A 144179-nucleotide genomic window follows, 5' to 3' on the forward strand; every position below is an offset into this window, starting at 1 on the left:
CTGGACTTGCGTGTTTTGAACCGAGCTCTGCACAGACTCCCGTTCAAGATGCTAACGCCCAAGCGCATTTTCGAATGCATTCGTCCGATGGATTGGTTTGCAGCGATCGACCTGAAGGACGCGTACTTTCATGTCTCCATTCTTCCTCGACACAGACCCGTTTCTTCGGTTTGCTTTCGAGGGGCAGGCATATCAGTACAAGGTTCTCCCATTCGGGTTGGCCCTGTCTCCCCGCGTCTTTACGAAGGTCGCGGAGGGAGCCCTGGCTCCTCTCAGGGAACAAGGTGTCGGTATCCTCAACTACCTCGACGACTGGCTGATCCTAGCTCACTCTCGAGAACGGTTTGTGCGAGCACAGGGATCTGGTGCTCAGACACCTTGCCCGACTGGGTCTTCAGGTCAACTGGGAAAAGAGCAAGCTCTCCCCTGTGCAGAGGATCTCTTTTCTCGGTATGGAAATAGACTCGGTCGCCATGTTCGCGCAGCTTACAGACGAGCGCACGCAGTCACTGCTGAATTGCCTGAGACAATTCGAGGGCAAGAGAGCGGTTCCACTGAAACTGTTTCAGAGGCTCCTGGGGCATATGGCATCCGCGGCGGCAGTCATACCGCTCGGGTTACTCCATATGAGACCGCTTCAGCACTGGCTTCACGACCGAGTCCCGAGATGGGCATGGCAACGGGGCACGCTCCGAGTGACCATCACTCCGGCCTGCCGCCGAAACTTCACCCCGTGGTTGGACCTCTTGTTTCTACGGGCCGGCGTGCCCCTACAACCGGTGTCCAGACATGTTGTTGTGTCAACAGATGCCTCTGCCACGGGCTGGGGTGCCATGTGCAACGGGCATGCTGCATCGGGCTTCTGGACAGGACCCCGACTTCAGTGGCATGTCAATTGCCTCGAGTTGCTAGCAGTACGTCTTGCTCTGCACCGCTTCAGGGCCCTGCTGAAGGACAAGCACGTTCTGGTCCGTACGGACAACACTGCGACCATAGTGTACATCAACCGTCAGGGTGGTCTACACTCCCGCAGCATGTCGCAACTCGCTCGCCATCTCCTCTTGTGGAGTCACAAGCATCTGAGGTCGCTTCGTGCCATTCACATCCCGGGCGGGCTCAATCGTGCAGCCGACGAGCTCTCACGGCAGCAGTCTCGCCCCGGGGAATGGAGACTCCACCCCCAGTCGGTTCAGCTGATTTGGGAACACTTCGGAGACGCTCAGGTAGACCTGTTTGCCTCTCCAGAAAATTCCCACTGCCAGTTGTTTTTTACTCCCTGACCGAGGGTACCCTCGGCACGGACGCCCTGGCACACAGCTGGCCGCTGGGCCTGCGCAAGTATGCGTTTCCCCCAGTGAGCCTTCTTGCACAGACGTTGTGCAAGATCAGGGAGGACGAGGAGCAGGTCCTCATGGTTGCGCCCTTTTTGGCCCGGCCGGACCTGGTTCCCCGAACTTGTACTCCTCGCGACAGCTCCTCCCTGGCCAATTCCTCTGAGGAAGGACCTTCTTTCTCAGAGACGGGGCACCCTCTGGCACCCACGTCCCGATCTGTGGAACCTACATGTGTGGGTTCTGGACGGGTCACGGAAGGTTTAGGTACCTTGCCACCACAGGTGGTAGCTACCATCACTTCAGCTAGAGCCATGTCCACCAGACACGCCTATGCTTTGAAGTGGAACCTCTTCGTCACTTGGTGTTCTTCACGGCGTGAGGACCCCTGGAAATGTCCGATTGGGTCAGTGCTTTCCTTTCTTCAGGAGGGGTTGGAACGAAGGCTGTCTCCTTCCACCCTCAAAGTCTATGTGGCCGCCATTTCGGCTCACCATGACCCTGTTGAAGGGTAAGTCTCTTGGGAGGCACGATCTGATCATCAGGTTCCTGAGAGGAGCAAGGAGGCTTAACCCTCCTCGCCCTCAGCAAGTCCCCTCTTGGGACCTTCGCAGTGGTTCTATCAGCACTGCAGAGAGCTCCCTTCGAACCCTTGCTCTCAGTAGAGCTAAAGTTTTTATCTTTGAAAACTGTGCTCCTGACGGCTTTGGCTTCGGTGAAGGGGGTCTGGGACCTGCAGGCATTTTCAGTTGACGAAGCGTGCCTGGAATTCGGGCCGGCTAACTCTCACGTTATCCTGAGACCCCGGCCTGGGTACGTGCCCAAAGTTCCCACCACTCCTTTTAGGGATCAGGTGGTGAACTTGCAAGCGCTGCCCCTGGAGGAGGCAGACCCAGCCTTGGCACTGCTCTGTCCAGTACGTGCGCTTCGCACCTATGTGGACAGAACTCGGTGCCTTAGGACCTCAGACCAGCTCTTTGTCTGTTACGGAGGCCAGCAGAAGGGAAAGGCTGTCTCCAAGCAGAGGTTATCCCACTGGATAGTGGATGCCATTGTCCTGGCTTATCAGGCTCAAGACCTGCCATGCCCCCTAGGGGTGAGAGCTCACTCAACTAGGAGCGTAGCTTCCTCCTGGGCGCTGGCGCATGGCGCCTCGCTAGCAGACATCTGTAGAGCTGCGGGCTGGGCGACACCTAACACATTCGCGAGATTTTCCGTGTAGAGCCCGTGTCCTCCCGGGTACTCGCCCCTTTGGACCAGTAAGGACCTGCTCGGTGTCAATCCGCTTGCTGCGCCATTCCACTCCACGGACTGGATGCGTGCGCTATTCCCCTCAGGTGAGTTCCTCAGTCGGAACCCTGGGTTCCTCCAGCACTGTTGATGTCCAACACTTGCGTACATGCCCTTTGGTCAGCCCTGTGTGGGACTAGGTGCCTCCATGTGTTGTGATTCCCCTCTTCTGGGTAATCCCACGTGTGTATCTCCACAGTAAGTCTCTCTGCAGCATGTGTCTTTCTCTTGGCAAGCCCCTTGCCAGCTCTGTCGTTGAAACTTCCACCCTGCGGGCTGGGTACCTCAGAGTTCTTATGTATCACCGCCTTGGTAGATACCTGCCTTCGGTAAGTCCTCCCACGGGCAGGCGGCCTGCTAGCATACATCCAGCTGGAATATGCTAGCCAGTGTATTCTGTGTGAGCTATAGGTCCTCACTCATGCTGGCCTCACGACAGGGTGCTATCACTCACAAGGGTCGCTGGAAGACAGCCATGTGGCGTTTTGTAAGGGACCCCATTCGTAACGTCGAACGTGACCGACTGAAAGGGAACGTCTTGGTTACGTATGTAACCCTCGTTCCCTGAAGGAGGGAACGGAGACGTTACGTCCCCTTGCCACATCGCTGTTCCGCTGAATGGCCGGGTCACTGGCTCGGCTCCTCAGCGAAGACTTGAATGCGAGTTGCTCGCGTTGCTCCTTATATACCCGCTTTGAGGGGCGGAGCTCGCGATGCAAATCCCGCAGACCAAGGTACTTTGCGTACCATTGGCTCGTTTTGTACCACTCGAAGGTGATTGGGCTCTCGGGCGAGATCCCATTCGTAACGTCTCCGTTCCCTCCTTCAGGGAACGAGGGTTACATACGTAACCAAGACGTTTTTGATCTTAAAATGTATTAGTAATTGAAATTAACATTAACTACGATTAATAATTGTAGAAGTATTGTTAAGCTTAACTAATGTAGTTAACTAATGTTAACAAATGAAACCTTATTGTAGAGTTACTGAAATAATAATAAAAAAGTACTAATTAAAATTAGGTAAGTAGGACTAAAAATGAGAACGTAAACCTGCACAGACTGTATGCAGTAGAACTGAGACAGTGATTCAGCGAGTCATAGTTGTGAGATATGAAATGATAACTGTGACAAATTAACATGTGAGATTTAAAGTCACAGTTACAGGCCTCCTAAGCAAATTCATGCCTGATAAATCCATGAATCACTCATTCCTTCAGACAGCAACGACGGAATACAACTACTCATTTTAGCAGTTACATTTAGTTAGGGTAAAATAACAAGTGTGTGCACCCTCCGAAAATCCAAATAACCCCTCAAGTTACACATCCCGGTGCTTGTTACTGGAAAACCTGCTTCATTTTTAAAACAATTGAGATACTGTCACGCTACTGAAAAATGCAGCTTAGTCAGTGCCGTTGCTACTTTTAGTTTGCTACAGCTCTGACATGCAGCCTGACGAACTGATAACACTGATCCTGCACTTTCACTGCCCGGTAAAATGCGTACTGGCTACAACAGTGTGGATGCATTTTCTTTTTATTTCTCTATTACTCACAAACACACAGAGAGAGGCACATTTAACTCTTCATTATGTTAATTCATGGTTACCTTCCAGGCTCTCAGCTCATTAAAAATTGAAATACACACAACTTCTAAAAAAAAAAAAATAAAACACCCCTGCCTGAAAACTGAATTGGACACCTCCAGTCCTTTTAATACAAGCCCCATGAGTAACGACACAGAGGCGGTTAATTCAGCAGCTCAGCTAGATAGCCTTTTTTAAGGGCCTCAAAGAGAGCACTCTTTTGTGGGCGGGATGAAAAAAATCCAGAGTAAACATTTTTAACGGTACCCAAACGCGAGTGCCGCAGAACCACAGGATAGTTTTCCTTGCTTGAGTGAGAATGGAAAGTTTGTGATGAATATTACTATGCTAATGCACCTAATCTTTATGGACTTTTTATTAGGCTGTAACTCTTGGGCTTTGATTCATGTTTAATGCCCTCATATACAGATCACAAGAGACCTGCAGTTTACTCAGAAAAATGGCATGCTAATGAAGGATAGATTTGGAGTCCATTCCAGATACAGCTACTTTCAAAAGAAGCCTTTAAAATGTGTTTAGATGGATGCCTTCGGAGGGTCACAGCTCTCTCAGTTAGCATGCAGGAAAGGGAAATGCAGCCTTCAATTTTGCCATCGTCTGACCACTCCATGCTGCCAGGCACTTAGTATTTTTGAGGGGGCACCAGTGGGTGGGTGGTCATGTGATACACAGCAGTCAAGATAGCACTGTATAGCTGCCCTTTTTTATTATTAGAAATATTCACAAACTTGATAATTATATCATGAAATATCTTGATTCTCGAATATGTGTGTAAGTAAATGCATTTTGCACTTATAGATTATGTTATTTGATCCATAACAGGCGATGGGTGAAGTAGCCTAATGTTAGTTGAAGCTATTAGGCTAACTATGCATAAAACCGTCTTTTTCCTTCATTTATATGGGTGTCACGTCATAAAATATTTTTAATAAGACTGACTTTGTATTTAACATGGATTTAAGAAAGACATTGTAAATTTCTAATTATAACACTTTCATATACAGAAAGCGAGCCAAAGACCATAATCACTGACGTTTCTGATTGGCCATTGCATTCATAAACGCAACAGAATAGTGTGTGATTGGTCATAATTGCGCAGTGCTGTAAAAATGCGTAAAAAGAGATATGATGATTTTTGCTAGTAGCCTACTAAATGAATTTAACCCATTTAATCCCCAAAAAATCCCCAGACATGAAAATATCTTAATGATGTGTAATTAGTAACCCTTTGAAATTAATTATTATATTAATTATTAATAATCAAAAATTTTGTTTTATGGTCGGTCACACTTGTGAATGGTGGGATAGTGTGTATGCTGAATTAACATATTCCTGCAGTCATCAGATGTTTTAGACATCTCAGGCTAGCTATTTTAAACTTTGTTTCATCACATTCTAGGCTTACTATTATGCATAAAAACCCTTATACAACAATGATAGGAATACTGAGATTAAAAAAAAAATTTTTATATTAGTGCTACCAGTTTTGCAACATCAATATTGTAACTTATTTGTAACATTTGAACTTTTAATTTGGTCCAATATTCACTGTAACTTTGCCATTACAACATTTTAGTGCAACCTTCACTAACAACTGCATTTGGATGTGTACAGTAATCTAAATGCACTGTACGGAGAAGACTACAGTGTTAGTATTTTATATAATATTTTTTTAATGTGTTTTTTTGTGTTTTATCCCCTGGTTTGAAAGAAAATTGCTTTGGCTTATATTAAAGTATTTGAGTGACTTTGTTTTGTCTCAAGATGCACACCAGTAATGTTTTTTTTCTAAGCATGTTTATAAAAATTACTTAAATGTCTTAATTGAACTATGATCTAATCCTGGTTTAGTCTAAGCCCCGTCTGTGAAACCAGGCCTGTATTATCCCACTCGTCACTATTGCTGCCATCAACATGTTTATGACAACACTCAACAAAACTGAAAAATTGTGAATTCATATATTGATGCTAGACACCTTAAAGATAACATATACTAAAAATATTTGTCATATCTTTATGTTAACATACTTTACTAGCCTTTTGTTTTGGAGCTTTGATGCAGCCTTCTCGTGGTACAGACAGGAAGTAAACTGCTCTGGTCATGTGTCGATTTGCACTAATTATGTGACACTGCACATAGAAAACAAAAAGGTTCTATCTGCAAAGTTGAACTCTAACTTGGTTCAATCTGTGAATCAGTCAGCACTGCAAATGCACACAAGAGCACCAATCAGGATTCAACTTCTTTGTAATGCCACTGGACTGCTCCATGACAGCAGAAAAGATTAAATATGAAATATTTTAATTGTAAAATATATCTTTTAATTATATATAGTCAATGAAACCTTTTTCAATGTTTATTATCCCTTAATTGTCTTTAGTGGCCCAGGACGTCATTGACTACCCCCCCCCCCCCCATTCATTTCTTAAAGTCAGACACCAACCTTCTTAATATTCCTCAGTCTATTCATTCTAAACAAAATAACATCAAAAAATGATAAAATAACGTCTGTTGAGATCGTGAATGGGCCCGTACCTACAGGCCAGGGCAAAAGGTGCTCAGACAGCTCCTCTCCATCACTAGAAACCTCTCTACACACACACACAGACATACACATGCCCAGTGACACATGCTGTAATCTAAACCTCTGGCCACAAATCACATGAGTGCATTTGAAAATCATCACCGGCCTTTCCTATAAAGAACACCAATAAAAATAAACATTCCCTCAATGCAAACATTTCAAGCTCATATGTAAAGCGCTGGCAGGCGAGTACATTACGTGATTGTAGCGTATTTGCCATTGATGTTGCTGTGCATCTTAGATATTTTTAAAGCACCTAATTTTTTTTTCTTTTTTCGTACAAAATGATGTTGCAATGCCTGATCAAACAAAAATGTAAAGACTAATATGAATAAAATATAGACATATTAAACAGGCTAATTGGCTAGCAGCATGCTAAGCTAGCATTCTGAGTGGTTAGCTTGCAAAGTGCAAAACAAAAAGAAGAATGAGAAATGTTTCTTTTCCCAATGTACAAGTTTGGTTATATACTGTTATGTAATATATCATTTAAAATGCATTAATGGTCATAATAGCATAGTTCAGATGACATAGAATTGTTCTTCACACTGGGTTTCTAGGGTTACCACATTACGTTGTCATGACAACAAAAAAAGTTGCATATATATATATATAAATATATAAAGGCTATTATACAAAGTAGGCATCAGTAAGTTGTGGGGATTTTTTTTTTTTGTTACGAATCAAAGAATCCTGAAAATTTATTTATCAGTTATATTGAAGCATATAGAGCATATAGAATAATTTCTGAAGAATCATGTGACACTGAAGACTGGAGTAACGGCTGCTAAAAAATAAAAAAAGAACAAAAAAGGAATGATCTTGCTTCCATCCACTAAAACATGATCAAGTGATTAATAAATTCCACCAAAGAGCAAAAAACTAAATCCTTGAAATTTGTTTTCTGTGTATCCCAAAATAAATAAATAAATAAATACAAATCTAATTGATTTTAAAATGCACTGAGCACTTTTTTTGCACTTTGTAATAATAAAGAAGATTGCTAGTATTTAGGCATGTAATCTTTTTTTTTTTTTTTTTGGATACACTGCAAACAAGTTTCAAGGATTGAGTTTTTAGCTCTCTGGTGGAATTTAAAAAAAACAGCTTTGGGATCACCTTAAAAAAATCCATTTAAAAATATATTACAATAGCAAACAGTTATTTTAAATTGTAATATTTCACAGTATTACTGTTTGTGATTTTAATCAAATATATGAAGCCTTGTTGAGAGATGTCTTCCAAAAAAAAGGAAAAAAGAAAGAAAATGAAATCTTCAGACCCCAAACTTTTTAAGAGTATTGTACAGAGAAGTCTGTTGGAAATCATATTACATTAGTCTAATGTTAGCCTGTGAAATATTTAAGTCCTGTGGTAGGGCTGCACAATCAATCGAATTTCTAATCGCGATTACAATTATGGATGCCACAATTACGTAATCGTTCAAAGCGGCAATTAATCGTTCAAAGTCCACTTATGTTATTCTGCGTGCTTATGATGCATTTTTTTCTTTCTACATGTTATCTTAAGGGTTTTCCCCATTATTTTAATTTTAGTTTTAGTATAACATTATAATAACATTGATATATTTACTTTTTAATAATTTAATTTAACTATACATAATCCAATGTATAGTTGAGGCTTTATACTATAGAAAAGCACTTTAAAGTTTTTCAATTAGAGTTTTTTCAGCTTGTTTATTTTCATATAAAAATACGGCATGCAGTTGCATCATACAATGCTATATACATCATTCAATGTAAATTGTGATAATTGTAATTAATAATCGCAATTATAATTTCAAGGGAATAATCGACGATTATGATTTTTGTCATAATCGTGCAGCCCTATCCTGTGGCTGTATATAACTATACATAGTGTGCATTTCAGCATTTATTCCCTCTGCCCATTTATGACAATGATGAGTAATAGTAATAATCAGCATTATGTCACTGCAGTTAAGCTTGAACTAGATTTGGACCTGAAACATTGCTTTAAGTTAGTGGATCTCAACTGTTAGTTGAGAATGAATCTGCACGATGCAGGTTGGACTTAACCCACAGCCTTTGACATCCACAATAAAAAAAAGACATGGGTTCTCACTTTTAAAAGCCTATTTATTTTGCTCTGCAGGGTTATACGGATAGTTCATTTAATCATTACTTTTAACATTGTTTTGTCCCAATCATAACAGACCTGTGAAGCATTTTTGGGTCATGACCCACCGGTTGAGAACCACTGCATTCAATTCGAGCCCTGATTAAAAAACAGTGAGATTATTCAATGCTCCTCTCATGCTTCAGAGTGAACAGCAGGGTGTAATGATTTGCTCATATTTCAGCCTCTTGAAGGAATGCTAATAAACTTGAACGGTTTGAATCCTAATATTGCTCTGTATATATTAACACTAATATATTCGGAGAGTTAAGCAAGGAACATGAAAATCATGATATTTCCGGTCTTCGTGGGGAATGCGAGTTATCCAAGCATAAGGGTAAAATAATACATTTTACTTTGATTTTGTCTTTGCGTACAATTACAGTGAATCTACTTTTAATTTCTGTTCACAGACAGGCGACCAAAAGATCAATCATAAACACGTTGACTGTAGATCTCCCCTGATTCAATTCGGCTGGAAATTAAAGATGGGTGAGGAAGCAGGTCACATGGTCTTTACAGACAGCTAATACAGACAGACACATGCAGCGCACATTCCGTGAGTGGCACGTCCACAGAAACATTGTCTGGGTGAATGATCGAATTCTAAAGCCAGGAAAACATGGAGTAATTTAGCACTAGAAATGTGGGAAAGAAAGAATTCAAGGAAATGGATATAAGTTAGACCCGTCTCGGGTCTTTGGCCAGGAAATTCACTGGTAGCCATTAGTGTTAACCAGCGGTGTACCAGTGTCACAGGAGCATCACAGCACCAAAGCCTTAGATACTTGCTGTGGTACTGTACTACAGTAAATATCATTGATACATTTATACAAAGCTAACACAACACCACAGAGATGTAAATGAAAATACTTTTTAAAACCTTATATAAAAAGCAGCATGTATACAGTATATATGTATGTTTATATATATATATATATATATATATATATATATATATATATATATATATATATATATATATATATATATATAAAACATGGAAGTGAATAAATTCTAATCAAATACATTTAAGCAATATCACTGGACTGGAGCAAGAAAAAAAGCAAATTGGATTTGTGATGTGTAAAAAATATAATTAGAATTAATTATATTGTATAATAATTTAAACTTTTGAATGTCTTTACTGTTAATTTTAATAAATTTTTATGCATCCTTGTCAAACAAAATAACTTTTTTAAGGGGGAAAAAAACACATACCCAAATGTTTGCTTAATATTTTTGTGGAAGCCGTAATGTACTACCATTTAGAGAATCACCATTTAGCAGTACATTTTCTTTCAGACCACATCAACCACTTTCAAGAACTTAATTTAATGGAAAGCGATTAAAAGAAAACAGTGGGTGATCTAGATCTGTAAATATGATGGTGACTAATGCCTTGGGAAAAACATATATAAATTACACTTGAACCCATCTAGCTATGACAGCCATTTAAAAAGAGAGCAAGTAAACCTACAGTATGCGTGAGGTCATCTGACAGGCAGCATGATATATTTCACAACAGTGTGTGGAGCAGACGCACATGTTTATTTTCAGTCGTTCAAATGGCATTGGAGGTCTATATTCACCTTTAAGTGCACTTGAACAATGACAGAATGATAAAATATGCATACTGTGTGACTGGAATCAAGTGGACGTGAGGTGAAGAACTAAAGCATTTGTTCTGATGGCCCTATATATAGCTTATTAAACACGTCTTTTTTTTTTTTTTTTTTTTTTTTTTGCCACAATAATCACAAAGCATTGAATGAAGACACCAGCATGCCATGATAAAAAGCTTGATCACCACCAATCACTCCAGCAAAGCAATTAAAGAGTCAGCACAAAGCATTTTAACTGTAATTACATCACACAAATCGACTCGGACAAGAGAGCACATACAGGGCCACATGCGAAATCAAATGCATTGGCAGCAACTTTACAGTGACAGCTAGAGAGGCATCAGATCTCTGGCAAATAATAATAATAAATGTCTAAGCCTCACTCTTGATTCCATTATGATTTAGGCTTTTATGGGCTTTTTCCTCATAAGAGCTTAAAAACAAATGCATCCCTTTAGGCTTCAGCAACAATTCACCACCAATTCAATTTAGAATAATCTTAGCACGACCTTTGATGAGATTATTTCAGAGAAAATAAACAAAAAGTATATATCTTGTTCTGTGAGCTCACGTGTGTGATAAATAACTCTCAAAAACCTTGGGCCAGTGGGGGTTTTTAAAGTCAGTGTAAAGGCAATTCAGAGAATTGTTTCTCAACACATAAGTGTTAGAAATGTATTACCGAAAACACGTTAGTATGTGTGTGGACTATTTAGTGATTTGTTTATGAGCTTTTTAGTGTTTTTTGTGTTAGAATTTATAATTAATATTTTTTGATAAGTTATTTTATTTAATTGTCTTTTTTTATCATTCATATTTGGCTGGGTGGTTAATATTTTTTTTCTGTGGTGTGACAAACTCAAAAGACATTTAATATTGCATTACACAGGCTTTAAAAACATTTTTGTTAGGTAGTCAGGAAGTGTGTGCGTGTTAGAGAGACATTCACAAAACAAGCATGAATAATATTGCTCGCTGGAGAGTTAGAATGGCTTCACCATCCATAAAGATAGCAGATGGATGGATCCCCCTCCTGAGCTGATGTTCTGAATCAAGTGCGTTAAATAAGGAAGACATACAAAATATGCAGAGCAGTGGTACCCCAGGACTGAAACAGAAAACCACTGATCTAAACGAATTAAGTGATAAGCACTTATCCGGTGAAAACACATTATGGAATGAGTTAAAAGCATGTAGTTGGTGGCCTAAAGTAGTGGTCAACACTTTAACATGTTTAAGGGCACGCAAAATGAGATTAAATCTGCATTTCATCTTGTCCCAGCCCGGATTTTGAGACACAACCATAAACTGTATAAAAATATGGAAGTAGTGTCCATGACGTCACCCGTAGTTTTCTGAAAAGTGTTTTTGAAGCTCAAAGTGGGCGGAGTTTAATTCACTTCCTTGTTGGCTTCACTACAGAGAGTGGGGGGTTGCCGCTTGGACACAACACAATAATTTTTCGAACCAAAATGGCGGCCGCTTTTTCTGTTGTTAAAATCATGGCCTCCTACAATTAGCATGAAATCACTGGCCATCCAAAATACTGGACTCAATAGACAACACTGTTTTCACTGATGACAGTAAACATGCTATGCTCTGCAAATCTTATCAAGCACGGTAAACAACAGCTTATGAATGTTAAAGTAGGACTTACCAGCTTTTAAACATAGCTCCACTGAAGACTAACACCATGTCACTTCCTCCTGATCATGCCATTTAAAGTGACAGCTCGCTATTATTTTGAAGTGAATAAACCATAATATACTGTACACACACACACACATCATATATACATAATTTATAATACGTTTTCATCCATCTATATTGCAAATTACTATCAGTCTATATCTCTTCTATCTCTTTTTCTGTAAGTTCAAAATTTTTTATCTTTAACAACTCCATCAGTATTCTTTTGCTGCCTTGCACCATTTATATTTCCTTTAGAAAATACAAATCTGTTATACATATGCATAATAAATATTTTCTCAAAAGTGTCATTTCACTATTGATTTCAAAACCTCCCTTAATTCTAAATGACAAACACATTATAAAATCTAAGACAAAAGGAACAAATCTGTTAAAATTATGCTGATTGCCATGCCATTATAAACCTGACGTGGGAAGCACAATTTACAGTTACACAGGTAAATAACGACCCTTCTTCTCTTGAAGGGCTTCACATAAATGAACATGAACTCCCAAAGATGCAGGTCTTCCCTCCCACCTGCTAAAACATCAGCGAGCAGTCAGACAGTATAGAGATAAAACACCTCTCCATGCCCCCCATTACCCCACAGACTGAGACATTTAAATCACCTAGCATGTGGAAATTCGAACACAGCAAGCAGCAGATGTTTTTTTGTTTTGTTTTGTTCTAAAAACATACAGAAGGGATAAAATGTAATTGTGTAAGCAGTAAATTCATTTGTTTATTAGAATACTGTATCTCATCCATGTTGATAACAAAACAACAGTACAGAAAACAAACAGTACAGTATATACTGTATAAACAGTCAACACATTAGCATGGTTGTATTGAAAAACAAGACTGAGAATATACTTTTTTTTTTTGGTTTCTGTTCGGTGCCTCTTTGAACTCTGTTCTGTTCTAGGATGTTGTCTTCGTCTTGTGAATTAATCTGCACGGTGTATTTCCACACAAGATTGCTCACAGCTTCCGTTCCATACTGAAAATCAATGGACATGCAGATGGACTCCAGTTGAAACGCTGCCCATTCCTGTAACACTGATTGAAGAAATCTCGAACACATTTTTTTGAGTCTGACTTCTGCCTGGAATATTTTTTGGTCTGTGCGGCTGAAAGGGTTGAGACATTAGATTGCAGCACAGGTTCTCTGATGGAAATGTGAGTGGTGCAGTGATGCTAAGGTGTTCTGGGTGGTTGCCATGGCATTGCTATGTGGTTGCTAAGGTTTTCAGAATGGCTTCTTGCTGGTCCAAATCTAAAAACCTGCCCCTAAATATATAATATTCTGGTCTCTTGACAAGACTCTTTAAATTTAAGTTTAAGAGATTTCATTTCTCTTTGTCTAAGAACTCATTTTATCGTCCTCCATGTGAAAATCATAAGTCTGATTTGACATTTCTCATCTGTCGCTCTAGCAGGAAAGAGCTAGGCTGTTAGTTTAAGGTACATCTGATACAGTATAGATTACATAGTGTTTTTCAGCAAAATCAATATCAGGGACGGAGATTGGGTATAAAAACCAGCACAAACACAAGCTCAGCTTGCTTAGACACGGCAAAATGTTTGTATTTCCCTGAAGTATATCAGTAAGAACATTTTGATTGCTAATGCTATGGATGCTGACTCCCTTAATTTAATGCCACACTGCTCCCAGCGTTCGTATTACAGGAATATGAGCACGAACAGGAAGATCTTCACAAAAAATGTGTTGATGTTTAAGTAAATGGGTCTTGCTCAGCACAACTTTTGGCAGAACACCAGTTAAACCTCACGTTTCAGAAACTGGATTTTACAAGTCATTTGATTTGGAAGTTAAATTACACAGAAATGAAAATTCTGTCATTACCCTGTTGAAAAAAAAAAACAGCATATGCTGGTAAGGTATGTTTTGAAGCTGTGATGCTGGTTTGAGCTGGTCCTTTGCTGGTCCTAAACTGGTCCGACCAGCTTAAGACCAGCTCAGGACCAGCTCAAACCAGCATCACAGCTTCAAAACATACCTAACCAGCATATGCTGTTTTTTTCAACAGGGTATGTACCACTGATCTATATTATAGATCAGTGGTATGTACTCATATGTCATTTCAAATCTGTACAACTTTATTTTTGCAGAACAAAAGTGTGAATTTTAATGTATATTCTGGTCACTACTTTCAGTGTAATGAAAGTGGATGAGGATCTGTGTTCTACGTTCTGCAATCCAAATACATACTAAAGCTCAGGACCAATCACTATTTTAAATGATTGGTCACTGAAAATCTTGAAAACCCAAGTTCATGTGACAAGTGACAACATCTTATTTGAGAACAAATCATCATTTGCATCTGAACTTTTTAATGAATCGTGTGATTCAGTTCACAAAACTGATTTTAGTGATCAATTCATGAATTGGTCTCCATTTCTAATTTAACTCCGAGTCAGTCATTCAGTCACCGTGGTTAACAATTCTCAAGTCCCACAGTTCTTCACACAAAGTAATCCTTTGACTTGAGAAATGCATAAGTGGAATGGACCACTTGTATGGTGCTTTTGAAACTTGAAAGTCCATTGTAATTGCATTAAAAGGAATGTTTCTCTTTTGTGCTCTTGGGCTACATGGTGCCAATAAAAGTCACCTTACCCTCTTAGCAGTGTCTAATGTTCAAGAGTGGAGCCTTTCCGTGCAGTGTTTACATGCTTGTGTGAAAGACAGTATTGTTGTTTAAGAGAAAGATGTTACCAAGTACACTAACGAAACCTCTCAGCCGTCCATTTAAGTTAATGTAATGCCTGGAGATTCAGGTGTGAGCGACTGCTTTTAAATTTGCTGCCTGTCTTCTCACGGCCAGCTGAAGGGTAATACCTCTAAGACATTTCTTTCCATACGCGTCATGCTTCAGAATCATTTGTTGTTGCATAACAGGAAGCCATGAGAATACTTTCACAATTGATTGAACTGTCAAAAAAAAAAAGTAGTTTGTTTGATTGATTTTATTTCAATCATTTATTTCGTGTTTATTTTGGGATCGGGGTGGCTGACGGATCCTGGGAGAGAAAACACAAGAATTCAGTGTGAGGTGATACTGTTTGCCATTTACCATTGTCTGGTGGAGAAAGGTAGTACAAAGAGAGTTAAAAATAAGCTCTCATGCCAAAAAAACCTCACCTGTCAAAAAATCCTTCAACCGCCCAGCAGCAGGTAAAGTTGACCTTAGCTAGATTTCCAAATGATGCACTCATGTTAAAACTGGAGAGGTTTTCAGCATCAAACAGCATGCATGAAACACCCAGGTGACCTTCCAACAAAAGGAGGAGACATTTGATTGTTTGAAGGACTGGAGGGAAATCAGGAGGTCAGGTCAAACGCACTGCACATCCTTGACGGATGCAGCAATAATAATGAATCTCGAATCAAATATTCCAAATAAATGCTGACAGCTGAAGCCTGACAGAATGTGAGCATGTGGGCTGCTAAAATGTGGAGAGAAGAGGAAGGTGTTAAGAACCCGTGAGAAAACTGAACAATGGAACATCGGATATCAGCTTCCTTAAGTTTATTTTGTGCTCATCAAGCAATTAGCAGATACATCTTGCAACAAATGATTAATTATACAATCCTACTTTTTATTAATTCACGAAGTTGTGCTTCCCCTAATAGACGTCTTCAACACAAGGTATCATGCTCTGCTTTAGCAGCGAGACCCTGTGTAAATGCACTTGGTGTCTCAGTGGTGAACTCGTACAGAGCTTGTCCACTCCGCCTCCCTCACTGTAGTACATTTTCTGTTTGGAGAACTAATGTCTGGAGGGAAAGGTCAACCACAGACAGTATGAGTAATGTGAGAGAGAAACGGGGGGCGAGAGGACATCACTCCGTATCTGAAAATCTCTGTTGAGGAAAAGGTGCATTAGGTGGCTGAGAAGAGCTTTGACACTGAATACTTTTCCTCTCTAGAATGAAATATCAGAAATGTGGATTTGTTGGCTAAATGTGGCATGACAGAAGATATTCCATGTAAAATATGGTGCAATGATTGATGGGGTTTGATTTGAATAACCCCTTTTTTTTTCACTTGCGGGTCTCAGAGTCATGTCAGTTATGATGAAATATTCTTCAGACGTTAATTCGGGAAGTGTTTGATAACCTGCGACTAGCTGGATGGCTGACAGCATACTTTAAACAATGGCAAGAGAATGCAAATGGGCGTACTTAAAGCCATGGGGGCTTTTGATATAGACCACCTTCAGGTGTGATAACAGATGTCATTAATCAAAGATTTAACATACTGTAAAAGCGTATGCTCCAGTTATATTAGAAATATGAAGCTGTTTCACCACATTAGAGAAGCAAGCTCATTTGGGCATTTCGCAGAGGGGAATCAGTTTGCCTAAAGACACATACACACAAGATCTATGCAATGTCAGAATGCTGCAAATCCACCGATGGTGTCATTTATATTTATAGTTTTAATAAATATACTTATCTAAACATTTATATTTGGAATCGATTGATTTAACTTGCAAATCATTTCAAAGCAGCTTTATAGAAAGTGTACCAGCAACACTTTATAATAAGGTTAAATTCATCACATTAATGAACGCATTAGGTATCACTAACAATACACAAGATTTTTTCAGCATTAATCTAGGTTTAAAAAAAAATATATATATATATATATATATAAACTCTATTGCTTACCATTAATTCACATTCCATGTGTAAACATTTAATTAAATTGTACATTACAGTATATTAGCCTAGATTAATAAATGCTGCAAATATTGTTTTTGTTAGTTCATGATTCCTTATGCATTTAACAACTTGAACCTTGCTGTAAAAATGTAACTGTTAACCCTATAAAGTCTGCATCATATTTGATGGTGTACTTTCTAAGGCCTCTAATGTATCAACATAAAAACTACATGCTTTTCTTTCATCTGATTGATGTTTTTTACCTTTTCAGTCAGCAAAAGACCCTTTCTTGTAATTTGAAAAATGTCCATTCATTTTGTTTCGTTAGTAAAGTTTCTAGATATACACTTACTGAAACTGCACTAGATTACATATTTTTGCTCAGTTTTGGGCCTATTTTCCCTAGGAGTATGAGCCCCATATTCTCCTTATATCACACTACATGAGTCATAAAGCATGATACTCAACTAAAAAACACAAGCGGTTTAATAAACGGTTTCATAAATTAAATTTCTCTGAATATTTCATGACAGGCTTTTAAGCTCTTAAAACATGGTCTGTTCTGTTGCAAAGGAAATTAGTTGCTTGTAACCAAAAGTTGTATATTTTTGTGTGTGCCATCATGCATTTTGAGAATCACGTGTTGACCAAATGTGACTTTCAGTGAGGAGGGTGCCTTTTGCTTCTGGAAATCCAATTTCCCTCTTGATGTCAAACTGACCCCTTATTTTCTCACACCTCTACAACTAATTCCTATTCGGTTACAAATGGCAATGCGTGTAGGCTTTTCATTTAATTATTAATTTTTTCTTTTATTTTAACCAAGAATGCAAATGTATAAAACAACAATTAGCAGTGAATTCCCAAAGCATTATATATCCAAAAATAAAATAATAATAAAAAAAAAACTCCTGTAGAACTACTGTTCACTACAGTCATTTCCAGAAATGAAAGAGAAAAGAAAAATTAAAACCAATCCCAAACAAGTACTAAATCCACAGGAACCTCTGACATGCAATTAAGTTGCAATAAACAAATCAAATCAAAAATATCTCTTAAGCCATCTGTCACGTAACACACCGTTGTTTATAAATGCGCTTCCGCCAGGATCAGGCTGGAAGTGCTGTACGACTACTTCAAAGAAGTCAACACACATGCATGCATAATAGAAATGTGTAAGCATGGCTAGAACGCGGCTGAAGAAGCAACACTTTACCACCCACTGCTCTGACTAATGTGCAAAGCTTTTTCCCGTTGACCAGTCAAATCTTTCAGCAACTCCATTTGAGGTCATACGCTTCCTGCAATGAATCAAGCATTGCAAGAGAACCTAATTACCATGAATGCAGCAGCACTGAGAGATGTTTTCCTACCCAAAGATTTATTCAACAGATGAGCCGATAATGATGAACTCGTTAACTAATGCAGCCTTATGAGGAATATCGATCGCTGTGATTTGGAAGCTCCTTCGGGACGTTTGGGGTGCTTGATCCCATTTATCGTTGCTTGTGCTCAGTGGCTCACATACTTCTGGCCCAGTCCATCCACACCCATTTAGCCCAAGAGTTCTCTTCACTTTTTAGCAAGCACTCCTCTGAATAAGAGGTGTGTTGATTTATTTAATCAGCGTCTGAGTCACGGAGGGGTGGGAGGATGGGAAGGAGGAAGAGGAGAAGAGAGGCCTAAGGCCAGTTTTCTTAATTTAAATACAGGGCTGAAGATTAAACTAGCTCGCTCTCACCCTCTCATTCGCATTTATCTTTGCCCTGCTGCTTGAGATTACTGAGGGCATTATTGAGATTGTTCTCTCTTTAGGCAACTCTAGTGACTGCGACAAGCAACTAGAAAAAACAACAACTTTGTTTCTCGAGTTTCACATCAATTCACTATTTTCCATTTAAGATTATTTCTTTTAAAGATATAAAGCATTAATATACACCAAGCTTAGTCTATTTTTCAGTTAATCAAAGGATAAAACAAAAGAGTTATCAAAAAGTTTATTAGGCACAGCAAAATACAATGACTTTGGTCTTGAGACTGACACTAAATCAAAGCCTATTTTTCTTTTATAGTTTCATACCAAAACAAGTATTGCAAGTGTTACAGTGAGTTTGCATAGGCATGAAGAATGGAAGGAAAAACAAAAATCAGATGGTAATGGCCAATATCAAAGCCCTTAGTGTGAAATATATAAAAGTCTTCTTGTAAAATACACTTAAATGTTTTAAAAAATATACAATAGTCATCTAGAAAAGGGGGAAAACATACATATAAACTGTGAGGGAATGCCGAAGTTTACTGTATGCCCCTACCTGTCCTCAGGAAGAAATCTTGTGTAAAGATTGAGCAGATTAATGCATTCATGTGTAAAAAATATAATATTTGCTATATAGACCTCAGTGCACTCAGCATAGCCACTGCTTACGGAAAAAAAAGAAAAAGGCAGATTGTGGACTAGGGTACAGGATTGCGTTTAAATGTGTACTCACTAAATCTGACTGCTTTCAAGGCTCAATCTACTTCTGAAGCATAATCTACTGAAATGCGGTAAAGGCCGCTTAAATACTATCCATTGCTTTGAACTCGCTCAGGGCCTGCACTGGGTTGACGTGCTTCTTTTGAGAGGACCGCTTCACTTTGTTGGTCTGACCGTCATCCTGCTTCTCACGTTTGACCAACGGCTTTTTCTCTGGAGCTTTCATCTTCCAGGAGATGGCGGGCATGTTGAGGTTCTGCATTCCTTGAGACTTCTGGTACTTGGTGGAGGCCACATAAGAGGCCTTCACAGTGGACACCACAGAATTCATCAGATTCTTGGCTGCCTGGATCAGAGACATAGCGCTGTCCACCTGCAAATGGAGAGGAAATTGAAACAACAAAGCAATTTAGGACAACACATTAAAATTAGACAAATAGCAAGTTTAAAAAGAGTTTAAAATAAGGGCTGTAAAAGGCAAACTGAAAATACTATTGAGCTGTAAAAAAAAAAAAAACAGGAAAATAGATTAGCTAATATAAATAGTTTTAACTATTTATTTTATTTATTTTTGTCTGTCTTTCTGTCCTTTTCTCCCTCTCAGTAAATGAGGACTTACCCCAGACACCACAAGCTCTCCACCCAGATTCTGCACCTCTGCTTTGACTTTACTGCAGATATTGAGCTGGTGACAGTACAGGGCGATACGCTGCAGATAGGCCAACAGATCCTGCTTGCACGCTGAATCTGGACACTACAGGGAGACAGAGAAACAGCAGTTACTTTCTGTAAAACACAATTTTTCCACATTGATTATGGACAAAAAATCGGAGTAACATTTAAATGTTAAAATGTGTTAAATGGAGCTGAGAGTGCTACTATAAGAGATATTGGTAGTTGAAAACAAAATTAGCCAGAATATTTAAAAAACAGACGTGCGAGGGGCAGGGACATGTAGAGGCGTGTGAAAGATGGGCGTTTAGATTTATTTACTGTGGAAATTTGTGGCGCTTTGAGGCGTAGACTCTGTGTGGGCCTAATGATACAGATGCACCATTTAATAAACCTGACATGAAAACACGGCGAGACGGATGGTGAGTCAGACAAGCATCTGTACAGAAACACTTCGACTGATATCTAAAGTGAAAAGTATGTTCAACACACTGGTTGTTTTGAGGATCTTTGACTTTTGCCTGCAGATACCCTAACGCTCCAGTGTCACCTGTCCAGCTGCATGTGCTAGTCAAATTCACTTGATTCCCCATCGTGGCAGGTTATCAGGCCCACCGAGGGCTCACAGCCAAACTGTCCTTTTCATTTTACTATAAAGAAACAAAATCCTTGTGCATCCATCAGAAGAAAACCGTCCTATATGTGCTTGCTCTTAAGGAATATTTTTAAGGCATAAACCCAACCACAGTTCAAGAGTCACAATTTGCTAATTTCTCTCCCAGCAGCTCATCTTGCATTAACAGCTAGCTTATTACTAATTTTCAACTGCAACGTTTACTGATTTTGGTATTTATGCAGATATGTATCAGGGTGGTAAAGAGCCTGAACATCAAAAGAAAGCGTTGTTAAGGGCACCCTATATAATTAAGGGGCCAAAAGAGATGGTAATGCAACTCTGTGGTTCAAAGATAATAAAGTACGCATACGTACATAAACCATTATTTAATAACACTCACACATTCTAATAAGTAAACGGTTTAAAACTTTTTTTAAAATCACAAAAACTAGCAATTTTCTTGAAATTTAGTCATGTGACTTGTTACTAAAGTGCTCATTTGATGGACGCAGTCGCAGTGGGTAAATCTAAAGACGACTTCTTAGGTTTTAGCATGTTGACAGTTACCACAAAACTTAAGCATGCAAAAGCACACAGCACACTGTCAGCATGGTAAAGATGTTGAATTTGCATCTTTCATTCCCTTTAAAGCACCTCGGCTCCAACACTGAATAAAAAAAAATTAATTAGTCATGCTCACTAATCAATTAGTTGGCTAGTCAACGGTCCTGCTCATTCCTATGTGAGTAAAATAAAAAGCCTGCACTGCAGTGCTGCCAACCGTCTGAATACATCACTAGCTCCATTTACTAGTTGGTGCAGTAAAAAGCACAGTTCTTATTTTTCTCAGTAGTTTGGTCATCCATTATCAATACCTCACAATGTTTCACCAGTTTCCAAGGTAACAATAGTTTATTCACAGTGATAATGTTCAAAGAGTCTGGCCCCAAATCTCTGCATTGAAATGCTCTAAAAAAGCAGGACTTGAGTGTCCCTGCAAACAATTACTATACACCAAGCCAGCTTCCCAACAGTACCATTCGTAACTGCAAAGGGTCTACTTTTATGTGTGTGCACTCACAATATCAACAAAACATTGCGCTTTCATTATAATCATAATTCGTAAAGATGCACTTCTCTCTAATGCTCATCTAATAAAATAGCGAGTCAGGATCAGCAACTTCATCCTTGCGACACAGACTCAGAAAACACTAGTTTATTAGTAAATAATTCAAATATCTCCTTACTATTTCCCCCTGTCACATTTATGGTAATTACTTTTGCCGGTGCTTTGCGGCAAGCTTAAGCCTATTGCGTGTATTTGAACGCAGAACTTTTCAGCTGCGCTGACAGCACGCACCATACCATTGCTGCGGGACACTTAACACCGTCCAGTCGCTCTTGACAGTTGCGGAAGCACGGTCTCGTGTTGTTTCCACCAGCGCGGCAAACAGGCCGGATGCCGGCCCACGTCAGAACTATGACGTGAAAACTGGCTCGAAGCCTGGCTCAAGGGGTGTAAAAAAGTCGGGGTCCGTCGGGCTCAGGCTGAAATACAAAGCTCTAGTGTCTGTTGTTGAACTACAGGGAGACTTTCAGAGGCGCGGAGACTTTTTTCCCCCCTCAAACGGCTGGTCGCACCACTTCGACCTCTGATTTTTTTTTAGTCGCACCATTGAGAAATTAGGTCGCACTCTAGAGCCCTGTCTATGTTGGACAGCTGTGAACAACTTGACCCCGCCCACAAACGTCATTCTACTGATGACTACTTCTCTAATCTCGGGGAGTTCAATGCGGGATTCACAAAACGCTTGCTGTTGAAAGGATCAGTATCCTGTTTATTTAGACCAGCTGCTCCACTGAAATCACAACCTGTAAGTTTGATAAATAAAAGATGTTTATATTTTCTATAGAGCATTCAAAATACAGAACTATTGAAATTGGCATATCGTTTCTGACACGCACTGTACGCCGTAGACCAATCACAGCAGACTATGCCATCTGACCAATCAAAGCAGAGCAGGCTCATGGAAAGGAGGGGTTTAGAGAGACTGAATCTTTGAACTGCTTTTAACGAATCGTTTGAGAATCGATGGAAAATGAGGTGATATTAATCACAAAATGATGCCTGTAGGAAATACAAATTAAATCAACATGGTCATTTAATGAGTCTTCAGATTACAATACCTAACAAACTCTCCAAAATACCTCAATTAAAATAACTGAGGAAGATTAAACTAGCGACTGCTGATTTACTGATTGATGAACAGGCAGCTATATTCAAGCTTTACATTCAAGCAATATTAACCCTAAGCATTCTAACCCTAACCTATAATTCAAAAAGCTCTGAGAGCATTTTGCTAAATGAGCTCTCGGTATCCATCCATTTCAATGTTTGAGGCCAGTAACTCAAAATACAAGAGTGGAATATAAAGCCAAACTTGCAGAGATGTCCTTGTGTGAGTTTCAAATGGAGATACAGCAGAACACAGAGTCTGAGTCAGGCCTTCTTCACCATACTTTAATAATCATCAGTCTGTCTATACACCCCACTGAGAGAGAAGAGCAGATAGACAGGCACAGACTGTTAGAAACAAGACAGAGCGACAGGGAGACAAAAGGAGATGGGAGACAAGTGGGCGAAAAGAGAGTGGGATACCAAGAAAAAACTGGTGAGAAACAGGAAGAGTGTCATGGAGTGATGAAGAGGCCAACAGGCTGCTCATCTTTCAAGACAGCGTGAGAATTAGCTGCCATTTGATCAGAACATTTCCCTGAAGTTTAGCTTGTTAAAGGTAAAGTGAGATTTACGTGCTACTACAGGCACAACATGGAATGTAACAATAATTGTTTCCCACTTGTGTGTATAAGCATGTATATAAATAAATATACATTGATAAGAAAAGAAAAAAAAAAACATTTAAATACACTAACAATTAAAAAAAAGAAGAAAAAGAAATAGTAAATGACAGGAATTGAAATTTTTAGCTGGATGATTCCTGCTATAATATGCTATAAAAAGGCACTTTCTTGGCCAAGAGGAAAGGGCTGCATCTACTTCCCCTACAGCATTACAGTATTTGCTGACACTATGACTGCAGGATACTGTAAAAGCATTTGTGCCAAGGGTTGAAGGAGAGGATTACATTCACAGCATTGCAAAGCAAGAATTTTCTTGCCTTTAAGGGCTTCTCACCCCTACATCTGGCATGTTGATCCAGCAACAAGTCTGGCCATGATTTGAGCCCCAGCAGCGCTGCTAGAATATTCAGCCGTGTAGCTCTGACTGCTTTGGCGTTCGCAGTTTCCACTCCAGCTGGCTCAAAGCATTCTGGGATTTGTAGTAAAGATTATCCAGCTGGGCACATCATCACTCCCCGGTGGGAAGTCAGGATGTCTGGGCAGAACTATTCCCTCTCTTTCTCTAGCTCATCATAAAGAGCCAGCAGGGGCACAGGAAGCCAGAGTGCCCGCCTCTCGTCTACTTTACTATTCCACCCATTATTCCAGCAGTCATTAATAAAGCACCAAATTTTTATCAATCACAGAGCTGCTTTTCTTCCCTAGAGCTAGAGAGCTTACTGCAGAGGAAGTCAGACAAACAGCAGAATGAGGCAGAGAAAGGGAGAGGGTGAGGAAGAGAGAGAGGACAGCGGTGGTGAATCAGAACAGAGCCCTGCTAAAATGAAACCTGCTAAGCATACCAATTAGAGGCTCGACTCCTGTTTGAGACAGCTCGAATTGGCCCTTTGAAAGCATCACTTGTGCATGCTCAGCTGCTGAATTCATCGAAGTTGAACAGGAAATGCAGCCTGCCTTGACCTAGACGCATGTGAATACATGATGCATGTCAAATAAAAGTCCTCCCTGCCTTCTTTAAACATTTTCTTCCTCCACCTGCAAGGGATGCATGAGGATCACATGCAGTTCTGCCGATGTGGTTGATTTGGGGGGCCTTTTTTTTTTTTTTTTTTTTTTTTTTGAGAAGTGCAGTGTCCAGTAAGTCCCTTATCAGGCAGGACCTAGATCTTATTTTGCATTCACCCATCACTCCATTTAAAATAAGCAACTTCTGAGAAGAGTGTTCTCCTTAGGATACTCATACAACCATAGAGTACATAGCGTAACCTTAAGTTCAACTTCCACCCCACTTCCACCTTTTAAGTACAGGTATGTACACGCATGCACTTAAAGGATATTACCTTGCCTGGTCGTGGACTTTAGATTCTTTTCAGCAGGCGTTTCTTGGCAATTATATAATAATAATAATAATAATAATAATAAAAATAAATAAATAAATGAAAAACAAACTTACTTTACAGAGACCGAAGAACAATTAAAATGCATTAAGAAATACATGTTTTACAAGTTCTTAGAGGAATTTTGGTTACAGGAATCTTTTGCTCGTATATGCCGGCTAATAATGCACATGGCGTTCAAAAGTAATGGGCTGGCCTTAAAGTGCACTGCTTTTCTAGGATGACAACGAGTCTTTAAGTGTTAAAAAGTAGCACTTTTAGCACCTCAGTTACACAAGGTGATAGAAAAGGTGTCACCATTATGTTTCTATCGCATGCATCATGAAAAGAGGTGAACTAAAGCTAATTAACTGTCCTAGATACAGTCAAAAGCATGCTACTGAATTTAAGAAGCAATACAAAAAAAAAGATGAGTATGAGTAAATTATGGTTTTAATGTTTGGGTAAACTATGCCTTAAAGTACAATCTGTACTGCCATAGTGAGCAAACTCTACTCTGCATATTCATGAAAATTGCAATGCTGAAAAAAATACAGAAAATACTGATTCATCTCTCTCTCTGCAAATGTGACCTGTGCTGGCAAATTGAGTCACAATGAGAAATTTTTCAAAAATGATTTATTTTTATTTTCACATTTTCCTGTAAATGGCCTTCAGAATGATGTATGATTTGTTGAAATCGGATGAAAAATGACTGAGCTACACCCGTTTCTCACAATATATCATAATATATGAGAAAATTGTTCAAAAGAATGAAAACAAGGAAGCAGCCACTATCTGAACTGATGAGCGGATGAGAATGCAGGTTTTGGAAAATATAACGGGTTTCACACCTCAACATTAAAAATATCCTGCTATAAAAGTGAGTAAGAAGGTCAGGCCACATCACAGAAAATGTCATCCGGCCTGCTGAATTCCATTCTAAACGTCCAGTGGTAGTAGAACAGCTCAAGCAGGGTTCTGAACTTTCACAACACAACAGAGAAGAGAGATGCAATTTTCCTGTATTCACTGACATAGCACCATTTTAATATAGATCAGCCCTGATTACAAATGGAGCTTCTTGGGTGATGCATTCTTTCGTGGGTTATGCACACTAAAGCCAGAGGAGATATTGATATGCTGCTCGCTGCACTCCTCTCAAGAGGGGATGGAATGAGGTGTGTGTTTTCTCTCTACTAAACAGAGCAGATGAAATATGGAGGTGATTAGAGCAGTGATGAAATCGTTCTGCCCACCTATAGGTCTTCTACAAGAGAATTTCCATAGATATGATTACCTGGTGTTTATATGTGGTGTCCCAAACCACAGAAAGAGTTACTGATTGTTTTGCGTACTGACAGACATTAAGCCAAAGTCTGAAATTTAAAGATCAACTACTTAACTCTTAGCGAGGAGAGAGGAACACATCAATCACACTTAACACAAACACTCCTAAATGGCTTATTATGAACTTTCAAAATCGACACCTACCATAAAAATAAGTCATCAGATTGAAGACCAATACCTTGTCTGTAAACTAAACCTTTAAAAAAAAAAAAATCAAATAGGAAAAGAATGGGGAAGAATGGGGAAAAGAAAAAAAAAACTGCAAAAATAGAATAAAAATGGAAGTAAATCTCCAGAAGCGTAAAAACAGGCACAGAAAAACACATCTGCCACAAAACTGCTTTAGTCCATCTGAAGGAAGACCTGAATCTTCATAAAAAAAGAAAACTGTCTGCAGTAAGCAAACTTCATCTTCCATAAACTTCTGCTAGAGACAGCGCAAGTAGAGATTTGACGTACTGACTGTGACCCTTCGAAGAAAAGTTTCTGGACCGCAAACTTGATCTCCCAGCATCTCTCAGGTGTGAACTCATTCTAGATTGTTTTTACTAGCTGTGAAAGCTCCATGCTGAAATACAGATCTGGGGGAAGTGGTGGACGCAACAGCAATAAAATTGATATCCTGCACAGATTCAAATACAAACATTTACGCAAATCATCTTTCTACAGAGGTGAAAGCAGAAGGCCAGGGAATTCAGCCCACTCAGTCATCAGTATTCAGCATACAAAATGGAAACGGCAAAGCACCCAAAGCAATCGAAGGTTCATTTTAAAAGCACCTGTTAATATCAAAGTCATTTTTTACCAAGATAAAAGATTAATCTGTAGTTTCTTTAATAGAGAGAACGCTAATGCACTTGGAGAGAAGAACATCCCTTCATGTGGCTAATGTGTTTTATATTGCGTTTAAATGGTCTGGCGGTGCACTTGTTTTTTAAACGGCTAAATATAAAGCCATCATGGACCATGATAATCAATCAAGTGGCATTTGAAACAGAGTGATGATCTTGCTCCTATCCAACCAATTACCCCCCCAAAAAAAAGAGACTAATATTTGCAAGTGCCAATTCTATCTCAGTCTAATAAAGTCTAATAAAGAGTTATAAGCTCAATCATGATGACAGAGGACAAAAACATTCTTAGATCGACAACTCAAATTCAAGTTTTCTGATAAAATATCATGTGCCTTATATGTCTCCACACAAACTATTGGATATAGCGCACATTTATCTGGGTCTAACCTTCAAACATTGTTATATGCTTGAACTGTTTTGATGCTAGAGAGAGTGTGGCCAGCTGGTTTAGCCAAGGCCAAAGATCAAGAAGGCCAAACTACGTGAGTTGGCCATCCGAGGGGCATGTGACTGCAATGGAGGATAGTCCATAAGACATTGAGCAATGAGATGTTCGGTTTGTAGCCCTTAAAACACTTAATTTAGATTTTCGTTTTATTTCATTTATCTCGAGATGTTTTAAGTTTAAATTCAGCTCAGTGAAGCACTTTAAGCACCAACAGTTTTTCAGTAAGTTACCTTTCTTGTAGATTTGTGCTTCAAATAAAGAACTTTATGTTGACCAGAATGTACGTGTATATATATATATATATATGCCCTGATGTGCATCACTGAGGCAACTGAATAGCCACAGCATGACACAGCAAAAGCCACCAAAATGCCGCCAAATAAAGGCAACCACTTCCTTAACAGTTACTGATAGGACTGCCTGCTCCAAAGCATATTTACAAGCACCTATTTCACACAGTTTATACTGAGACCATTAAACGGTTTTCTAATTTCACCGAATTACAAATGCTTCACTGAAATTTAGCGCTGTGATATTTTTACTGAATTTCATTTGACTAAATGTAACATTATGGATGAATTCAGGTTGAAAAAAGGATTCAGACCTGACAGACAGATCAGATTCAGGTTGTTCAGGTAAACTGGATTACGCCTACACACTACAATTGTTAAATGGTGCCATGGAACTGGACTGAGATCAAAACAATATCCAAGGCACTGCAAGGCTTTTTGTTCTTGAGCCATGCAACTATTTATTTGGCCTTTTTGGTCACTGTCCTGCTTAAAAGATAAACTTTCTTCCAAGTCTTTTACAGGAGACTGAAAGAGTTTTTGTTTTCACATCAGAGCTGATGGACTTTTTCTAGTCCTTTTTCTATGTCTGGCTGGTTTGATGTTGCATCAACTTTCACACAACTGAACCAACAGTGCACACTGGGATCCTCGAATAGAGTTTTGAACTGAGAAGTTTTGATTTGTTTCTCTCTCTTACACTACCTTTAGTTTTTTCACAGCAATCCTTGATATTCACAGGATTCTCCATGACCTCTGAGATCACAGAATAAGGATTTTTTTTTAAAGATTTCCGATTCAGACCAATTTGCTAAAGAATCACAAACTGATTTGTGAACCATTCTAACTAATTCACTAAAGATAAATGACAGCAATTTATTCACAAACCAAACATTATGACTTACCTTATGGCTTTTCCAACTGTGCAAATTTAGAGCTGCTACAACATAGGAAATGAATACTTAAAAATAGCACATTTTAGGAACATTTCCTAAAAAAATTAAATACATAACACTGAGAAAAACATTTGTAATTGAGTAAAATGAGAAAACTGGCTAAAGGTCTTAATACCTCTGAACGAATAATTCTGCAAGGCAATTCATACTTCATGTCTAAAATATGATTTAATAACCCAGTTCAAACAAACATTGCAAACACTTCTAATAGTCCACCGTTATGCCACAAAACCAGGAGTCTCGACCAGGCTAGTGGGCATCATGTAAGGTACCAACCCTTGAAGTGAATTTGTTGGAACGCGTCTTGATTTTTTTTTTGCTCTTCTACTGTACAGAAGGAAATTTACAGGCCTGTCACCATTAAGCAGCCAGAGGCCAGACCTGGGATTAATCCAACCTGTGGTGGTGCCTATGGATCACCATAAATCTTCCCTGATTGAATGTAAATTGGAAAACTATGTATGTCGGTATACATCACTGGCATAAAGCATGTGCTGCCGCCCGCAGGTCTGCCTCGCTAAAATATGCAAACCTAGTGTTGTGCAATCGTGTCCATGTGTGCCTGTTCCATGCCTTAATGTGCATGCATGTAGGGCACAATATTTATTGACAGTGTGGTGGCTTACACATTTGCATCATAAATCTCAATTACACTGCATTATTTGCTCAGCACAGTGCTCAGATGAAATCGTCAGAAGTTGCCCCTGCAGAATCTGCTCGTAAATTCTTAATAAACTGCAGTGCAGACCTTTGTGTGGCAATGACCTAAATCCTGCATTCTCCTCATCTATGCACTACACTCATTTCTTTAAAACTTAATCAAGCTCTGTTACAGCCAATTAACTGATTAATAAACCTGTCCAAACATTTCAGCCAGCACTCTACAACAATCCAAAAACATCTTCATACAACAGCTAGATGTTATGCGATGGATTCAGAAGGCCTGATTCTCAGACAAGACGCACCATGCACTGATTTTTAAAAGGCCTCTCTGTACTCATCAACGATCACCCACGCCATCCGCTTGGGTACAGCTGTCTTGTTTGCATCCTTGGTAGGCCTCCACATGCAGAGGAGTATGCTTTGTCATATCCTCATTTTGATTAGTTAGGTTTAAGTAGTCAAGCTGGCTGCTTAGATGCATTTCTGCCGGCTGAAAGAGTTATGCAATACAAAGCATGCTTTGATCGTGTTTTTTTTTTTTTTTTCTTTCCAAACCTTATTTCCCCCACACTGCATCATCTTATCTGTACCAGGTTTCTAAAGAATGCTTTTTTTGGCATATTCAACTTTCACTGATATTTTTGGCCTATCAACACATGGCGGCTCTGTTGTGATGTCTGTTGGCAATCTCAGATGTAACAAAAGTACATGACATGACAAACTAGATGAGCAGTCAGGAGTGATGCTATAGCCCACTGCTGTGTATTCTGTGGCAGGGCTTTGATATGACAAAGAGAGCAAGGAGGACAGGGAGTAGGGGGAGGAGTGCCATTATTATTTGCTTTCCATCCCTCCGCAGGCTCCTCTGAATCTGATGATTCATCCTTCTGTATAAGGAACTGCTTCCCTTTGTTCATTTTTCGGCAGTTAGCCTCTGGCAGCCTCATCTACACCAAGAAGGTATGAGGAGTAGTCTAAATATAGTTTGGCATATATATATATATATATATATACACCAAGAAGGTATATATATATATATATATATATTATATGCATATATATATATATATATATATATATAGAAAAATAAAGCTGCCACCTGGTAATTACACTGCTAATTAAAGACGAATCACACTTAATGGATTTAGGTCTCACTTGGGGCTTTCCATCCCTCATTTCTTTCACTTTTTCTTTACCTACTGCCCTCAATTCCTCTATTTGTAGGGAGGACAAGAGAAGGGGGAACATTCAGGACTGAGCTGAACTGGGCTAGGCTGAATGTCTGGAGTTGCTCACACCTGTTTAAAAGCAGAGGTCGCACTCTGACAGATGCATTTCTTCCCACAACCAATGCACTTGTTAATAATGCACACAGCAATCCCTACTTACACTCACACAGCATACAAAATTAATTTAGCCAAGCGCTGTCTGTTTTTGAGAGAGCTTATTTCACAAATATGTTATAAAAAGCTAAATTGAGAATTAATAATTGTAATAGTTTAATCACTATTGTTAAATTATATATTCAAATATTAAAATACCACATTATATAATAAAAACTGTTAAAAACTATGTATTAGTAGTGGCAGCAGCAGCAGTAATAATTTTTTTTTTCTAATTACAATATTAAATTAAATGATTTAATTGATTTAAATTAACTTTCAAAAAAAAAAAAAAAAAAATCAACAACACACAAAACAATAAGAAAATACAAAAAAAAAAAAAAGTAAATTATGACCAGCGAGTTCTCATCACACCTGACATTGGCACATGTGGCAAAGGTAATTTTAAATGCGTGCAAACCAATACCATTTCTCTACAAATTGGTAGGTTCAGTAAAATGGACACCGTTTACAAAACAATGCATTTTCATTTGTGTGTCAGTGTGAGCAGATAAGCAAACATCCACAGACACACGCACAAGCACCTGCACAGTACCCATCTGTTTTCTGCAGGGGATGTCATTGTATTCACGGCACTGAATAAGCAACATCAAAGACATGGCAGGACGTGGCTGTCTATGAAAGCTCTCACAGTCTCTGAACTGGACATTTAGTATTCCTCTCCAATTGGGTCAGTGCAGGCAGGATTACTACAGACTTGAAAATAGGGATGGGCGATATGGGCTTAAAAATGTATCACGATAATTTCTGATATTTACTGCGATAACGATATCAATGACGATAATTTAGGGAATCCTGTTTTTTTTTAGAGAAAAGTATTATCTTTCCTAGTTTTTACCCAAAATAGGGTGTTGTGAGCAGTACACACACGACTATTTATTTCATACTGGAAGCCGGAGGGCGCCCTTGCGAAGAAACTCCACATATGCACAGTAGAAGTAATGCTCCAGGAAATCACTGATATGGACAGAGGTATCCAGTGATCGCTGTAGCTGAATAAAACACAGATAGAGAAATATTGACTGAGGAAACGCCTCCGGTTACTATCGTAACCTCGGTTCCCTGAGAGGCGGGAACGAGACATTACGTCAGCTAAGACGTATATGGGAACTCCTCCCTTCTCCACTTTCGCTGAAATCTTATGGGCTAACGCCAGCTGGGGACAGCTGGCCAATTGACGCGAAGCATGCAAATACTGACACGTCACCGGCAGTATAAAATGCATGGGCGCGAAAATTACGTCAGAATCACGACTGAACGCTAGCACAGCTGATCAAACAGCAACCACGGCGGCTAACGTAATGTCTCGTTCCCGCCTCTCAGGGAACCGAGGTTACGATAGTAACCGGAGGCGTTCCCTATCAAGGCGGTAACTCAACATTACGTCAGCTAAGACGTATATGGGAACCGTATTAAATCCCGCCGTGAGAGCAGTGAAGATAAGCCCTGAACGGGGTCAATCACACCCACACATAAGCGAGACAGTTCCAGCCAATAGCCGCGTCGCTAAGAGTACTCGCATCTGATAGGCGGAACTAGACCAATGAAACATCTGCTCCGACCCTAACAAAATTTGCATATCTTCATGCAATGACCATGAAGGCTGCACTGACTAGGGCAGACACAACACAATGAGCACTCAAGCATGAGAGTTAAACACAGAGTCGACAGCGTTTGCGGTGACAACTGCATAATCTTATAAACCATAACACAGAGTTAGCAGCTGTGGTAACTACAGTATAGCTGGTTATGACAGTTCACAACATATGAATGAAACTTAACTCACCGAAAGTACATGTGACGCTACAGAGGGTACATCCAGCTTGTAAAACCTGGCGAATGTGTTCTGGGAAGACCAGCCAGCAGCAAGACATAAATCCTGGATAGACATACCTCTAGCCCAGGCCCATGAGGAAGCAATTGCCCTCACGGAATGAGCTTTGATGTTGAGGGGACAATCTTTCCCCTGGCATTCGTAAGCCAACGTAATAGTGTCCACAATCCAGTGAGAAAGTCTCTGTTTTGAAACAGCACGTCCCTTATTACATCCACCAAAGCACACGAACAGCTGGTCCGACTGACGAAAGGCGGCCGAGCGATCCACATATGTCCGCAAAGCCCTAACAGGGCAGACAGTGCTCTGAGCATCAGCGTCACGCGAGGCTGGCGGCTCAGCAGATAAGGCGGGCAGGGAAACAACCTGTGCTCTGAACGGTGTATTGAGTGACTTCGGCACGTAACCTGGTCTCGGCCGGAGAGTGACATTACAGTCGCCAGGTCCGAAACATATGCAATCGTCGTTCACCGAAAACGCGTGTAGGTCTCCAATGCGCTTCGCCGAGGCGAGAGCAAGAAGCAAGGCCGTCTTCAGGGAAAGCTCTTTAACCGCAATCGAAGCTAAGGGCTCGAACGGTGGTAGAGATAGAGCCCTCAAAACTAGAGCTAGGTCCCCACGGCGGTACGGAGGGCGGCCGTGAAGGACACAATCTCCTCGCTCCCCTGAGAAAACTGATAACTAGAGCGTGCTTACCGATTGATTGCCCGTCAACCGTGGAACGAAAAGCAGCAATAGCGGCCACATACACCTTCAGCGTGGATGGCAAACTTCCGCAATCCAATCTGTGCTGTAGAAAGCGCAAAACATCCGACACGGAACAGGTCCCCTGGTCAATACCAATGTCCTGACACCATTTTGTGAAAACTCCCCATTTCAGAGCGTACAGGCGCCTGGTAGACGGCGCGCGCGCCTCCGTAAGTGTGCTCAGCACTCGTGAATGCAGAGCGTCCCGCTCATTTAGGGTCCCCGCAGCGGCCACATATGAAGGTTCCACAGCCCGGGGCTGGGGTGCCATATCGTGCCGTTCGCCTGAGACAGCAGGTCCTTTCTGAGGGGAATTTGCCATGGGGGAGCCACCACTAACTCTCTCAGGTCCGCTAACCAGGGCTGATTTGGCCAGTTCGGGGCCACGAGTATAACTGACGCTCTCTCCTTCCTGATTTTGCACAACACCATAGGCAGAATCTTCACCGGAGGGAACGCGTAAAGTCTGGCTTCCGGCCAACGCGATGTCAGAGCATCTCCCGGCAGCGGGGAGTGAGATAGCGAGAAGAACGCCTGACAGTGCGTGTTCTCGCTTGTGGCAAACAGATCCACTTCCGCCCTCCCGAATCGATCCCAAATCATTTGAACTGATCCTGGGTGAAGCCTCCACTCTCCTTGAGGAATCCCGTTCCTCGAAAGCATGTCTGCTCCACGGTTCAGGATACGGGGGATGTGCGCCGCATTTAAGGAGAGAAAGTGTCGGTCCGCCCACAACAGGAGACTCGCTGCCTGTTTGAAAAGAGCTCTGGAACGCACGCCGCCCTGGCGATTTATGTACGAGACCACAGACGTGTTGTCGGTTCGAATCAGTACATGTTGCCGCTCCAATTTCGACCGAAAGGCTTGTAGGGCTAAGGACACCCGCTTCCAATTCCAAACGGTTTATGTGCCACCTTCTCTGTGACTCCGACCACAGGCCTGAGGCAGGAAAGCCCAGGCATACTGCTCCCCAGCCTGCTGTCGACGCGTCCGTCGAGACCACGGTGCGCTGCGTCACTATACCAAAAGTAACTCCTGGGCTGAACATATCCGGGGTGCTCCACGGTCTCAGAGTGCTGACACAACTGTGAGTGACCGTAATGCGCTTGTGGCCCGAATACTACGCCCTCGGCGGAACTCGGGTCTTCAGCCAAAACTGTAGCGGCCGCATATGCAGCAGACCCAGATGGCACACTGAAGAAGCCGCCGCCATCAGTCCCAAAAGCCTCTGAAATTCCCTCAGTGAAACCGACCTGCCCGGTCTGAAACGACGCAGAGTCGATGAAATTGCCTCTATTCGCTCTTGAGAGAGATGAGCTCGCATCGCCATCGAGTCCAAACATACTCCCAGATATGTAATAGTCCGGCTCGGTAAAAAACACGCTCTTCTGCATATTCACACGCAGTCCCAGCGTATCCAAATGGCGAAGCAGTGTTTCCACGTGACTGATTAGCACATCCCTTGAGTGGGCTAAAATCAGCCAATCGTCCAGATAATTCAAGATGCGCATTCCGCTCGATCTGAGGGGAGAAAGCGCTGCGTCCACACACTTCGAAAATGTGCGGGGGGCGAGGGCGAGGCCGAATGGGAGCGCTGAATACTGATAAGCCGTGCCTTCTAAAGCAAACCTCAGGAAGCGCCTGTGGCGCGTCGCTATTTGAATATGGAAGTATGCGTCTTTTAGATCCACTGAGGCGAACCAGTCCCCGGGCCGTATCTGTGCCAAGATCTGTTTCAGCGTTGTCATTCTGAACGCGTGCTTGTGAAGTGCTCGGTTGATGGGTCTCAGGTCCAGAATCGGACGGAGTCCACCATCTTTCTTTGGCACCACAAAGTAGCGGCTGTAGAAGCCGCTTTCCTGCTCGTTCGGAGGGATGCGCTCTATCGCTCCTTTCTCGAGCAGACTGAGAACTTCCTGTCTCAGAACGGGAAGGTTTTTGGGCATAGTCAGTGACGGGACCACGCCATTGAAGCGGGGAGGTCTGCGTTTGAACTGAAGAGAATATCCGTGCTGAATAATTCCCAGTACCCACGGTGAAACGCCCGGGATAGCTCTCCACGCGTCCAGGAAGTGACACAGCGGACGCGTTAGCTCTACGGCCACCGGAACCACTGATGGTGTGTTTTGACCGGCGCCCCGTCCCTGCGAGGCTAGAACCACTGGCGGGAGGGGGGCTCGCGGTGGGCATTGTGTGGTGTTGGCACTCTCGCGCCCTCGAGAGGCCATTATAATCATGGGTTGTGGCTCTGCGCTGCTCTGAAACAGGGCGAGTGACACAGTGTTGGGTGCAAGAGGAAGAAAAAGCTCTTTTTGTGGACGGATACATGTTTTTATTGTGTAATTCACACAAACAGCATTTAAACCCACATAGCAATCGTCGCCCGTAGGAACATGGGGGACATGATGCTTTTGAACATGGCGCTTGGGGGCGGGGCCTCCAGCGCGCTCTCTCTTCCTCTTTAACGGCCCCGTCAGGAAGATGGCTTGGTAGCCGGGGAATGGCGCGCTGGCTCTCGCGCGGCGCGGGCTCCTCCTCTGACCCTGACGTTTCCTTCCAGGCCCTGACCACTGCTTGCTTCGGCCGAAACGAGCGTCCGGTTCGGGGCGGGGCGCCCACGGCGGGCTGTCTAGCCGGTCCCTGCGCCTGGCGAGGCGCAGAAGAAGAGCGGGACCTCGCAGATGGTGACTGGAGTGAGCGACGGGGCATCACGTGGCTCATCGCCTTGGCGCGCTTCTGCGTCTCGGAGAAACGCTCCGTGACCGACTCCACGGCGTCACCAAAGAGGCCGGAGGGAGTGACTGGAGCGTTTAACAGCGTCTTGCGGTCTGCATCCTTCAGGTCAGCTAGGGTAAGCCACAGGTGCCTGTTAAGGACGACCATGAACCCCATGGAACGGCCGATGGCTTGAGCAGAGCGCTTAGTAGCCATCAGCGCGAGATCAGTTGCCGCGCGCAGATCCCTGATGACGTCAGCGCCGACTGTGCCGCCGTCGAGGGATTGAAGCAGTTTCGCCTGGAACACCTGCAGTATAGCCATAGCGTGAAGAGCAGAAACTGCCTCCCCTGCAGCAGCATAGGCTTTGTCCGTCTGGTGGGCCGTGAATCTGCACGGCTTGGAAGGCAGGCTGCGGTCCAAAACCCAACGCAGAGGAAGACGGGCACAGGTGCGCGGCAACAGTCTCCTCGACGGGGGGCATGCGCACATACCCGTGGGCTTCCGCCCCGTCCACGTGTGCAAACATAGCCTGCGTGGCAGAGTGGGTGCGCGCCGATTGGGGTGCAGCCCACGACTTCACCACGTGCTCGTGCACGTCTGGGAAGAACGGGGTTCTTCTCCTCGGTGCGGCCTGGCGGCGGCTCGACTGGAGGAACCACGAGTCCAGCTTACTTTTCACAGGCTCGTCAGGTGCGTTCCAAGCGAGGTCCAGCTCCGTGACGGCCTTGCTGAGGACCCTGACGAGCTCCTCCTGGAGGTCTGCAGGGCCCTCTTGGTCGGGGGCGGTCCGACTGAGACCCCCAATCCTTTTCCGACGCCGAGAGCGACATGGAGTCGTCTTCCTCGCCAGCTTCTTCGAAGGCGACGAAGTTCGCGACGGCGTTGGGGGGGCGGAAGCTAACTTCCGCGAAGTTGACGTCGTCGAACTCGACCTCGGGCGGGGGAGGGCCCACCCGCAGGCTCGCTGGCGGTAGTGGACCTCATCCCTGCTGTTGCCCGAGCCACTTCTCTCCTGGCTCTGAGGGCGCGCACTGGCAGCTCGGCGCAGTGGGCGCACGTGTCGTCCGTGAGTGCCGCCTCCGCGTGGGCGAGGCCTAGGCAGGTGACACAGAACTGGTGAAGGTCGGGCGGGTCAATGGGACCCGTGCAAATCTGGCATGTAGCAGCCATCGGATGCGGAGAGGAAAAAAACGGGTGAGTAGTCCTCTAATGCAACTTCTACGATGACTTAGAAAAGACTTCTAGCGTGAAGAAAGAGATTCTGACGTAATTTTCGCGCCCATGCATTTTATACTGCCGGTGACGTGTCAGTATTTGCATGCTTCGCGTCAATTGGCCAGCTGTCCCCAGCTGGCGTTAGCCCATAAGATTTCAGCGAAAGTGGAGAAGGGAGGAGTTCCCATATACGTCTTAGCTGACGTAATGTTGAGTTACCGCCTTGATAGGGAACCTGAAGACAATAAACACGCGATTGCACAAAATACATGGTCTGTGTTCTTCAAGCAATCTTGGGTATTTTCATAAGAATAAAGTATATTTATAATGCAATGGTAATCGACATAGCCTTTATAACTGTATATAATGCTATAAAATAGTATGATTTCTGCCTTATTCTGTGATACGAAACCACATCTGATCTCAAAAATAAGTTATTTTGAAACCTGTTATGAAGTTAATATGGAGAAAAAGCACGTCAATAAATAATATCTTTGTTGGACAACAGGTTTGTAAACGACTAATACACATGTAAAACTGTATTGCACACGTGCTACTGTAGTACATTTACTCAAGGCTCAGACCGATTTTTGTCGCACTGTACAGTGTTATCCAAACCTGTTCCAGATTGTAGGAGGAGCTGCTCAATTTCACGTCCGCATTCCTTCACATCACTCCACACAGCCGCACACAGAAATGTGTCATCAACTAGACTTTATCGTTATTATCGTGGGAAGACTAATTTTTATCGTGGGGAGAATTTTTACCGGTATATCGCAAACGATAAGATATCGCCCATCCCTACTTGAAAAATGGAGCTGCTTCACATCGGATCAAAGTGCAATCTAAATAAAATATCAAAAAGTGCAAAGCTTCGGTTTGCATGAAGGCTGATTATTATTATAAGTTTATGTTAAAGGAATCTTTTTGAAAGTATACTGCAGATGTTCACAGGCATGGCTAATTAACAGCCATAACCATGCAGCAAATAGGATAGGCACGGCTATCTTTACATTCCCTCCCTGGGTGCTGCACTGTGCTGCATGTGCAAAACGTGCTTGCAAATGCATGAACTTAAGAAATTAACATCTAGCATGACCCCGAGCTTCACAAGTTCTTGCTGCTAACCCTTTAGCTTAATGTAGTTCAAAGTGGAAAGTAGTTCTCGTAGTTCTTAAACACACACTACGAGTGCTACTGACACATCAAACTGGTAGTCTGCATGCTGCATGGTGATATTAGCACAGCGTGACACACTCTTTTAATTAAATGACAAACTGAGAGGAGAGGCCTTCATGGAGGGATGAGTGATGGGTGATGATTCTTCCATGCAAAACCCCCTTCTGGAGCTCACAATATCTCATTCAACAGCGCTATTGAGAAGACAAGAAAAATCTGAAAGAACCCTTGCAGCACATACACTGGTTTGATGTTTACTGGGAATGTTCCATATTATTTTCACGAAGCCTGTGAACCTGTCATTGTCACTCAGCTTCAAGAATAAGAGCAGCTTTCCAGGAAAATAAGTGTCAGACTATGGGGATTGGATTTACGGACCCATAGTGCTGTCTTTTGCATCAGGGTCTCTGTCGCAATTTTCATAAGGTGCTGGGAAAAAGGCAGGGATAGGAGTTGGCTGAGAGATAAATCATGCACCCTTGCGTTTCACTGGAGTGCTTCATAAGGATTAAGATCTTTAAATGAAACACAAGTGCATGGATGACGTTTTTTTTCCTCTAAAACAGACTTTTGAGTTCAACTTACTTGATCCGCAATAGCACGGCCCAGCTTGTCCATTCTTGATCCGGCTTCGGCAATCTTCTTTGCAGCACTAATCACATCAGAGGTGTTTTTGAGTGGTCCTTTCCCCCTGGGGGAGAAAAACATAGCAGTTTCATTCACAGTTACGGTTCTGTGTGCAGTCTCATGTGACTTGCTATTGGATATGTGTGAGCATGGATGATACATGTCAAGATGTCAACACATTCAACAGATAAGAATGGCTGGTCACACTGACAAGGCTGATGAAAAAACAGACTCTTGTTTTACAGCCTCACACTCACAGGAACACAGCGCAGTGTGAACAGGGCTTTTTGGGCAAGACGAGATAAATTTGCTTCCAATTGATTAATCTCATTAAGGAGGAACATCCCTCTACAACACGCTTCCATTCACTAGTAGCTTGAAGACTTTACGGGGGGTACGGATGAATGAGATACGCATAGACAGACAGATGGCATGAGCTAGCAGCAGCTCCCACCCACTTCTGTGATATGTGGTCAGCTTCCTGGGGTCACTGCCACTTCAGTTCATTTAATAGTTCTTGCCTCATCCATCCCAGCTTCCCATCTCAGCCCACCCCCCGCAGCTCCCCGGTTACGATCCAGCCAGTCATTTGCCAGTTCTGTGTGCCCACAAGGGACTGCGGGGCACAGTTGGCAAGTGGCACAACCTGGATTCAAAGCTGCTCTCTTCAGGCTAAACTGAACAATCCAACCCACAACAGATGGAATTTTGTGTTTTTTTGCTCTTCCTCTACTCTCACCCCTCCCTATTACTCTCTGTCTTTCTGTACCGTTCAGACAGGGTCCTCCTGGCAGCACTGCATCCATCAAAACAGTCGCAGGAATTCACTAGAGGCACTGTCTCAAAAAGAAAATGCACCCCACAAAGAGCAACCAACACTTCTATCATTCTGAAACACAAAGGACGGGTTATTTTGATGTCACTTTGGTGGTGGGCCACACGTAACCTGCCCTAGGTGAGAGTGTGGCCACTACAAGGTGACTGTCATGTGTGTGTATGCCCATAAATTAGCCACTGATATTGGTTCTAGATGGGGGTAGTGCAATTTTGTGTGTGTCAATATAACTGCTCAAGCACTGGACCACAGCATGCACAGACAGGTGGCTCCAAAATATGTGACACGAATCCCGGCGACGCATGCTTTATTCATGAGCAGAAAGGCACATGAGCAAAATCAGTGGGAAGCCGCTTCTCTGCAGATATTGAGGCCGGATAAAGTCTCCAGAAATCAATTCCTACTTTACAGTATTAACCTTCATGGGACTGTGTACCCATTCAAGGTCGAGGGGCAATCATTTTGGGCGTGGACTGTATTAACTTGCCGAGACCTTCACTCAGCACAAATCTGCAGGTGACACATCAGCACCAATTGCCATTTTTCATGCAAATCCACCAAATCTGTGCAAACACACTGACAGATGTACTGCAGTCCTGTTGCTTTTACTTTTTACAATGACAGATTTCTGGGGGCCTTCAACAAGAGGTATGAGTGTCACCTTCAACAGAAATAATATCTTTTTCAAGCCTATAACACAAAACAGCCAACAGACATCATGTTTAGGGCACAAAATAAAACAGTTGGTGAACATTTTAAATATATGATTTTAATGAATTATAACACTTGATTAGTTAAGCCTGTGTGTTGTGGCACAGGAAACCTTTGTGAACTAAAATATAAACACCTGTTCATTTAGCTCCATTCCGTTTTGTTCCAATATGTGTGTGGGGTCTTGTTTCTGGTGGGGACTTAAACCTGAATGCACACAGACTCATGGGAACTTGTGTCACCGTGGGGACCTAAGACAAGTCAAGTCGCCTTTATTTGTATAGCGCTTTATACAATACAGATTGAGACAAAGCAGCTTTACAGTGTTAACCAGGAAAAACATGCTGATAATGCAAGAGCACAATAGAAAACAGTCAGTTTATCAGTTAAATTGAGGTCGCCATGGGGAAACAAGCTTATAAATCAGAATAATTCGTTTTTTTTTTTAAAATGTAAAAACACAGAACGTTTTCTGTGAGGGGTAGGTTTAGGGGTAGGGTTAGGGTATGGGGATAGAAAACACTGTTTAGACGGTATAAAAACCATTACGCCTATGGAGAGTCCCCACAAGGATAGCAAAACCAGACGTGTGTGTGTTTTCCCCATGTATATATATTTTTTTATATATATTAATAGTAATACAAGTGTTATGCAGGTTTAAATATATATAGCAATGTAAGTGTACACATAAGTGTTTTTTTTTTTTTTTTTTTTTTTTTTTTTTTTTTTTAAGAAATCTCAATTTTGGTGGACAAATATTTGACAAATCAGTATTCAAGTGTTCACTGCACTGGGGAGGAATGGAGACTTGTTCCTGAACAGGAGGAAGCAGCAAACAAAGCTTTTTTTCCCCTATTCTTGAGATAGGGCTGAGTGACAGCCATCCTACAGTCATTACTATGTGTGCAATATTGGCAAACGGTGTCCTCAGCATGATCCACTTTAAAAAGGGGTCCTGGTTAGCATAAGCAGGGAGAAGCAATAGACCAAGACATTTTCTATCTCTGTCTCTCTCTCTCTCTCACACACACACACACACACACACACACACACACACACAGAGTGTCCTCTGGGAGAGCAGATGGCAGTCACTCTCAGGTGAGCGGCCTATGAATGTTTTGTCACACCTAAAACGGCCCTTTCCTTGATTCTGTCAGCATACAGGGGAGGAATTCAGGTGACCTTTTCTTGTAATAGCAGCTCCTGCCCTTTGTTGTTTTTAAATTAAATCAAGAGGTTAAAAGATTTATTTCCCTTTCAAACCCTTTCTTTTGGGATCACGCATGATGGAATGACAATGAAGCAGGCAAATGAGGCAAGTAAAAAGCCCACCAAAAAATAAATAAATCCACAGCTCATTTGCTTCCACTGAGAAGGGAAAAAGGTTCCACGTGATAGAACCGAGTGCTTGTATCAGTTAATATTTGACCATACTAATTGATGGCCGATTTATGTTAAAAAATTCACCAGTCTCTCTTTCAATATTGGAAAAGATTTCCCTCTAAAAAGGCTTGTGCACATTTCATTGCCAATGCAAACTGCCATACAAACCAATCTAAAGCTGGAGCACTGAGCCGGGACGCAGTGAAATCGGAGCAGTAGTGCATGGCCAAAGAGGTCTATTGAGTTGAGTCTAAAAGAGATGTGTGTGTTTGTGTGGTCTTTGACAGGCATTTGAGCAGGGAAGAGAGTGATTTACACTCACCTGGTGAAGTCTGTCATCTCCATCATAATCATGCACATTTGCTTGGCCAAAACGATGATGTCATTTCCGCTGTCATCCCACTTGGATACCTCGGCGTCCAGCTTGCTCTTCTCCTCCTGGAAAACTTTTGACCTGCTCGGCAATCTTCGCCTTCTGCTCCTGGGGTAGCTGAGCCATGATGGCCTGCCAATTCCAGAGAGAAGCTCATATATAACAAACCGTACATAAATCTGCTCACGATATGCTAATCTATGACTGTTAATGAGGAAAAGAGACGACAGGATTTGCAATTGAAAAAGAAAATTGAAGTTCTATCCCTTTTCCCGCTTCTTTCTTTGCTTCTCTCTTGCACCTTCCTTTGTCCTTCTCTCAGTCTCTTTCTCTCTCTCATTTCTTGCATGACCAGTCCGGGCCGGGCGAGCAGGAGAGATTTTACAGCTTTGGCTGGTGGCGTATGGGCTATGAAACATTCCTCTAATTCTGTAAAAGGTTCACAACCTTTCAGAACTTTGCTGAGCAATGCTTTCTGCAGCCTCAATAGCCCTACACAACTCAAATGAGGAGGCCAGTGGAATATGTGAAACTGCAGTCAGCACATCAAAGATCAACAGAAAAAGATTTATTTTCTCTCTCTCTGTTCAAATGTTTTGGGGCAGCACAACTTTAATACGAATAATAAGAATTTCAACATTAAAAAGAACCATTCTTGAGCACCAAATCAGAATATTACAATCATTTCTGAATGACTGGAGTAATTGCTTCTGAATATTCAGCTTTGGCATCATAGGAATAAAATTACATTTTAAAAAAATATAAAAATAGAAATGCTGTTTTTTTATTATGTAATAATATTTTACAATTTTTCTGTCACACCTGGTTAGGACATGCTCAAAGTCTGAAAAAAAAAAAAAAAAAAAAAAAAAAAAAAAAAAAAAAACAAAAAAAAAGAAAGAAAAAAAAAAAAAACAAACTAATTGAGATAAACCTTTCTTGCAATTTCTCACCAAGAATGAAATTTTTTGGCCTCATAAACTGAATTTTCTATTTGAAGTTGGAGCACCGGCACACATTAGTGCATTAGCTGAGTGACTGGGATACCCACTGGAGCTGGGAACTAAATCAAAAGCCTCTGGGGGGGGGGGGGGGGGGGGGGGGGGGGGGGGGGTGGGACAGGAGGCTGGACAGTGATAACAGACTTATATAATCACATTCTAACTCAAGCAAAACCTCCACTGCCCCGTTTTCTACAGCTCTCTAACAAAAATACTACTCGCTTCCCCATCAACAAGTTTCAATGGAAAACGTAAGTCTTCTGCAGTGCTTTTATCTTTAACAAGAGCTTTCTGTTCAAGTCTTGAGCTCTTAAGGTCTCATGCCATCCCCTAGATGATTACAGATATTATTTTTTATTCGTACGAAATATTTTTTTCGTAATGTTTTTAGTTTTCATCAACATGCCCACATTACCATGAAAAAGGAGGGTGAGAGATCTGTAATTATATTCGTGCGAGCATGGGCAACAAAGAATATGCGATGGGCACAACGGATGTAAATATGAATAGATGACAGCCTTACACGACCAGGAACAATTCTTACTGACAAAAAAAGAAAATGCTAATTTTTAAAATGCATTCATAAAAAAAAAATCATAATAATTTGGGCCACATACTGCTTTCCATTAGTGCTGTCACACAAATTATCAGGAACTCAGAAGCAGTGCTCACAGAAAAAGCCAGCACTCTTACTAACAAGATCCCCAAACAGAACTTGGTTCCCTTTACCTCACTCACAACACTGATTTTAAAAAGGAAAACAGGATGCCAATCATCTGCAGTGTCTGCCTTCACCACAGCTGTAGCATAGAGAATATGTTCAAAGTAATAAAATAATTTAATATATATAGCTACATATATACACACACATATAATATATAATATATAATATATATATATATATATATATATATATATATATATATATATATATATATATATATATATATATATATATATTTATATTTATTTATTCACTGTTCCTTCCAGCTATGTAGGGATGAATTTTCATAAGCATTACCAAGGCAACAGAGGAGGATGTGAAGGGAGGGGGTGGGAGAGAGAGAGGAGGAATGGAGGTAGAGAGGGAGCGAGGTTTGATGTCTGTTTCGCTGGTGGCTACATCAGGAGTGCGACTGACATGAAATCAGTACAGAATCTTAAAAACACTGATTCAGAGTTCCTGTGCTATTGGAGCTAAACAGTGAAGCAAAGGTGGATTTGGCCGTGATGCTGCAATTCTGATCTGTGAATAGAGCGTTTAGCATTTCCCAGCACTGTCTTCAACTCTTTAAATAGACTGCGCTAAAGTTTTATTATAGAAACACTGAATAAGATGGAAATTACTATGTCCCTGGACAGATTCCATATAAGCATCTACAAAGGAATCTAATTCTCTTGTAATTTTAGGATTGATTTTGACACCTTTCAACATTCCCTAATTGGCTCCATAAACTGGTAAGCCATGAAACCAAAGCTCTGATGTGAACTACAAAAGCCCCAACTCTCACCCGAGCGCTCTGTCCGGCGATGAGCTGATCATCTTCCGTCTGCACACTGGTCCTGCTACGATTATCAAAGTCTTCTGTCTCAAAGTCCGAGTCGTCCAGTTCCTCTGGGGTCTGTGGGGGAGAAGAAAAGCGTAGGGGTGGGGATAGATACAGAAAAGCATTAGCAAGCTCTTTCAACAACTCAAGTAACTTATGAACAGCAAAAGCTTCAGGCCCCAATATATATATAGTTCTATTTCATTGAGTTAAAAGGAGTACGAAATACCTTTGCAGTGGTAAACTCTTAACCAAAATCCTGATGCCATTCACACTACTGGAAGGCCATTTAGTAAGTAAATATGTGCTGCGCACTTTGCTATTCTTCTAGTCCATCGCTTAGGTAAGCAGTTTCAAACTACCAGAATGAACTCCACTCCTCTGAATTTGTTTTGGCCTGATTTTGTTTGAAATGACATCACACCACTTCATTCTATATTAAAGTATATTGGGGCCTTTATCAACAGTAGTTTTCCATGGGAAAGTAGAAATTTTAAATGCATATGTAAAATTAAGAAATGCTGCCCATTATGGTCTACTGGGTAATGCATGTGCTCTGATATATTTAGCCATGGTGCTCCACATTATTTCTCTAATACCTCGTTTTTTTTTTGGTAAATAAAATGGTAAAATACACAAAAATAAACTAAATGTTACATTTTCTAAATAATAGCGGTGATGCTACTCAATACTAGCAAGTTGTGGATGATTGCTTAAGTGAGGTTGCGTAAGTGATCCAAGCATATGTTGCTATGCTGTTGCTAGGTCCTTGTCTAATAATATTTCACTCCCTGGATAGGTCTGGGTACATCCTTCTATGCAACAAAAAGTGATGGAGATGATGCTTATCACTTGGACTTAAGTAACCCCAAAGTATGAGCATCGGTAAGAGTGACACTTTCTTTAGAAAGCACTCTATGCAAAACGCATACACACATACATACATACACACACACACACACCTATTCATTTTTAGAGTGAAAATGTAATGGTGGAAGGTTAAACAGTAAAACATCTTTACTTGCCTGCTGTAAAGAGAGACAGAATGATCTGGCACACCAGTGCAGTGGGTACATCACGTTTTCCCTGTACTGAACTAAACTAACTCTCTTGCTCTAATCCCTGCACTGAATGCCAAACATGCCTCTTATAACTATGCTGCTCTATTAGCATGCACTTGCGAGCAGAGGGACCTGTTTGCAGAGGGAAATGGTGGAGAATGGGGAGGGGTGAGGGGGGAAGAACCCTCACTGACAAGAAAATGCATTTCAGCTTGATAGGAGAAAGGACGAGATGTGAGAAGATACGGATGTATTATTTCACCACTGCTGCAAGCCGTGCTTATCTGACTGTCTGTACAATCCATTTATGAGGAGATTCTGACTGGTTCAAGATGCAGCTGCTCCAATAATAGACCCCTCAAGAATTCCAAAACTCTACCTGCCAGGGTTTGAAAACAAAAACAAAAAAAATCTAATCGGTTCACTCAGAGCAGAATCGATTTTAACGTTTCTGTTCCTGCGTTCCTTTGTATTATTATTGTTCCGAAACCGGTTTGCCTAGAAAAAATACTGGTTAATAACGTTATTTTTTAACTTTTTCTTTGCCTATAATAATAATAGTAGTAATAATAACAACAACAACAACAACAGCAGCCTAATAATAATAATAATAATAATAATAAAAGTACAGCATTTTCTACTAAAAAAAAACGAAAAAAAAAAAAAAAAAAAAAAAAAAAAACAGAAGAGATCTGGTATCTTAACATACTGTGCTTAGTCACAGCCAAAACAGCATCATCTTTTCTAGATTTTGGCCAAATTATGGGCTACTAAACAAGAAAAAAATCTGTTAATGCTTTAAAGACATTAAATAATTTTTTAAGATATTTACAAATGTTTGCTGCATTGTTAAAAAAAAAAAAGCTACTCAAATAAAATTGCTTTTGAGAGGAAAAAAAAAAAGTCGCATAGGTTCACGACGCATTTTTTTTATTATTAGGCTACAGATGCAACAGATTGTACAATGGAGCAGTGCAACTTTTTATGTTTCTTTAACTATTTTGAAAGGCTACAATGTTGCAAAATATGTTGTGTGCGCGTGAGGCGTCGGCACGATATCATAATGCTTAATTGGTTATACAGATAGAAGCAAAACAACATTCTAAACTCTCAAGATTTGCAAAATAAAACTGTAAAATAAAATAAAAAAAAACTGTAAAGCTTTCGCAAAATAAAGAAAACTATTTTCTGCTGTCCCGTTTTCTTTTCCGTGAACTTTGGATCGCATCACAATAAACCGAAACTCAGCACGTTTTTTCTTTCGTTTTGTAAATGTCAATGATTTAAGTGAAATACATTTTGTGTAGGCCAATATACAGTATGCTATTCCTTTTTATGTAAGCCTATAGTTTATTCTGTTTTCTTTCTCCGTTCACAAGTGCTGCAGGTGTGCGTGATCGATCGAATCCATCTTACACTATCCTTGGATAAGCTCTAATTTCAAATATTAAATCGAAAGATAAAACAATGTTAGTAACTGGTTGATGGCTATTTCAAATTTTTGATTCCCTTTGAAACTATAAAATTTGATTTAGTTTTGGTTTCTGTTTCCTGTCAAAATTTCATTTGTTTCCGGTTCAGAGCCAAACCAAACAAATTCAGTCAAAGTGTAGACGACGGTTAAGAAGTGCCCAGGCTCATTCCATAAACACGTTTTGCTGTAAATAGAGAATCAAACTGGAGAATAAAATGAATTTTAAGGTAACAGTGCTAAAATTTAAAATGACTACTCGTTACTAACAGGGTTGTGAAAATGCCTTCTAAATTCTTATTCCTGAATTAAAATCCAGAGAAGTAAAATAAAAACCAATTCAAATTCATTCACTGTAAGACTTTAGGACGGTGAATGACAGATGGACAAGAGAAGGACAGACAAACAGACACACTATCATTTAAAAGTTTGATGTCAATACTTATTTTTTAGTAAGAATTAAAACATTTCTATTTCCAATAAATCTAGTAATACTCTAGTGTAGATCTACCTTGTGATAGGAACTGCAGACAGCTCAAAAATATCTACCTAGCCATTCAAGAGAATGCATCACATCTATAAACTAGGGCAGTAGTGAGCAGGCATTTGAATAAACAGCCTGAGATGCCTGAAGCAGTGTAGGTAAGGTGAGGTACTTTTGCAAGCTACAGTAACCACTCAGCAGCTATGAGGATCTGTGCTACGGAAGGGCCATTAGTACCAGTAACATCCCCTCAACAGAGGAGTCGAGGGCTGCCTGCCTGTCAAATATTAGGTGACGGCCGGCCGGCGAGGACTACGAGTGCAGTACTTACCGAGGTTAAAGACTCTGTCCATCTTAAGTAGCGTAAGTCGCACACTTGTCTCTTCCGATCGAGGATTTCCTGTGTGGTGGAGAGGTTTGATGCCCACCGGGGCACAAGTGGTGGCTGATTGGCTAGCGCTCAAGCTCTGTCTAAAAGTATGAGTTTGACATGTCGTGCGTGTTGTGGGAATCAACTTGAAAGTTAAACATTAATGTATGAATTTTTCTTTCTTGCTATCTCAATGTCTGCAGGGTGTATTAAAAACTGTGCTCTCTAACAAACCCCTGCGATCACCAGACCTTTGGGGTGGCTTTCTTATCGGTTTTGGATGAGTCGTCTCAGAACAAGGGCCCTGAAGCGTTAAAAAATACTATACAGTTAGAAAGGAACAAAACAAGATAAAGATCACACCTCTCCTTTTTGACTCAAACGCATGAAGCAGTTCAACTTTGGGGACATGTTCGACACTAATGTTAAACCAACAAACAAACAAGTAAATCCTGCCTGCCAGAGGGCCTTTTGTTTTATACATTGAATCAATCTGGATAACTAGAGAAGGATGTCTGAAGTGGAAAATGAACGAGGCACTACAGTTCTCCTAGGATTTGGAAATAAAGGGGAAAATGCTAATTAAATTCCCTTTTCTAAAAAAAATCAATTACGTATTATAATGCAAATACAGTGTAATGGACCCCCCCCCCCATCTAATTTTGTGTTCATTCCAATTTAAAACCCTCTGTTATTAATGAACATTTCAGTACAAGTCAGAAAGTTTCATCTGCATCAAACAAGTCCATGTGAATCGTCTCGTTACTTGACGCTTGAAAAGAGAGGGTTGGTGGATGTATTCAAACAATGTATGCATGTACAAAGGCAGTCAAAAAAAAATATGATGCAATCCCAATTATCAATAGCAAATAATACTAACACGTGTATGTTGCCACACAATTTCCGGAGGCCTTTTAATTGAATGCTATTCCGGCTTCATTATCCGGGTCGTGTGACCGCACTCTTTGCTTTAACCAAAGGCGCTAATACATTCCAACACACTTCCTCATGAGCCAATTATTCAAATTCAGTGTACATTATCTTCGCAATTAATTGAAAACTCGTTAGTCTGGAACTACGAAAGATGATATTTGCCTCAATTAATGCCTTTAACCTAGTTGTTCCAGCGAAGTGGTGTTGAGGGTTTATACGTTTCCCCACACGGCAGGAGTGGACTGTTGTCTGCTCATTGTCAGACTGTTAGCTAACGCTTCACTGCAAGCTAGCAACCATCTGTCCAATGTTACAGTTCAGCTCAGGGAAAGACCATTAACCCTGAGACTACAGCTCCAGTAATAGTGCACATGGAGAGGGAAATCTGTTCAATTAGGTTATCACTTGCCCAAAACAAATTACTATTACTATTACCTTTCTAATAAGGCAGCACATATATGCACACCTGGCTTTTCAGGTTTTTTTTTTTTTTCCATCATATACACACATCAGTCTTAAGTGCTGTATTATTCTGAATTATATATAAATCCTCAGAGCAAACCACTAATTAAACCCTGCCCTCTTCTTTCTTCCCTCTAATTCCGAACAAGTTTTGATGTGCCTAATTGGAGTTCACCTCAATATTACAAGCTCTTATGAGGGGAAAAAATAGTGCACATGGAAGGTCATAAAATTCAGAGTGCGCTGGAAACCTGTGTGGGTGGCATAGTGAAAGTAATAAAAAACCCTTTAACTGCTATTTAAAAAAAAGATGAAATAAAATCAAAAAACAGGAATTTACTCACAATCATATCATTTCAAAATTTAACTCATTCTTCTGTGAAATACAAGAGAAGCTGACCTTTTCCAAACAATAATTCAGTCATAATATTTTGTTGTGCTTTTTTTTTTTTTGTAATAGTAATTAGCCCCCTTCTGTGGCATGGAAAACAACAGCTTACATGGTTTTTTGCATACTATCTAACTAGTGTTTCATGTGAGAAAGAAAATATTACAGTTCACCTGAGGATCAGAATTTTTTTAAGTAAATCTTTTAATATTTGAAAGATTTTTTGTTTTTATAGGCTTCTGCTCACCCTGATCATAAGCACTGCCTTCCTGATGTCCCTCACGCCATCATATACCAGACGCGAGGCATCAATGAACTCGTTCTCGTCCACTGGCTGGCTTGGGTTGGCGCTGAGAGCCTCCACGGCTGCCTCTATCTGCTCAGTGAAACGTGGCATCACTGTAAACACACACAAACACAGAAAGGACAAACAGCAAGGTCAGAAACACTTAGCAGCAAACTAAAAGGAAAAAAAAAACATTCATTTTGCTGCAAACAATTCCGTTTTAACTCAGCAAAAATGAGTGAGCTGAAGTGCAATTCAATCAAGACATTGTGCCTGTAGAAATATATAATTCAAATTAGATTTGAATTGAATGGACACTTTCCCCCCACATAACTTGGAACGCCTGAAACAGAGCTGAGTAAACGGAGAAATTTGTGGTGGATGTATTGCTGGATTTTAATGATCGCTCAAGGCAGCTTTTAATCAGGCTTTACTTGACTACGAGAATGGCAGATGAGTACACTTAATCCAGAGGCACCCTTAAACGAATCAATCACAAGACAGGTGGCAGCAAGACATCAAAGCCACACAAACTCTCTCTGCATTCAAAGGCTTTGGGAACCGGAGATCTTTTGAGGGTTTTCTTCCTATGTGTTTTTGTGGAAGCCATTTACCAATTTTTTTCTCAGAGGATATTTTAATGACATTGAGTATGTGCAAACACATATATATAAACCACCATCCAGCCTGGAGACCACAGTTAGAGTGTTTGTGCTGAAAAGAACCAAATTAAAAGTTTTTTTTTTTTTTTTTTTTTTTTTTTTTTTTTTTAGAAGTAAACCAAACAGACTGGCTAGTGATTGCAAGCTTTCATGGCTAGAATATGGTTCCTGCCCCTAGCTTATCTCTGCTGCATTTCATGCTAAATTTTGGGCTGAACAAGCACTAAGGATATGTATTCAGACTGGACCATCTGAGACCAAACCTTCATGAAATTTGGTTGACTAATTCACCTTATTCAGCATGATCTATAGCAGTTTGCCCAAAACACTTCTTGAAGCCAGCCCACCAAGCTATGCACCACCTCCCAGCCATAAAATTATAGTCCCTCCCAATAGGCACTGAACACATCTACATTAATACTCATTCTCATTCACAATTTAGTACTGCACTGGGGAGTACAGTAGCAGGAAGTGATTGAATAGAAAGATGTTCACTGGAAATAAAGTGAACACTTGGAATTTGCATTAACAAAAGGTTTTCGGTGAGCCTTGAGGCTTATGGGGCATGAGTTTTAACAGTAATTAAAGCAATCATTAGTGTCATAACATTCTTTTCTTTGCCAGTATGGCCCAGCTATTTGATTTAGCGCAAAGCTGAACAGAGTACACTAAATATGACAGCATTTCCCAAGAGAAAAGTCCACAAATAAACAGGAAAATCTTATGCTGTGTCCTAGAGAAATTAACCATCTCTGTGATTTTAGTCTTAAAAAGGTTTCTGAAGGCATCCGAAGGCTATTATGTAGCCACACATGAAAGTAATGTTATGTTTTATCTACCAAAAAAATAAATAAATAAATAATATATAGTAATATTATGTTTTATCTTCCTAATAAAGCTAGAGTGCAGAAACTGGTCACGGGCAGCTTCTCAAATCTTAGTAAGCTGCCTATCTAGACAGCATTTTTGGCCATCAAAGGCATGGCTATGCTTTGCAACCTTGTGAGGAAGTAGACAAAGTTACTTTTATTTTAAAGTCAGCACTCTTGTACCAACACCCTTCAAACCCACTCACGGAAATTCTGGCCCAGATGGCAGCAGTGCTATTTTTGGATGCCTGTGCAGCATTTTCAGATATTAAACAAGAACAATGGATTTTAAATAGAAATTAATCACACATACACAAGTGCCATCACAAAAATAATCTAAATGGACAGTTCTGACTAGTTAAGATTGGATAACGCATGTTTAGATAAGCAGCTGTTAGACAAGGTTAAATGAACATTATATTATTGCAGCCAAATAACACATCAAATCATAACACAATTACAGTTTCTTATTATTAAATGTATACGTGTTATATGTATAATGTCTTACATGTATGTTAATATGTTACACATTGTAAAAACACTAATGCCTAAACTAAAACCGATATTACAAAAACACAGATTTTGGCTTATTTTACTTAAATACAAAAATTGGCTGTAGCCTACAGACTTTTATGGCAAAACATAAATAAATGCAGGTCTATAGTGTTCTGGTTTATACCTGTATTAGTGAGAAGCTTAGTGGCTTCCAGAACCTTCTCTGTGGTAGACCCCAGGTAGTTGTCCATCTCAGATGTGACCACATGGACCCACACGGGCAGCTCTACCTCGAATGGCTCCATCGGTGCGATCCAGGCCATCGACATCCTTCTCTTGCAGGGCGATGACACACTTGTTTAACATCCTCCAATGTGATTTTCTAAAGCAAAAAGAAAGAAAAATGCACAAGAGAAGACGATATTTAAAACAACTAAAGAAAACAACACTGGAGAATGTACAGAGCTTCTAACCACAATGCAAAGCATGAAGACAGGAAATCCTCATCCTTCATGCTGTATTTACACTGTCCCTGACTCCCTGACCCACAAGGTGGATGAAAAAAAAAGAAAGAAAAAAAAATGATTAATACACTAAGACAGTTTAGCAATGGGTGTCCTGGAAAATGTAAAATCAAAACATGGTAAACTGTAATCTGTCCTTGAGAGAAAGTGAAGACATTCAAGTCAGTCCTGCAGCTTACTTTTTGTACACACGAAAAACAAAAAATAACTTTCTTTAACAATTCCTCCATCTGCGTACTAGTCAGATTTGTCAAAAAAAAAAAAAACAAATTGGCGCTATGCTGAATTTTTGGAGAGACAGAGGAGAATAATTGTTGATAAAGTCCGTTATTTTGTTTTCTTAGTGTACTGGTTTACGCCTGTATTAGTAGAAGCTTACGGTGCTTAGTTGGCCCTTCCAGAACCTTCTCTGTGTAGACCCCCAGGCCTCATAGTTGTCCATCTCAGTGTTGACCACATGGACCACACGGGCAGCTCTACCTCGAATGGGCTCCAGCGTTGCGATCCAGGCCCCATCGACGAATCCTTCTCTTGCAGGGCGTGACACACTGTTAACATCCTCCAGGATGTGATTTTCTAAAGCAAAAAGAAAGAAAAATGCACAAGAGAAGACGATATTTAAAACAACTAAAGAAACAACACTGGAGAATGTACAGAGCTCTAACCACAATGCAAAGCATGAAGACAGGAAATCCTCATCCTTCATGCTGTATTTACACTGTCCCTGACTCCCTGAACCACAAGGGTGGATGAAAAAAAAAAGAAAGAAAAAAAAAAAAATGATTAAATACACTAATACTAAGTAAAGTTTAGCAATGGGTGTCTGGAAAATGTAAATCAACATGGTAAACTGTAATCTGTCCTTGAGAGAAAGTGAAGACAGTCAGTCAGCCTGCAGCTTACTTTTTTGTACACGAAAGAAAACCAAAAATAAACTTTCTTTAACAATTCCTCCATCTGCGTACTAGTCAGATTTGTCAAAATGGCGCTATGCTGATTTGGAGAGACAAAGAGGAGAGGAATTGTTGAATAAAGTCGTTATTTTTTGTTTTTCTTAGTGTACAAAAAGTATTCTCGCGCGCTTCATAACGTTATGGTTGAATCACTGATGGCAGACGGACTATTCTGATGATGCTTTTCAAACTTTACTGAACCTTGACACTGTTATTTACTTGGCAGTTTTATGGGACAGTCTCAAGCCTCCTGGGTTAACATCCAAAAAAATCTTAAATTGTGTTCCGAAGATGATCAAAGCTTTTATGGGTTTGGGATGACACGAACTGCCGTGAGACTGGGTCAAAATTTTCATTTTGGGATGGAGTATCCCTTTAAAGGCCATGTCTGACATGAGGATGGTAAGTCTTTTAAAACACTCGTGACAGAATGTCAGTTCCACAGGTGAGAATGTTTTTTGTCTCCTCCTGAGAAGCTAATGAACTTCTTTAAACGCGACCAATAAACGGCCTATGATCGGAAGTGACCCGTGTCATCAGTTTGCTGATAGAGGTGTAGGTGTAAAGGTTTTTCACCTCTTCTACATTAAGCTATTATGGGTCCGTTACAAACAGACAGGAGCCAAGCAGCCTATAATTAGATTGATATCATACTTCACTATTTAAAAAGCTTGTTCTTTATGACATCTGGTGAGACTGTGCTATTACTGAAGAATACTTTGTCAGAAGGGTTTAAAACACTTACAAATGAAATGTATGAAACAGACAATATGGTTCAGATACTTAAAGCAACTGTGTACCAAGATTTTTTTTAAAGAAATTAATACTCCTAATTAATAGATCAAAAGTGACAGTAAAAGAGATGTATAATGTAACAAAAAGATCTCTAATGCAAATAAATGCTGTTCTTTTGAACTTTCCATTCATTAAAAAAATTGTGGAAAAATACATTGTTTCCACAAAATTAAGCATGCACAGCTGTTTTTAACACTGATAACAAAAACAAAATGTTTCTTGAGGACCAAATCGGCATAAATTATTTCTGAAAGATTGTGACACTGAAGACTGAAGTAAAGGCTGCTAAAAACTCAACTTCGCCATCACAGCGGCAAATTACAATTTAAAATATATTAAAATACACAACAGTTAAATTATTTCACTATTTTACTGTTTTCGGTCAAATAAACACAGCCTTTGTGAACAAAACAGACTTTTTGACCACAAACTTTTGAACCATGGTGTATGTGAAAGGGCTACAGAGATATGAGAACTACCAGATAAAAAGATTTCAGTGAATAATTTAAATTTTGCTTCGTATTTTCCCCCTCACATTTTATGGTACTTGTTGGTAAAAGAGCAGCATGAAAAAAAGCACCAACAAAAAAAGAAAAAAAGAAAGACTGAAAGAATGAAAGTCAGTCAGTCAGTCACAGGGTAGAGTAAATAAGCAAGGTTTTCATTTGCAGGTGAAATATCTCATTAACACTATTTCAAAGCCAAGATCCAGCTCTACACTTTGTAACGTGGGCTTACCAGACACGCTGAGGAAGTCATCAATGGAAGTGATGTCATCCACTGCGTCAGTAAGCACTCGCACCTGTTTCTCCCACTGGTCCTTAAACAAATCCATGTTATCCTGGGCCACTTTGCTGTTAGGCTTAGCAGCCAGGGCCAAGGCTGCATTAATCACCTGCAATTACCACAAACAACCCATTAATCCGCTTTTAAGATGTACAGGAACTAAAAATCACTTCTACACATATGTGGATTGATTATCTGAGCCCATTTCCTCCCCGCAACAACACTCACCAAAACACATTTACAATTGTTTCAGATTATGTCTGAGATTAAACCATGTTTATTCAGATGGAAAGACACAAGTTTAAAGCCCCAGGATGAAGGAATAGTCATTGGAGCTCAGATTAAAATGCAGTCAAAGCCACAGTGGAGTGAGGGTGGAGTGGACATACAGTACTGCAGGGGCATCTGTGAAATGCTGCGTACCTGAGGGCAAAGTGTTTCCAGTTGGGAAGCGGCCATCCGTACCAACTTTACTCCCTCCTCATTGTTTGAGATGGAGCATGCAAGGTTAGCTACCTACAACAGAAAATAATTCAGCTTTTTATCATATGAAAAATTAACAGTTTTCCATCCCTCAAACAAACAGTTTTAATTTAACACACACCTGCTGACAGCTGTTGATCTGATTATTTGATAAAATGGTAAAATAATATGGCAGGAAAAAAGCGCCCCAGAGGATTAAGTCAAAACAAAAGCCTGAAATTGAGGTCTGGTCGTCTCCCCACATAGGGAATATATTTCATATAATTCACAGGATGATGGCTGACAGCATCAGGGAGTGGTTCCTAGAGATGATTAAATCACCGTTCTGCCAGGCGGCTGTTACCTCGGGAAAGTGAGAGGCGCAAATATTCCTGACACTTTCAGAAACTCCACAAGCTGCTGAAATCCAGAGTGCTGAGGCAAGCAAACTCGCTGCCTGTTGCTGCTGTTTATAATGTTATAGAGTAAATTGTCATTTTGACCCACAAATCTCCCTCCTTACTCACGATTGGCCAAACATTCTCTGCAAAACAGACGTTATTTGCATCTATTTGCTGTGGCCAGTTTTTTGAGGCAACTAATTCGATTTTAGGGTTCCGCTGCCTCACTTTGGCTGCGCATGCACCTCCATACAGTGAAGTAGGCACGGCACGTTGCTGAGAAGCTTCATTATTTAAGGTTGAGAGTCATTTTAATTAAATGTTACCAAGGAGTTTCACTCATATTTGTTTAGTGGGACTGTTTGGAGTTACTCTACTTTATCGTAATGTGCGAGAATTGGCTGTGCCAGGAATGGGAAATCCAGAACACAAGTGGAGTGTTAATGTGAACAGAGCTCAGCGCAGTCACAGAAAACGCCCCACTGACTACAGGGAGTACCACAGCCAACGCTCTTCCGCTCACTCTCTTTCCTTAAGCACCATACTGGGAATCTCTTGAGCAGCAGGGTGCCATTAGCAAACACACTAGTCAAGCATTGAAAACACATATAAATGCCAACAGTTTGAACAAGGAGCACTTCAGTATGTGCAATAGTGTTTAGCGGCTAAAATGCATCCAATTAGATTCCACAGTACGTTGTCTCCAATGGTCAGGGGAGAATCTGAAGCCCACCTTTGTTAATATAGACACTATGATGCACAAGCAATCTACTGGCCACTCTGGAAGATTGCAACCGGAAGGCTGCCGATTCTGTCCCTGCGGGTAGAGATCCTTGACCATTACCAGGAAGCCCAAGAGCAAAGCAGTTAACAGCAGACTTGTATAAGCTCATGATGGCATTCTATGCTAAGTTTTTGGCTAATTACTGCTGGAATATCTTAATAAATAAACAAAAGTGAATAAATAATTACATTAAAGAACTGTTTTCCAAAAATTATTTAATTATCCATTACTATAATCACAATTTTTTTATGTACTTTCTGTCCAATGCATTTCCTATAGTAAATAGACCAGTTTTAAATTTTTGTGCCACAAGCTAATAAGAGTGTTACAACAAAGGCATTTTAATAGCATCACTGATTTAAGGAAGTCTAACACTAACTAGTTTGACCTGCAACAATCAAAATGTCAATCAATAGCTTGGAGCTCTGCAAAATTTCATTCATTTCAAGTACCCATCCTCTTCCTGATGCTGTTCTTTCTTGCAGTAACATCCCATCAGTGCAGCTGGTATTTCACCCCTCTGTGGCACTGCTGGGTCAAACAAGGGCTGAGTTTGTTCTTATACAAGGTGCCTAGCACATACAGTACGCAGCAGAATGGATGCACTCTCTGCTGCTAAAGCTAAAAATGAGGAACTGACAAAACAACTTCGTTAACGACTTCTGCAGGGCTCATTTGCAGCTAAAATGTCAAGCAGATTCAGGATGAGGAACAAACGTTCATTGTGAGTTGACTCTCATTTCCTGTTCAGGTAGATTATGATTTTTATCACACATATGGATCTTCACATGTGGATGTGTGCTAGATTCGGGGGGGGTGGGGGGGGGGGGGTAATTTTTCACAGTCTTTATATATAGATTATATATAGCTCTGTTTGCATGACTCCCGTAACGAGTTCAGTGCTTCAATACATTACTTGACATCACATGGAACAGGCCTATTTTTTCTTCTTAATTTTACGGTATGCCTTCAAAGTTGTGTCAAAGTTGTGTGACTCAATGCATCTATCATATTAACATGATCCATTTCTCTTCCATCTTGCTTTGGTTTTTGAGGTCATGTAATGTTCAAATAGTGCGGTAATCACTTCAAAAGATTGGAGGCAGATGGAGTCAATGTTGAAATGGTATGAACAGTATTGAGTTAAAGAAAGTTTTTAAAAGGTGTTTTGTTCAATTTCATTGTACTCTGTCTAGCTTCCTAAATGCAAAAACTAATTTGGTACAAACTGCCCCTTACACAGCTCAATATTGCATTAATTTTGCATTTAGAACAAATTACAAGATAAGCATGTAAAATGAAAACAAACAAACTACTATTTTGGTGTAAATTAAAGGGTTATTCCACATCAAAATTAAAATTTTGTCAATCAATCACATACCCCCACATCGTTCTAAACCCGTAAAAGCTTTGTTCGTCTTCGGAACACAATTTAAGATATTTTGGAAGACAACCAGGAGGCTTGACTGTCCCATAGACTGCCAAGTAAATAACAGTGTCAAGGTCCAGAAAAGTATGAAAGACATTGTCAGAATAGCCCATCTGCCATCAGTGGTTCAACTGTAATGTTGTGAAGCGATGAGAATACTTTTCTACATCTCCTCTGTGTCTCTCTGCATCAATGTAGTGCGTAATTTTGGAGAATATCCGCTGAAAATTGAATTAAATTAAATTGTGTTCCGAAGACGAACAAAGCTTATACGGGTTTGGAACGACATGGGGGTAAGTGATTAATGACAAAATTTTCATTTTGGGGTTGAGTATCCATTTAAGAAAATCTATGACATTTATTAAACAGGAACACTCATTTTGGTCTACTCTCTCTCCTTTTGTGCTTCCTGTCTCTCTCACATTTTCTGTCGTACAGTAGTTTAGTCCCTGCACAATCTCAGTGTTCCTTGAGCAGCCAGGAACCTTTGAGAAAAAGGCCTTGAGGCAATAAAACTAAGCTTGTTCTATTTTTATCCCGCTTCAGGAATTATGCATTTCATGTTATATAAAGCGAACCGCCACTGTGTTTCTGCGATCAAGAACTGACACTCAGAGCCAATCCTGCTGCTCTTCCTGCAAGCTCGGAAGTTCAAAGTCAATATAAGTGGCTTTCAAAATGGGGAAAAAGGAAAATTAACAAATAGTGTGAGAATATGTGAGAACACTATTGAGAAAAAGAGTGAGAGAGAGAGAGTGAGAGTGAGAGAGAGATATGAGACGACACATAGTTGGCACTTTTTCCAGCCCTTAAAGAGTGTCAACTTCATGCCTTCTGCAGGAGTAAAAAGACAGTGAGGGGAGGGAAGAGTTGGCAGCAATTCCATCCCTGTCGTAGCCATTGATGCTTCACTGTACTGCAAATTAAATGGCCTCCCTAAAGCAATAACTACATCCATATTTAAACTAAACAGAGGAAGAAAAAAAACCTTCATCAGACTATAAATCTCACTTATGGCACGTGGGCCACATTTGTAAAAGCAGGTTTTCATTTAAAAAATCTTATAACAAATACAAACACACACATATACACTAGGGTTGTGCCGATAGATGATAGTATGTGTATCGACGATAGTCAAATACATGTACATGTGATGAGAGTATAGGAGATTTCTTCAACATACAGTGGGGACAGCTTCACTGACTATAACGGGAGTGGTTTTTTTTAGAAATGCATAAACTCGTACTAGTCAGTGATGATGTTCTTTGATCATGTAAATGTTCTTTATTCATTTTTTGTAGCTGCTGCTTGAATAACTGAGAAAATGTAAGCATTATTAATTAGTAACTTACAATGTTTCTATTAAATTATGTTAAATACAAAATTCAGTCATATTAAAAATATTTTATACATTTAGTTAATAGATTACACTAACATTAGGCTGCTTTTAGCCGTACCCTGGAGTTGGTTCACTCTCCGGCTAAAAAACTAAGTAATAATGATAATAATTAATAATTCATTACATTTATATAACGCTTTTCTGCTTCTTTTTATCTATGCACTCAAAGCGCTCCTACATTGTGAGGGGGTATCTCCTCATCCACCACCAGTGTGCAGCATTCACCTGGATGATGCGACGTCAGGCATAGTGCATCAAAAAGCAGTGTGCAGCATTCAAAAATCAAATTCCATACTTTTCCAAACTGCCCAACAAGTCTCAGTATTTTTAAGGCAGCAAAATCATTAAAAAGACAATGTTCAATAAGTTACTATTATTATAATTTTTATTAATGTTGTTATTAAAAAAAAAAAATGTTCGTCGAGTTATATAACTCAGTCTAATTCTAAGCTGTTTACAGTTTCAATAAAAGTTCCTACCAGTGCAGATAAAGATGTGCGATTACACTTTCACACATCATCAACAATTTAAAAAAATATAAATATGCAGCAGCTTGCATTTAACATATTCAAGGACAAACACAGACCTTGCCTTGGCACAAGTGAGGGAAGAACACAAACCACAATCATTTGTAAATACCCCTCAAATGCAGTTATAAAAATGATCCCATGCTTTGTTCATGTAATCCATGTTTGGATTAAGTTTGAAAAACCCATATGGTGCGACCACTGGCTGGTGTCAAATCAAGGCAAAGAAAAACGTGTGGGAGAGGAGAAAGGGAGGAAGGAGGCAGAGAGGGAGACGGATGTGACTTTTTGGAGACGTGTTGTGCTTTGACTATCTTTAGCCCCCCGTGAGACTGAGGCTTTTACCCCTCCTTTTCCCTTCACTTTGATTTCCTTCACCAGTCTTCCCCTGTACGCAGCGTGTCACACGAGGGCCGGGTCTGCCCCCTGTGGGGAGAGGTCAGTCTGAAATGTCGGTGGACGATGTGTTACCACAGGGACTAAGATGAACAGATTTGAAAAACTAATGAGGATAGCTAACATTTCTGTCAGCTTGTCACTGGCCCTGCCAATGCGAGCACGAGATATAAAACCCCCAGTGATTCGTCATAAAAACCATCTATCTGGAAAATAAAACCCCACAAGGGACACGGCCTATTTATCGGTCATGAATACGGTCGCCGCAAACAGACATGACAATGCAGATTTCTTGTGAAGTCCATCAATAAGACACTGGAAAACCAGCTGTTTCGCATTTTCCCACCGAGGCAACACTTAACCTTGGGCTCAGAGGAGTTTCAATCTTTGGCTGAGCTTAAAATGTGATTCACAGTTGTGACTGCCCATACAAATGCAGTGATTCCCTGGCTGGAGCCTTACTGCATTTGTACCGCACTATAAAGTATAACTTCGACTCCTGTCTGACACTTCACAAAAAAAATATGAAGCATAAAAGATAAAAGGGCTGGGACATGCTCGCTTGGATCAAGCAGTCATGACAGAGAGACATAAATTCCCACATAAATAGTGATGGCGCCGACTATCGATTAAATTTATTCCGTTTTTTTACATAAGCTTGAATGTTGGAATCAGAATGGAAAGTTTCTACCCTCCAAGTGTGTACTAACTACTTGCGGAAGTAACAGCTTCTATTTTTTTTCTGTTTTGTGGATGGCATAAGGCACTTTTAAATTATTGATTTGTAAATCTATATATTATTCTCATGTAGTATCTAGTATAATCAGGATGTTGCAGGCTCATGTTGAAGGGCGTAGCTCATCAATAGGGCAACTGACAGACATCCTACAAATATCTAACGACCTAACAAATAAGGAAAAATATTTAAAAACTTCTATTGCACAGAACTATCATAGTTCTCACAATATATACAATTATGCATAACAATGGGAACATTGCTCACAGCTATGAATTTGAAGTATGACAGCAATTGTCTTGAAATCTGTTGAAGGCAGAGAAATTGTTACAAAAGCGATGCTTTGATGGGGATTGAATTTAGAGATGCAACTTCTCTGCAGCACGTTCAAGCATGCTGTCAACATACCAAAACCCTCTCGGAGAAGAAGAGACTCTTAAACCATCCCCTTTCGAGCACAGCATCCTTAAATATGAACATTTTTTTTTTTAAAAATTAGATGCACTCAGTGGTCCACCACCATAGTCAGTTAGGCTGTCTATCCTGACTCATCTCTTCATTTAATTTAGTATGGCAAAACAAATCAAATTTATTCTCATGTTAGTCACAAATACTATAAAAGCAATTAGATACAGTGCACAAAATCAATTTTTGGATCAGGACTGGTCTGTGCATTTCAACAGACTTCTACAACAAAACCCCTAAAGGGCTTATATGAATTTATAAAAACAGAAAACTATGAAACATGTCAACAAATGTCTTAAAAGACAACAATCCTGCAATCACCAGTTAGCTTCAAGTCACGTGTGCTCTATTCGAGATGCCATGTTAAACAAAAGAATAGCTAGTCTGGAGGACAACAAATAATGTTCCATCATTTGTTTTGAAACAATTCCAGAAGTTAAAATCTGCAACAGACGAGGGACAGTAATTGGCACTTTATGGAGCAGAAAACAGGTGCCTACCTCAATCAGTTTGTTGGCGTGCTCACGGAAAACTTGGGCATATTCCTTCACCTCCTTTTCATTACCATTCTTGGCAGCCTCGATCAATACCAGCAGTGGAACATTGGTCTCCAGAAAAGAGTCTGACACATGGTCCATCACAGCCTTCCGCAGCTGAAATTATGAATACGCAAACAAACAAATCCTTAGCTAGTGTATGATCACTCAAAGCACCTGGGTTTGGTGTATTCATTTTTAATACGCAACGTAAACATAACATACATCTAAAGAGGGACACTCATGATTTATTAAGGAGAATGACGTAAAGTACTCTTGTTGACACCTATAATCAAAATAAATGTGATTCTGTGCAGTGCTTCAAAGTGAACAGACCTGTCTGCGCAGGTCACGGGTCTTCTTAGTCATCCTGTCGATAGCCGTGTTCAGGGCATCGCTCTTCTCTTTATGTCCAGCCTGCGATAAAAACAAACAGGGGAAAATATACTTAGGCTCATTTAAACTTGTTATAGTCAGGCTCCCTGGGAAAAAGAAAAACGACAGGTGGGAGTTAAAGCTGAGGAGTGAAAGGACAAGACAAACTTATAAGAGATGATGGATCAGATGTATTTTCTACACAGAAAGAAAAAAAAAGTTAAACCGCATGAGTCACTTAGATGGTTACAACCCCCTGTGGCAAACATTTCAATTCATTCCTGAAAACTTTGAAGGGGTTTTAGGTTCTTTTTACCCCCCTTTGGCGATTATTGTTTTGTATGACTAATGTGACTTGTGGTACTGTTAGGAGGCACCCGCCCACATTCTTTCACAAATACATTTTTCAGCTCAAAAATCCAGAGTTTTTTGTCTGTCACATTCTTGAGCTGGGCTTAAGCAGTCCATGAAATAATTCATGGCACAAATAGCTCTCCTGCAGTGCAAGTACAAAAAAACAAAACACAAAAAAAGGATGTAGGGCAAAGGCATACTTAAAGATTAGTTAAAAAGCGACAAATTCTTTTGAACTGGTGTCTGATTCTTCCATCCCCAACCTTCAAGGATTAAAATGTAAGTAAGGCACTTACATCTTCAAACAAAACCCATTATGTGATGGGTCAGACAGCTTTTAACAATACACAAAGTTCAGAGGAAGGTAGGCAGGAGGAGTTAAGCCTGGTCAAGCAGAGTTCACATGTTGGCCAACAGAATGATTGCAATTGATGTCGGAGATAAATCTGAGCAATTTCCACACTTTACAAGGCGATCACTTCTCCAGCGCTTCAAGCCAGGTTGGCTAGTTTTGGGAGAGTGGATCTCACTCACACATGCCCCAGACAAAATTGCTCATGTGCAGTGGGTAGGTTAATCTCTAGCACAGGAAAAAAAGCCTGGGGGAAGGCCGTCACAGGGGCACAAGTAGCAAAAGCGTGACAGTCAATGAAATATGGCAGTGGCACTGGCAGTTCAGCCCCCCTACATCCTCACCCCATTGGGTGGTACATGGCAGGAGGCAAGTGAATGCCATCGGCTTTAATACCCTACTGATTTTGTGCCAGTTAGATAAAAGCACTTCAGAGCAATATAGACTCTACAGCGTAATGGTGAGGGACTGTCAATTCTAAATCACTAGCCTTGAGATCAGTTGCTCATTGAGTTGAACAAAAATGACCTAGATTAGCGCCAATGGTACATTCATCCACAGCCCAACTAAGAAAACTCGACGATATTACCTATATGATCGCATGTTCCCCCGGAGGACGAAATGACTTGGATCCCTCAATACTGATTTTGCTTCGAGCAGCTCTACTTAGTTGGCCAGTCATTTGACTCCTCACACTAGTTTACGTGGCGTTTTCACACATATAATTAATAATGGTCAAGTTGAGCTGTGCTTTCAGCATAAACAAATCTCCTCATGGATTGGTGGAAAAAATAAAAAGATTTTAAAATAGTCCTCCTCAGCAGAGACATCCCCTGAGAGCAGATTACACACCAGTGAAAAAAGTATCCGTAAAGAAAGTAATATGACCTATGGAGAAAAAAAGACAAACATAAATCATACGCACACAAAACAGCCCAGGTCATTTTAGAAAGTGACCACCACAAAAAAAAAAAAGAAAAAAAGAAAAACAGATGTTCAAATTAAGCACAGTGGGTACAATGGCACGAAAGCAATTTTAGCACAACCCACAGTCACCGTGTGCACAGCAGAAACCACAAAAATAAAAAATATAAATAGGGATGTGCCAAACTATACACTTAACTAGACTGTGGCTTATCTGAATAAAAGAAAGATTTGTATTAATGGGCTGGTTAGGAGTCACGTTTACATTTAGATACCTATCGTTGTATTCAAAACCAGAAGACTGAAATATGACAAATTGTTAAAAAAAGTTTAACTTTTTAACGTGACAGGAGGTCCTAAATACAACTCATTCCATGAGATTCTGGAGGGAAAAAAAAGTCACAAAGCAAAGAGTCCAACTTCAACAGACCAACAATTACACATAACAGGAATGATTTTTCACAGCAGGCGATTTGACATGTAGCAATAAATGTCTTGAAATTTACTGAAAGCAGAGAATGTGTTACAAAAGCAGCACATTGATGGCAGTAGCAGCATTGTTTTAAAGGGGCATTCAGAAAATGCCTTTGCAGTTTTAAGTCTGTGAGCAAACAAAAAAGTTGACTAAATAATGAAACCTGTTTATTATAAATAAGTAATATGAAATATATAAAAACGTATACAAATGCATACTATTAAAATATTAAATACAAACTAATAAAATATTAAATAAAATGACAAAGTTTCTGATCGACTTATACATTTCATTTCTCAACCATTTTTAGCCAGTAAGCATGATAGGCTGTCATCCAACACGTCAGGCTTGATTTCATTAAAAAAGCAACGGTTTCATTTCCATTACATTAAGCAAACCCACACATAGAAAAATTATCCAAAAGACAGAGGAGCTGAGAAAAATGCAGACAACAGCTATGTTGTGCACGTCTTATGTTTAGTGAAATCTCCTGTGGGGCTATGCAGTGTAAATGCTCTATTAAGTCCAGCATTCAGACTCTGTCCCCACCACCGCAGATCGACAGGAGTATAAAAGGTCTCTGTGACGTCGGTTTGCTTCTGACGCGTTTCGTGTTGAAAACCTGAATGAGTGAAAGGGAGAGGGAGCGAAAGGAACAATCTGATTGCAAGTCATCGTATATCAAATGAAGTATCAGCTTCCTGTGCCAACTAAATTAGATTGTAAATTCATTCATCAACATTTAATTGAAGTAGACGCCCTAAAACACAAACAAAATTTGAAATCATCTAATATGTATTTTAATGTACTACTAAGAAGCAAATTACCCATATCCTTCACAAACACACACACATATACACACACAAATAAAATATAGAACCTGACCAGACCGGAAGCACAAGAAGAGATTTAATGTAACTGTTAATTTCTGCTGTGAACTGCCGCAACACGTTGCAGTTATCAATATTATGACTGTGACGAACCAGAGGGAAAAAAAAGTAAGGGAGGGGGAGGGTGCGTTGAATCAAGCGCCAAAGCACTGTGCAAGTGTGCAAGGCGGAAAGTGAGCGAGCCAGGGAGCGAACCAAAAACGCGCATGAGAGAGAGAGAGAGAGAAACTGCACTGATGATCGACGCCAGCCTGCCACCACTCTGTAGCAGTGAGTGGCTGCAACAAAAGCACAGAATAACATCTCAGCTCCTCTCCTCTGCTTTTCCCCTCACTGCATCTCCTCTTCCTCGGTGCAGAGAACTCCACACAACACAGCAGAGCCACACGGAACTGGCGTCGCAAGTGCAGCCTCTGCCTGCCATCAACAAGTTAGGGATGAAGGACCTCGAGCAATGAGAGAGGAAAGCGAGATCTTCAATTAACCAACTGAGCTGACATCATTGCGGTGGAAAACGAAAGAGGCAGCTAAGGGACGGTGGGATCTGCTCAGCGGTGCTGCTTTGGATACAAATCATCAACTTCAAATTTAAGGATTCTTGGAAAGCAAATAATGTTTGTCTTTTCTTAATCTGGGGATTGAATAGGAGGACTGAAGAAAGGACAGACCGGAAAAGAGAAAAAAACAGCATCCCAGGACATGGAATTCCTGAATTTGGTTCAGCTGGGGGGGCACCGCACTTCTTTATTTCTGAAGAGCTTGATTCCTTTTGTATTTCCCCAAAAGGTTTTTTTCCCTGTGGATTTCTCTTCCATCTGGATGCTCCAAAAGTCTGCGGAAAAAGACAGTTGAATGCAGCCACCGATGTACACAAAAGAATGGGTAAGTTAGCCCTTTTATTCACAGAGTCTGGACCTGAATAGGCAATGTAGTGAATAGGAGGGGGGACAGTGACTGGCAGGGTCTCTAGAAACATCTATATATTTAAAAAGCTGCTTTCCTTTTTTTTTTTACTTAGTAGACTTGTAATATTTAACAAGCAGTAATTTGCAGCAGGAAAAGGGAGAAAAAATATGACTGACAAGCCACTTAAAATTAAAAAAAAATAATAATAATTACGGCAAACTGGGATGAAAAAAAAAAAAAAAGAAGATAAATGATAAACTACATCCTAGGAAAAAAAATAAATTAAACGGTGAATAAAAAGCTAATACTTCAGTTCAAACATATGGATGGCTAATTTATGCATTAAAATTACTTAAGTAAACATAACCAGCAGTGCAAGTCATTGAACATTCCCCTTCAACATTCTTAAAATTCTTGGATCAACCAGATTGCATTGACTGTTGAAAAAAAAAAAAACGTTTGTGTACACTGTAGATTAGATTTCCCTCCCCCCAGTTTATTTTCTTATATTTAAACCCACCCAGGTTTCCATTCAAGGTGGCCATTGGTGGGACAAGCACCAGCGGCACTTTGTGTGATCAGCATGCTACTGTGCCTCCCTCCTGTGTCATGCACAACCTGCCCCCAGAAATGCCGATGTGAAGACCTGCAGTTTTACTGCGACACGCAGGGGCTCCTGGCGCCCCCAAATGGTGTGGATAAGGATAGTAAAGGGGCCCTTGGACTTTCGCTCAGACACAACAGTATCAGCGAGCTCAGCTCAGACCAGTTCTTTGGCTTCACCCAGCTCACTTGGCTTCACCTGGACCATAACCAAATAACCATCGTGCATGAGGATGCCTTCCAGGGGCTGTACAAGCTCAAGGACCTTAACCTGAGCTCAAACCGCATCACCAAGCTGCCAAACACAACCTTCATCCACCTCATCAACCTTCAGATCTTGGATCTCTCCTTCAACCAGATGACAGCTCTGGAGCCTGAGCTCTTTCACGGGCTACGGAAACTCCAGATCCTACACCTGCGATCAAACTCACTGCGCACAACGCCTGTGCGAGCCTTCTGGGACTGCCGAAGCCTGGAATACCTTGGCCTGAGCAACAACCGGCTCCGTAGCCTGGCCCGGAACGGCTTTGCTGGGTTAATTAAGCTGCGGGAGCTCCATTTGGAACACAATCACTTGACCAAGATTAACTTGGCGCACTTCCCTCGTCTGGTCACCCTCCAGTTCCTTTATCTTCAGTGGAACAAGATCAACAATTTAACATGCACCATGGAATGGAAATGGACAACTCTGGAGAAACTGGATCTCACTGGGAACGAGATACGTATACTCACCCCCGAAGTGTTTGATACTTTGCCCAACCTCAAGATCCTGCTGCTGGATAACAACAAACTGACCAGCCTCGATACCCAAACCATGGATATGTGGAAGTCCCTTAATGTGATTGGGCTTTCGAGCAACCTTTGGGAATGTACCAAACGGATCTGCAATTTGGCCACTTGGCTGAGCACCTTTAAGGGTCGATGGGAGCATTCTATCCTCTGCCACAGTCCTGAGTACGCACAGGGCGAGGAAATACTGGATGCCGTTTACGGATTTCAACTTTGCCAAAATTTCTCTGCCCCAGTCGTACTGACCAGTACCAGCACAGAGGCTATGCTCCCTGAGATCACAAGCTCCCTGTTCGGAAATATGCAGACCCCTACGCAAGACTTCTATGCAGAGGATTTTGGGAGCTTTACGATTGTCACTACTACTACCACCACCACACAACCCCCACGCACTGCCCTCGCTACTACCATGACAGTGGAGGGGGCAGACATTACAGAGGACTACTCCGCAATGGACAACACAGTGCTGACCCAGAGGGTCATCATTGGCACCATGGCTCTGTTGTTTTCATTCTTTCTCATCATTTTTGTAGTGTACATATCACGGAAATGCTGCCCTCCCACTCTGAGGCGGATCCGCCATTGCTCGGCCATTCAGAATCGGCGTCAGATGAGGACCCAGCAGAGACAGCCAATGGCCGACCTAGCCACACAGGTGCCCTATAACGAGTACGAGCCCAGTCACGAAGAGGGTGCACTTGTGATCATCAATGGCTATGGGCAGTGCAAATGTCAGCAACTGCCTTATAAAGAGTGTGAAGTATAAACTATTTATTCCTGCAGTTTCTGGGTTTAACCATTTGTCCATTTCAAAAGAAACAGGGTTTGCTTTTGGACCTTTTTCCCCCTTTTCAGTTTGTATGAAGAATATTTCTTTGAAATTGTTAGCTTTGGAAATCTATGAAAGCTTGAGATGACTGGGATGAATCGAAAAGAGGAAATAGAGAAATCAACAAGTTTATTTTTGTAATACAAATGCAAAGGTTCATATCTAGTTGGGGCAATCAATCTCAGCAGAGGAAGGTTGGATGCATCACAGCATCACCAGTTTGTGTACTGTGTGTTCTGCAGCACAGAGGAAATGAGAAATCTATAGCCAAACCGCCTGGAACCCTGTGCTCCAGAAAACAGTTTATAAAATAACATATCTTCTGATAAATGGTGAAATTTTATTCCATGGGAAAATAGTGTTACATATGCTGAGCAGTGCAAATTTAAAAGTATTTTTAAAAAAAAATAAAAAATAAAAAAGACTTTTGATGCACGTTAGCAACACTATAGATCTCACTCACAGTTCACTTTTGGGGAGAGAAAAAAAAAAAAAAAAAAAAAAAACAGATGGGCAAAAAGCATATTTTTTAAAATCACATTTTCTAAATTGAAAACAAATACTGATAAAAATTGAGCCACATAATGAAATTTGAACAGGGAATTCAACCCACTCAAATTATTTGGCTTCCTTATGTGCCAGAAATGATCATTTCACTTTGATCAAGTCTTAAATTTAAACTAATGAGAACACTTAACTGCCTTCCCGTTTCTGCATTTGGTAAATTCAATAAACTCTGTCTGCTTCCTTGAAATCTTAAAGCCTAGCACTTTGTGTGAAAAGGTTAATGTCCAATATCGCTCTGCACTGGTTCTAACAAAATGTCCGAACAAGCTCCCTCTTTTATGACTTCAGCAGGAATTTACTAAATGTTAAACAGAGGCAATCCCTCAATTATCATTGTGCATATATTCTTACAAAAGATGGCTTCAAACACTGACATCCTCACTGTGATAGAACAATGCTGCTTAGATCACTGCATCATTAATTAATGGTAGAGACCATCAAAGAATGCTAGACGATGAAGCAAACACCAGCGAGAACACCTTTCTAGGGAGATGGGAAGAGTTAGAAAAAGAAGGCATGCAGAGGACACTGAGAATTGCCTCCTAAAAATACAGGCGTGCGTTTGCCGCACTGTTCGAATGCAGCAAAGAGCATAACCATACCTGACAGCTGCAACATTGAGTCAATTAAGCTCAGGGAAAATGAATCTAATATTCTATCACCCAAAACCTCTGCCCTGCAAGTTTCAGCCTTCAGCCAGTAAAAAAAGCAGTATTTAAAAGGAAAAAAGACAAGAGTTATTACTTCATAGCCTTGCTCCTTTTAACCCATAAAGACAAAAAAGGCCTTTTTTCGCCTGTGCAAGAAATATACAGAGGTTCATACCAAGGACACTAAAGAGAAACAGAAACAGAGAAAAAAGCTGAAGTAAAGTGTAGCGCTGCTCTCAGGAGAGCATGCAGAAGACGGCGAGAGGCTGGGTCAGGAGACATTTGTATGCAGCACTGAGAGGACAGACATTAGCATCAAACTAAAGAAGCTGCTGCTGCAGAAGCTCTTTGTGTTGCAATCAGGAGTTGGGGGTAGGGATGCACAAGGGGGTACAGGGAACACAAAACACACTGGTTAGCATCTAATTGAAGTCAATGAGCATCTGAGGAGCCACCGGCTGAGGCTAAATCAGGGTACAGAAACCATTAGAGGAAAAAAAAGAACTGCATGACAAAACGGTGACTGACAACATCCTGGGCAATAGATGGAAAGCTCTGAACGCCACCCTAGTTGCGCTGCAATAAGGCTTATTGCCTCATTGCTGAATAAAGAAATTAGTCATCAAGCTATATAGCTTAAGAAAAAAATGTCTAAAAATAAAGAAATGTAGTCATATCCAGGCAGAGGTTTTTGGTGTTAAACACAAAAATTGCCACCTTCCTAATTACAGTCAAAAAAACTTAATACCGAAATTAAGCATGCCTTAAGAGACTGATTAAAGTTGTCCTCTAGAGGGTGCTGTAAAATACCATGAGTGAGGAACAGCTGCTCAAATTCTTTTACTAACTCCAACCCTGCAAAACATTTATATGTTGGTAAAGACAAATAAAAAAGGGAATGTAGGTCCACGTAGCTGAGAAATAACATTCCAAAATGCATTTTTCGATGCTGTTGGACTGAACGAGGAAAACTACAGCTAAAATTTACTGAGCCAAGAACCACCACCAATGGTGTTGCTTTGTTTTAGATTTAGTGAAGCTGACCTTTGCTTTCTGCATTCCTCAAAAACACATTGCATGTTTAAAGATAACGTGAACACATCAGCACCCCCCCCCCCCCCCCCCCAAAAAAAAAAAAAAAAAAAAAAAAAAAAAAACAGATGAGCCTCACATCCTGATCTGATATATACGCTGGGGAAAAAAGACTTCCTAATGAAATACTGATGAACACTGTAATCTGTTTAAACTATCAGCTAATAACCAATCACCAAAAAAAAAAAAGACCTGAACATGAATTAATTTGCACTCTTGTTTTTTTGGTGGTGGGGGGGGGGGTACTTTGCCATACGCTGAAGTCCTGCTGCTCACTCTGGCCAACCCAAAAACTTCTTTGTGCAAAAATGAATGCTTCTCACCCTCCTCTCCCCAAAGCCCAGCGTTTTCCTTTTTGTATTGTAATATGTACTATTTCATATCTGTATAGTGGGTAAAGATGTGGCCAACTGAAAAGATCTTTTTTTTTCCTTAAGACGTATATTTTTAAATAAAAATGTTACAATTTATAAACGTTTTGGTCTAATATGCTCTTTAGGTACCCAAGGTCTTACTTGCCTTCCTTTTAACTATCTTCTACAAAAAGGATTGTAGAAAGTCTATCATGTATCAAACGTGCTGAATACAGAGATGGCTGAAAGGCTTTTAAGGATGCTGCACTCAGGGTATTTGGTCTGGCTTCAGACAAGGTGCCCTTCTGAAGTAAATGGCTTCTGATATCATTAACATTATCATAACCCGGTACTCATCTGCCCTTCTAAAGCGAGATAACAACCTGCCTGAACGACTGGCATCAAACGCAACAGCATGACCAAGATTCCACTCTAGCCCACAGCAGAATAGTTCTCAAATCTGCTTAAAAATGCTATTATAAACACACAATGATTGACATTGGTTGAAAATGATCATCTAGCCCACTGATTCTTGATTTAAATACGATCTAAATAGTGGTAGGTTGGTGAAGTGCAGCATACTGTATATACATACATCCTCTGAGCTTTTTTGGTGAGCAGAGAATGTAAACTGTATTATTGCTGAGAAAATAATTCTGTAAAATCTGAGCTTTGGCCAGGAAGAGGAAGAATCATGCCCATACAGTAACTGCAAAAAAAAAAAAAAAAAAAAAAAAATTACCTTAATAAATAAACAATATATAAAATAATAATAAATAAAATAATAAAAAGAAATATATATATATATATATATATATATATATATATATATATATATATATATATATATATATATATATATATATATATATATATAATTTGACATTTATATTTTAGATGTTTTATATATCCAGTGATTTACTCAATAACACTGCAGCTGCAGCCTCTATGGAGGTTTCAAAAGTGTGAGGGTGGCAGCAAGCATATGCCACAACAGCTACCCGCCTGTGTTATATACTGTGCACTGTACAAGTACTGCAGGGCAAGCTGGAAGAAAACCAATTTCCAGTGCAGAATGAAGGGGACCAAAAACATAAATAATATCCTGACTGTTACTGTACGCCTAACCTTGGGAGTCCAATACATCAGGCACAGTGGACATCAGCTTGGATGTAGCCATATTTTTTATGCTTTTTCTATAAATAATACATTCATCTATCCAGACACTTGACCAACAATGATATTGCGCATGTCATCTGTGATTGCTGCCTCACAGTTTCAAGATTTTATATCTTTTGTAAATCTCAAGGTCTTGTAACCCAGACGATAGAATTGATTTTAATGATTTTACTGCAGGCGCTAGCTAAAAGAGAAGCGCCCGGGTAGACTCCCTCCGGGCAGCTGTTGACCACTGGTCCACCTATGCTGTGCCTACAGGCATTTTCTATGGAGAAAAAGGAAAGACGTTTTTGGGAGTCGGGGATGGGGTGGAGTTAGGATGGCTGAAGCTGAGCATGATTTATAGAGGACAGACATTTCTTGGCCAGACAAGAGTGTGTAAGAGAAAAGGCTTTGTGACTACAGAGGCTTCAGATGCAGCGGCTTTCTAAGGCTTTTCATTCACTGGGAAAGGAAGCTATTAACTTCCAAAGGTCACTTTTAATTTGGTTGCAGCCCTACGTGGCAGTGGTCTGTCCCTGTCTAAAGAAATGGTAATGATAATAAATGATAAAAAACTCCAGATTTAAGTACACCAAGTTGAACATAGGAAAGTGAGAGGATATTGTGCACCTCAACTTTGCGCTTGAACTGTACGCCATGTTCCCAATTACTAAGGCTCATTTAAACCCTGCAGGAAGTCACAGAACACCACACAAAAAAAGGCAACTCAGAGACCAGATGAAAACGGGCTAATACTTTTAGAGGATTTCTTATTGTACAACAGCAGTTGTTCCAAACGTTAATTTGCTCCCCGTTTTTAAAAGTCTACAAAAAAGCGTCTTCTTTTTCTCTATGCATCATTTCCTTAGCGCTCAGGGCTCTCAGGGACCCCAGAGGATGAATGGACACCGCTCTTCAAAACAAGTCTCTTAAAATGAACTATATTAAAGCAAAGGGCCGAAGCTCCATTAGCCACCAAGGGTAGTCATCCCTCATCCACTCCCTGATCAAAGAGGTCAACAAAAAAGAAATGATAGCAAGAGAAGCAATGCAGCTCAATGAACCAGCTACCGAAAAATAAAAGCATTTTTTCGTTAGATTCAGCTGAAGTGCTTCTGCCCTTGGATGTTAAGATGATACCAAATGTTGTAGTGCTAATTACTAGCTGCGTATGTCAAGCACACAACCTCTATGCTGCAAAGGCACAAAGATAAATACGGATAGTCACATGAATAGTTTTTTTTTTTTTTTTTTTGATCATGCTGTGATGGTTACATTAGCTGATTTATTGGCTTAAAAAAAAAAAAACTAAAGGATAACTAAAAGATCTAGGAATGTGTGTGTATTAGTAATGAATGACTTTTAAATGTTAATTTTAGAGCTGTAGTTTATAATAATGCAATGATGAAATGCATGTCAACAGATCCAGAAAAGATAATGAAGCTTGAGTTTAAAGAGCATTTAAACATACATAAAAGCACCAGGAAAAAAAAAAAAGCAGCCATCACATTTGATTTCTACATTGTTAATGATGATGACTGTCACTAGATGTGGACACACAGGATTTAAATGACAAAATGCTCTATTTATCTCTCACATGGTTGCCAAGGAAACAGTGTTCAGTCAAACCGAATTCGTGTTTATTACCATCTAGAGTGTGACGAACAAAGACATTCATTTTATCCTTGTTCTTCTGACTAGAAGTAACTTTATGCAGCCCTATTCATGAGAATGTCTGACACATCTAAGCATCGGAGGGAAGTAATACCAGATATCAAGGTGCACACAGAGCTAATGCAATGAGTCAGAGCTAATCCACAGCAGCAGGTTAAGAAAAGCACCCTAATAACACTGACATACCTGTTCTTTGACTTGTCAATAGAGGTGACCTTCATCCTACAAGGCCTGATAACAAAAACAGTTACACAATCGAATAGAGAAGCATTTTCTAGCCTACAATACCATGCCATCAGAAACAGTCAAGCTGAAAACAGCACACTGATGCGGCACAGGGAAGGGCTCCCACCATCACCCACAAGATCTTCATAATCAAATATGATGCAAGCGTGCTAATAATTACTCCTATCTGGATTCCATCACAGTTGCCCATTATTTCCCAGTGCCACAGGTGAAACATCTGCATCGCACTCATCACTGACTCACTGAATACAGTCCAGAGACCATGTGCACAATTTAAGGAAATCCAATTATTGCCTCAAACCTCTTGAAGAGGTGCTCTTGAAATGCAATCAGATATATCGAAAGGCAAATTACACTAAGATCTTAGAGTTAAGACCAGCCAGACGCTACGACTATAGCCCATTTCTCTCAGTACATTTCCATTGATGTTACATTGATGATTAAAGGATGTGTTAAAAAAGTAGTCACCAAAGCAACGATTTGCAGGCACGACGAGAAAAATGCTACTGGGAAACTCAACAACCTACAGGCTTCAAGGACTCAAGAGCTGCATATGCTTGAAACATTTATTATGAGCTTCCTATTAATCTTGAAACCGCTTACCAGGGAGGATGCATCGATCTGGACTCTCGTCAGCAAATACCTCTGTAACATTTACTGCTTTCCACATTTTAAAGTTGCATCTCCCTGGAGATATACAAGCGGAGGGAACTGCCAAAACACTGTCTCGAGTCCAGCCAAACTAGTTTCTTATTCAGTCGTCATATATAGTTTACAGTTTAAGACTGTGAGAAGCAATTCTAAGTGAACAAAACTACATCAATATCTTTAAATGAAAAAAAAAAACTGCATAAAAAGGTAAATTAGCACATCTAATTAGTATCTATTTTGTTGACAAAAAATACAAGACACATTTGTTAATTTGTTTTTTGGCCATCAACTTTAACGAAGACGTGAAAAACTAGCAAACAGGTTTAATTAAACTATTAAAATGAGGAAATAGCACAAAATATAAACTATGCCAATAATGGTTTTAAAGTAAACAGAGATGAGTATTATTGATTCAAATAATCAAATCATAATAAATGGCAAGTTTAAGTTAATATAAAATGCTTTAATATATTAATGAAGTTTTTAATTTTGACTAAATGTAAATATTTTTAAAATGTAGTTGTCCACTAAAATGACATGCCATTTTAGAGTAAAAGTTATTTTAGGAAAATAAAAAAAATTTAAAGGATTTTTATCAAAAGACAAAACAAAAGTTTTTTTTTTTTTTTAAATTAACATTAATACCAGCTAACATTAAAAAAGCCCTGTTAATTTCCCTTTTCAAATTCAGTTGAATACATTTACAGCACTGGAGTTTATTTAGAAACATGACTTTTCCAACAGTGACATTTCACTAGAAACGGCTAAATATATTATGTATCCAGAAGGGGTACATGATAGCTATACCTGGCTTTCTCTGCAAAAACTGGACAACATGTAGTTACTAAGCCTCGGCTCGGGACTGAGGGGCAGTGAATAGGGCATGTCAAGCTTTGCAGCATTCATCTGTCTTCAGAGCAATGAGTTGTGGCATCCAGTCGCTGTTGGCAAATCATACAGAGCGGTTAATAAACATGGCATGCTATCTGTCTTCATACTGTCAACTTTAGGCTGAAGTCTGCCATGAGGCCAATTCCAAGGTGGGTTATTGAACCTCGAGGGTTTGAATACCAATGCTCTTGTTCATGGTGGGGATCTTTCCTCGTCCTTTCCACTGTCTGCTCTGATGATCTATAAAAATGAAAAAGCGGTGTCACCAGCAAAAGGTGACAAGATCTTTTGATTTATTAAGAATGTTCAACACAAATTTATGCAACCGCTCATGCGCCCTAATTATCTGGGGAATGATCCTTGGCCACTTTGAATACAAGCCCATGTGTCAAACTACCAGAGCATATCTTTGACACGGTGGAAACTTTGCAAGAGTTTTCAGTATATCCCAGAAGATGATGAGAGAAGACATGAGCATGACTTAATGCTTCAATCATTATTAAATCTTACAGAGAGAAAGTTCTGCTGTGCAAGGTGAAATCTAATTTATTAAAATGTTCACCTCCTGCCCTTTCAATTTTTAATTCATTAATATTCATGCTAAGACTGCTCCTTGGAGCCCTTTCTGGCCAAAAGATAAAACGACACTACATACCGAAAGCCTAACATCTCTCCATAGATTAAAAGAACTATCAAAGGAGCAGTATCTCAAGCAAATCACCAATAATGCAAGAATCTATTTTCGGTGATCATTTTAAACAACAAAAGAAAACGCTAATTTAGCATGCACTAAGCATACAACAATAGCTAGCGCTGTGTTAATTTCCAAGCTCATTTCAGGAAGACCAATTCAAAGATACTGTAAAACTCCATTAATAACCCAGACCTTGTGCTGAACCCAGTATAAAATGGTCACCCTTGAAAATGAGCAACACATCACACAATACGTTTGCGATGTATTGAAGACACACAAGGACCAGCACAGGCTATTAACTTTTAATATGCCATTTGCAAAACAATCCTACAAAGTCAATGGCTTTAAATGTCTCATAAAACAAGCAGCTTACAAGATTTCTTTATCTGAATGCTGAGAACAACAAGAACTTAAGCATCTGTCTATATAACACATGAGCTAAACGGACGTGGCGGCACTCTGAGAAACAATGCAATCTTGAGGAAGACTGCAAAAGAGCCAGTGTGACAGGAATCAAACCAGTGGCACCATTAAATAACAATTTCTCTTCAGATCTTGACAATATATCAAGAGAAAATGTGTTTTTCTATATTACCTATGAGGCCAATGATGCCCTTGACAATCACAACAGCAAAATCTTAAGCCTCTTCTGAGGGCAACTCAATTTAGAGTCAGAAATGCTACATCACCAAAGTGAATGTGGGCAAATGCCATTATCCATGACCGCAATATTTAATAGCCACTAGTCTGAATCATTCTGTCCTTGGAAAAATATGAAATATTTCCATTCTATGGTAGATTTGAAAGGAAAAGAGCCGAGACACTTCCCTAACATTGTTTTCTAGCAAAAAAAGACAGTTATCTAGTTCTAACAAATGTGCACTAGATCAAAACTAAACCGAAAGAGCCACGCTAGCTTTTGAAGTAAGCCATTGATTTCTGTTTTTGAACCATTCAAAGGGGCTTGCTGTCTGCGTGCATTTCATAAAACAGCTTTGTCTTACACTGGAAATATGGTAAAATGAACAGCAGAAAAAACAAACAAGCAGAGTTGCTTCAAACACAAACAAAAAACATCAATTATGATGATTAAAAAAAAAAAAAAGGAAACATAAGATATTAGGTGAAAAAGTACTTACAAAGAGGTCATTAAAAATTAGTGCAATATAAAGCCAAGCATTTAAACTAAAAAGATAAATCACCCTGGTTCATGGGGCTTGGTGGTTTTTGAAAGCATGCAGCACTATTCGTGTTTGGGTCAAACTAGTTTGTTTAATAGTTGTTTTGGGGGGCTCAGAGGCAATTAATCTTGGCCTTACCATATTTATTGAAATAGTTGTTTTGGGTTTAATAAATGCAATTACAAGACATTTCAGGAAGTTTGTAATGCAAATTCCCAGGATCACCTCTCTGAGATTAAAAGTCTAAATGTAGCTTTAAACAGTGAACCGCAACGGTTTCAAATATTTCTAAAGCCACTACACTGTGTTTGAGGAGCACTCAATGATTCATCCTGTTTCTCCAGAAAGAGACAATGCAATAAACACACTAGCTTGCATTTAAAGTAACTCTTTCACTCTCTTTTCCTTAAGCATTGCTGGGCTAGAATACATAATTTGGATTTTTACAGTAATTTAAATGTACAAATCACCGTGCATTTGAAGGACTAAAAGAAAACGTGTGAATTATTATTCTTTCTTTTTTTTCAATCTGCAGAGAAAATAAGCAGCTCAAGGTCACAGTTATGTTAACACGCAATCACCCTTAAGCAGGAGACAGTCATTTAATCTTCATTTGGAAAGGACAAAGGGAACATCCTTTATGAATTTAAATATCTTCGTTCCTTCAGCCCACTGTTTGAATTACACTGTCTACACCCTGGAAGTGGCCAATCTCATGACAGCTTGAGAGTCCACACTGGACGCTGCACATCACCATAGAATGCTTACTAATATAAAGTTAATTTAGTCAGTTTACATTTTTGCATTTTTATTTTTAACAAATCTAGTTCTATTTAACTGAGTTCTATAAAAGTAAAATAACTTCCCTCTTCTTCGAGTGTAATAATGTCTTGGTCAGAATCAAGGTCAGAATCATGGACATGTTTCAGCGCTGAGCCAGGTGGAGATGTGGCCCTGTTCCCAATGATGGCTCAAATACATTCAGTGCATACCAATTAGGACAGGCCGATAAAACAACAACCATAATTATCGGGGTATACTTTTCATTGATAAAACGATAACAAGTGTGTTCGATAAATGTTCAATATAATGTTTATGTGCCAAAAGCGGCACAGCACCACACGGGACCATTTATTCACTAACTGCACCATAGTATTGTGGCAGAAATGTGGGATATTAATGTAGACATAAATGCACTAAAGGAGTAGTGGAACAATTACAGAATTTTTGTGATTAAGCAATATCGTTTTTGCATTTATACTAAATGGGTTTAGACTACTGTTTTTCATTCAGATATCTAGAAACCATATAGTTAATTTTTACCATCGTATTGTGGTGCTATATGTGTGGATTTAACTAGGGATTCACCGAAATGAAAATCCTTGGCAGCAGCAGAACAGAATGAAAAATTGGGAACTGGGCTGAAGGCCGAATACCGAACACGGTTTTTCGCATTTTTTCCTCCATTTTGCCATTTTCTTTACCATTGCATAAATTAAATAGACAAAAATGTGCTTTAACAATATTTACTTAATGAACATGTTTTTTTTTTTTTTTTTTTTACATTCTAGCAGACATTATACTAATAAAGCACAATTAAACTTAAAATTAAGTTAGTAAAATAATATTTTTTGGCAATTTATGAGACCCCCTTCTTTAATCAGGCATGCATGTTTTACTGTACAAATAAACAGCCTTGCAGAGCAGAAAAGACTTCTTTTAAAACATTAGAAAATATACAGATCCCAGTCGGAACACTGTGAATGCTATAATAAATGTATTAATAGAGCTGTTGTAATTATTATTATCCTTAGTGTCTTTTTTATTTTCTTTTACAGAACAACAGTAAAATTACAAGAATAACATTTATTAATGTTGATGGAGTTCTTGCTTTTTTTTCAGCTATTATATTAGCAGAAACCCGCAAGAAGACCTCAGGCTCAGTGCTTCTTTTTACTGACAACAGTAAATTTATAAAGAATTTCCATTACGAATTTGGGGAAGTGTTTGTTGCACATATTGCATTGTCACGTGCTTTGTAAAAATTCATAAAAATGTTACTAAGCAACTGATGAATAACACTATTTCAGTGTAGACTTTGAACCCTGGCGCTGTTTGTCATGCAGCGCTGTTTGAACATGTCATTTGTTCATGTATTAGAAAACACAATGTTCTGCAGTTTATTTAATTGTTTAAGGACATTTTCGCGATTTCAGTCATCATACAGTAACCTGCAACAACCAACCCTTCCACTTCTCATCAAAGACATGCGATGCAGTACTAAACAATCTCTCATTGTCGGTGCTTGTAATGATTTTTGCATCTTTTTCGGACACATTTAAATGCTTCCACACTGCCGACATATTTATGGCATTAGTGCGCGCCTCTATTTGATCAAGTCACGTCATTGTTCAGTACAATTTATTCAGTCTTTTTGCTTATTTGGCTATTTTCGGCCGAATAATTTCAGTTGCCGAACATTCGGTGCATCCCTAGATTTAACAGTGATTATCATGATCTAAATGTATGAAAGTTAATTTGGTTAATTTTCATAAAATTCAAACAAAAATTAGGTTGCTACAATTTTCAATTTGTTACTGTTACATGTTACATATTTACATCTGCATTCTAACTCAAGCTACTACTACTGCTACTACAAACTGTGCTGAAGAGACACGTCATGTCAGGCTACACAAACCTGTTTCATGATTTGAAACAATATCACTCATTAGAACATGCAGAAACTAATAAATTAATTTTTCTATTAAGATATTTATTTTGATAAGGAAAAATGACTGGAAGAATGTAAAGAATAATTTATAAAGTGTGTGTCATGTTCTGGCCATAAAGAGTCATTTAAAACCAAAATTAACAGTCTGGTTTTTACAACTTTCACTTATAAGCAAAAATCTGTCTTTAAACTTTGAAATTTGTGATAATTATCGATATCGCCTTTTTTTTTTTTTTTTTTTTTTGTGATAATATTTTTGGCCAAATCGCCCAGCCATGATACCAATTCACTGAACACATTCACCTTGCAGACTAGGTGGCATGTCTTCCCCTCAACCAGGGGTAAATAAGAGTGATTTGCTCCTTTCAAATAAGGCCTATGAAGTGTCTGTAAAAGTACATCTGACAAGAAAGGCAACTGCGACAGTGACATGCACTTACTGAGCAAAAGGCAAATTATGACCAGCGTGTATGTACAACAAAATTTGCCAGATGCAAAATCAGTTTATATATTCGAGAGGAAAACAGGGTTAAAAACATTTTGGAGGACAAAGTGAGATATTAGGATGACACTGATTACCAAAAAACACTGCATATACAGACACCCACTATTAGTTTGATGGGCCACAAGTAGTGGTCACCCAATATTGTTTTTTTTAACAGCCGATGCCGATATCTTGTAAAGCAGGTTGGCTGATGGCCGATAGCCGATATAATTTTATTTAATGTCACTGAAAAAAATTATTCTACATTTTTTAAAGGTAAGTGGTTGCAAACAATTTATTTTAGCTACATTTAATAATAAATAAAAAATGTTGTAAGTTAGTCAACTAAATTTGTTTATTTAAATGTAGCTAAAATAAATAAATTGCAACCACTTACCTTAAAAAAAAATTGTAAATTAAATTAATAATTTTTATTCATAGTATTTAAGAAATTTGAAATCATTTGAAAAGGGGAAAAAAAATTAATGTGTAAAATAATCATGCTTATACTTTAAGTGACAAAGTATTTTTCACAAACAAATATTTAATAAAAATATATAAAAAGGAAGTAACACTAACCAACAGGGCACTCAGTATTCTGGGAAGTTTGTGTGCATTGGGAATCACATTTTTTTCCAAATAAAGCCAAGGTAACACTCATTTTACATACAGCACACAGTAAAAATGACATGAACATGACAGTGGGCAAAAAGCATGAAGCACAGCATAATTTGAAATCAAAGTTTTAAGTTTGTCGATCGCGCATGTCAGTGAAGCTGAACTCTCCTCCTGTCAGCATTCAGTTCACACGGACCGACCGTCACACAGAGAACACGTGATCCTGCAGGACACGCATCCACACTTCATAAGATCTCACAGCTGGGTTCGACTAAGTTTGCAAGGTTTTTGAAATTAGATGTTCATTAGTCATTCAAAGATTTGTTTTAAATGATATAAATGCATATTTGCTGTATGCTGACGGCAAATGAGAAAGTATTATAATGTTTGCCTTTCTATTATTAACAATATAAAAGCAATCGTTATAATACATTTTTTTATACATTTTAATTCCTTTGTTTAACCATTCTATCTGATTATTAGACAGACGTCTATCAGTATTATGACATCGAACAAAAGGGAGAATGTGAGCACTGCGTGTTCAGGTGCTGCGTTCTCAGTGCCGTCAAAATAAAGGTCTGTCGGGGCCGTCAAAATAAAAGTCCCGCCACAAACGCATTGGCCAAACAGAAAAAAACTTATCGGCCGATGCAAATATTCGAAAAAAATGCCAAATATCGGCAGATATATCGGCCTTGGCTATATATCGGTCGACCATTAGCCACATGAGAACCTGTGTTTAGTTATGTGGCTTCAAATTGCCAAATTCACCAACACGCATAACAAAATAGCACCTCTACTTCATAAAGCACTGATGCATTATTTGTCAAACTGATCATGCAATCAAACAGGACTTAAACCGAAAACTGTAACAGAGTTGGAATACACTTTAAATTAATATAAAGTTACTTTCAACCTCCCTGATCAAAGAATACTAAATGGTCATCACTCTTTGTATAATTTGTGTCAAACAGGACCTCATTTCACCATTGAAGAACAAAAATGAACAAATCACTATTCTATACAGAGAATATATACTGTTAAGGGTTTAAGGGATTATGTGAAGCAATGCCTGGATGCTTTTGAAAACAAATCTTAACATCCCAATATACTAGCTAATTAAATAGTGTGTTCTGCTTAATAGCCCTGACCATATGTGTTTTTCAGGACGACTGGAATGTTTTATTGATCAATTAGCACCTAAGACAGGAACTATTTACTCTACAATTCACTGCACAAAGCCACTGCTGATTTGCATGCTTGTGCCAGGTATGGGCCTGGATTCCCCACTGTAGTACAGTATTCCACAACTAAAGGATGTATCCCTTCAATTACACAGAATTTGAAGTAAATTAGGGGGCACCGTGATACTGAGTGAGCATAATCAAGTATTGTGTACATGAACAGGATGGCAACATTTTTCCAATCACTGATGGCTGCTGAAAATAGCCATCATTCCAAGCTATCACTCCAAGCTCCAGAAGTCTATAGAGCACACTCAAGTGTTCTCTGTGCCACGATGAAATAAAATTACACAGAGAAAGAGGATAGAGAGTAAAGCACCACTTTATTGTATGTTATGATACCAGCTCTGCCAGGCTCTACGACTTTGGAGTTGGAACAAAATGTCAGTGGACATTTCATTATGAGAAGGGGAAAAATAAAAAGAGGCTGTCAAGAGCTCAGTGTAGACTGCAGCTCATCAAAACTGCATTAGAAAAGACAGAAAGAAAAAAAAAACAGAGCAGAAAACATCTGAGCACTAATTCAGCACAATTTATTGCTATTTGCCATTATTAAAGGGGTCATATGATGCAATTTCAAGTTTTCCTTTCTCTTTGGAGTGTTACAAGCTCTTGGTCCATAAAGATGATCTGTAAAGTTGCAAAGACTAAAGTGTCAAACCCAAAGAGATATTCTTTATAAAAGTTAAGAGTCAACCAAACCCCTCTAAAACGGCTCATTCTAACATGCCCCTACGTCTACTTCACATTGTGGGAAGATTTGCATAACACCGCCCAAATGTTCACGCAAAGAAAAAAGGCGTAACTTTGATTCTAGCTGTTGCCACCAGCGCCATGTCGTGGAGACACCATTTCGTTGTGAAAGTAAAAATACTTTGTTTGGCTTTCCAAAAGAGGACACAACTAGAAATCAGTGGTTAAGTTGTATTTACAAAAACTGTTCCAGAAACAGTTCAACCCAAATATTTGAGTTTGTGCAGCACATTTTATGGAGGACTGTTTCCTGATCCTGGGAGAGAAGTCTAAAATGCCAGCTGTTCTGACTCACAGTCTGTAAGTACGTTTACGTATGTAAAGGATTTGCCACATGATTCAAACGCGAGTTTTGAGCAGTGGTTCTCAATTCCAGTCCTCGCGCCCCCCGCTCTACACATTTTCAATGTTTCTCTTATCACTTCAGACGTTTGTTCTATTCGAACGTAAGTGCACTGCGAAGTGGACATCACAGGATATTCCGCCACGATTCCAGTTCAAAGCGAACGTATATGTTCCATTCAAAGTGCATTGTATTTATTTACAGAGGTATATGATGTCACACTTGTCCATGTGTGAAGACGTTGTGCAGCGCAAATCCATGAATGAACGTTCCGAAGTGAGGTAAACATCAACATATTTCCTCTGCTCAGGGAATAGGGAGCAATGAACTCTGTGTAGAGACAATGTCAATGGGAACACAGTTCATGCACGGAGCTCACTTCTAACGAGCTGATTATCTGAATCAGGTGTGTTAAAGAGAGACATGCGAAATATGCAGAGCTGGGGGGCGCTGCACATTCTTCACTGTGTGAATTAAATATATATTTTTCAATAAAGTTACAAAAGTGATATAGTCAATAGCAGTGAGAAATTTTTCTTTTGTTGTTTGATTAACATGAATGACAGAAAGCCAGGAACATTAGACTGCTGTCACTTTAAGAGCTGCCCAGATCCAATATACTGTTACACATTTTTCTCAGCTGTTTGCTTTCACTTAAAACCTAAATAACGGTTTTTGAGGATACTTGCAAAGACAGGCATTTTGAAACATACTAGTGTGTGTTAGGTAATTGTGTCAGTTAAACCTTAATTAAATGTTAAATTATGGGTTGTGTACACCAAAGACATTAACAACGTTTTTCACTGTAAATTATACAATGACTTGTTCTTTTTCACTTCCAAAAAATGTAATTAACAATATTTTATTGTAAATTTAAATGAAATGTAATCACAGTTATTCAGAGTTTATAGTACAGAAACTTAAGTGTTAACCAATTAACAGCTTTTACTGTAGCATTTTTACAGTCTTTTCCTGTTAAAAATCACAACCATTTTTTTAAAGTGTTGGTGTGGACAAGTTTATTTTATAGTTGCCTTTATAGTTATTAAGACTGTTTAACGTTTGTGCTGTGGCTATCTTTTTGAACAGAAAAAGAATGTTACTTTCTAACACATGACAAAGCAAAGCTGTTAAATACATATGCAACAAGGACAAATGACAAGGCACAGCAGAGGTCACTTAGCATCCTAAAAGGGATGAAATGGCACTACAATAACCTTCAACACAGATCTGAGCTGTCGTTTAAATGCTCTACAACACATCTAAGACTTCAACGGGCCTTAATAGAAACTGTCAGTCATGGAGTGATGCCACAGGTCTGCAGCAGCTGACAGCAATGGTCTAAGACCCACGAGGATACGAGCGATGAATGAAAATAATGGAATCATCAGTGGTTTGCACTCTATCTCTCTCTCACACACACACACATCTCCCAACATGAAATAGGCAAGGAGACAGACTGCAAAGAGTGTGGCATAAATTCTCCAAGTGCCACGCCTCCTTCCCTCAAACACACATTTTATCTGCTCGTATTTAAATTTTATAAGAGAGGTCAGGTCAGCTCCAGGCCTGCCCAGGTGCTAAATCGCACACAGCGACATGAATTACTGTAAGTGGTAAATGCTTTTGAGGAAAAAAACCACACACACACAAATTAATGATTTACCAGTTGTCTTTTTTTTTTTACCTTTTATGGTAAAGCAAAAGTAAAATGCCATTTGCGTGTCGTAAGGCTTGGTATTTGGATGGGATATAACATGGGCAAAGGTACTGTTTAAAGTCTTTGGCTAAAGTGATTAATTCAGAAAAGATTATTAACATTTACAGCCAAACACCCTGACCACAAAAAAAAAAAAAAAGCCACTAAAAGCCACTTGACTATAAAGGAGTACTGCATAACTGGATAATCACTGTTTAAAACCAATGCCCATATGAAAGGGTTTTTTACCAAAACAATAACAGAGTATTATGGTATTATGATCATTAATCATAGCACAAAAATATTCCAGTAGATTAAATTGAGTTTCATTGTATGAAAAAAAAAAAGTTTTTTTTTTCTAAATCTCAGGTTTCACAAAAGTCAGTCAGTCATTTAGGTTTGGAACAACATGAAGGTGAGTAAATGACTGGATTTTCCTTAGTGTGAACTGTCCCTTTAAGCAAATTGTGTGCAGCAAGCTTTCTCTGAAATGGACAAACTGTTTCAATCTTTATGCAATTAAAATTGCTTCAGCAAAAAAGTACCTCATCCATCTCTTTGAAAAGCCAGGGATGTGATTTTAACAGCTAAATGATTAAGGACCAGGTATAGGGGAAACCATCTGACAGCCCATGTGTGACAGATTTTGCGTTTTTATGGAGAGCTGTAAATTTAGCAAAAGCCTCAGGGACGGCAAAGTGCTCCCCTGATGCACTGCATGCGGTGTGATTTGCTTTAATTACGCATTCAAATGAGGATACAATGGAACAGACAAAGTCAGTTTCACGTTTTTGCAACCTGAAGTAAATGAGAAAATATGCATTAAAAGTGTCCTGGCTTTTCAAATGTTTTTTAAAGGAGCTACAGGAACTCTCGACTCAAACTTAATTAACATTAGTAAATATTTGGGGAAACCAGAAGCCAACAGGTTAGCATGGACTCATTAAGGCTCGGCTTTAACAAGCAGGTGTCCCTACACTGACTTTCCTGAAGAAGAAAATTGCTGCAGAAAAGGTCAAATGGTAATGATCTGCTCTTACTGTTCAAATGTTATCGCTATTTATGAAAAATTATTCTGGGGTGTTGGGTGGTAAGTAATTTATAATTTCAAACGGTTAGGTGAAAGAACCAGAAGAAGAACAATAGAAACAGGGCTCAGTTTGAGTTAAGAGACTAAAAAAAAAAAACAGAAGGGAGTTCAGAATGGAAAAAGAGGAACAGACAGACTGTTCCATCTCCGCTCTGTAAGGCCTTGAAGAGTCTGCATTTGTCTTTTTCAGAGATTCTTCAGATGTTTGCCTTCAAGTTTAAGAATTTAAATGTCAAAAAGCTTAACATGTAAAACCTTCTTACTGAAAGCTCGCCTTGTGTACAATCACCTCTTCAACAAGAGTCTGGGGGGGGGGGGTGTGTCTTAAATGTATTATTGATAAAATGCAGCGGAAAAGTTCAGAACAGACACATCATGTGAAGTAGTCACGATAGGGTGGAAATAATTAAATACGTGCTTGAACCGCAGCACTCAAAACCATGAGCTTGTGCACGGTAAAGTGAAGAGGCTTGTTTGTTTAGCAGTACTCTGCATTGTTAATTCATCTGGCTAATCAGTCTGGGCTGGCCTGGACTTTTAAGTCGAAACCAGATTTGACTGCCTGAGTTTGGGGTTTTTTACAGCACAAACTGGGACACACGTTTTAAGGTCCTGAGTAACAATTACACATCTTTTCCAGGCTAAACAAGGCGTGATCAATCTCTGTGCTAATCGGCAATTAATTACCATCTATTTTTGAAACAGCCTGAAAACCTGACCAAAAAAAAAAAAAAAAAAAAAAAACGGATGCAGCAGTCCATTATAATTCAGTCCATGGCTTTGGTTTTTTCTGCCTACATGCACCATTTCTGCTCAAAGATAATGAAACCTGTAAAATTCAGGTCGCATAACAGTGATTAAAACGTTAGCATTCATCATAAGATTACATCAATTATTAATAGAGGTTTGATTATTTTAAGGTGCTGCTCCAAAAAAGTTATTTAAATATGTGAATGAGGCAAGAATCAAAGCAAGGATATTAAACAAACATGAGATGACAGAAAACAAAAAAAAAACAATTTATGGCAATTTGAGCTACTCTTCAATTCAAAGGCTATAAAGTCAGAAACCTTAATGCGTTAAGCACCAAGCTTGGTCAACATAATGCCCAGTAACTGAGCTACATTATACCATTTTATTAAATTTCATAAAAATTCATAACCAGAGTCACTGCCAGAAACTCTAACTACAGAACTTGGGCTTCACATTAACCTCTCGAGACCTCATTTAATTTATAGAATATTAAAGTCTGGTGTTACACAGCTGATTTGTGGGAGGCAGTCGAAATACCCATGCAATCAGCCCTCTCATCTGAAGAAAGAAATTTGTAGAAATTTGAGTAGAATGAATAGTGATTACTGCCTTAAGCAGGGAAAAAAACTGATGACACTGTTGTATCAATGGGCGATTATGGCTGCTACATCATTTTGCTTCAATAAATTATAAGCACAAAATTCCAGCTGGGAGTTTCATTTTGTGGTTTATAAAAAAATGTAAAAGGGAGAGAAAAGGATCCACTGCTATGCTAGCTAGCTAAAGAGAGAGAGAGGTTGAAAGAGCAAAACTCCTCCAATAGCAGTCTCAGCTGTGAATGAGAGACCATATGCTGTCTGGGCAATATGTCCTTTTCCTCAAACAAAGACACTTCAACAAGGCAGTTCAATTATTCCCCCCAGTCGCACCCAGGAGAAATCATATGGCTAAAAATTGAATTGAATTGAATTTGGGACACCAATTTAATCTCTGTATTATTGCGCGGCCTCAGAGTTCATTTAACAACACAGTCAGAGCATGAATTGGATGTGAGACTACTTATTCTTTCTAACAGAGGGAGGAGAGCTCTGCCACCTGTCTAACTCATAAAAAATAAATTCCAGCCTATTGCACCAAATACATTCCTCCATCTCACAGAGGATAAAGAGAATAAAAGATTGAGGGAGAGATAGGGGTCTTAACTACTCTGTAAGGAAATCCTGACTATAACAAAAAGATTAGTGGGTTGAGCCGATTATACGCCAAGGCCGATATATCGGGTCAATATTTTGGCAAGTTTTTTCAAATATCGGCATCGGCATATGGCACACACTGCTCACAATCTCTCTTGCTTCCTGTCGTTGTTAACAGTTATGTCCACGGACAGAAGTCTGTCTAATAATCAGATAGAACTGCTAAATAAAAGGAATTAATGTATACAAAAAAGTATTATAACGTCATTTGCTGCAGCATTCAGCAAATACGCATTTATATAATTAAACAAAATCTTTATATGACTAATGAACATTTCATTTCAGAAACCTTGCAAACTTAGTCAAAATCCAGCTCTGAGATCTGGTGAAGTGTGCATTTGTATCCTGCACGATCGCCTATGTTCTGCGTGACGGTCAGTCCATGCGAATGACAATCGGAACAGGAAGAGAGTTCAGCTACATTGAGACACGCGATCGACAAACTTTAAACTCGTGATTTTCAAAATTAGTCGCTGTGCTTCAGGTGCTTTTGCCCATTTTTCATATTTCATGGTCATTTCCACTGTGTGCTATATGTAAAATGAGCGTTACCTTTGGCTTTATTTTGAAAAAATGTGATTCCCAATGCACACATAGCCTTCCCATAATACTGATTGCCCTGTTTGTTACAGGTGGTGTTTACTTCCTTGTTTATATATTTTTATTAAATATTGTGTTGTGAAAAATACTTTGTCACTTAAAGTATAAGCATGTTTTATATTACACATTTATTTTATCCATTTACAAATGATTTCAAATTTCTTAAATTTTAAATAAAATAAAATAAAATTAATATCAGCTTTATATTGGCCACCCTGCTTTCCAAAATATCGGCAGTCAAAAAAAAAAAAAAAAAATATCGGTCAACCACTAAAAAATAGATGTAAAGACGTTTCCCGCACGCTTAGGATTTGAAAGATTAAATGTAAGATTTTAACCCATCAACAAACAAAGGGTTATATCACCTTTTCTCTCAGAAACAAAAAGAGAAAAAAGCTGGCTGTCTATACAACATAACTCTAAAGTTGAGAAAGGATTGCAATGTAATATATACTTTTTTGAATAAAATTAACTGCTTTTATTCAGGCAAGAATCAGAATTTGAAGGTTGAGAATTTGAGTTTTCTATGTAACAAAGAATCTTCATGGTTTCAAAAAAAAAAAAAAAATTCAACACAATAAGCCAGCACAGCTGTTTTCAACATTGATATAGAAACTGTTTCTTGCATATTAGCATATAAGAATGATTTCACTAAAGAGTGGAGTATGGGCTGCTGAAAATTCTAGCTTTTACCATCACAGGAATAGATTCCAATAGGATAATATTATAATCAATAAATTTCACAATATTACAGTTTTACTGTATTTTTTTGTTTGTTTGTTTTTTTCAAATAAATGTAGCCTTGGTCAGCAAGAGACTTCTTTAAACAACGTTTTTCAAAATCTTACCACCCCCAAACTTTTTTTTAAACAGAAGGTTTATTTAGCTAGGCATGCACTGCAGGCACAGTCCACATTTTGCATTTAGTATCTGTGTGGTAAACCTTTTGAGTCATCTGCTGCCTATGTAAGCAATAGCTCACTTAGTTTTGCAAAAGCGCTTGTAAAGGTTAATGCCAGTAGAAGTGCCGGCCAAGCATCCAGAGACTCCAGGAGGCTTGATCGTTCGATGGTAGTGAAGAAAGAGGTGCGAACCGATTACCATCGCTCCTCTCATCTGTATTCTCTCTGGTCTGAATCTGAGTGAGCAGGCCAAAGCATTGTCATGTAAGCTGTGCTTCAGGGCTGAGGAGCAGTGTATTTGTGTGTTGGGGCAGACACGCTGCAAAGGCTGAGTCAAGTAGAAACCTGTTTTGAAATGACCCTGACACTGCTTGGATGAAATCTGTGGCTAAAATAACAACTGGCAGCACCAAGGATAACAGCAAAAGAGCGATCACAGAAACGTACATCTTCATGGATGGCACTCATCTGTATTCAAACGATGACTCTCATTTATCTGTGTCGGGACATATGGGACTGCTCTGTGTCATTTATCTCTGTGCAGGGGACATAAGGTATGGTCTACACAGGAACGACCTCTCTGTGGTTTTCTATAAAAGGTCCCTGTCCAATGTTATTAGCATTTCTCATGCAGTCATGGATTAGCACGGCTAATTTTGGATGACATGGCAAGCTTATTACACAGATAGCTGCATATTAGTGATTACTATCACTGCTGGTAGAATCAATCTGGTATGATGATTTTTCCATTCCAGGCATGAGCACTCTTCACAAGGATCATTTGAAATGGCACTGGAAATCGAATGTGTAATTTGACTTATCCATGCCAACCCCCTTGCTAGATGTTATCAGACAGACATTTTCAGGCTCTCACACCGCAGTGTTAAAAATGGATGGTAATGACAGAGGGGATTGCTCACGATCCTGGTCTGGAGTCACACAGAACCAGCAATGAGCCATCTGGAGCGCATCAGCTCAGGTTGCCGAGAAACATTGCTGTGTTTCCAACAGAGCTGAGGGACCCTGCTTCCTGACGTTCTGTAAGCAGGCACATAATAGCCACTGACACTAAAGACTTCTCCCGTTCCCCCGAACATCATCTTGCAGCTTATTGGGTTGCACACCACCATTTTGGCTGCTGTCACACAGGACTATTAACTTGTACAATTATAAATTGTGTTGTACTTGCTGTGCTAGGGGCGTAGAACTTACTTTGAACTTTTGAGTTAGAGCCTTAATCGACGACAAAACTTCATGCCGATTTATGAAGGGGTAATAGCTAGGCTGGGTGGATTTGGAAGAAAAAATTGCAATTTATTTGCAAATTGTTATTTATTTATTTTTTTGCTTATTTGTAGGCCTATACGCTGGCCAAAATTGTGGTGTGTGTATATATATATATATATATATATATATATATATATATATATATATATATATATATATCTATGAGTATATTATTATATGTGGTATATTACATATATATATATATATTATATATATATTATATATATGATATATTATGTGAGAGTATATATATATATATATATATATTATATGTGTGTCATTTTCATTTAATCTTTCCTATAATGCCTGATAAAGTAGCACTATGAGCACAGTGCAGCTTTTTTAAGCGTTAGGGGGAACCCCGTAATTTCCCCCCAGAACCCCCTCCCGCTTGGATAGAAGAATTTGCACTTTCAAAGCATCTCCCATTTTTTTTTTACATTATATATATATATATTTTCCCCCCGGGGGAAGTGCCACAACACCAGTTAAGCGGGGAAAAACACTGTTACTTTATTTTTATATTATTTTAATTTTTATATAAAAAAATTTAAAAAAAAAAATACCAAGCCTTTTTTGGGGAAAACATTGAAATCAGGGGCATAGATTTTATACATAAAACAAACCCATGCTTAAATTTGAAAAGGGGCCAATTTTTTAGTTCACTTTATTTAAATTAATCAGAGCTTTGGAAAACCCCCTCATTAACATCTAGAAAGCAATAGATTTGCATTTTTTCCAAAAAACAATGGAATGCAGTACCTGGAGCCAAAAACAAAAAAATTTTTGCTGCTTGGAAACAGAAAACTACTTCATTTGGAAAGGTTTGAAGGGGGAAAAGGGTGGTTAAAAAAAAGACTCCATGTAGAGAAAGAAAAGGGGGGAAAAGGGGATATTCCAACATTTTTGGAAATAAAGGGAAAAAATCACCTCAAGGTAGGGTTTTAAGTGGGGCGGGGGATTAAATTGACACGAATCGAAACGCGTTTGAGACGTTTTTTTTTGAATCAAAAAACCCCTGCGAGTCGACGCGAAATTCTTTCCAGACATATGCTGCTGCCACCCCTTAAAAACCCCAATAGAGTGGCGCCCCCCCATTTCCCCAATCAGCACTGCTTACCCAAAACTACATAAACCCCCACCATTTAAAAAAAATGTAAAAAAAGGGGGGGGGTGTGTATTTTGGGGCTAAGGGTCAGATAAAATTAAATTTTAAAGAAAACGTGGGGCCCAAATAGGGAAATTTTTTCCCGGCTTTGAAATGACAAAAAAAAAAAAAGGGTTTTTTTAAAAAACCAACACATATCAAGAGCTCCCTTATCGGTTTTTTTCAGTACTGGGGAATAAAAGTACATTCTTAGATGTTTTTATTAGTACGAATGTTACTTGCACATTTTTTCTCCCCAAAGATTTGAAAGAAGTTTACAATGCAATTGCTATTCCAGATTCAGCAGACCGCACACACACCCTGTGTCTCTGAATGCTTCTATACTCGCTCCTCGCCCCGCCTCCACGAAGGAGCCGTTACATTTCCCCCCCACACATGCAGCCTGTCTCGTGATGCTCGGTTATATTCACTCGGGCTCCACATCACAAGTCCCCAGACGCATATAGCAATTGGATAGGCTTGACGCACGCGTACAACCTGTTCCAACTCGCACCTGGCTCCGCGTTTAAAATATAAATTAGTAATATAGTTCTTTATTTACACAAAAAAAACTAAGCTTTCCTGTGAAATTCAGTAATTAAGCAAAATTCTGTAAAAGTAGTAATACCTTTTATAATATTCCCGCTGAAAAAATAATAGAACCCCCCCCAAAAACACAAGAGAAAATGTAATGGATTTAAGGGGTTATAAAGGGAATAATATTGGCTTTAATAAACTATAAGGTGTCTACTGGTATTTGATGGATTCTATTGGTGGGATGTAATCAGACAGATGGGAAAACAATAGAACACCAGTAATTTCCTAATGGAATAATGCCCAAATACACTACAAAAAGGAATTTTTTTTTAATGGAAACTATAAGAATTTCTGTGATGGTTTCTTTTGTTTTTTTCAGCAGGGTAACGATAACCATACTGTGCTGAAACCTATTGCCCAATATTAAGCGAAGCTTGACTTTCAAATCAAATCGCAATATCTGCCAAAAAAAAAAATTGCAATAAATTTTTTCCCCAAATCACACAGCCCCTATTATAACTGATGATTGCATTTGTTTACCCAATTCTATCATTTCCACACCAGCTTAGGGCTGGGTGATATATAAAAAAAGAAAATTATCTCTCGATATGTCAAATTTTTATGATATTCGATATATATCCCCGATATGTTTGCATTAATTAAAAAAAAAAAAAGATTTTCTTTGCCCCATTAAAAAAAAATAATTAAGCGGTTAAAAAAATCTAGACCAAGTGACCATTCTGCTTTTTATTAAATGAACACATGTAGGCCTATATGTAACCCGGAAGTATTGCAAAACAAGTACAGAAAGTGCTTTCGGGCCCAACTTTTTTAGTGAAATGCAATTCAAAATTTAAAAACTATGCAACGGGGGAAATTTTTTAAATTTGGGAAAAGTCCTTTTTTTTTTTTTTTAACAAGTCTATCAACTGTCTGCTGAAAAAGAAAACCCTTTTGGGGCTTTGAAACTATGCCCCACGGTACTAAAAACCCTTTTAGATAAAAGACTATTTCCCTAAAAGCACAAAACTTTTTCCTATATTAAATAAAAAAGACTTTTGTTTATTATGAAAATGGTAAATAAAACGGGGTAAAAATTCCCTAATGGGAATTTCCAAATGGCCATACCCCTATTTTTCTTATCAAACACAGGTCGAGAAGTAATTTATTCACAATCGCAAAAAAGAAATCAATTCAGACAAACACTGCCCGGCTAAAACGAGGCTTTCTTTTAATCCAAAACCCAGCTTGTTGGGTTTTTTCGGGAAATTTTCCCGCATTTAAACACTTGTTATCGGGCAACCCCACTCTCTTTAGTAAGGCGTTTGAGCCCCCGGCAGTACATTTTTTTCCAAAATTTTACTTTTTACCCGTCATCAAAATTATTCGGGCTAATATCAAAATTTTGGGAGGGCCCCAAGACTAACATTTGAGAGCGCCATTTAAGTTCTACAGTGGATTTGGCTACTAGGAGTAGATGTGACATATACGATCTAGCGCCTGGGGGCATGGTTTTGTGTCCGTGGAGGCGACTATTCAAAAATAAAGATAATTAATAAATTCTTGTGTGATTTTTCTTTTGTGTTATTGTTCATTACAGATTTAGACAGTAAAGCACTAAGCTTTTTTAAATCAACTTCTGGCTACCAAGTAAAGCTGTTCTGAGACTCAGACAAGTGTGTTTGTGCCGCCCAAAGAGTCCTAGCTGATAAAAACGCCGACTCCGTGCCTGCGCAGCTGAAACTGTAAGCCTGTTTAGTTTCGCAAGTTTCCCCCAAAAAAAAAATAGTGCTCGTAAATTGAAAATATAAAAACTAGTTTTGCAATACAGTCTGGAGCCCTGTCTTAAGCCCCACGCCCTAAACCAGTTTGAGTCCATGGAAACGTGGACAATTTTCTCCGGTTTGATAGGACAAATACAGCATATGTGTCAGAAAAAAAAAACGTTAAAGTTCTTCATTATACCCACCGTGACCACACGCATAATCATATCACCCACCGCCGATGCGTTGCCGATCAGGGGTGTGTAAAACAGCTGCCTTTCAACCAATATTTCTTGTACACTACTCAAAACTTTCTTTAAAAGGTAAAAATACATTAATCTGTGACATGCAAGATAATAATGGCAGAAGCCAAGCAAAAGTAAAACCATCGAAATTAAAAAACAAAATAACAAATAAACCAATACCTTGTGAGCAAAACAAAGGGAAATATTTAACAGTCATGTCAAAAAATTCAATGCACAGAATGCAGTATCACAGGAGTGAGATTGTGTGCACTGAACGCCTCTCATCAAAAGCCAGTGGGCAGCACCTGGACAAATTTTATTGTGATGAGACTGAAGAGGTTTGTTATACACACACACCCATTGAGCGAAGCGAACGTGATATAGTGACACTGTACCACTAGAAATAAAACTCCCTCTCTCCTCCCATGCGGCGTCAGCATCTGTCTCAGGTAGCAGGTTGGATCAATTGTCATAGTCATTCAGAGAGTATGTGAAAGAATGTGGATAGGGGAAAAAGAAAAAATTCCCCGTAAACGAGAAGGCGAAAAAAACAGCTATACTGACATCGCAACCTACATTGCACCCATGGACTCTGCCGAGATGAAAGATCTTGCAGCCCGCCTGTCGACAACAGCGTATGCATTTCAGCCACGATGAAGCTCACACGCCAGGTCATAACGCGAGAATTGCAGGAGAATCGGCCCTGGGGCATGCGCCACTCTTATGAATGCTCTCTCAAGACGGCTCCTCGAGATGAGAAGCGGTCTTTTTTTTCTTTTTTTTTTTTTTTTTTGACCTCTCCTCGCTAAAACTCAGCGGGGTCTACGTATGACATCTGCCTTCCTGAAGGCCCGTGAGGAAAAAGACGAGAGAAATAAAGACCCATTGATGAGATTAAAAGTTTAGCACAGGAGCCCCAAACAGGAATATAAGGGCCGGGGTGAGGAGATGAGATTTATTGATTTTGCAATACACCAAATGTCAAACTTCACAAGAGCTTTGAAGTGTTTAATACGGCCAGTCATTATTGGCTGTGCACAGTGCATGAACAGGATTTAGGAATCTATAATCCTCGGAGAGGATGAGATGGCACACGCTCTTTCTATTCATTAACTGGACGAATCAAGAACTTCACAAGATCCTGATGTTGATGGTCTGGGGCTCCATGGGGGTCTGATGCAAGTTCCAGACCAATGGGTTTTGCTCAAACTCAGAGGCTGCATTAGACTGCCTGTCGCTCACTTGTCTGCCTTGTAAATCAACTACTATGTAACAGATGGAATCTTACAAAGCCATTTGTACCCAGTCTTTGGGCGATAACTTGAATTATGAACAGGAAAAAAAAATAAAAACCAAAGTGGAGACAATAACTCAGCCTTAAACAGCCAACTATTATGAAAGGATTCAAAGACTCGCTGCACATGTATAGGGACCTGTTTTCAGCAGTGAGAGACGAGGAGACTGCAGTTGGTAAACACTTGAAGTTCGTTATGATGTGCATCTTTAAGGGGTCTAACCTAATACAGGCCAGGGCCAGATCCAGAGCCAGTCGGATTTTAGGCTAGATGGCCCCAACAAAAGGCCGTTGCTCATATAAAAACATTGCTATTTTTCCTCCTTTAGCCTAGGAGGATGAACCTTTTAGATCTCCCTACCATGATCCTTTAGCTTGGCCCGTACATATCACTTTGGGTGTACACATACACTCCCCATCTCTCACAAGAATATAAAATTGTCAACATCTGGTGCATTATTATTTGTAAAAGCAAATGAGAAGATATCACACAAACGTTCCAAATAGACTGAAGTAGCATGCTCCTAGAAAAAAATGGAAATGAACAATAGACCGAACTTAGTGGCTACGGCCGAATCTATCTTGAAACACAATGGTACAAAGCCCCTCCATTCTAGGATCGTCATTGCAATGCTACATGATCAAAATATTCAAACAATTCATCGCTAGTTGTTATAGAGAAACCTGAGATTGTAATCAGCCTCATCTACATACAGACCTCCTTTACACTTGCCAGTTTTTTATGTCACAGGTAATGGTGGCCATATAGGCACATGGAAAAAGCACCTACTCTCTCTCTAGACTCCACTGCCACAAGCTTGCTCGCTAGTCTCTTCAAATTAAAGCTAGCAAGAACGCGAGTCTGGAAAAAAAAAATTGTGCCGTGCATGTGCTTGAAAGTTTCTGCCAAAGCCCCTATCACGAGGCGTGGTCTACCAGGAAGGAAATTAAGAAGATGCACATGAGACTGGAAGTACGCCATTCCACATTCGCCAATGTGCGCACATACACACCGCCCACTTTTTTTTTCTGTCACATTTGAACAGATGACCATCTGTTTGGCAGTGCGGACCCGCGCCCGCCCCGCCTCGCCCCTTATGCTTGAGGATCATCTCGTCTGGCCTCCTGAAACGAGCACTACTAAGAAATTGAGAGCTAGTTAACGACTCCAGCTTGCACGGGGTTGTTTTACCCAAAGCTGCAATGTTTTTTTTCTAAATGCTCGATATGGACTCTTAACAAATGTAACATTGTCCCACTAGAAGGTCACCCAAACTGATACAGGTGGATGCCAGTTTTTTTATTTGCTGATGACTGCTTTAGTTTTTTTAACCAGGCTGGGCTTTTTGTGCTCCAGAACCCCTTTGGTGATGACATCCCCAAGCAATACGTCTCCACAATAGCCGAGATTAAGGCGAAAAGCAAAGGCTGGTAGTGTCTTACGAACAATTTATGCGAAGTATCAACAAAGACGCTTGGTTGATTCGCTTCAAGATGTACAGTTTTCATTCTGTATACCCCACAAGCGGCCAATCTTGACTATAGGCAGTCTTTCACAAATAGAAACAACAGACACGGGCAGCGCTTTTTAGAAGATGTGCCCTTTTAAAGCATTTATAGACAACTTCATTTTAACTAAAAAATAAACAAACAAAATCTGTATCATTCTTTGTTATGGCAATAAAAAATACTATAATATACACCTAGGTTATAGTTGTGATAATTCTCACGCCCAGCCACCAAGGATCTGCAGAGAAAAAATGCACAGCGTTGCACCAATCATTTTTTATTAAATCGTTAGGTTAAAACATTTTTAATTTACAAATAAAACAAGTGAATTGCTTGCTCAAATCTGGTAAAATGTTAACTTCAACTCATGCTCTTTGTCTGGTGTAGTACAAATACATTCAAGGAAAAACAAAACACACGTAAATACATTATTATATAAACATACGAGGCCTGTATCTCATTCCATTAATGAAAGACTTTCTTTTAAATGCTATTAGACATAATGATGAAGCGGCAGCAAACATATGATAAATAGGCACATACGCAACGCGAAAGGATTATAATCTTTTCATTGCGCAAACAAAAAAAAGTATATAATACTAAAGGCTCCAATCACAGAGCCGCGCAGAAAGCGTTTACTAGCACATTGTCCCGTGTTCCAGCATGAGAGAACTTTGCAACAAACACGGAGTTTTCTCTTTTTTTACGTGCGCAGCGCGTGCAAGCATCCAAGCGTACGCATACGTAAAAGTGTAGCTACAAAGGGAAGAAGTTCCAGCTAGCGATAGTAATACGTAGTGTGATTAAAAATTTTAACAGTCTTTAAACGTTCTGTTACCTGTTGCTCGCCCTTCTTGTGAAGAGAGTTTCAATTCGTTCGCTTGTGGAACCCGATCCGGATTTGCAAAATTTGATTGTCCCATGATGGATAAGATATGACGAGACAGCCGCATCAGAAAGAAGAGTTTGTGAACTTTAATTTAATGACTTGAATATTAATCTCTTACCTCACACTGACCCCCTACTATGGGAACAGCTTCAGAACACTTTAAATGGTGCAGACCCGAAAACTTTTTCGGGTGCTTTATCATGTTTTTTGTGCCTTTCGTGGGGCTTACCTACGTCACAATAACACAATAGCCTATACGAAACAACTATCGGCGGATTTGGATCGGTCTTATGATGATTAGGTTTGGTTATTGTATGAATTTTATTCGATTTTTCCGATTGCTAAGCTTATCGATTCTGCATTCTTATCAATTCCTATTTTCAATTCCAATAAGATAAAAAATCCAATAAAAAAAAAATTCTTAAGTCAAAACATTTTGATGTCAAACACTTATTTCTGAGTGTCAAACACTTATTCTGAGGTCTTTACAAAGCATTCTGTAGCAGCTGAATAACACGAGCAAAAAATCAGCAGCGCCCACAGAACACTGGCAAGAGGAATTTTGCCTATGCCTTTAAAAAAAATACCTCAGCAAAAACAACAAGTAGTGTTAAAGACAAGTAAACCAGTCAGTAATAAAATAGGAAACACAAACAATCAATTAATAGCATAAATATAATACAACTGACACCAAATTCAGGTACAGAAACTGTAATTAAAATGTTAAAAACTTATTTTCATAAAATATTGATTAATTTAAGTATTATCAGATATATATATATTATTTTCAGTCAAGATCAGTAAATGATGATTTTCTTTTATCTTTGATTTAACATTAATGACACAGGCAGCGCGTTTATGGGCTTTTGGACTGAAAGGAATGCAAACATCCGCTGACTGCATTGACAGAGCTTGAAAGATCAAAGACAAATCTTTTGAATATAACTCCGTAATGGATTCATCTGAAAAAGAAGAAAGTCATTATACACCCTAGGGTGCCTTCAGGGGTGAGTAAAACGCAGCAGTCTATTTTTGGTGAACTAACCCTTTAAGGTACCTAATAGTTTTGACTTGATTTCCATGCGGTCTAAATATTCTTAAGAATTAAAAGTTTGCTGTCATTTGAAAGTGTGTAGCTCCTTCTTGCATTATTATGCTGTTATATTATGATATATATTGGTGGGCATAAAATGTGTCTTAAAATGACAATAATAACATTTTTATCGCCCATTTATTTCTGGGGCCAATATATCGCACAAACAAAAAGTCCACACAAATGCATCGTTTTGAAAACTCTTAATTCACTTAAACCCGCTCAACATTAATTGCCTCTTGCAGATACTCAATTCTGATGAACCATACGCCGCAATGATAAAAAAAAAAAATCTATAAGCTTAATTTTGTTGCCAGAGATAAAATTTAGTCTAAAAAATGCATCCTGAAGTCTGGCTTCACATAAATTAAATTATCACTTTCAAATGGTTTTGAGCTGGAAAACCAAAAGGACAAGGACAGAGAATAGAAAAATGACAAAGGTCTGATGCTGTGGTATCCAACCCTGGCCCAAAGAGGAACGATAGAGTTGATAAGTCCATCTACAAACATTAAACACACAAAGCATTTTGGGCTCCAGTCAGCAGCAGAAAAAAAAAGTAAAAAAAAAAAAAGAGGATGTCAGTTCATTGTAAAAAAAAGACGAGGGATAATTGCAGCAATGTAAAAAGGGAAAAAGGGAATGAGAAATGGGTGGAGGGGAGCGAAAGAGCGAGAACAGAGAGAAACTGACTCTGCTATCACACCTACAGCTCTGTAGATGACTAATGAATTCTGCCACATTAATCTATCAACTTCCAGATTAATTCACAGTCAAGTGGGAAGGTGAAAAAAAATGGGTGATTTCATCCTATTAAGATAGAGTGAGGAAGCAAGAGACAAGATAAAGTGCTGCCAATCGATTAAAAAAAAATTCTCATATTAATCCCACCTAACGTTAAGTTTTTTTTTTTTTAATTATTTTTTATATTTGCATAATTTCACATTCAATCTTCAAATAATGGGGGGAAACAACAAAGATATTAATATTCATATATGTTAATATTTGGTTAATGGCATCTTTATGACTGAAGGTGAGGTATCACTGATACCAATACTGTGATGTCCTATGAGATTTTTTTTCCTATTATTTTACCACCTGTCTATAGCCATGAGAGAGAAAGAAAAAAACGAAAACAAAAAAACAAGAGAGAGACCAAAGCAGCAGTTGTGAATGGGGTGGCCACCACTAACTCTGCCCCTACCGTAATTGCATTAAATACGTTTCAACGCATTAAATGGAAAAAAAAAAAAAAAATGTTTGCCTCCATCAACACTAATTTTGACAACACTAATATATATAGCCCTATAAGCCTTGCAGGTTAACGGAGCATGTGAGCCACAGAGACAGCAGATTTTGAAGATCAGAGCTTACTAAAGTCTCCTGAGCTCAGCGCCAGCATCCCTAGAGACAGTTTGAAGCAACAAAAAGAGCACAAAACTCAAAACAAGACAATAACCCATTACTTCAATAATTAAAGGATCCAGAAACTAACGTTCAGAATGCACTTTCGCAGAAGAAAGACAAAAAAAAAAAAAAACAAATGGTGAAAGAACAGAGTGACAGGGTTCGATTTGATGTGCAAGAGTGCTTCACGACACCACTTTTGACCCCCACTGTGTGCAAAATCTTTCAACAGCTAATCGAGGCAGAGGAAATCTGATGAGCAAACCCTCCCGCCACAAGAGACGAAGAAGAGTACTTGGGGTGACTGATTTGTTGCAAATTTAACAGGAGGATGCTAAGTGCATGGCCTTAATTGACTTCACTCATATTATTTCGAGCTGGTGTGCCCAGACAAACGTATACGATACATCATAACAATTGTTAATATGAGCTCTACTAATAGACACCCTCTAATTAGGTATGTTAAAAGATTAAATGAAGTGCTGTGCTTATCTCTTAAAGCCTTCTTCTCTCATCATATTGACTGAAAGCATCCATTTCAAAGCAGCAATTAAAACCAATACCTATATCTGCACATCATGCATATCAAGAGCAACACAGTTTCTAAACATTCCTCTAGCGTCACCTGATTCAGTCAACGCAAAAACTATAGATTTAACCAAATTGTACTGAGATCAGCAGAGAGTTTTAAGATTTTTATGGTCTGCTGTCCATTAGCAGGGTGGAAATTAAACACCACTACCAACAAAATACTTTTTTTTTTTGGCAATGGTTGAAAATTTTACTCTACTTTGACAAGGCACCTAAATTTGCAGCATTATGTATTGGAGAGAGAATTTATATATAAATTATATTCTATATTTATTGAAATGTTTTACTTCATTTTTTTTTGACATTTCTTTTCAACATATTAAAAAGAAACATACCAAAACAGGTTTAGAAAATATCCTAGCCACTGATAGAGAAAAGTATGTACAGCTTTGACAAGATTTAATGCTTTTATTCAGTTTCACAAACATACTGAGCTGGAATTGAATTTTTAAAAAATGCTGTGAAAAAAAAGGGTTATTTCCCACCCTGTCCATCAGGAGCAAACTATTTCAACAATATATATATTCCTTTAAAGTAAATAAGGCTGCAATTTTCTAGACAAATTCAAAAGTAATATGTGCGGACACCTTGTGCTCAAAAACACAGCTGGTGCCATTATAACCTGCTTTTCCTTTTTATAAGATCTCTATGGCAACATTTCAGTTTGTGCATATCATTTATATTTTTTATTTCCTTAAGTGATTGTTTAAAATATTGAGTGCATCAGACCAAAAACGGTTAGAGTAATGGTTTGCACCCTACTCTGGAAGGAGACTAAAATGTTCAAAGCGCAAATAAAGAAGGATAGCTAATGATCACTTGCTACTACCCTTAACTCTCAATTAAATTTAGAGACTTTGACCTGAACTATTTAATCACATCAGGACATAAATGTATTGCTTAGTCAAACTGTCATGTCATTTCCCATAAATTTTTGGTGTTTGACCTGACTCAACCCACAACAAAAGTTCAAACTTTGTGAAAGACTTCTGAGGTCAGTAGCTCATCTTTGTTTGGACATACACATTTAATCTGATCCAATCCTGGATTACTGTCTCCTCGACACAGTTTCAATCACACACCGGATTTGTCAACAACTCGGCTGCTCTCACACGCTCTTTGTTGATAAAATTGTGGCGGAGAGCAGTTGCAGAGGGTGATGCAACTGCTGTTAGATCCTAAACACACAATATGCTCATATTCATCACTGGCTACAAAACATTTTTGAGCACCTTTCACAAACCCAAAAAAAAGCAAATTTTACCTAAGTTCTTAAAATCAGGCATGTGATCAGCTAGAGAAAAAAAGGAAAAAGGAAAATCTGACCACGACTCAAGCCACGCCCACAAGTCTACCACCCCCAGCACTAATTATTAAAAATATATATTTTAGCACATTAAAAGATATATCTTATATTTTAAAAAATATTTACTGTCCTGGTAAAAATAAAAAGCAGGCATTTAATAATCATGACAAACAATACAAAAATATATTATAATACGTAATATTTATATATGATATTACGTATTATTATATATTAGTAAAGTATGTAGAATTTTTATTATTATTATTATTAATATTACCTGCCAAAGTTTGGAAACATTACAATTACTCACTAATGATTTTGAAATCCAACCTAACTATCTTCTGCTCACTGAGGCTGAATTTATTTGATCAAATAAAGTAAAAAAAAAAAAAAAAAAAACTGAAATATTGTGAAATATTACAAATACAAAAAAAAGTTTTCAATTTTAATACATTATAAAATGTAATGTTACTCCTGTGATGCAATGTAGGATTTTCTTCATCATTACTCCAGTTTTTCAGTGTCACATGATCTTTTAGAAATCTTACAAATTTATTTGCCTCAAGAAAACATTTTCTGATTATTATCAATGTTGAAAACAATTTTGCTGCTGCTTCATATTTTGTGTGGAAATGATGATGCACTTATTTTTTCAGGATTGTTTTGATACTAAATATAAAGTTTAATGAACAGCATTTATTGCATTTATCAAATATATTAATTAAATTTGTTAATGCATTCATTTAATATAAATATTTTAAATGTCTTCACTCACGTTTTTTTGTCACTTTAAAATTATTAGAATTTCTCTTTTTTAAATCTTATACAAATGTTTGAGTGGTTTCATTGTTTCATTGTTTCAACAAAAATATTAAGCAGCAAAACTGTTTTCTAACATTGATAATAATGAGAAATGCATCTTGAGCAGCAATTCAGCATATTAGAATGATTTAAGAAAGGATTGTGTGTGACACTGAACTTCTTTGTAAACAATAACATATTTATAAACGTTTCTAATGAAAAAAAATGTTGAGGTTCCAAAATGCAAATTACAGCGGCTCAAACAAAAGCGCAGCATTAACATGAATCGCAACTAAAAACAGTACTTTAACAGCAGGCATGTAGCGCGTCACACTACAGCATATTATATAATTACAACCACAACCATTGTGATTTTAATGACAAGCACTACCCAATCTCAAATTCTCAACGCCATTCATAAAAAGTCACCGGGTCGAGTAACATGTTTCAGCAATGATTCGGCTCGAGTCCTGCAGATGGTGCAGTGAGCTCGTGCAGCCCTCTCTCAGGACCATTCCGTCCAGTTTCACAGTTTAAGGTAATAGCTTAAAGCCATTTGCGCATTTCAATCAACATGCAGCGAATCACATGGGTTCGTCCCTCAGAGGTCGTAAAATATGGAAATACATATTTATACGGACGAAAAATCACATTGAAGCCTTGTTCAATTTTTAGCCGAAGCCTAATCTTTCTGTAGCCAACATAGTGGCAAACATTGGTGAAGATGAATTATGTGATTCAGCAATTAAAGAAATTTTTAACATGTTAAGCCATGCCTAAGTTTTGCATATTTCATAACCTTTCAATGCAACCTTTTCCTTGTAATTCTGAAATATTTTATGTGTCTATATCCTATACATAGAGCTGGATCAAGCCATTCACTGCCTTTTTCACACAATCTCTGAAAAAGTGCATAAGCTTTCCTGATTTTCTAACCCTTTTTGCTCTTGAGATCAGCACTTCAACACAGGATTGCATATAGCATCTGTCCCAATGAAACTAGTAAAAAAAAAAAAGCATCCATTCCCTAAATGACAATGCTCACAGTGCACATTCCCTTCAATTAGAGGGAGGCCAATTCTCAATTTAGCCTTGGTCTTGTTGCTGAATGACAATTCTTCCACTGACACACTGCTTATTAGCTTGCTATTTCTGTCTGGATCAGAGAAACTGGCCCAAACACGTGACATCCAATAGCCCATGTACTTACATCAAAGTTGTTGAGGGCGTAGGCCAGTTCTCCTCCACCTGCAGACTGGGAGAAGCTGGAGGTCCTCGCTGCTGGTAGCCTGGGCTGCATTAGATATGCCGGAGACAGCGTGCTGCAGCTGCTTGTAGATGAGGTCCCGGTTGGCCTTGTACGCCGCCACGTCTGGGTGCTGCAAGCAGGCACGTGAAGCTGTGTACAGCATGGGAACGTTCCCTGAAGGACACCACGAGCTGCCGCCATTTGGTCTTTGTGATGGACGTCCTTGAGTTCCTGTCATTTGAAGAAGGATAATTCAGGGGTGATGTTACAGGCCTGTCATAATAAGTACATTAAAGAGCATCCCCCCAAGGGCCCACACATGCTCATAATCAAATCCTGACCATAGAGACCCTGTAGAAGCACATGCCATGTGGAACCAAAGTAAATATGATCACTTTAAGTGACACACGTTGGGTATTTTGTCTACTTTTTATTTATTATTGCCAGTGTACATGATGAGTCAGATGGACATCTTTTTTTTTTTTTTTCCTTCACGCCATAAGTTCCACATTTTTAAGATGATTGTGCCAAGTTCATCAACAGCCTGCTCCATATGCACTCCGTCTAGCTGTGTGAAAGAGGGAAATGAGTCCTGCGTGAACGCCCTCTAATCTTAAATGTTGCTGTTGCTTGCTGCCTCATACTTAAAGTCTGTGTACAGTGTTGACACAAATTGGTGTCTGTCAGCAACAAAAGTTACCAAAAAAAAAAAAAAAAAAACATACTTTTTGGTCCAGATTTGAGTACAGTTGACAGGATTTGATAAAATCAATGTGAAAGGTTTTGAAGATGGGGAGGGGAGAGTTAATTTTTTTGCTTTCATGATCTATCTTTGCAGTTCAAACCGGAGATCTCCCAAGTGAGGACTAGCTCTCACTGAAAATGACTTATGCTCTTGGCAAAAAAAAAAAGCATAAATCCTGAGACGGAAGTAGGAAATGTTTTTTTTTTTTTTATTTAATACCAGAGCAATTTGCACCTTGGGAGAGAGGCTGTGGCGTCTGCCGAATGATTCACAAAATTAATAAACTTAGAAAGTTGTAGCATGAGAGAGGAAATCACACTGAATAAATAAAATGAACAGCTCTACTCCATATTGGAACAGAGAAATTATTAGCATTATCAAGATACTATAATCTCTCTCTATTGCGAAAAAAAACTAAAACGTTCATTCTATTAATCAATGAGCTCACCTGGAAAATTCATGCTGAATCCATCACTGCTGACTACTTGCTTAACCTGATATAAAAAATCCCATAGACGCAATTCTCATATCATTTAAATGGATTTTGTCACTCTAGCTGCTTCAACCTAGTCAAGCTTTTCCCCTCCCCAACCGATACAAAGAAGATAGTTCGTGATTATACGCATCAAATCTTCAACCAGAGTTACATAGCTCCTTGCTGCACATGTGGGTGGAGGATGTAATGCTATTCCAAGTCAGTACATCCCCGAATAAAATTAGATCTCCTCGGATTATGAGTACATTGGGTATGGACATTGGGTATTGAGTGGCTGTATTTTTACCTGCTGCCTCTTGGCTGCCATCATGTTCAGTTTGTCCACACTCCGGTTTCAGAGCTTTTGTACTGGATACCCAGGTCCTGCTCAGTGCCATCGTTTCGCACCTTCACCAGGCTCTCCTCAACCTGTGGGTCACGTATGAAAACCGTTAAAAAAAAAAAAGTCTTAATGGTCTACGGACATTAACTGCGACATTTGAAAATCATTCATTTGTTTATCCCTGCAGGCTTTGCATTTCTTAATCACCATAAAACTCTATTAAAAGGCCTTTCTGGGATACATTAATATTTAGAACTTATCGTGGGTTTTTTCACTTTTTATTCAATAGAGACAACAGAAAGCACCCAAGAGAGGGAGAAAGATAAGAAAACCTCACTAGCTAGATATATTTTAAAATATCTATATACTACATATTTTATTCACAATTGTACTATAGAGAGAGAGAGAGAGAGCGATGAAATTATTGTGCTTAAAAATGATTAGTGACATAACCATTCAGCCAGAAAACCTGCCCCCTACAATCAAATTTTAATCAGTGCACTTCGTTCCACCACTGTTGTAAAAAACATTAATTAATAAAAAAACAAATAACGTCCAGCTCTATCATGGGATTTCACCGTTCACAGTTAGTTTCTAATTCATTTAACAAATGTATTAGCCAAATCATTAGTACATTAGTCAAAATCAGACAAGAGAAATATTTCATGGTCACACAAGCATACTTAAAAAGCTTCTCATTTGATCATTCAAGCTGAGCTGCCAGAACAATTCAATGAAGAAGAAAAAAAGAAAAAAAAAAACAAGAACACCAGCATCTTCTCTTCCACAAGAAAGCTTTGGCTTCCACTTGCACAAACATCCATCATAAACTTCAAGCGAAAAAAACACTGGCATAAAAATCTAATTGTTATCTAAGGCTGGACAATAATTCAATATCAATTTATACCACAATATATTTTTTTCAATAACAGTTATATGATTTTTTAAACACATTTCAGATATTTCAATCTACATCACGGGTGTTTCCCCCATACATTGATTTGTGGCGGCCCACCACAATATCAACACTGACCGCCACAAACAGATTTTCCAAAAGGCTTTGACAGTTTGACTTCGCTGAATAAACATGAGCACTGCACATTTCAAAACCAAAGCGCGTGTGTTTTATATGAATGAATCTTTGAAGGGAACAGTTTGTCTGCAGAAATGTTTCAATGCATTTTCATTTTTCTGATAAAGCAGTGTTTTGGGAAACCACTGTTTCTGCCACGCCAAAAGCGCCTCCTGCTGGCTAAGAAAAAAATGTGCATTTTCATCAGCAACGTGTTTTTGTTGTTGCACACTCTTTTTTTTCTGCAGCAACTCTGAGCACGTCTCATATTCTTTATTCTGGCTTTCAATGTATAAGAATAATCAGCCTATGCTACAGTTTAAAGCTAAAGACATTAATATAAATAAGGTCAATCTGAGAGTCTTGTTTATTTTGACGGTGATTTCATTTCTTGTTTGTATGAAGGCTAAATACAAATAAAAGGTGAACAATTTATTTGTACCGTTTCTATTTCTAAAATATATAGTTTTTACAAGAGGGGGTTTCATAGACTTGGCAAATTAATTTTTCAGATGTTTGTAGGTACAGACATCCTTTGTGGGCGTTCTTGGCAGTTTTTCTGAGGCTTTTTATAATATTGTTCATATCAGTAACAGAATTATATCGTTTCGACCTAAATCAAGAAATATATAGTGATATAAATTTTGGCCATATCATCCAGCCCTAATTGTAACCCTGAAACAATAATCCACCTGTATCATTTCATATTTTCAATGAAATCTCTCAGATGCATGCTTTTTCACAGCCCTGCCAACACGGCGAAATCATTTTGTGCACAAACGTGACAAGACCCTCTCTACACTACATCAAGGACTACACAAAGTATGATTCAATAGCATGTTCTTACAGAAACAGAAAGTGGATGTAATCTAGTTTGTACCAACAATCTATAGACTAAATGCAAACAAATCTAATATAAAACCTAGACATATCTGAAACACAAATTGTAGGCTACAGGAAGGCTTTCAACACCCAGCTTCCATACAGGGTTTTCTTTTATATTATATGAAGTGTTAATATCCACAGACAGTAACTGGGTTTGCAGTGCATATAATTACTGTTGGAGGACGTTCAAGAAGAGTTGGGCAGTAAACCCAGAGGGCAATACAAGCACGGACACCAGTGCAGATGATGAAGCAGGCATGTGATCAGCTAGAGACAAAAAAGAAGGAAAATCTGACAATGGCCTCCAAGCCATGCCCCTGGCACTTATTTAAAAAATATATACATTATCATCACCCACGTTAAAAAGTTTATCATATTGTAATACATACTACTGTCCTGTGAAAAAAAGGGCAGCATTTAATAATCATGATAATAAATTAATATTATAATCGATTAAAAGTAACTAATTAAATCGCACATTTTTTTCTGAAATTAATTTCTGATTAATCCCACCCTAGATCAGGGCAGTGTATCAACTTTGTACGATATATTGATATATTTCTTTATAAGCGAAATGGTATGAGGCAATGAGGTTATATCGATTTACAGTAGTTTGAAATGAACACATCTGAAAAAACAGATGCGGGGAAAAGTGCATAATCCAATTTTGTCCGAAATATGAGACACCGCAACGGCGCTAAAGGACCGTCTACACTGGACGCGACAAAGCGACTGCTGAAAATCATTTGAAATTTGTGTCGATATGTCATAAATGGAATGCAGCAGCAGTTTTCTGTCAGGGATTTGTCGTGTTGTGTCCCGCCACACCCAGTGTAGACAGCATTACTGATTATTATGAGTTCTATCCACTTTTTTCCTCAACACGGAAGTAAGCCTATGGGTGAGACTTTCCGTTTCATTAGCTGCTATAGGTAAATAACGAGGAGAATAACAACGTGCAGTAAATGGTAAAACTGTTTGCAGTACAAACCAGTGTGTTCTTAATTAAGATAACATAAATAATATGACAGGACACATTAATTGTCAATATCAAGCAGTAAAACGAAACTGTTTTTGTACATCTAAAAATAGCTGGACGCAAATGAGACCGGAAGCTTTACCCATAGAATTTACAAATGGCGGCGCCCATTTTTACATGAGGAAAAAAGGTGGATAGAAACTGAAAACAGTACTATTACAGCAGATATGTAGCATATAGCCTATATTTATATAATTACTTCACAACTGTTTTCAAATTTTATGATACAGTCATGGCCAAAAGTTTTGGCAGTGACAAATTTTGCAAAGTTTTGCTGCTTCAGTATTTGTAGATTTTTTTTTCAACCACGTTTTCTATGGTATACTGAAAAACAATAATAAGCATATAAGTTTTAAAGGATTTTATTGGCAAAATATATATAATGTGTCAACATTTACAGGGCTGACCCTTGTTCTTCATAACCTTCTGCAATTCGCTCTGGCATGCGGGATATTAGCTTCTGGGCCAAATCCTGACTGATGGTGATCAATTTTTGCCTTATTATTCCTCGGATTTGATCACAATTTGGGGGCTTCTGCTTGTCCACTCGCCTTTTGAGCACTGACCACAGGCTCTCTATGGGATTGAGATCCAGGGAGTTGTCTGGCCACGGATCCAAAATTTCAATGTAATGATCTTCGAGCCACTTCTTTATAACTATTGCTTTGTGACATAGTGCTCCATCATGCAGGAAAATGCACAGATCGTCACCAAATTGCTCATGGATCACTGGAGTTCATAGGACGTTTTGATATCATTCTTTATTCATGGAAGTGTTTTTGGACAGAATTATGAGAGAGCCCACTCCCCTGGTTGAAAAGCAACCCCACACATGGATGGTCTCAGGATGCTCCACTGTTGGCATGTCACAGGACTCATGATAGCGTTCACCTTTTCTTCTCCGAGCAATTTTCCAAATGTCCCAATAAAAAGTCAGAAGGGCGCTTCAGCAGAGAAAATAACTTTGCACCAGTCTTCTGCTGTCCAATCCTTGTACTTCCTGCAGAATTTCAGTTTGTCTTTGACATTTTTCTTGGGAGAGAAGTGGCTTCTCTGCTGCCCTTCTTGATACCAGGCCGTTGTCCGAAAGTCTTGGTCTCACTGTTTTTGAAGATGCTCTCACAGAAACCTGCTGCCTTTCCTAAGCAAGCTCTGCACTGCTGGTGACACGATTCCGTAGCTGACTCCTCAGGAGGAGACGGTCATGGCGCTTGCTGCACACTCTGGGACATCCTGAAGACTTCTTTGATGATCCTCTCCTTGAAGTTCTTGATGATCCGGTATTTGTTTCAGGTGCAATATTCTGTGTAGCAATTTTCTTGCATGTGAGGCCATTTTGATGCAAAGCGATGATGGCTGGATGTGTTTCTTTGGAGGTGACCATTGCTAACAAGAACACAATGATTGGAAGTGCTTCTTACCTCCAATCAATCAGTCTGCTCTTACAATCTAATTATTATGATAGTGATTTTACATGACTAGTATTCATTCACACCTTTATATATGCAGCTGATATGATTAGCCAAATGTTAGCTGGTCATTTTGTGTCAGGATCAAAAAACAGTGAAATTTGTTTTGTTTTTTTTTTGTGAAAAGTTTATTTTTTTGGCCAATAAAGCTTTCAGCAATTATTTAAAATGCATCTGATCACTCTACACAAAAATCCAGAAACAATGTGAATGAACACCACTCCCTTCGGCTTTAGCTTTTTCTCAGATACAGAGACTGACGAGGGATAGAGATAATGAAGGAGGTTATAAAAAGAAATCTGAAATCAATGGTGGACTGAGTCTAAGTGATACAGCAAGATATGAAGGTTCAATATAGCCTTGCTATCATCCTTTTTTATATATTTTTTATACATATACATTAATGGTAGCACCAGTTATGCACACAACACATTTTGGTTAATTTACAGCTTAAATCTTGAGTTCCAACAATGAACCTTCATAATCTATTAAAAAGCCCAGACTGATACTTTGACAGAGAGTTTCTGCTGGTTGGCATGATGAGTCATTCCATAACGAAATGGAAATTGCCAGACACATACTCTGCCCATTTACATATAACCCCTCCAGGCATGTCTAGAGTGATCAAAATGAAAGTGAATCAAAAAATAAAAAGAATCATTCACTCAAAAATGAAAATTGTGTCATCATTTACTCTCGACAGACACCAAAGGTTCTTGCATTTTTCATAAGTGAAACATGCACATGAAAGACTTCTGAAAGCTACAGCAAAGGAGAAAATGAAATAGTGCTGAATATAGTAACTTAAATTAAGAGAAAGCTAGTGTATGGTTTCAGTCAAACTTGTACTATATATGGAAATAATAGACCACTTTTATAGATAATACTTTTAAGACTGAAAGCCCATGGTTATCATATATTATGGAAAACAGCATCTCTGATGTTCAATTAATCTCCATGGGTATCCATACAGGTCTGGAAACAACACAACTACATTGTTTAAAAGTTTGAGGTCTGAAAGATTTCTTTTTTAATGTTTCTGAAAGAAGTCTCTTATGCTCACCAATTATTATATCAAAATCAGTAAAACTGAAGTCAACTGAAGTTTTTACAATTTAAAATAACTTTTATATTTGAAAATATAATTAATTTCTCTGATGGCAAAGCTGAAATTTTAGCAGCCACTGAAACTTTATTTGCATATTATTCACTTAAGAAATCTTTCTAATTCACTGCTCAAGAAACATTTCTTATTATCAATGCTAAAAACAATTGTGCTGCCTAATTTGTTTGTGGAAACCAATATATTATATATATATATATATATCTTTAGGCCATATAAGTATAAATAGGACTATATTTATTATGATAATATATATTCTTTAGGCCATATAAGTTAAATTGGACTGCATTATTTGAAATGCTATTCTATTGTCATCTATTGTAGCATCAAATGTATTTTTGACCCATCTGACGCATCCTTGGCTAAAAAAAAATATATATACTACTCTTACTGACGAAACTTTTGGACTGTAGTGAAAGAGAGGTTGAGTAAACAATAACAATATTCACTTTTTGGTGAACCAACCTTTCAAAGAGTAAAAATGTGTCTCTCACCAGTTTGAGCTGAAGCAGAAGCTGGTAAACATCAGCCATGTCCGCCAGTACAAGCAGATGAGTGACAGCAGAAAGAAGGGCACGTGCAGCACGGACCATGTTGCCTCTCTTCACTGAAGAACAAGGATCCTCTGCAAACTCTCCTGAGGCCAACTTCATGGATTCTCCTAAAAAAAAAAAAAAAAAAATAAAAAAAAAAAAAAAAAAAACAATTCATAGACAGTCTCATTAATAGTTTTCATTTGTCCTTTCATACCCTTCATGATGCAAGAGTAGCAAGGTCAATGAAATGATTATTTCCCAATGTGGAAGTCGACATAACAGATAATTCAACATCTGAAGATGCAATTACTTCCAAAGAGGCCTTTTGAAATGCTAAAGACTGGGACCTAATTATTCTCCGGTATTTGATTAAAATCAGCTTCAGTTAATTGACAATGATAATACTGTCCAAGGTCACTTTCGAGACAACAAACGCATAAGAACACAACGTACAGGGGGTTCTTTAGTGGAAACCCGGCCTCACAAACCCAAGTAAACAATGAGCATGACAGGGGAAAAACATCAATAATTCCCTGCAACAAAGAGCGACATGGTGAGCTGTGAAACTTAAACCAAGAATTCAGGCGGTAGGTCTGACTCAGCCGCCCTGCAGTCTGTCATAGCAGCAGAGCCAGACACTACACACAAGAACAACTACTAGGTGAAATATAGAGCTAATCACCAGGGCAGCGGGTGTTCATGTTCAAGGATAAATGCCAGTGGTTAGGGGGGTGACGGGTTAATTGCATTAGGATGTCATTTTGTGAAATGCTAGATGGAAAGGAAAGTCAGAAGCAGTGAAACATTGTGGTGAAAGCAAAGGCTCGATTCATGTCTACTCATAGCCAGAGTTCTGTAACATGGTAGCACCCCAAACGAGTCCTTTCAGTGAAGGTCGAGTCCCTGGGATAACACTGATGTCTTATCTGATGTGCTAGCGAAAGGGTGTCATCACTTGCCTTCACATCCCAGTTGGCTCGTGTTGAAATCTTTTCAATGTGACAGAGCAGAGCATTTTAAAAGCAGCTTAAAATACGAAAATGAATAAGCGCAGCCGTATGATCACAAATCTCACATTGGACACAGTTTCAGGTTGTTTTGTCAAATGCGTCGGCAAATGCACTGAACACAATCATGCAGATCTCCGCATCCCACTTAAGCCATTCATAAAAATAAAAAAAAGCCTGCAATGAAAGTGGCCAAGAGTGCAAGTAATGGCCAAGTTCATAACTAGACTAAACTGAAATTGAAAATGAAAAGAGAGAAAAATAAATTTGATGGGGCAGTGAGTAAAGGCCATTCCACACTGAGCGCAATGCGAAAAAACTAGGCGAATTGCTGCCGAACAGTGCTTTCACACAGAGCGCAAAACTATTTATGGCCTTCTGCAAATTCTAGGTGGTGCCGACCAGCAATGCATTTTTCCTCAGATATGCATCGCATATGGATTTAACATCGTCCACTGCTCAATATACAGCATTAATTAATATAGCTAAATAAAGTTTGGTTCTACACCAGAAACACAAACTATCTATAATGCTTACAAAGAAAACATCTTAAAATATAAACAGAAGTACAATTAGCATCAAGCCACATTTGAAAATGTGTGTAATTAATGTATTTGCTTAAACCCCACTTTAAACCACCATCGAGTGCTTGTAATAACTCCCGATTGTGATCTATAGTTGATTTTGATTCTAGGCAGTAGGGGTGCTGTTTTCTGTGCGCTCAGCCACTGCCGTACACACCCGAAGCGCACACACGCAGAGAGAGAGAGACACCGTGTAAACTGAGAACTGATTCCTCTTCCACATACACAAAGTTATGTTAAAATACCTGTTTTGGCAAGTATTCTAGTAAACAAAGTTGGTTAGGTCTTGAGTGAAAGCAAACAGCTGAGATGCATGTCAGTATTAGGTTTGTGCATTTGTTCTTAAAGAGACAGCAGCCAATAAATACCTGTTTCTGTCTGCTAATCAAATAAACACCACAGCTCTAACAAAGATTAATCTGTATTTAACTTTACTTCACACCTGTATTTAACTTTACATTTCTGCACCTGAATGCTACCGTTACTGACTTTATTTGTAACGGTGTTTTGTTTTATTCATCTATGCTTGTAACTTATTTAACTGTTCTTGTTTTATTACTAACTTTATTAGTTGCTAGTAGATTTTGCTGTGGTATAGAAGTACTTAAAGTAAGCTTTCACAATTTTTTTGCTGATCCGAAAAATGATTCGATATGTGACTATGAATCCTTAAAATTATCCGAACCGTGAGTTTTGTGATCCGTTGCACCACTACTAGGCAGACATGCACTCTTTGTATGTTTTATAAAGCATGATTGATTGTTGTTACCCACATTCTTCATTGTTATAAAAATACCATGAGCTGTATACAAAACACATACAGAAAATATATTTTCATAATCATGTATACTAGTTTTCATATTTCATATGTAGAAAAAGGTTTCCCCTCGCTTTTAATATGGAAGATCTAGAGTGAATGCGCTCTGACTTATAACACTCACGCACTTGGAAAAAACTGACACTCCAGCTCACATAATTCAGTGGATAATTAATAGAAATTATATTAAGAACATGCAAGAATAAATCTGTTGTCAGATAGCAAAGATAACAAAAACTCGTCATCCACTCTGTTCTCTCTCGGGATACTCTTCTTCTGTGTTACAGTAGTTTAAACAGGTTTTCGAAACAGTGCCACCACTCTTGCCTTTGTGCAACAGCAGCTGCTCCGGGCACGTGATGTAATGCTAAGATCTTATTGGACGGCCCGCGTTTTCGTTTTGCAAAACTGAAAAGATTTGTCAGATTGGTTCAAAAAAAAAAAAAAAACATTTCCGGTGCGCACAATCGATCACAATCACAACTGATGTGGAAGCATCCATAGGAATCTGTTGTTTTATTCCAGCACGTCATCGTTATGGATGCAACGTTACCATTTTTTTTTAGAGCCGATCTGATCCCAAAAATTCTGAGTATCTACCGATACCCATCCAATCCGATACCAGCGCGCAGTTTTTTTTTTTTTTTTTTTTAAATCCATGTAGATGTAAAATTTCTATACTCCTCTGTGTTGGCCTGATTGTCACTCTTTTGATGTGTAAAACACAATCTACTACATATAGAAAACTTCATTTTACTGATAAATAACAATCATATAATCAATCTATGACAAAAATACTATTATAAACTAGGTTAGTGGATAATTCAGCAGCAAAAGATACTCTAGAAAAATCATGGGTGCACAATTTTATAAAATCTAGTGAAATATTTTATTTACAAATAAAAGTGAATAAGTCTAAAATCTGGTAAAATTCTACACATTGCTCTTTGTATTGTTGTAAAATACATTAATGAAAAAACAAGCATATACATTTATATAGCAAAATAAAAGACATTTCTTTTAAATGTATAGCACAGCAATAAAGGCAGCAACATATGATAGGTAGGACAGAACAAGAAAGACTATTAATAATCATTGATTGCGCAGAAAACTATTATAATACTAAAGCAGCTAATATAGAGCGGCACAAAGCGATTATGCACATCCCGTGTGCAGAATGATGCGCTTGAAACAACATGGAGTCACAGTGCGCAGGCTGCGCAGCCCTCCGAATCTGCATAGAAAAGTTAGAACAACACATTCTGCTCTGCTCGTGTTCATCTTCAATTCTCTCTTCACAGCAGTTCAATTACTGTACTGTTTGAGTAAATTAATTACTCTGGGATATTGGTTTATTTCGACTCAGAGGGAGTGCCAACCATGTTAAAAAAAATAATAATTTGTGAATTAATGCTTGCTGGAGACGCAAACCATTTTAAACGATTGAGTACGATTTGGTGAACTGGTTCAAAGGTTCACTAAGAACCACCGCTTAAATCAAACGATTCGTTCATAAACCGGAGATCAACAGTACAAAGGGAAGTGATATTGATACGTAGTGTATAAAATCTGTGCGTTAGCTTATTGAGTCTTTTCTTTTAACAGTTTTAAACCTCAGTTACTGTGCACTCTTGACGAGAGTTTCATTGTTTTGACTGTAGTAACCGAATGCAACATGCAGTTTGATTGCTGAATGGAGGATGACAGACGGATGCAGCGGAAAGAAGAGTTTATGTGAACTTGAATTTAATGACTTGAATATTAATCTGTACCTCACATTGAACTATGGAACAGCTTTAGAACACTTGAAATATAGTGCACTAAAAAGTTTTGGTGCTTTATAATGTTTTTGTGCCTTTCATGGGGCTCAACAATAACAATAGTATACACACAATATCAGATTTGGATCGGCCTCATCTGACCAATACCCGATCTGGCTGAAAATGGCAGTATCAGAGCTGATCCTGAGTATCGGATCGATGTATCCCTAGGCATTGCTTCCGATATTAATTTTGCTTTTTCACGCTGAGAGTGGAAAGGCCTTAAGAGCTTTGTGCTCGGGAGGGTGTCTCATTCTTTCCTTTGTTGATGTTTGGAATAACCAGTAAAACGTGTTCCCTTGTAACAGAAAGCAAGTCTCGCAGAATGATAGCAACAAGATTTTCTGGGTTATTACGCAAGCGGTGGTTGCCACACACACTGAATGGCATCTCTAAAAACCTTCCTATTTTTAATCCATCTCATAAAAAGAAATTCACCCCACCATAAACCACACAAAAAAAAACTAAGGACTCTGGGACTGTCATTCCCTCCTGAGGGTGCAATCAATAAGACTATTTTCTCAGGCTTGATAGTGATCGGTGCACCCATAATAAACTCACATCTATCACTTCTAAGGTAGCGCTCACAAAAGGACCACAGAGTCTTGTGATGAAATGTTAAAAGCGGATGTCTGAAGAAGACACAATGAGCATCCAGATACCTTGGAGGGAAGGCAGAGGGCATTATCATACCCAGCATCATTCATCCGTCCAGTTGAAAGGTGTGAAGCAATCAAAATCAGTTTCTATGGTAAATAAGACACTTTCCACCCAGGAGACATGCTAATGTTACACATATACATGCAGCAGACAATTCTGTTAGGGAGAAAATCATTCAAGGATTCGGTAGTTTCTAACATGCATTACGCAATTATTACATTTGCCTAGCTTGCAGAACAGCTGGTAAGCCACAGCTGGGTACCGAGATCTCTTTTCAATCTAGGGAAGCTTTAACCCCACTCAATGGTGGCATTATCAGTCGAACCACGCATGGTCGAGCAAATCTGCATAACTGACAGTCTCCGGCACCAGCGAGCAACAGCGTCTGGATTCCACAGCCAATGACAGCATAGCAAAACCAATGTGACATTCCCCGACATCACAGCAGCATGCGGGCTGGCACTTGACAGATTTTACTGGCCAAACTAAGCCAATAAACACTGAGTGCGAGTCTGAAACTGACAAAGATGTTATTCCAACAAGTGATAAGACGGTTGAGCCTGCACTCCGCATCTCAGAAGTGCGAAATGCCACAATAATTCTAGAAGAAGGGGGCATTCTGACCCAGGAAGTTCAAGTCAGCCACTCACTTCGAATGTGAATGTATGGTGATAAATTTATGGCTACAGGTTATTTTCGTCACAAGCAAACAGAAGCCAACAGACTTGGCCTGAAGTCTTGCATCAGTAAAGTGTCGCATTCTCCACATCCGACATTACCTTTGACAACTGGCAGACTCTATGTAGATATGCAAGTTGTTTTGCACTTGTTTTCTCAATCTTGTCAACCGAACATAAATAAAAATATACTGATGGATCAGCACAGCAAGTCAAAGCAAGCTGTTCGTTACAGAATGTGACAGTCCCTCCTTAGCACAGGTGGCATAGCCGTATACCTAGGATTAGTTAGCAACCAATGTCAAAAATACCATACAAATTTACATCATAAACTAAAGGCCTCTAAACTCATGCTGATATGATGAGGCTATTGCATCTAGGGCTGAGCGATATGACGATAAATATGGACAAAATTCAAAGTCTTTCGTTTCATAATATGCTCTATCGTTTATTTCGTGGTGCCACAAAATACATTGTTTATGGCAATACTTCATCATTTGAATGACGGCAGTCTTACATGCATTACACGAGGATGCAGGCAGAAACGTGAATAACCGCATGCGTGCTCACATCACGTTGCTGTGCGCATGGTCACGAAAACGTCATGTTTGCACGCGTTTTTAAGCACTGCAGTTGAAAACAAAAACTGATTTTAGGCCGTTGAAACAAACAACAGAGCTATATGCATGCGCTGTCTCTGTTTCTGTGTGAGAGGAGTGCATAAGCCGCGCATCAGCTGCTAATAGAGCTTGTGAGCATTTTTGCCTCTTTTTTGGCTTTGAATGATTGCATAAACACTTATGTGTGTCAAAAATGCCCGGCTTTGCAAGTATCCTCATAAACACAGTCATTAAGGTCTTAAGGGAACATAGACAGTTGCAAGAAAACGAGCATGTGTAACAGTATATTGGATCCGGACTTTGGTCTTAAAGGGGAAGCTGTCCAATATTTGTCCTGTCTGCCATTCATGTTAATCAAACAACAGTGAGAGAAAATCTCTTAACTGCTCTTGACCAAATCTCTTTTGTAACTAGAATAAGAAAATAAATAAATAAATAATGATAATAATAATTATGCATAGATTACCATACGTTACCGTGATATAGATTACTCATATCATGATACAAGGTTCTGGTCATATCGCCCACCCCTAATTGCATCTTATTTAAATGAGTCAATCGAAAATGTGCGGTAACTAGAGTGTCGCAGTGATCGCATATCAATATCAGCAGGGATTTTAATCAAAAATGCATGGCAAACAAGACACGGAGAAATGAGGAGTTGTGCAATTTGACAGGGTTAAACCCTTCTATTAACCCGACTTCTCCATCCTCTTTCCGTAAGGAGGTATGGGAGAGATACTAGAGATGTCCTGTAATGAGAACGAACAACATGAGATTGAGTGAGGGGATATACGGGACAACAGTCTTGGGGAGAAGTACACACTCCAATGCACGATAGCAGCATCTCTGATAGCACAAGCCAAGCCCTCTTAATTCAAAAATATATCGCACATGCAAATAAGCACAGACAGATAATTAACAGGAAATGAAACCACCAATTAAAGCCATTACTTGAATTAGGATATTCAACCATTTCATGTAACAGTTTTCAATGGCTGCAGACACTTTTGAACTTATCGTAGAGATAACACCAGGGGCCTTATGTATAAAACTTTGCATGGATTTCATTCATGAGTTTCATTATCATTTAATTTTTTTTTTTCAAATCAAATTTATGCAATTCTGCCTAAAAGGTAAACGTATATTTTAGGATGTTTTATATATATATATATATTTATATATATATATATATAAAGAAAGAGATAGGCCTTATTTTTTAAGCAGTGTCTGACTCACCGCATCAACAAAACATTTTGAAAATAAAACGTGCATATCTTACGGTTTCCTTTAAATTCTGTCTTTAAAATACAATGGTTTGTCAAAATATTGGGAAGAGCACGAAAGGGTCATCATTAGGCTATGGTCTATGCGTGACAATTAGGCTGCTGTCTGTGTGTGACACACCTGTGAACAGAGGTTCTAGAGTACTGTCATCAAACCTGTTCAAAGTGGACAATGTACTTTTTTGTTTGTTATTATGTCAGTGTGCGAATTAGATGGTGCAGGGATCATGTTTGTGACCGATATTATTAGACACACTAACATCTCCAACACAGTTTAAAAATGCCATAGCACCAGAAATTAAAGTAATCACTATTAACTACAGCTACATTAACAATGTCAGTTTTAGGTAGGGCTGCACAATTAATTGAATTTCTAATCACGATTACAATTATGGATGCCACAATAACGTAATCGTTCAAAGCAGCAATTAATCGTTCAAGGTCCATTTATGTTATTCTGTGTGCTTAAGATGATATCTACATGATATCTTAAGGGTTTTTCCCATTATTTTCATTTAAGTTTTAGTATAACATAATACCATTCATATTTTTTTTTTATACTTTAAAGAAAACAATTTGATGTATAGTTGACATCTGAGGCTTAATACTATAGAAAAGCACAACGTTTTTCAGTTATAGTGTTTTCAGCTTGTTTATATTCATAAAAAAATATGGCATGCAGATAAGTTTGTGCCTTTTCCTCACTCAGGACCTGCTCTCAGATTGGTCCTGAATTGCTCTTAAGCTAAGACTTCTACGTAGAAATTAAGCTAAATTGGGAGCTCTCTGATAGGATTCTTAGAATCTTTAAGAATACGGGCCTAGATATATTGCATACATTTAGTAAAATGCACCTCTATAGAGTAATTTGTTCTAGCTCATTAATGAGCTATGGACACTGAATGACTTTCTTAGGGTAAATGTAACATTATGTTTTATGTTATTATACAAGCTGTTTCCCATGACTGAAACACTGATTGAGAGATTACATGAGACACGATACATTTCAGTAAGTTGTACCATTAATTTGAACATACTTTCTGATGTTCACTCATGTTTATTTTCAAGCTATAACTAGTAGTATTTCAAAAAAGATGAATATTGGATAGACGGCAAATTAAAGTAATAATAAGTAATAATATGAAGTTTTGTTCACACAGAAAACAGCATAGACTAAAAGATTGTTCTTGGAATTTAAGAACTGATATCAGTTCATCAAACTTAATCAATATTGTCAACCCAGCCCTAGTTAACACACTTCTCATTTTTGCATACCTTGCTTGCGGACATCCTCCACTGCTGCGGTCAGCTCATCCTTTAAAAACTGGCTCTCTTTAGCAATCTTCTCGCCTTTCTCCAGGAAGTTCAGGGTGGCTGTCTCCACGGAGGCTGCAAGAACATGAGCCTTCTTTGAGCGTCCCTTCTTCTTGTTGGATGGTCCTTTGTTACTAGAGTTCACAAGAGTGGTGACCTGCAATTGGTGCAAGAAAGATTTAAGGAAAACAGCAACCTTTGGTGATTAATACAACAACTGAGGATGAAAATTGGAAAAGTAGCCTGACCTGGGTAACCAAGGGCTCCAGCAGTCTTTCCACAGCCAGTGTGCGGATCTCCAGGCTCTTGGGATCCCATTTGAAGTTGATGTTTGCAGTGTTAATGCTTGTCATCTTTCTGAGGAGAAAAAAAGCAAACAATGGATTAAGGGAGGTGGTGAAACACAGACAAATATTACGGCCTGGGGCTGTGTCTTTTTTTATCAAATGAAATGTCACATGACAGATTCATGTTTAGTGTACACAATCACTAATGATGTAAACAATCCACACTGCTAACCAAAACTAACCCCCACTTATGCCATCCGAGTAGCTCTGTTGCCCATTCTGCTATTTTCCATTCAAACAGTGGCCGCAGTTGTATTGATCAGCAATCTTGCAGTGAATGACAGGGATAATCAGCCTACCCTGAGGCCTCTGCTGTTGTTGCAGGGGTCTGTCTGCACAAGACAGCCAGACTAAATGGACATTGTTTGCTATATAGGTCAGGGAACGCAGACCATGGGCGAGGTCAGTGTTGCATGACCAACATCCTTGGAATAAAACCTTTATATTCAAATGTGTCCTACAAAAAGTTAGGACATTCAACTTTGGCCCAAACAAACTAACTAATACATAAGCATTTTTATAATAATAATAATAATAATAATAATAATAATAATAATAAAATCTACATGAAATGAAACTACATGAATGAGTAATTTCCATACATGCTCATTGGGTGGAAAATATTGCTATTTAGTTGAATACCATCAAAAAAATAAATGAATAAATATCAAATTCTCTTTCTCAATCAGGAAATAGATTTTTAACAATAACTTATAAACTGTTAAAGAAAAAAACTGTTAAAGACAAACTTTTGTTGTACTTATCAACCCAGATTATTTCAATGTATTTTTTAAACAATCATGTTTACCATTGGAAAAAAACACCAAAGTGGGTGTGAGAGCGATTTGAAAGCATAAGGAGCCGTCTGCTCTGCTCTCTAGAATGTCACTCAACAATCGACCTGCACAGTGCAAACAGCCAAAACCTGGATATTTTAGGCAATATCAAAATCCTGGCCGGGACATGTCACATTAAGCATTATTCGTGTTGAGTGTTGTATAATGATCCTGTTCAAGTTCTGCTAATTCACAAGCCTAGTGAGAGTCATACTCACAAAGGAAATGTTAATTATTAAACCAAACAAAATCAAAACTTTCAAAACACCCAGCAATGTTATTTTATTGCGTAATAGGCAATGGGTTTAATTAGTAACGTTATTATTATATCTGGCGTCTAAGTTACCTGCTTCCCTCGGTGTTTTTGCACATAGAAAAGGCGAAAAAACATTACATTGTCCAGTTTTCTCTCAGAACCATGATCTAAGTTACTATTGCAATTCTCGATGCAGCATTAATGACATATAATGGTGACATTTTTCACAATCACGACAGAAAAATCAAACTTCTGTCCTAAATTCAATAACGGAAAGGCAGCGCAGGTTCCTAGAACTCAACGCTGCGTGACGTCAGCTTCACGTTCTCTGTACAGGTAATTTAATAAAACTATTTCAAATCAAATCTAGAACACGTAATTATTTATTCTATAAGTAGCCGTGAAATATCTGATAAATCGCTTGTAAAATGTGATATTGTACAACCAGTTATTACAAAATAAAGCCAATGAGGGGTTTATTATGCAATAATGATGAGCTGAGTGTACATTATCTCTTACATATTAACAGGTAAAGAGAGAAATCTTATTATCTTTATTGTTATTTTAGACAGACAACGCATTGTTATTTCAGTAAATGTGTGCATCTTGTATTATTGTACACTACTAAGGGCAGAGCTCACAGGAAGGGTCTCGTCCATATTTTGTGGTTTAGGCGGAGCCCTAAACTCCTCGAATGGATTTTATTCTCTCAAATGCCTTAGACTATCATCGTGGCCGGCTTAAAAAAAAATTAAACATCCTCAACAACACATCCTATAACATTAACGTGATTTGTTTTGATAAAAATAAAAAATAAAAACACACCCTTAAGAATAAAAACGTCCGATACATTTGTCCTGATACGAGACGTGCAGCTAACGGCTAACTAGCATTACCCACTAAAGTTTTGAGGATAGTTTGTTTAATACTCTTAAACAGTCATCAACTCTTTTGTCCTTTCATCACGCTTCTAAATTCGTCAAAAGATGACTAACAAGACGTCTACAAGAAACTAACCGGTGTTTATTTACGTTAGTGTAAAATGAAACGACAGAGACAGAAATATTCCAAACATTCCATGAAGTTGGGAAACGAGCTAACAATGTAGCCACAAACACAAACTGCGCCTTTCTGGCTTTTTTGTACTCACAATATAGACGTAAATAGAACCAATTATGAGGCAAATCCACTTTTATATTAGTAAATAATGAAAATAACGGCATTTAAAGTATCCAAACAAAGGCTAAACATACTCACCAAACTGTTGAAATTCAGATTCAAAATGGAGGGATGAGACTTTTAAAATGCTGTGGTAAAGTTTTTTCGCGTGTTATAATCCCTCCCAGCGGTTAAACAAAAGCCAAAAGATATAATCAACTAAAAGAGCCCGTCTGAGTGATAAATGTAAGAGTTGGCGGAGGAGTTTCGGTTTCTCCCGTGAGTTGAGTGTGGGTGCTGATGGCGGATCCCAGCAGTCGCTCTGCGTTGTCAGGTGTGTTTGGGAGTGGCTCGAGAACTCGAGTTAAGTTCAGCTGAGAGCGCAGTGGGGGACATCGAAACACAATGGTATCGGATTAATGCGTGTGAACGGAGATTTAAATATGGCGAAATTTGTGACTGGACTTTTTTACACTGTTGTTGACTCAATTTGAAAATGAAATGTGCATATTCTTTATCTTTCTCGCTCTATTTACTATCAAGTTTCAGTTCAGTTCAGTTCTTCTGCTTTATTTATTGGCATAACAATAGTAGGTTAAATTTGTTTCACATTTTCATCATAGCTGAAACAATTGTATAATGCATAAAGTTATAACAATTTATACTGCATAAAGAAGAAAGACAAATACATACACAATTAGGAATTATTTTTTAAATAATATATTGATATATCTGACCAGCCTAAGATGGTTTGGTGGTCTAGGTGGTCTCCCAGGCTGAATTGTTGGATATTTTAGGAGGTTTTGAGGCACATTTTAGCTGGTCAGGTTGGGTGGCCAGTTTGCCAACCAATTAATTAAACCTTAGACCAGCTAAAACCAGCAAACCAGATTAGATTATTTTAAAATACCTTTGTAAGCAACTCATTTTGTGTTTAGATTGCCTATTATTAATAATGATAAAAATTCATCCAAATTCTTTTTTTTTTCTTATAAATCTATATATGAAAAAGAGAGAGAAGGAAACGCAGTGAATATATGAGAAGCTGTTATGAGATTTTTTCCCTCAGAACACAGCGCAGAGTGCAGCGCAAGTGGGTCTGACTCATATAGGAAGTTATTGAGATGTGAGTCCCAGGCGAGTTGTAGCATGAATAGTAATAATCTTACATTTTCAGCGGTTTATATGGAGAGGGCATAGTGCTCTACAATAGAGCCAAGTGGATGATAGTCATTTAATTTATTTTGTATTTTCTAAGAATTCATAATGGAACTGCCTTGAGTTTTATATTTTAGCTGGAATTGTAATGAAGTTATAGATAAGGTTGTTATATTCATCTTTGGAGGAGGATGAACCTCATATTCTGTTTGAATGGTGGTCTCAAGTTATCTTCTCTATCAGTCAGCAGAGGTAGAGAGGGGCCACTCTATACAACTGTCATGAAAATTATACCTTATCCTAGTAGAAATGATTACATCTATACATGATATAGTTCTGACTATGTGTCATACAATGCTGTGTTCATGTGCTTGATAGTCCGTTTGGGGGAGCGTAGGTGAACCGATGTGTGAGAATATGACAATTTTGGTAGAGGAGGGGACTGCAATGTGGATGACAAGTACTTTGTCTTCACAAGCCTGGATACCATTGTGAAATATAATGAGCAAATCTGCCAGACCCAAGTGTTGTTGTTGTTTTTTTTCTTGAAGCTTAATGAAGTGGAGGAGCAATAAGCAGGTTATTGGATGGGGCCAGATGTATTAAAAAATAAACATGTGCATCTCACCCATAATGACCATACAGAAAAGATAACGGATGTTTTATTCTCTTCAGTATGTTGTTTTTGCATCTAGTCTGTCTGTTTTGTACTGTGTCATATGGCATTTTCTAATTTTCTCTTTATTGTATCTTTTTATAGCATTGGGGTAATTGACAGCTGTGTTAATTTAGCCCTTAGAAATTCATATTTTCCGCAGGTTACGCATCTCACGGTTGTTGCCCATCGGGAAATTGCCGCGGTTCCCTGGAATGAAAATAAATAAATAACTCTCAGACAAATCAGGAGAAGCCAAGTGGACCTAATACCAATTAGATACACAGAGGAAATTGCTTTAGTGGTAAAGCACAGACAATAATCTAAACTCAGTGGCTAAGGAAGGAAGAGTGCATTAACAACCACGACTTCTTGTTCTTCAGGTACTAGAGGAAGAAAAAGCCCACTAAATTAGTTGGTTGGACAAGATTTATTAATAACTTCCAGAACTTCAAAAAATACATACAAATAATAATAAAAATAATCAGGTTTTGTTGTTAATGTGGATCTTGACTGTAGACCAGTCATTAAGGTCTGAGAGTGCTGTGTTGAAATCCAGGCTAAAACAGTAATGTCCCTTGCTCTGCAGTTAATTAATTTATTATAATTCCTTACATTTATATAGTGCTTTTCTAAGCACTCAAAGCGCTTTACATTGTCGGGGATATCTCCTCATCCACCACCACCAGTGTACAGCATCCACCTGGATGATGTGACGGCAGCCATAGTGCACCAGAACACCCACCACACACCAGCTTATTGGTGGAGAGGAGACAGAGTGATGAAGCCAATCAGTAGATATGGGGATTGTTAGGAGGCCATGATGGTCAGAGGCCAATGGGTGAATTTGGCCAGGATGCCGAGGTCACACCTCTACTCTTTTCGAAAGATATCCTGGGATTTTTAATGACCACAGAGAGTCAGGACCTCGGTTTAACATCTCATCCGAATTGTTGTGCTTGTTGACAGTAAAGTGTTGCTTTCACTATACTGGGGTGTTAGGACCCACACAGACCACAGGGTGAGACCCCCTGCTGGCCTCACTAACACCTCTTCCAGCAACAACCTAGTTTTTCCCAGGAGGTCTCCCATCCAAGTACTGACCAAGCTCAACCCTGCTTAGCTTCAGTGGGGTAACCAGTCTTGGGCTACAGGGTGACATGGCTGCCGGTTAACAAAAGTGGCCATCTTTGGCCATGAGTCTTCTTCCATTGCATAATTTATCCTTTTACTTTCTTCATATGTATAATGCTTTAAACTGTCCCTTTAAGCTAGTGGTTCTCAGGTGTTGGGTTACAGCTCTGTTCTTATACAATCGCACACATCGGGAAAAAGCAATGCTCATGATGCAAATGTAATCATGCCTAGTTAGGATGGCAAAATAAAAAGACATAGCTTTTAAAAGCCGGAGAAAAGGTGCTTCTCATATTTTAATTTTATTTATTTATTTAATTTAATTTAATTTTATTATTGATTTTTTATTTTTATTTTTTTGAGACCACAGGCTGTTCAGCCATTCAAACAGTTTTTTGCCACAAAATCAACATTTACTTTGTTAAAGCTAGCCAATTTAAGAAGATGCCAACATGGACAGGTTGCTTGAGGTCCTTCATTGTCAAAAATCATGCACAAATTCCATAATCCATAATCCATAAAGGAAGATAAAAAAAACAACAGATTACATTAAATACAGGTTCACCTGCAGCTAGGATAAACATGGTTTGTGCCAACAACAATGTGATTTGTGTGATGAATTATTGGCAGCCGAGAACACGAAACCATCAAAATTCATGTGACCTTTAGAAACCAAAATTGTCTGCTTCCTTTACAGCATGTCATGTTACTTGTTTTGCAAATTGCTTGGCCAGTTCATAATGATATTAAGTGTTTGATTTTATGGACAATTCCTTAATGTTGTACAATAAACACTTTTTGATTCTCAAACCAGTTTGAGACTCACTGTCACTGGCTTTCACAAACTCGTCAAAACTGCAAATTTAGTGATAATTATTGCATACATTATATAATAAATCTTATTATGCAAAATAATAAGTATATGCATAAAGATGCTGTAAGTGTAATATATGTTATATCTATGGGTGTATATAAGGCACAGGTTGTTATAAATTATTCCTTGTTATGATAAAGAACTCTACATGTGTGTCACTGAATTAATAATAAATACCTCCATTACAATCAAATGTTTAAAGATGCCATGTTTCTTATGGGGGCTCTGAAGGATTTTTCCCAGGAAGGGGTTTTTGTGTGAGAAGGTCAGTAATGACGACTTCGCCACACCCTACTGAGTCATCCTGCAGTCTCACACAGACTACTGTGATGCCATCAGTGGGAGCCCTTATCAGCATTGCACAGTCATTTCCATGGTCTCCGCATTCGTCTATGTTATTAGTAATGTTTGTGGCCATGTTCAGGAGAACATCACTCACAGCCAACCCTGAAGCCATGGATCAGTACTGCCTTTCACACTAACAAAAGCCTTAGAAAATCTGGGCTTCATCCCAAACATACACACAAATACAAATGAAACTTGGGAGTACTAGCACACAGAGTACTATGGAATTAATGATTATAATAAAGTGATCCTGTCCGCACTGAGATTTGATGTTTCTCATAATGAGGCCAATTGTGGACTGATAAACACGGCCCTGGAGAGAGTCTATTCTGCAAACGCAATGCTTGGGTGTTTTTTTGGCAGTTCAGTCAAACCTTTGGGAATGATGTTGACATGCTTTTGCATTATTTAACATCTAACTGACATTTCTGAATCAAGCTCTGATGTCTGAAATCTTTGATAGGGGTCCAGTGAGCGCCACCTTGTGGCTCAAGAGTACATATAGTGGCCAGATTTATCAGAAAGAACAAATGTCATTCCAAAGCAAAGGCAACAAAAGAAATGAATGCACACTTAAACCTGAAGTGAGAAATGTTTAGCATGGAAATGTCAACTTTTCAGCTCTTTTCCCAGTAACTAAGTCATCCATTATCAGGAAGAAAACTAAATGCTCTTTAAATACCGTTCTACCATGTTGTGATGAGCAATTTACTCTGTGACATTTAATAGAAATAGGCCGGTCTGTTCTAGGGTCCGTGAGATAAATGTAATATTTGACATAATTTCTCATGCATGGATAAGGCCCTCACTCAACGACTTATCAACTGTGGCCTGTTCTTCGCTAACGTGCCTCTGGCACTCTCCGCTATTAGGTTCATCTGTCGCGCAGCCCTATTTTGTAAAGCCCATCACTTGGGAGCTGTTCCATTTTACTATAAGATCCACATGGGAGCAAGATTGAGAAGTAGGTGAGCGAGAGAGTTTAATACACCGTGATGAAACTTGAAATAAACCATTATCGTGATTTTTTTGTGCCGCCTCAGGTCCCTAGAGGGTAATAGCGTTTCCCCTGCTTAGCTTATAGGATTCCGAATTGACTCCTGCTCAGTGCCACAGATTTTTAATTGTATTTTGCATTGACTGTTGTGCAGTGATAGACTGTACGCTAGATAATGATCTTATAGATTGTTTAATATCCCTTCTGACTTAGAAGGAATTAATGAGCTATATATGAAGGGGTCACATGCATTTTCCATGTTCCATTGGTTTCTGTGTTCTCTTTTTGCTTGTCAGAGTTCTTGATAAGAAAGTGTCTTTGATTGGTTACAGACACCATTTTCTCTGTCACAAGCATATATACAGAGGCAAACAGAGCATGGAGCAATTAACACTAGACCTAGTCATCGCTGATTTTCCAGTAATAGGAACTAGAGCTTCTTATCGACTTGCGTAGGAAGTGGATTGATTTAAATGACGACATGTCTCTGTCATAAATTTCTGCACTCCATTTCCCCATTCCATGCTAGGCTGCCACGGAAACTGTCATTCAAAGTATTTTGCTATTTAGAAGTCGAGTGGCTCAGAAAAAAAAAAAAAAAAAAAAAGATTGGAGTTGGAGAGAGAGAGAGACACACATTTCCTGTTGAGCTGGGTCAATGCAAGGTTTCTGACGGGCTCCTGGTGAGTCAGTGCAGCTTAGTACAGCGCCTGTGAATATATTGAAGTCTGAGTTCATTTAGGGTCTCACTGGCCCAGTGTGATCAAGATCTATCAGACCCACTCCACAGGGCTTCTGCTTCCTTCAACCTATTATTGACACAAACTGCAGAGAATTATTGAACAGGATCAAAGAACGCTGTAATTACGATAGCATGATGTCATGCGTATTTTTCATGACAATGAGTATCAATACAAAAGCAGGCTTGTTAGAAGCCTGGTGATGATTGATGATGATTTTTGGGGTTCATTATTTGAATAATAGGGCCATTATGAGCCTGTAAGTCACCTCAAGACAAAAGAAATGCTTTTGCTGTAAAATACAGGATTAAAAAGGGTTTTACAAATCTAAAGGCTGGGCATGTTGTGACTCTGCAAGCTCTATTAGACTGAAATATAGCTTGCTGGGTTTAAATGGTTTTACTCACACGGTGTCCTTGGTGAGATAAGACATGACCAAGAAATACCAGAAGGGGGCATTGTTCATGCAAGAAGATCCTGGGTTCAAATCCTGACCTAATATTAATTTTTTTATTAACCAAGCAAAGTTAGAAATTTGACAGTCAGAAATTACCATACATATTCATTTTATGGAAAAGATTGGCTATTTATTTGACCAAAACACAGTAAAAAACAATAATATTGTGAAATATTGTGTGACATTTTAAAATGTTATTTATTCCAGTGATGGCAAAGCTGAATTTTACTGATGCTCAAGAAAAAAAAATATTTCTTATTATTAATGTTGAAAAACAGTTGTACTGCTTGAAAGTTGTGGAAACCATGATACATTTTGTTCAGGATTCTTTCATGGAAACAGAAATCTTTTCATTTTTAAACACTTTTAATTCTTGTTAATGTGTCCTTGCTGAATAACAGTATTGTATTTAAATGGTAGTATGTATATAGGAAGAGGAAGTTACATGTTTGTTTGTTTGTTTGTTTCTGAGTGATTCCATTACAATGAAATACAATAAAGCAATATATTTGATTCTAAACAAGTTTATTCATACATTTTGGGTCAGCTAACTATCGTTTCATTCCTATCACAAAGCCTCCAAATTGTTCAGGTTTATAGGAGAATGTGAAGCAAGAACCACCTGTTTTCTTCCTTCCACTATTCAATCATCCATGTTGAATGCACAGATACAATGTGAATCATAGGTCAGAAGAAACAGCACAATGTCACAGCTCTGCTTGGCCACAGAGACGAGATGCAGTGTTGAATTTCTGCCTCATTACTTTGACACATGCTTTCCGATGAGGGAACTTCATATAATGGAGAAGTACAGCACAACTCTGCTTGCAAGTGGTTTGTTTTTGGCTTCTGTAAATATCAAGAGTTGTTGTTACTGCCGATGTGTCAATACATCACACTGGTGCAGAGCAGCGTGAAGTTCAGCGAGTCACAAGAGATAAAAATGTGTAGCAGAGCGAATGGTACTAAGAGGTAGATTTTCACACTATAAGAAAAGGTGGTTTTTAAAACCAGACTTTGGTGGCTAAAATAGAATCTCAGTGCAGAACAGCCAAAGTCAAATGTGAAGCTTCATTTACAGGTAACAAGTATGAAGTTCTGTCTCACCTTAACAATCCTTTAGAATTGTCCTTTTAAAATGTCAGTTGTTAATAACGTCACAAATATTTTCTGAAGGAAAAGTGAGGTGTGTTTACCCATTCAAAACTATCAGTATGCTAGAGTATTCAGGGATGTTTCGAGGCCATTGCTATGCAGTTGCTAAGGTTTTCTGAACAATCCTTAACATGCTGTAATGCAGTTGCAGTGGTGTTCAGGGCACCTAGATTGGACCGAAATGGCACTTTTGCTAAGATGATTTTAGCAGGTTGCTGTGCAGTTGCCATGTGTTCTGAGTGGTTTTTGTGCATTGCTAAGTGGTTGCTGACTTGTTCTGAGTGTTGCTAGGGTATACTGTGTGGCTGCTAGCTGCTAGGTTACCCACTTGCTTAATTCAGAAGAGTTCTAGCTCACATTTCTATGATAATCTTGTCCCTAGATATGGCTTGCCTGAGCAAGCACCACAAACAAATTATAATACAATATCTATTGTCCTCTGTATAGTACAGTACATAAAATCTGTTTTTGTTTAGTACCCACGTTAGCCAAATTTGGCCCACAGATGCTGCTTTATACAGTATGTGATTTATGGGCAGAATCCATTCAGTGTATTAGAAGATAACAAACCATAAAGAGAAAAGCCAAAAACACTCACTGAAACTTACTGACTATTCAACATTTCAAAGAAACAGTAGATCAGCTTTAAGTTGATGAATTTCAAGTGTTGGTAAGCAAACTACTACTCACAATAAGGGGCTGCAATGAGACACATCAAGAGCAGAGGCTTCCTGGAAATCTCTGGCTGCAGTGGTCTCATGCATACAATGTCAGCTCAGTGGATTGAGGTACAATGGTGAAATACAACCCGAGTGGATTGGCAATAAACGTCTGGCCCTGCACTGCACTGTAAACAACCCGTGACTCTTTGACAGTTGGATATATCTTCAATCGTGGCAAAATGACTACCTTAATGCACTGTCAAGTGTGGTTTATCCTGTTTAATTTTAGCCTGTCAGTGCACCTAAATAAAAGGATATATATATATATATATACGTACGTGGATCATATGCAGCCACAAAGTTTTGCTTCCATTTTCAGATATGCCACAAGATAGGTGAAACTCCCTACTTTTGACAGCCTAATAAACTGCTAAGACTTCCATAAAATAAAAAATAAAAAACCCAGCTTTGCCGTACTAAGCCAGCATCAACAGCTCCGATTATGGACCCCATTATTAATTAGTTATCTGTAATTATCGCACACACATGTAAGCTGATTGTCTAGATGTCTGAAGAAATACTACTGATCATTTGGCATTTTAAGAAGGCCGAAATCTACATTGCACAATGTTGCATTTTCACCCTGCATTCCCTAATTGACAGAAAAACACAATTTTCCAAGGACTGATGCCATGTGCTGTAGTTCAGACTCCACGGTGGTTATTAAATACAATTCTAATGGGTAAGAAAACATTTTAACCTTCTCACCGAACACATTGCCATTTCATTCTTCTCTGCTGCTCTCTCAGATATTGAAATATTTGAAAACACATTTGCTCTGAACTGTCTGATACACCCGATTCTTCCTGTTTTGATACAGGGATCAATTTGTGCAATTATGAAAAGCAACTCAGATGGCATGCTTTCATTAAATTCTACATGATCACAAGGACATCTATGCTTATTTGCATACTCGCAATGCAATTATGGAAAATGATTATGGATTGCTGATTCAAATGCCTTTTCTTGTTTTCTTGTTTAGCGGGCTAAAATTTATATCTAATCCACAATAAACATCAAACACAGCCGGGGGCTTTTCACTGGCTATTAGGACATGTAGGTACACCATCTGAGCTCCATGCAACTCTGATACAAAAAAAAAAAAAAAAAAATTTCTGTCACATTTCATTTTCTTCTATGTCTTTCTTGTTATTGAATCAAGAAATGCTTTTTCCCTTACTGTAGAAAACAGAAAAGGAGATCCAGAAAATACAATATTCATTATTGATGTAATATTCATTACTATGTTCATTTTTTATGGTCCTTCTACTGAATTAAGTAAAAAGGGAGACACAGGGGTCAGACATGAGAGCAGTGAGATGTAAGGGTATATCATAATAGCTGTTGAGAGCCTTAAACTTTAAAATTTAAGAGAGCCAGCCTGCTATAGTATGAATGCCAGGTCCTTTCTCATGACCCATCCCTCACTGTGATTGCTTTGGCCTTTTTTTCCACGGTAAATATTTCATATACTGTTCGAGGTAACATGCACACAAGAGAAGCACTGATATAAAATATTGATGCAAACAGATGTTTAGGTTTGCATCCCTCAAAAGGTGTGCAGGCATTCAAACTGAACTGCATGGATTAAATCAGGCTTTATGTGATGCTGTTGAACACATGTGATACATGTATAGAACAAATGTACACACTGACAAATGAAGAGCAACCCGCAAAGTGTTTTTTACTGCATATGACACCGGCTCCTGAAACATCTCTATTCGAAAGGGGTCATGTACTGATTGTGTAAAGGGAGGCCACACGGAGGCCAGTCAACAGTTTCTGCGCTCTTGGCATTTGTCCTACTGTCTACAGTGAATGGGTTCTGTAATTGGTTGCAGCTCTGCAAAGAAATATGGGTAACTGTCTTGCACTAGTCAGATCATAAAGCACAAGGGACTGGCAGCATTTTGCCAGCCATCCTCCAGCCAGAGATATCACGGCCCTAAATGTCTCCGGGAATAAAAAAATTGAGAGTAGAGCATATCAGTAATCCAGATCTATATGCCACTCAAACTCGGTGTAACATGCACAATGACACAGCATAAAGGAGCTGCCTGTCAGTTTCTCCTTTGCTGCTATGTTTCTGTGCTGCAGCTCTGCATTTGATTGGCTGACAGCAGAAAAATGGGTCACATATTCCAAGGTTATTGTGTTTTTATTGCTCACAAGTGGTCTGTATATTCATTCACTGAAATGGGTCAGAAGAATTACCCAAATTGTCTTGAGGGTCAAAGTGTTTGTGGTAGAAATGGAAATAAGGAATAAAATATGTATGGACTTGAGTATTTTTTCACATCTCACATCACTTTGTTGAAGACAAACTGAGGTTTGCAGCAGTTAGAGCTAGTCATGCACCACCATGCCAAAGAATGGCTAAATGAAGCAATTGAAATGGGAAATGTGACCACTGGGGCATTAAAGTTGGCCATACGGTCAGTGAAACAGCATGCCAAACAAATTTAAAATAATTTCTGGTAGCACTGATTGTGATGTCATACATATCTGTAACTCTCTCTCTCTCTCTCTCTCTCTCTCTCTCTCTCTCTGTAAAACAGAAATATTGTGTAATTGTATACTGTATAAAGTAATAATAAAACAAAAGAATAATGCAAAAAAGTGTTTTTCTGTTTTGAGGTATTTCCTGTTGATACCACTTTTTGACTTTTTGACCACATTATGACTTTTGATTTGACCTTATCTTAATTTGTAATTTATCTTTTTGTTTTAACATTTTTTGTTTTATTTTGCATTGGAATGTAGAAAATATAAGTGAATTTGGTTAGAATTTAGTGAACAAGAAGTAGCAGAAATAAGTATGCCATTTAGGTTTATTTTCTCAAAAAGTATATAAACTGTGTCTCTGTGGTCAGTGCTATTATTGCTTTGTGCTCCTCAATCAGTCTGACACAGCAACACTGCCTCAACCAATGGCAAGAGTTTGGAGGTGGGGCTATCTGTTTAAAAACGAACAGAAGGTCAGATTATTTTTTTAAACTCCCATTTGGTGATGCTATTCTGACAAAAATTTCACACTTCTTTAACAATCAAAATATAATAATAATAGTACAAAATAAATCTCTTTCTCTCTCTCTTTCCCCATTTTAAGTGCTAGCTCTTTGTCACAAGAACTCCATTATTGTATAATATTTATTTACTACTGCAAATGGACAAACATACACATCTGTTCTCATAAAAAGGCAGGAAGGGGGGATAGGTCTTCCCATCTACTGCATCAGGAGGCTATTTCACGGTAATCTGTTATCATGTTGTTTTGACTGTTATTATTGGTTTCCCCTTTTCACCTCTGATTCATCACAGCGTCACATTTAAAAACAGTCTTCTAACAGATAGAAAAACCCACACACATAGTGCTCAAGGTCTCTCCATAACTGAACACATGGGTCACAAAATGAATGATTTCCTCCTCTCTCGCCATGTGTCCTCTCCCGCCCTCCTACCTCACGCAGACATAGACAGGGTCCCGCACAAATACGCCAGTTCACTAATGTCCTCCAGAGAGATGCCAGCCATTCCATCTGGGTGATTTCAGATGCAATCATCATCTCCATTACCACTCACATCAGCATGCTGGTGCTACTGGACATGAACTCCAGCAGATGGAGGTAGCAGTTCCACTCTATGTGGCGTGACAGTCTGCAGAGATGTTTGCCCAAGGTTTGCAATGCTTCATTATTAATCAGCTCGCGCATATCTTTCTCTTCGTTCTCCTACCACACGCTACCCTATGGTCAGCGGCGTCCCATAATTCATACAGCTACTTATGCTTCTCTGATGTGCCCAGGAGCACAATGAGCTACCCTGCAGATTAAAGGCTTATATGGCAGGTTACTCCCAGACCCCATCAGCATTCTAGCATCTCTCTCAGTCACTCTTTTTCTTTGAAATCATTAACATCTAATGTTCCCCATTGAGCTGCACACCACAACACAGATGCACATATGCACTTTCATGGAGCGCAGCATGTGCATTTCGCTGCTTAAAGACCCCGTAGCTCTGTTCCAAAACCTAGTGAGCTAGGCCGCATTTTAAGACATTTTAGGCGCTCTCCTATTGAGAAGGCTGTTTTAAGATGTTGGTATATTAATTATGCAACCTAATAACATATCTTCTCTTGGCTAAATTCTAAGGCAGCACAGCATGAATCCTTTGCTGAGGAGGCAACCTCAAAATGCATTGTAACAAGAAAAGTAAAAAAAAAAATAAAAAATCCAAGATTAAGAAGTGTTGACAAAAATATAAATAGCTGCATTTATATTTTTAAAAAGGAGTCATATTTATTGGCCTGTAGCATCAAAACTTGGAAAACCTTGTCTTAGTTAATGTACTTTGAGGTCACATATAAGCTATTGTAGGCCAATATGACAAATAAAATAGACTCAAGAGTGATTAGTCATATGACATTTGGTTATGACTCATGTTTGGATCTCACAAGCAAAGATGACAGATTTCAAATCACATTCTTTCAGTAGGAAATACACTGACGCAAGATGGCAAACAAAGCACGTCCACCAATTTCATGGGGTCTGTAACACCTGACGTATCACTCAATATTTTTTTCTTTACATCTGCAACATTCTTTAATTCACTTTTGTACCTAATTGCATTCGCCTGCGTTTCACTTTCATTCGGATCCAATAAGTCAAAATCCACAGATTTCAATTTCAGCTTAAGATAGTGTGCATATAGTTACACTCCATTTCCTTATTCTCATCACACTCTTCTCACAGTGAGACAGCAAGCTCGTAAATTAAATCAACTCTGAGTGGGCCGATGCTATTTTTACCACTATCATGAGACCGCCAGTCAATCTAGAAGATGGCGATGTTTTAAATGAGATATAGGCACACCGTATTGTAGGAAATGATAAAACAGTAATATTGCTAATCTCTCACTCTTTCTTGTGTATGAGAGCCATTTTTCAGTCTCTCTGATTTCCATGTTGACTGTGAAAGACTTTGAGGGCTGACCGCACAGCGCTGGTCACTGATAACGAGATAATCTGTCCCCATGCACAACGTGAGACTGGATGTGATGCATGAGAATACTTAGAAGGGAGTAGGACACCATTATCAGATTCATACTGACTTTTACACTCGTCCAGTTTTACACTCGGTTTCCAGTGACTTCCACTGAACATACAAAAAATAACTGGGAACTGTCTGCTCATTGGTTCTTGTGTGACGCCTAACCAATCACAATGCAGTAAGAATATGCACATATTACATTTGCACGAATTATATTTTAGAACAGATAGGAAGGTTTTCACATAACATTTACATAGTTAATTGTAAACTGTATAAATATATAAACAAATATAAAAAAAAATCTCTTGTTTAAAGATTAAATCTTAGCAATGCAGAAGTTTTCACAAATAACTAAACAGCAGGTCACACACTTATATATATTTAATTTATATTGCAGACATGACTGCGCTTTGTTCCATGCCACACACGAGAAACCTCTTCATCTCATGTGCAGCCCTTTCCCTCAAAACACTGCAAAATATCAGCTTGTTGTTTGAGCAGAGAAAATGAACCCTCCCGCCCGCCATTCTCTGATAGCTTGTGTAAATATACAGAGGGAACGACGCATGAAGTGCAAAGAGGGAAATAGAAATGTCACATTACATTTGGTTAAACAGGCACATGGAGATTTGAATGACAGGAACAAGAGGTCAAATAGGAGTGTAGAGGACAATGGGTTAATTGCATGTCTTTACCACAGATTGATTCCATGGGATCCAAATGTAAAGCTCAAGTTTTAATTTAAAGGATGAAAATAGCTGGTAAATTATTTATTTCACGTTTTCTTCTTTCTATGTAATTGAGTAAGTTCATTCTAACACTTGTTGGAAATGTTGCAGTACCACCGCAAATCCTCTAGGTGGCACAGGATTGTCATTACAGGGATAGTTGAGGGGACATATCTGTTTTCCAGAATAAAACTAAGTTGCCTATTCATTTAAAAATAATAGTTTCTTTGCTCTATGAACCTATGAACTCAATTGGGAGCCTCTAAACAATAACATAAAAGATTGTCACTGCTGCCTATAGTATTCACTGTGACCATATCACTCTCGCAGGAACCAATTAAAACGACTTATCACACGTCTTCATACATTTTAGATTATGTATCTGCTAATAAAGTTTCAAAAAGTCGTTCCACACATTACCAAGAGACAAAACTGAATGCCTGGAAGAGCAGCTTAACTTCTACATGGAAATGAGTCTTGTTCACTTCATCCTTTGCCAAGACAGGATGTCGAACTTCATCTAAAGAGACATTGAATGGTCAACCGTCAAAATACTTGGCTGTGCCAAACTAGCAGATATAACTGCTGGAATGACTTGACTAAGCTATACACATGTTTGATGGTAATTTGTAAATATTCTAATCGAATAAAGCTAATTTAAAAGTTAAAACTAAAAGATACATCGGCCATGCGTGACAAATGCTCACAGGAAAAAACAGCACTGACTCTTATTAAACAAAAGCACAAGTCTCTTATGTGCTTCCCTCAAGTGCAGTAAGTGTAAAACTCACCATATGTTGGTGATAATTAATGCGTACAAAACTTAAGTATCACATTTTGCAAAACACAAGCTTTATATTTGCTGTAGAAAAGCTCCCGAGACCTGCATGCAGATTTCAAGCAGCTAATTCTGTGTGCACAAACCACCAAGGAAGAAATTCATCATCACTTTTCATCTTGTCCCCAAACTCCACAGACATATCTTGTATCTGCAATTTTTTCGGTCAGCTGAAACCCTGAGCACAACGAGAAATTAATGACACAGTCTAGCATGACTTTGCCCACGCATTACATGCCTCCCTTGCACAAAGGCACCAGCTGAGCCAGGGTCACAACTATCACGTGATTTAACACCTGTGCTATGTGCAAACCTGATTTAAAATCCAATATAAAATGAATACAACTTCCCCATCTCATTCCACTCATGGCAGAGTTAATAGCTTCTGTGTGTTCAGTAAGATACATAGAAACGTAGAAGTTTCTCATCTCATTTCACATTGATGTTTCTCCTTCAACAGTCTTGCAGGGTAGTGTGTGTTAGTGGGTGGGTCTGTTAACAATTAGTTCTGTATTTGCACTGCGCCTGTCTGCGCAAGAGTGCCAGTATTATTCTGTTAAACCTGTGTTACGTGATAGCATGTGTTACCTTCTATTGCCACAGCAGTCACACAGAACTCAGAGCTGGATGAGGGCGTAAACACATCATTAAACAGACTCACCATGACAACACAAAAACTCCCTGCTTCCATAATCAATGTAACAATGCACAATTGAGATTTAGCTTACAGGATCTTTTCAAATTTTGAATACGATCATACCAATTTCTGTAATTTCATGAAGCAGGATGGATGTTTTAGTGTGCAACAAACCATTTAATACCACAAAACATCAAAGAATTCAAGGGTATTTTTTTTTTGTTTTTTGTTTTTTTTTTTTTACTAAAATGTCACTTCCTTGAGGGTGATGTTATTAAGAATACAGATTTTTGTTGTTGTTGTTGTTGGTTTTGTTATAAATTAGTCCACAAAAATTAGAAATTACAACTCTCTTGACAGTTTTGTTGTTCATACTTATTATGTTTGATAACAGCATTGTTAATTTGGCATCAACTGGAGACACTTTAACCTGTAGTGTTTTCTCAATTTGCACAATTATCACTGCAATCTAAAATAGCCATGTGCCCAGTGGTTCATTGACTGCTCATACCCTAATCATTGTATGCTATTATTTTTCATTGCCTTTGGACATTTTTTATTAACATGAATGTGCAATAACATGACCCTTTAATTTACTGACATGTAGCTTAAAGGATTGCTGCATGCATCAAGAACTATGAAAGAAGATTTATGCAAAGAACACCAAGAGGTTAAAAAAGCAGTTTCTTGCGGGTGCATGTCCATATGCATCCATAAATCTGAGCTTTCACTCATTAAATAGCTCTCATTGAAGAGGAATGTCACGAAGTGCATGTAGCCTATATTATTTCAGCGATACTTATCACATTGATGGCGACAAATATCTTTAGAGCCATCTAAATGTCTAATTTTAAGTATATAGGGATGTAAATGTTTGTCATGAAGAATGTGAACTGCTATTAGACCAGTCAAGAACCAGATCTCTTAACTGAGATAACTGGGTGTCCAGACATTGGAGGGAGCCAGTGATAAGAAGGTTATGACCCAGGGTCAAAGTGCTTAGATTGGACCCTTGAGCAAACTACAGTTTTTCTGATTTATTATTTGCATACAATTATTGGAAGTTAGAAAGAAGGAAAAAAATCCCTAAAACCCTAAATGTCAGGGCTAAATATCTTATAGTGTGAAAACACTGCAGTCGTGTCCTCATTTTAAGTTTAGTTTCATGTGACTTGATTATTTTTGAATATGTCCTGCCCATTTCTCAGTGGTACATCCAAAAACAAATAAATCAACGGTTGTGTTTGCAGTACAGTGACTGTTCTGTGGCATTCACTCTCACGCTCATCTCAGCTATGTGTGGATGCCTTGTTTTGGATGAAAATCGGAAATAAATTTTGCTGCATGCTCTAAGTGGGCAGATCATAGCTGCTGCAAGCACTTCACACAAACAAATAAATCATTATGAACAATCAGTTGGTGAAAAAAAAAAAAAAACTAGTTAGTTCTTTTTTTTTAAGCTTCAGATGCTTTTTTTGTGAGGTGATGAGATTTGTTATATCGTGCATAATGGTTAAAAATCCGGTATTGCAATTGAAAAAATTCCAGGTTTAGGCCTTTCAGTCCATGTACTATAATCAATGTGCCCTTAAGTGAGGCGCTCAACCCTATAATACACTTTCAACAGTCAGGTATTGGAAGTGAAAATATGGAAATGGATTTTTAGTGATAATGTATAAACCTTTCAAGACAGAACAGCTCTGCGCTGTGAAGATGTTAACCCATGGTCTCCGTAGAAGCCCAAGTCAGTGTTAATTTTAAATACAGTACACTGCTCATAGTCCCAGAGAGAGATCCATCACTCATAGAGCATTGTAGATGATGTAGTGGTAATTCACCAAATGTTTTCAGTTTGCTTTATATAAAAAATGTTTAAATAATAGCAATAGTAAATAGGTTCAAAGAAATACAACTATAATATTATAATATTCAGTATTATAATATTGAAATATATTGCAATAAACTTAAAAAATATTCAATACATATATATTTCAATACATAATTCAGTGACTAAATTTTGTTTCTATTGTGCAATTCTATTGATTCTAATGATTTATATTGTTTCATGTGATATTGCTTTTGAAATGCTTTGTTGTTTAAGAATTTTTTGATGAATAGAATGGGAACACATTGTTAGATGAGTTGTTCTTTTGAAAATAAAATGTGACACAAATCTCCTAGAACCCAATACATATGTACTTCAGTTTGGATAAAAAGCATCACCTCATTGACAAATGAAAGACTGTATGCATGTGTATGTTTGTGCACAGTGAACAGGTTTATAGATTTTGCTCTGCGTTACAGGAGCTGCGTTTGTCTCATAAGCTTTAATGTGAAACCACAAATCCTGTCAGATCGTATTATTCAACTTTGCATCAGTACTACCGTGATTAGATTGATTAAACTTGGCTACAGCCTTTGAAACAACAAACCATGCATTTTAATCTATACAATTAAATAATTTTGGCCTAGACTCACTTTATATTTTCTGAATCCCCTTTGACATCTTTACTAGTGGTTGTACAATCTAATGTTACAGAATATCTTAATAGTCGATAGACTTTTTTATAATTATGTGTTTGCATTTATAAAAATGTAAAAAATAAACTTCCCCTTTATAGAGTAAGATTATTGTGGAGGTTTATTTTAAAAATTCATCACCAACAGCTCATCTAAAATCCCCATCCCAGTTTCTATTGATTTCCCAGGGATGATGAAACAAAGATAAATGGTTTCATATTTCATGACTGGATGAAAGCATATTTTATGACTCAAGGGGAGTATGTTTACATACACATTTACACATTAGTACATGCAAGCAGTGGATCAAAGTCTCACTACCCAGTGTTTTTATGAACTTTTTTTTGTATTATTTATTTATTTACTTATTTTTAGGAACTGCAAAAACAGCTCTTATACTGTATATAGCCTACTACCAATGAGCACAAGACATATGATATATGTAACAAAAAAAATACAATGAGTATTGAGTAAAGTTTGAACATTAAATGATTTACATTTCTGTTATATTCCATATGATCTCTATTTAAGATCAATTTAAAAATAGAAAAGTAAAACAGCATTTAAGTGAAATTCAGTTTTTTTTTTTTTTTTTTTTTTTTCATGGACAGATAACACTTTACCTTGTCAGTCTACCAACACAGACGTTGTTCATTTTAAACTGGAAAAATAAAGCACATCAAGATAAAGAAGCAGTTTAAAACGTTGATGTTCACTGCCAAGTTCAACTGAGGCAGCTAAACTGATTAATCAAAACTGACAAGAATGCAGATGAATTTTGTTTACTCTAGATTTGTGAAATTAGTTTATGTCAGTACTGAGTGCTGAACCTCAGCGCCCTCTGCTGGATATGAATGATTCTATTCATAATGACCTTGCTTTAAAACCCAGTTAGCTGCCTTATTTGTTTGGCAAATTTTGGACCTGATATGCGTCAAGAAAACAGGGGGTTCAAAAAGTAACAAAATAAAAGGATTGGGGATCGCAATCTGTAGGCTTGTTATCTTGCCAAACATCTTCCAGTACTACAAGGCATCATATGATCTTTCTAGGCATGTGACCACAAAG

At 38.7% G+C, this 144179-nt stretch overlaps 1 protein-coding gene and 2 pseudogenes across 1 annotated transcript; 1 reads left to right on the forward strand and 2 right to left on the reverse strand.

The window, feature by feature from the left end:
- Positions 1-18961: 18961 nt before the first annotated feature.
- On the reverse strand, positions 18962-63284 carry LOC109048771 (annotated as a pseudogene).
- Positions 63285-66509: 3225 nt separating this feature from the next.
- Positions 66510-70678, forward strand: LOC122147429 (leucine-rich repeat transmembrane neuronal protein 2-like). Its single transcript, XM_042769991.1, has 2 exons — positions 66510-67041; positions 67590-70678. The coding sequence occupies exons 1-2, from the start codon at positions 67038-67040 to the stop codon at positions 69221-69223; spliced, it is 1638 nt and encodes a 545-aa protein (XP_042625925.1). The 5' UTR covers positions 66510-67037; the 3' UTR covers positions 69224-70678.
- Positions 70679-103748: 33070 nt separating this feature from the next.
- Positions 103749-125502, reverse strand: LOC109110190 (annotated as a pseudogene).
- Positions 125503-144179: the final 18677 nt, after the last annotated feature.

Source organism: Cyprinus carpio, chromosome A14, assembly GCF_018340385.1.
Source record: "Cyprinus carpio isolate SPL01 chromosome A14, ASM1834038v1, whole genome shotgun sequence".
NCBI lineage: Eukaryota > Metazoa > Chordata > Actinopteri > Cypriniformes > Cyprinidae > Cyprinus > Cyprinus carpio.